The sequence below is a fragment of the Heterodontus francisci genome, chromosome 34 (assembly GCF_036365525.1).
Source record: "Heterodontus francisci isolate sHetFra1 chromosome 34, sHetFra1.hap1, whole genome shotgun sequence".
Classification (NCBI taxonomy): domain Eukaryota; kingdom Metazoa; phylum Chordata; class Chondrichthyes; order Heterodontiformes; family Heterodontidae; genus Heterodontus; species Heterodontus francisci.
Genome location: NC_090404.1, coordinates 35,939,271 through 36,066,596, shown reverse-complemented (window position 1 = coordinate 36,066,596; position 127,326 = coordinate 35,939,271). Strand labels below are relative to the sequence as shown.

The following is a 127,326-nucleotide window of genomic DNA, read 5'->3' as shown; positions in this document are numbered from 1 at the left end:
AGAAAATCATAGTCTGATCAAACAAAGTCAACATGGTTTTACGAAAGGGAAATCTTGCTTGACAAATTTATTACAGAATGCTGAGGATGTAACTAGAAGGGTAGATAAAGGGGAACCAGGAAATACCAGGAACCAGGAGTTACTCGGGGTGGTGTCCTAGGCCCAACCATCTTCAGATGCTTCATCAATGAATTTCCCTCCATCATAAGTTCAGAAGTGGGGATGTTCGCCGATAATTGAATAAAGTTCAGTACCATTCTCGATGTCTCACATTCTGAAGCAGTCCAGGTCCACATGCAACAAGACCTGGACGACATTCAGTCTTGGGCTGATAAGTGGCAAGTAACATCCACACCACCCAAGTGCCAGTCAATTATCATCTCCAACAACAGAGAATTTAAACATCTCCCCCAAACATTCAATGGCATTATCATCGCTGAATCCCCCACCATCAACATCCTGGGGATCAGCCTTGCCCAGAAACCTGGAACAGTGATAAACATACTGTGGCTGCAAGAGTTGGTCAGGGGCTGGAAATTCTGCAACTCATCTCCTAACTCCCCAAAACCTGTCCACCATCGAGTAGTCAGAAGTCAGGAGTGTGATTGAATATTCTCCACTTGCCTGCACAATTTCAGCCACAACAGTACTCCAGAAGTTCAACACCAGCCAAGACGAAACAACCTTCTTCATCACCACCCTATCTGCCATCTTAAATGTTCACTTCCTCCAGTACGATGCACAGTGGCAGCAGTGTGTATCATTTACAAGATGCAGTGCAGCAATTCACCAATGCTCCATTCACAACTCCTTGCAAACTCGCAACCAGTATCACCTAGAAGTACGAAAGCAGTAGATGCATGGGAACACCACCACCTGCATGCCTACCTCCAAGTCACACAACATCCTGACTTGGAACTATATTGCTGAGTCAAAATCCTGGAACTCCCTCCCTAACAGCACTGTGCATGTACCTCACCATATGGACCTCAGTGGTTCTAGAAGGCAGCTCACTACCACCTTCCCAAGTGCAATTAGGGATGGGATGTAAATGCCGGCCTTGGCAGGGACCCTCATATCCCAATAACGAATAAGAAAAAGAATGGTTAATTATCTGAGGAAAAAAATGTGCAGAGCTGTATGGAAAAGGCGGGTGTGTTGGACCAGCTGAGTTGCTCTTGCAGAGAGTCTGCACAAATATGAAGGGCAGAAACACCTCCTTCTGTGCTGTAACAATTTTATGATTCAATTCTATTCTGTTATATCAAGGAGACGTTTTGCTCCAACTACACAATCAGCTGGTTAGACCACACCTGGAATACTGTGTATAGTTTTGGTCTCAGCCCTTTATAAAGGATACACATTGGCCTTGGAAACAGGGCAGTGAAAATTCACCAGAATGTAGCCAAGGCTCTCATGGTTAAATTCTGAGGTGCGATTCATTCAAGCAGGCCTGCATTCCTTGGAATATCGGAGGTTAATGGGTGATTTGATTGAGTATTTTAGGATAAGGAAATGAATTAGTAGGGGAAATAGAGAGAAACTTCTTTTTTCTCTTGTTGCTTTAAATGTGGTGCGTTGTGCTCTCATCTTGAATCTTAGAATAACGGAATTATAGAAAGTTTAAGGTACAGAAAGAGGCCACTTGGCACATTGCGTCTGTGCAGCCAAAAAATGATCCACCCCTTCTATTCCCACCTTCCAGCATTTGGTTAGTAGCCCTGCAGATTATGACACTTGAGATGCATATCTAGACTCCTCTTAAATGAGTCGAGCGTTTCTACCTCAACTACCCTTTCAGGCAGTGAGTTCCAGACCCCCACCACCCTCTGGATGAAAGGATTGTTCCTCATCTCCCCTCTAATTTTTCGACCAATCACTTTAAATCTATGCCCCGAGTCACTGACCTCTCTGCGAAAGTAAATAGGACATTCACCTCCACTCTACCCAGGCCCCTCAACATTTTGTACATTTCAATCAGATCTCCCCTCAGCCATCTCTGTTCCAAGAACAACCTCAAAATAAAGTAACAGCCCCATTTTCCAAAGCATTTCTAAAGATTCACAAAGCTGGAGACAAGATTTTCCTTTTGGAACCTTTCGATTTTACACACTCCCAAGTGCAAATACTTTCCAAAACAGCCTCGCAGTCCTTCACCTTGCATCATGCCCAGGGATGAGGAAATTCAGTTATGTGGAGATTCTGGACACGTGGCGGCCAAATACAAAGCAGCTGTCAGCAGGAAGGCCACCAGACAAAGGACTGGAAGTAGAGTAAGTGCTGCAATCTGTGTGATGAGGACACCTGGACAAGACATACCCAAAACGCAGCCTCAGTTACACACAGGCAGAAATAATCAAGGTGGAACAGGAGGAAGGAACAGCAAACATGTCTGCTGCAAAGTTCCAAAATGTGAACCACATTGACTCAGAAATGACCGGGTTGGATTTGTCCTGCATTTTGTGCACAGGACATACCTGAGCAATTTCCACATTGCCATGTAGATGACAGTATTGTAGCTGTACTGGAAAAGCTTGGCTAGGGGAGCGGCAAGTTCTGAAGCACAGGTCTTCACTTCTATTTTCGGAATGTTTTCAGGGCCTTTGCAGTATCTAATGCCTTCAGCTGATTATTGATATCACGTGGAGTGAATCATATTAGCTGACGATTTGCATCTGTGATGCTGGTGACATCAAGAGGAGACCAAGATGAAACATCCACTCAGCACTTTCGGCTGAAGATGGATGCAAATGCTTCAGCCTTGTCCTTTGCACTGATGTGCTGTGCTCCCCCATCATTGAGGATGGGTATATCCGATGCAACCTGATCATGCGTTATCCTCTTTAAAACATCCTGAGCGTTCTTTATCCAATCTGATAGATCCTGACCCTTCCTTAAACACTTTGAATCTCCTTTAGCTCATGATCTTCTCTAATATGCTCTGTTATTTCTTTGATATACTCTGAGAGTCCCTTACTGTCACTGTACACACTTATAGCCTTTAGATCCTCTGGATAACATATTAACCCCTTATATTCCCTCTCAGCCTCTATAATCCCCATATCCCTGTGAATTCACGAAGAAACACGTAGAGTCTCTGAAACTATGAGAAAAGGGTTTTGAAAGCCACAGATCGATGTGTGTGGAAACGGCTGACATTACAGCATGTGCAGAAAAATAAAGAGCAAACTTGTGTGTGAGAAGAACACAGAAAAGTTGTGGCTGGAGCTGCGCCCTTGGGGCAAGGAAACAAAAAATAAAAGAAAACCGTTAACGTGAAAGTATAAAATTAAAAACAGACAATGCTAGAAACATTCAGCAGGTCAGGCAGCATCTGTGGAGAGATATTCCTTTCACCAGGATACAATGATCCACTTTGATACTTCACATAACTCAGATCTTACACTCTCCACATCTCCCTGTAAGGAAGAGTTTGGGCTGAAATGATCGTTTTGTAGATTTGAGCAAACAGAGTAAGGCAGCAATACATAACTCCCCCACTGCGGCCTGGGGAAGGATGGGACTCAGATTCAAGAATCTTGGATGTGTTGATAAAAGGAATAAAAGAACACATTCTTCTTCAACACAATAACCATGAGGATGGAATTAAAAACCATGTGTGCAGGTGTAATGGATTCATGGGCCGTCGACTGAACCTCTCGGCCACATCGTCCCAGGAACACGGCTCAGAAAGTTCTCATATTTCCTTCATTCTCATTACAAAGCCTCAGAGAGCGCACAGCAAGAAAACTCACTTTTAATTATCAGTCATCAGTGCTAGAATTTAATCTCTATTCACGTGGTTATGTGGATTTCTGTTCCAGTCTTATGAGAGACGGGGTTTCCAATCCCAATGCTGTCATAATTTGTGTTATATCATCAGAAAAGTTGCTCAGATGGAAAGTTTGAAATAAAAGCAGGAGATGTTGGAAATATTCAGCAAGTCTGTTAGTTTTCGTGGAAAGATCATATTCACTGAAAAGATCTTTGTTTAACAATCCGTGTTAGACTATCGCAGCTGATTGAGTGGGACTGTGACTGTATAATGGTGAATACTCTGTGTTGTGGTCACAGCAACACCGATCAAGACAGAGCTTGCTTTATGTCTTAAAGTGGCTGCTGTAACTGATAATGGAATGCAGCAAATAACCAATCTTTACTCCATGAAAATGTGTTTCTTCTTGATGGATGAAAACTATTGTCTCCTTTTACATCATCGCAATTACACATGCCTGTGCTTCAGGCTCCAACATTCAAACCCAACTCTTCTCTCAGATTATTCCTACCACTATTAATACTGACTTCCTTCCATTTCATTTTACTGCAGTTTAGCCGACCGTAACCTTCACTTTCATGTTCTTAAAGCCTTTCTGGGTTACCACCGCTGATTCTAGGTTGCACATGCTCCATTCGCATCAATGTTCATTTGGACCTTGAACTCAGTCCATACATTTAGGTCTGAGTGACCACTTGGCAGACACACACTACAAAAGCAGGGCTGGACTGAGGAAGGACAGTGGCGGAATGTTGATAATATTTATTTGGGGAATCTTCTGAGACAAGGGATGTGAATTGAGGAACTGGGTTTTGATTTCGTGGCAGTTTGTGTTTTTCTCATGAAATGTGTTCTTTGATGAAGTAACGGAGACATTTGATGAGGGCAGTGGTAATGTGGTTGCTGTTGTCGAGATGGATTTTCAAAAGTCATTTGGTGAAATACCACATAATCAAATTGTTAGAAAAATTCAAGTGATGGAATTAAAGGACCAGTGAGAGCCTGGTTACATAATTATCTGAGGGATATAAAACAGAGAATAGTGAGAAGAGAAGAGGACTGATTTCCAGGGTGATGGAGAAAAGCTGGATTGTGGGATTAAACTGACTGATCTTCCAAAGAGCTGGCACAGGCTTGGCAGGTCGAGAGGCTTCCTTCTGTTCTGGAAAATTCACTGATTCCATCATGTTAATTTTCACATCAAATGGGAGATGTCATGCAATTCAAGGTTCCCAGAATATGTGTAGTCTAAGGCAATTGGATGATGCATTGTACAGTGTTGTGATGGCCGAGTAGTTAAGGCGTTGGACTTAAAATCCAATGGGAGTTTTCCTGCGCAGGTTCGAACCGGCGAAGTGAGTCTTATTTTCCTCGAGTTGGCTGCTCTATTTGCTGATTGGAAATGTTCAAATGTATCAATATCAATCAGATATTGTGGAAGCTGAACAAACGGTGAGAAATAAACACAAAAATCAGCCTGTTGGAAGTGAAGAAAAGGGAGAAGCAATTGGCGAGCTTCTCTGGTGGTCGAATGGTTGGAGTTCAATGCACTTACTGCAACGACCTGGGTTCGATTCCTGGTCAGCAAATGGTCAGTAGTTGCTGCCCTGACAACTCACAAACATGACTTACATTTAAAATAAAAGAAACAAGTAAATGGTCAGCACCTCTGGCCTTACCTGTGGAGAGAGAGAAACACAATTAAAGGTTCACATCAGCGATTATGCACCAGATCTGAAGAAGTCAGAGATGTGACAGGTCAATGACAGAGCTCGGAAAGTTAAAGGGAACATGTAAAGGGCTGTGACAAATTACAACCCAGAGTGATGTATTCTTTTAGTTTAGTTTAGTTTAGAGATACGGCACCGAAACAGGCCCTTCAGCCCACCGAGGGAGGATGGGGCAAGGAATATATGGATGGCAGACATTGGGCCAGCTTTTTCTGCTTGCTGTTCAAACTGCACAAATATCATTCCTGATCAACCAATCACAACTGCTCTGTCAGAGGATCACACTGGACTGAATGACCTCCTTCTGTGCTGTACCTTTCTGTAATTGTACGTTTGTCATTTCTATCACCAGCTTTGGAAGCAGACCTGCTGAATGACATTTTAAATGGTGCCAACCCTTCACTGCAGCTCAGCTCATCAAAACATTCACTGTTATCATCGGCCTATTAGACATCTTCCTGAGTTACATCTGCTGAACAACCTTAGCTTCTCGCAGCTCCGCTTTCTTCACATTGAAAGCCAGTGAGAAATTATGCACAGTTTGAATTCTGAGCAACGGGTAAAAGATTGGAAGGAGAGTGTGACTGGGGATAATTGCTAATGGGAACAACTCTTGCACATTCCAGTATTCAGTATCTGGAAGAAGCAGGAAGATGAGATCACAGTGCTTATTTATCCTGTTATCTGCAAAATCCATCGCTTCTCAATGTCCTCCATCTTTCATTCCCACTCCCTACTTTCCAGGGAAAGCTGGGATTCCTGAATTCGGTGTGTTCACATGAAGCAGCGAATTCATCTGGTCGCTGGAGGAACAGAGAGATCTGGAGAAAAAGCAATGATAGAAGAAGGAGATCCCACATGAAACTGGCAGAATTTGATGTGTGTCAGTTGTTTCTATTGATGTATGATGGCAATATGTTGCTTTGCACATTTTACAGGAGTCGCATTGATGAGGTTGGTGCATCTTGGAGATTGAAACTTGTACATCTGCAGCTTTATGCTCTTGTTAACACATTCGGTGCTGTCATTGCCTGAACGAGTCTTTTGTCTTCGAGCTCAACGTTCGATTGTTTTAATGAGAAACCAATCTGTGGTGAAAGTGGCCTGAAGTGAAGAAATAGCAAAAGCAACGTGGAGCAGCTCACTTGCAGTGAAGTCTGGCAAATTCACTGGTGCTCCAGTAATGAGAATTCTGTGCTTTTTCCACTGCAGACCTGGTTACATTCCCGGCCAGGGGATGAAACTTTCTTGCTGCTGTATGAACTGTCACAAAAAGAATACATTACTTGCTGAATAAAAAGAATAAAAATCTCATTCGGGATAATATTTGTTCTTCTGTTCTCTTTGTTCTTTTTTTCTCTTTTGCCCCACCCCACTTAATTGTCTTGAAATCTATTACATTTTTAACCTTTGCCAGTTCTGATGAAAGGTCACTGACTTGAAACGTTAACTCTGCTGCTCTCTCCACAGATGCTGCCAGACCTGCTGAGTATTTCCAGCACTTTTGTTTTTATTTCAGATTTCCAGCATCTGAAGTATTTTGCTTTTATATGAGGGTTGATGAGACTGACGTGCTTCATTTAGTCTTCATGGATTTGAGCAAGACTTTTAACAAGGTCCAACATGGAAGAATGGTCATCAAATTAAAAGCTTATACGATATTAAGGCACCTGGCAAGTTGGATCCAAAATTGACTCAGTGGCAGGGATCGAAAGGTAATGGCAAAAGTGTATATTTGTGACTGTTAGCCTGTTCTCTGTGGGATTCTGACCTCTGGGGAGCCTAAATTTGGGAGTCTCACTTTTTTTCTTTGTCGGAGAATATTTGTTCTGAACTCTCTTTGCTCCTCATTGAATGCCTCCCACTGCTCTGACACTGATTTACCTTCAAGTAGCTGTTTCCAGTCCTCTTTTAACAAATCAAATCTCCAATTAGTAAAAGTGACCTTCTCACAATTTAAAATTTTAACTCTTGGTTTATCTGTATCCTTTTCTAACTATGCTAAATCTAACTGAATTATGATCATTGCCACTAAAATGCTCTCCCACTGATAACCCTTCCACCTACACAGATTTTTTCCTTAACACTACGTTTAGAACTGCCCCTTTTCTTGTTGGGTTTGCTCAGCATTGGCTAAAAATTCTCCTGAATGCACTGTAAGAATTTTGCTCCATCTATACTTTATGGACTTCAGAATCTTCAGAATTATACATAAATATTGAATCTTAATTTCCACATTGAGAAACATTGGATTGAATATGATGCAGCTATAAAGCAGTGTCATTGAGTAACACGAAAGGAAATCAGCATTAAATTAAGTTAAAACTACAATTATCTATCACTGTGTAGTGTGAGGGCACTTCATGATGGAATGGTCTCTGCTCAAGACAAATTATTAACGAGAACATCCCCTCTTGCATTATTTAACTCTGCTAATATTCCCTGTTGTATTTTCAGATAAAGCTGCACCATGAAACATTTTGATGTCTTGAAAATGTGCAACCTCCTCATGTAGCAACTGAACACTCATTCCCCAAGTGATCAGTAGGGATACTCACCACTGAACTAATAAGAAAAAAACCCCACAACCCACACTTGTACACTTGTGCATTCCATACCGAAGCATCAGGACAAGTATCGCACTGTTACCAGACCTGGGTTCATCCAGCAGACCCAGAGGAAGGATCTTTATTCCAGACAGTCACTGAGGAGAGAGAAACAAAGAGAGAAAAGGAGAAAGAGAATGACAGAGAGATCAATAGAGTCTGGAGTAGATGCTGAAAGGAACAGATTCACAATTCCGTATTTTACTTCATTGAGATTGACGGACAGAAAGCAAGAAAAGACACAAAGATGTACATTTAAACAGCGCCTTTCACCTCATCAGGATCTCACAAAGCACTTTACAGTCAATAAAGTACTTTTGAAGTGTGGTTTCTTCTGTAATCTCATGACAGAGAGAGACAGAGTGTTCGACAAAAATACTGATTCAGCAGATGCCAAAATATGATCTTAAGAATTACATCTCAATATGGAAACTTTATTTCCAGGTCTGTAAAAATCTTGTTGTTTGTTTGATTCCAGTTCAGTAAAAGTAAACCTGAAGCAGAGTGAATAAATTCGCCTCTAATCCCTGATGAAATAGGGACAAAGCTTCCCAAATTCTATCAGGTCACCTTCCAGCCTTCTCTATTCTCGAGGTTTTCCTGTTTGCTTTAACCTCTCCGTTCTGGTAAAAGTTGTGAGTGAACATTTATTTTCCTGTTTTCAATTCTGGGTACTACCTGTGTGGAGTTTGCAAGTTCTCCCTGTGTCTGTGTGGGTTTCCTCCGGGTGCTCCGGTTTTCTCCCGCATGCCAAAGGTGTGCAGGTTGATAGGTCAATTGGCCATTATAAATTGCCCCGAGTATAGGTATGGAAATATAGGGACAGGTAGAGATGTGGTAGGAATATGGAAGTCGTGTAGGATTAGTATAAATGGGTGGTTGATGGTCAGCACAGACTTGGTGGGCCGAAGGGCCTGTTTCAGTGCTGTATCTCTAAACTAAACAAAGTCTCCACTCAAGAAAATGCAGAAAGAGACAAACTCATCTTGTATTATTTTTACTCTGCTATTTTCCTCTGCAACATGTTAAAATAACGCCATACAACTAAAATAAATCAAGTTTGTGAAGGTAAAAATCCAGCCACCTCCTCGGGGAATTGAACCACATTGACACACATAGAGTGAAACACACAGATATGTACACCAAGAGTGAGGGAGGCCTGAAGAGAGACAGACAGCCGGAAAGAAAGAGTGTCTCCAATTTGGCAAATTTTTGTTCCATTTCTAAAGGTACATTTTGAAATGCAAATGAGTAAATCCTGGAGGGATTGAAAGGTGCAGGATTTTATTACCTGTAATTGATGATTGCTTCTGTCGGGACCTGGTTAAACTTTGACATCATCAGAAAGGTAGACAGCAGGACACGAGCACTCACACACAATTCACAACAGATTGTTAAGTTTGTCATCTTAACCACTCGGCTATAACTGCATGCAATAAAGTATTGTGCCTGGTAAATGGAGTTCGGTCATAAAAGCAGCAGCAAAGTTAAAAATAAACTCGCAGAATTTGGGATGAAACTTAGCACAAAAGCAAAAATATGGTTGTTGCTGGAAATCTAAAATAACAGCAGAAAGTGCTGGAAATACTCAGCAGGTTCGCCAGCATCTGTGGAGTGAGAAACAGAGTTAATGTTTCAGCTCAGTGATCTTTCAGCAGATCTCGATGTCGACTCTTCTTCTGCCAATCTTCCTCAATCTGTACTCTCTGGTTTCAATCCTTCAGCCAATAGAAACAGTTCCTCTTTAATTCTTGGATCTAAACCCTTCATTTAAGCATTCGATCAATTCTCCTCTCTCCTTCTGTGCTCGACGATGAACAACCCCAGCTTCTCCAGTCTATCCACATATCTGGAATCTCACATTCCTGAATTATAATTTGTGCTACTTCGGCCATGCATTTAGCAGAGCAGGCTGCACAGTTAAAACTGGAAAAATGCCTTAATGTATCAAACACATGTGGAAGTCAGAAGAAAGGCCTTTCACAGAGTTAAGTACAAATGAGAGGCCGCTCCCCCATCCAGTTCATCCTTCCTTATGATTTCCGATCACAGTCCCTAACTTTCCACGGAATGACACCAGAGTGTTGTCCCCACTCAGCTACCCCAGCCCATTCCAGGTTATCTGTGAAGATGTGCTCTCTGACATCAAAAAAACAAAAAAGGATTTGCATTTATATAGCATCTTGCATCACCTCAGTCCGTCGCAAGGAACTTTTTAGCCAATCACATGCTATTTAAAAAGTGTATTCACTGCTCCACAGTGTGCATGAGGTGCACAGTGGCACAGTGGTTAGCACCACAGCCTCACAGCTCCAGGGACCCGGTTTCAATTATGGGTATTGCCTGTGTGGAGTTTGCAAGTTCTCCCTGTATCTGCGTGCATTTCCTCTGCGTGCTCCGGTTTCTTCCCACAGCGCCAAAGACCTGCAGGTCATTATAAATTGCTCCTCATGTCGGGAATAAGGGATTACTGTAGGGTAAGTATAAATGGGTGGTTATTGGTTGGCACAGACTCGGTGGGCTGAAGGGTCTGTTTCAGTGCTGTATCTCGAAATTAATGATTTCTTGAAGATTGAAGATGTCAAAAGCCAAAGCATTTGATGTTTTCAACACGGCTGAAAGAGCCAGAATGTCATGAGCTTGGAATCATTTTTAGATGATTTAAAGATGACTTTGAAAAAAATCACCTCGTGCTAATTTAAAATAACAGTTTAACATTCTGGTTATGCTCCCCAGGTTGATTTCAGTGCAGTTTTTCCATAATAAAAGCAAAATACTGTGGATGCTGGAAATCTGGAACAAAAACAAGAAATGCTGGAATCACTCAGCGGGTCTGGTTGCATCTGTGGAAAGACAAGCAGAGTTAACGTTTCGGGTCAGTGACCCTTCTTCGGAACTGTGCAGAAAGTCTCCCTCAACGTTGAACATTACAGCTGATTTCTGTTCAAATTTGTGAGCGATTATTAAAGGATCATTCCATGATACCTCGGTTAATAACAGCAAGTCTAAGCTGTATGTCACACATGAAAACAGTTACATCAATTATTCACTCATTCCCAACGCCACAGTCAGTGAGACCGGGACAAGCAGCAATATTCTAAACCCACACTCTCCAATCACCCACTGTCAACAGAAAACAACAAATCAATCAGAGGGTTACTGTACATCCATGGGACACGGGACACGACAGCCCGGGCCAAACCTCCTCATACTCTGAGCACAATGAAAGAGTTACAAACAATAGTAACAACTTTCAAAATCGTTCCCATGTAAAATGTCTTCATGTTATTTAAAAGCTGACTGTTCTGAAAGTGAGCACCATGGGATTTGTGTTTTTCGTGTTTTTCTGTTAGGTTTGCAATTCACTTTGTGTTGGATATTGAAGAGAATCTCATATCAAAATGAGGACACAACGTAGGTAAACAATAAATCCCAGAACAATTCCTCAGTAAAATGGATTGCAATCTTTGGAAGGAGGTGCACCTAAAAAGTGGAAGATGGGAATGATGTTATTGATGATTGAGTGGAATGTATTGAATCCTTGGGCTTTTGCTGATCAATTTCCTTTTACACCATGGAACACAAAAAAAGCTGAGGCACCAGGAGGAAACCAACAGTTATCTCACTTTAATGAGAGATATGGCAACGCTGCCTTGGGTTGCCCAGTTACCTCAGTCAAGAGAGCATGAAATTCTTAATTCCATGGTTATGGGTTGGAGCTCCATGTTCACTGTGATTGTTTTAAACTTTGCTGCTGCTTTCACGGGCGAACCCCAGCTCTCCATTCCTCCACCACTGTCACCCGCGCTCAAACTGTGTCTTTCTCCAGCACGCTGTTGTGAATATCACAATTCCTGATTTACAAGTGAAAACTGTCGTCCGAATCACTGGACATGTGAGAGAGAAGTTTGTAGATGCAGCCTAATGTACAGCGAATGATAATACTTTAAAAGTGGGAAGTTCCAGTGCAGCATTTGGACAAAAAGAAACTGCTCAGAGTAACAGAATGAGAATGGTCACTTCCTGGGGAACAAATAGCATCGGATCCACGTCATAAAGGATTCCAATGACAATCATCGGATTCATTAGATTCAGGGAGAAAAACTCGGAAACTCATCCTGAACGTCATTTACATGCAGATGAGCTATGAGGAAAGATTGGATAAGGCTGAGTTTGTATTCCTTGGGACAGAGGAAGTTAAGGGGAGATGTAATGGAGGTGTATAAAATAATGAGGGACCTGTTTCTCAATAGACAGGCCAGAATGAGGTTATCATTGCTGAAGCCACATTTAGCGCTGTCAGTAGAAGAAAAACAATCAAGACAGAAAGAGAGTCATGATAGGGGTAGAGTGGGAGAAAGAGGTCTGAAGTTGAACCAGAAGGTGAGAGTGAAGATTCATCATCACAAGTGGTTGAAGTGGTGACCAGGAAGAGTTGTGGAAGATGTGGTCCTCGCACATATTTATTCAAGATGTTTGGTAGTGGAAAAGTTAAGTTTGTACATATAGTTCATTTTTTACCTTCAGAGGTTCACAAAAAATGAAGGAAGTTGGAAAGAATCAAATGAGTCGAATAAATCAGATAATTTGGTTCCGAGTTGAGCACCAATAGTTACTCAATCACAAATCATGCCAGAATCTTGTGCAAGAAAATGTTTGAGTTCCGATCCAAGGCAGAGTTGGAGAGACATGTCTGATGAAATGGAAATTTCAAATACAGCTCAAGGTCAAAATCAGCCTCTGTTGGAGAAACCTCTCCTCAGACTCAGTCCAAGATGGGTCAAGGTCTTTCCACAAGTTCTGGATGTTTGAGTCAGGATAGAAGGTGGCATAGAATTGGGGAGTGGCAAATGTGACACCCTTATTCAAGAAATGTGTAAGGTCAGTCCGAGCAATTAAATGCCAGTTGGTTTAACGTCAGTGGTGGGTAAGATTTCAGAAACAATAGTCAGGGAAAATATCAATTTACATGTAGAGATGTTCAAGTTAATTAAGGATAACCAGAAGGGATTTGTAAAAGACAGATCATGCATGACTAATTGAATTGAATTTTTTGTTGAAGTTAAGGAGAAGTTTGATGAAGGGAGTGTGTTGAATGTTGTTTATATGGATTTTAACAAAATATTTAATAAGGTACCACAGAAAAGGCTTGTTAACAAAATTGTGACTTGTGGAATAGGAGGGTCAGTGTCCATTTGAAGAAGTTATTGGCTTAAGGACTGAAAACAACGAGTCAATGAAAGTGGTTGTTTTTCAGACTGGAGAATGGTAGATAGTGATGTTCCCCAAGATAGCAGAATTTCAAAATTTGCTGACGACAACAAACTTGGAGCTGCAGCAACCAGTGAGCATAATATGAACAGCCAACAACAGGACATAGAAAGGGTAGTCGAACGAACAGAATGTTTGCAGATTGAATTTTATACTGACAAGTGTGAAGTGATGCATTTTGACAGAGGGATTAAGGAGAGGCAATGTAGATGTAATAGCATAGTTCTAACGAATGTGCTGGAACAGAGTGACCTGGGGGTGCAGGTGCATCGATCTTTGAAGGTGGCAAGATATATTGAGAGAATAGTTAGTTAAGCATAAGGAATCTTAGGCTTCATAAATAGAAGTAGTCAGTACAATTTTGGTGAACCTCTTTAAAGCTCTGGTTAGCAGCAACTCTGTCCTGTTCTTGTCAGCACATTTCAGGAACGATATGAGCGTCCTTGAGAGGGTGCAGAGGAGATTTAGCAGATGGGTTCCTGGGATGGAGCATTTTAGTTACAGGGTTAGGTTGGCAGAGCTGGGCTTGTTCTCCTTAGAACAAAAGAGATTGAGGGGAGATTTAATAGAAGTGTACCAGATTATGACAGGCTTGGATAAGTTAGACAAGGGAAACGGCACAAGGAGTAGTGACCAAACATTGCCAGTTCTGTGGGAAAAAAAGGATGTGGGTGAATTGAGGAAGCACTGTTTTTGTATCTCAAGTGATAATGACCTGGAACTCACTGCCCACAAGGATGGTGGAAGCAGAAATGATAAATGCCTTCAGGAGGAATTCTGAGAAAAGCAGGCTTGCAGGACTATGGGCATCGAGCCTGACTGCGTTGCTCTGTGCAGAGCTGGCATGGACCGAGTTGTCTCCTTCTCTGCTGGAAATGACTATGAAGTTTTGCAGGGCTCTCACCGCACGTGGCTCCTGTTGCTTTAATGTCACCTCATCGTTGTTTTCGATCCCTTCTTCTGGCCAGTTCGGACGAACTTTTCTGCACTGTCAAGCTGTTTCTCATTGCACCCCGTTTCTAAAATTCAGTGCTCCACGTGAGGCTTGAACTCACAACCTCGACATCGTTCATTAATTATACTGCTGTATGAGTACCACACGCTAACCGATTGCGCCACTGAAGCCACAACACACCGCCTATAGTATGGGGAGCTGCAGGCAAGTTAGCCGAACATCAGTCATCTGGTAAATGTTCCAATCTATGATAAAGGAAGTATTAACAAGCACTTAGAAAATCATTGTCTGATCAAACAAAGTCAACATGTTTTTACCGAATGGAAATCTTGAATGACAAATTTATTCCAGAATTCTGAGTATGTAACTGAAAGGGCAGACAAAGGGGAACCAGGAATGTAGTATAATTGGATTTCCAAAAGGCATTCGGTAAGATACCATGGAAGATTAATATACTAGATCAAGGCTCATGGAATTGAAGTAATATATTAGCATGCAGGGATGACTTAGAGGTTAACGGACAGAAAGCAACGAGTAGGGATAAATGGAGAATTTTCAAGATATCAGACTGCAACTCGTGGAGTGCCTCAAGGATCAGTGCTGGGGCCACAGCTGTGTCCAATACCGAGAGTGTGGTGGAAGCAGATTCGGTCCTGGGTTGAAGAGAAGATTGGTCCTTATCATCATTGATGCCAGCCTTTAGATAATTCCATTAAATCCACGTGCTATCAAGAGACGGGTGAAGGCAGTGAATTTCCAAAACACGATGGGCCCTGATACAATTCCAACTGTCATACTGAAGATCTGTGCTCTCGAACCAGCTGTGTCCTCAGAGAAGTTGTTTCAGTACAATTGCAAAACGCACATCTTCCTGACAATGCGAAATTTGCCCAGCTATGTCCTGTCTACAAAAATCGGGAAAAGTCCAATCCACCCATTAACTACCCCATCAGTCTACTCCCAATCATCAGCAAAGTTGTGGAAGGTATCGTTGACAGTGCTATCAATAAACAATTACTCAGTAACACATCGCTGACCGATGCTCAGTTTGGATTCCACCAGGGGCACGCAATTCCAGACTTCATTACAACCTTGGCCAAACATGGAAAATAGAGTTGTATTGGAGAGATGACAGTGTCTGCCTTTGACATCAAGGTAACATTGGACCCTGTATGGTATCAAGGAGCCCGAGCAAAACTGGAGGCAATGGGAAAGAGAGGGGAAACGCTCCACGAGATGAAGTCATACCTAACACAAAGGTATGTCCCAGGGGGAGTGTTTGCTAGAGTGGTTGGGGAGGGTTAAACTAAAATGGCAGGGGAATGGGAAACTTTGCAAGGAGTCAGAGGAAGGGTGATCAAGGACAAGAACCAAAGGGGAATAAGAAAAGTGATAGGCAGAGAAATCAAGGGCCTGAATCAAACAGGGCCACAGTGAAAAATAGTGGGAAGGAGACAAGTAATGTCAAAAAGAGAAGCCTTAGGCTTTGCAACTTAACGTGTGGAGTATTAATAATCTTCTTCTTTGGCCTCCTTGTCTCGAGAGACAATGGGTAAGCGCCTGGAGGTGGTCAGTGCTTTGTGGAGCAGCGCCTGGAGTGGCTATAAAGGCCAATTCGAGAGTGACAGACTCTTCCACATGTGCTGCAGATAAAGTAGGTTGTCAGGGCTGTTATGCAGTTGGCTCTCCCCTTGCATTTCTGTCTTTTTTCCTGCCAACTGCTAAGTCTCTTCGACTCACCACGCTTTAGCCCCGCATTTATGGCTGCCCGCCAGCTTTAACGATCACTGGCAACTGACTCCCACGACTTGTGATCAATGTCACAGGACTTCATGTCGCGTTTGCAGACATCTTTAAAGGGGAGACATGGACGGCTGGTACCAGTGATGAGCTCGCTGCACAATGTGTCCTTGGGGATCCTGCCATATTCCATGCAGCTCACATGGCCAAGCCATCTCAAGCACCGCTGGCTCAATAGGGTGCATAAGTTGGGGATGTTGGCGGCCTCGAGGACTTCTGTGTTGGAGATACGATCTTGCCACCTGATGCCAAGGATTCTCCAGAGGCAGCGAAGATGGAATGAATTGAAACATCGCTCTTGGCTGACATACATTGTCCAGGCCTCGTTGCTGTAGAACAAGGTACTGAGGACACTGGCTTGATACACTCGGACCTTTGTGTTCTGTGTCAGTGCGCCATTTTCCCACACTCTCTTGGCCAGTCTGGACATAGCAGTGGAAGCCTTTCCCGTGCATTTGTTGATTTCTGCATCGAAAGATAGGTTACTGGTGATAGTTGAGACTAGGTAGCTGAACTCTTGAACCACTTCCGGAGAATCGTCGCCGATATTGATGGATGAAGCATTTCTGATGAGCTGTCCCATGATGTTCATTTTCTTGAGGCTGATTGTTCGGCCAAATTTGTTTTAGGCAGCCGCAAACCTGTCGATGAGACTCTGCAGACACTCTTCAGTGTGAGATGTTAATGCAGCACTGTCAGCAAAGAGGAGTTCCCTGATGAGGAATTTCCGTACTTTGGTCTTCACTCTTAGACGGGAAAGGTTGAACAACCTGCCACCTGATCTTGTGTGGAGGAAAATTCCTTCTACTGAAGACTTGAATGCATGTGAGAGCAGCAGGGAGAAGAAGATCCCAAACAGCGTGGGTGCGAGAACACAGTCCTGTTTCACGCCGCTCGGAATAGGTAAGGAGTCTGATGAGGTGCTGCTATACTGGATTGTGCCTTTCATATTGTCATGGAATGAGGTGATGATACTTAGTAGCTCTGGTGGACATCTGATCTTTTTTAGTTGTCTGAAGAGACCACGTCTGCTGACGAGGTCAAAGGCTTTGGTGAGATCAATGAAAGCAACGTAGAGGGGCATCTGTTTTTCACGGCCTTTCTCCTGTAGCTGACGAAGGGAGAACAGCATGTCAATGATCAATCTCTCTGCTCGAAAGCCACATTGTGCCTCAGGGTAGACATGCACGGCCAGCTTCTGGAGTCTGTTTAAAGCGACTCGAGCGAAGACATCCCCACTATACTGAGCAGGGAGATTCCATGGTAGTTGTTGCAGTCACCACGGTCACCTTTGTTCTTATAGAGGGTGATGATATTGGCATCCTGCATGTCCTGTGGTACTGCTCCCTCGTCCCAACACAGGCAAAGCAGTTCGTATAGTGCTGAGAGTATAGCAGGCTTAGCACGCTTGATTATTTCAGGGGTAATGCTGTCCTTCCCAGGGGCATTTCCACTGGCTAGGGAATCAATGGCATCACTGAGTTCTGATTTTTTTTGCTGTATGTCCAGCTCATCCATGAGTGGCAGAGACTGGGCTGCATTGAGGGCGGTCTGAGTGACAACATTTTCCCTGGAGTACAGTTCTAGGTAGTGCTCCACCCAGAGGTTCAATTGCTTGCGTTGGTCAGTAGTTGTGTCCCCTGATTTAGATTTGAGGGGGGCGATCTTCTTGATGGGTGGCCCAAAAGCTCTCTTAATACCATCATGCATATCTCTGATTCTTCCGGTGTCGGAGGCCAGCTGAATATGGCTGCATAGGTGTTACCAGTCATCATTTGCACAGCACCTGGCTGTTCTTAGTGCAGCGTTTCTGGCTGCTTTAAGTGCTACAGATGTTAGCTCGCTGGGGACTTTCTTGGAGTTCAACAGTGCAATGCACTTAGCGGCTATGACAGAGTCCAGCTCTTCAAAGTGAGATTGAAACCAGTCTGCATTCTACTTCACACATTTACCATAGGTGATAATAGCTGACTCATAGATGGCATCTCTGATGTAGGCGCACTTGGTCTCTGCATCCCCTGTGGGAGTGTTTTGAAGGGCTTTTTCAAGTTGAATTTAGAAATTTATGTAACAACTGTGGATAAGAAATTCTCTTCGTGTTGATGAGTGAGTGGCTCTTCTGCTTGGAGTGATGCAGCTTCTTTGGTTTGAGTCTAACCTTGCTGCACACCAGGGAATGGTCCGTATGAGCAATAAAGTGGATGAATTAATTGTGCAATTGGATGTAAACGGGTATGATATAGTTGGGATTACGGAGACATGGCTGCAGGCTGACCAGAGATGGGAAACGAACATCCAGGAGTATTTGAAATAAAAACAAAAAATGCTGGAAATACTCAGCAGGTCTGGCAGCATCTGTGGAGAGAGAAGTTAACGTTTCAGGTCAGTGACCCTTCTTCAGGACTGGCAAATATTGGAAATGTAAAAGGTAATAAGCAAGTAAAGTATGGGTGCGGCAAGAGATAACAAGGAGAAGGTGGAAATAGGACAAAGTCACAGAATTGCTGACCAGTAGGTCATGGAGCAAAGATATGTAAATGGTGCGCTGAAAGACAAAGCATTCGTACAGAAAGGGTGTCAACGGACTGAAAATTGAACAGCTGCAAGTACAAACATGAAAAAAATAGTGGGTAAGCAAATTGATCAAACTAATGTACGGCAGATGAAGTATAATGTGAATAAATGTGATGTTATCCACTTTGGTGGCAAAAGCAGGAAGGCAGATTATTATCTGAATGCCTATAAACTGAGAGAGGAGAATATCCAACGAGACCTGCATGTTCTCGTACGCCAGTCGCTAAACGTAAGCATGCAGGTGTGACAGGTGTAAAAAAAAAAGGCAAACGTTATGTTGGCCTTCATTGCGATAGGATTCGAGTAGAGGAGCAGGAATGTCTTGCTGCAATTATACAGGGCCTTGGTGAGGCCACACCTGGAATACTGTGTAGTTTTGGTCGCCTTATCTGAGGTAGGATGTTCTTGCTCTCGAGGGAGTGCAACGAAGTTGTACCAGACTGAATTTTGGGATGGCCAGACTGACGTATGAGAGATTGAATTGGTTAGGATTATATTCGCTGGAGTTCAGAAAGCTGAAGGGGTGGCGGTGGGGGTGGGGTGGTGGGGTGGTGGGGTGGGGGCGGGTTGTGTGTGTGTGGGGGCGGGGAGGGGATCTCATAGAAACCTATAAATTTCTAACAAGCCTTGACATGGTAGATGCAGGAAGGATGTTCCCGATGGTGGGGGAGTCCAGAACCAGTGGTCATAGACTAAGGATACGGGGTAAACCATTGGTCAGTGACACTCAGTTTCGGTTCACTCATCTCCTGACCTCATTACAGCCTTGGTTCAAACATGGACAAAAGAACTGAACTCAAGAGGTGAGGTGAGAGTGACTGCCCTTGACATCAAGGCAGCAATTGACCGAGTATGGCATCAAGGAGCCCTAGCAAAACTGAGGTCAACGGAAATCAGGGGGAAGCCCTCCGCTGGCTGGAGTCATACCTGGTGCAAAGGAAGATGGTTGTGGTTGTTGGAGGTCAATCATCTGAGCTCCAGGACATCACTGCAGGAGTTCCTCAGGGTAGTGTCCTAGACCCAACCATCTTCAACTGCTTTATCAATGGCCTTCCGTCAATCGTAAGGTCAGAAGTGGGGATGTTGGCGGATGATTGCATAATGTTCAGCACCATTCGTGACTCCTCAGATACTGAAGCAGTCCGTGTAGAAACGCAGCAAGACCTGGATAATATCCAGGCTTGGGCTGATAAGTGGCAAGTAACATTCGCGCCACACAAGTGCCAGACAATGTCCATCTCCAACAAGAGAGAATCTAACCATCTCCCCTTGACATTCAACAGCATTACCATCGCAGAATCCCCCACTATCAACATCCTAGGGGTTACCATTGACCAGAAACTGAACTGGAGTAGCCATATAAATACCATGGCTACAAGAGCAGGTCAGAGGCTAGGAATCCTGAGGCGAGTAACTCAGTTTCTGACTCCCATAAGCCTGCCCACCATCTACAAGGCATAAGTCAGGAGTGTGATGGAATACTCTCCACTTGCCTGAATGGGTGCAGCTCCAACAACACTCAAGAAGCTCGACACCATCCAGGACAAAGCAGCCCACTTTATTGGCACCCCATCTACAAACAATCACTCCCTCCACCACCGACGCACAGTGGCAGCAGTGTGTACCACCTACAAGATGCTCTGCAGCAATGCAGCAAGGCTCCTTAGACAGCACCTTCCAAACCCGCGACGTCTACCAACTAGAAGGACAAGGGCAGCAAATACATGGGAACACCACCACCTGCAAGTTCCCCTCCAAGTCACACACCATCCTGACTTGGAACTATATCGCTGCTCCTTCACTGTCGCGAGGTCAAAATCCTTGAACTCCCTTCCTCACAGCACTGTGGGTATACCGACACCAAATGAACTGCAGCAGTTCAGGAAGGCAGCTCACCACCACCTTCTCAAGGGCAATTAGGGATGGGCAATAAATGCTGGCCTGGCCAGCGTCACCCACATCCCATGAATGAATTATAAAAAATTCAGGACTGAGATGAAGAGACGTTTCTTCACCCAGAAAGTGGTGAACCTGTGGAATTCGCTCCCACAGAAGGCAGTTGAGGTCAAAACATTGTATGTTTTCAAGCTCTTGGTCTCAAAGGGATCGATGGATATGGGGGAAAAGCGGAAACAGATTAGTGAGTTGGATGATCAGCCATGATCAGAATGAATGGCGGACCAGGCTCGAAGGGCCGAATGGCCTACTCCTGCTCCTATCTTCTATTCTTCTATTTCAAAAGGCAGATGGTTGTGTTGTTGGGCGTCAATCATCTCAGCTCCTGGACATAATTGCAGGAGTTCCTCAGATCTTGTCCTGGATCCAATCAACTTCAGATGCTTCATCAATGACCGTCCCTCCATCACAAGGTCAGACGTGGGGATGCTCGCTGATGATTGCACTATGGTTGGTACCATTCTCGACTCCTCAGACACTGAAGCAGTCCATATGCATATGCAGCAAGGCCTGGACTACAGTCAAGCTTGGACTGATAAACGGCAAGTTACAGTCACACCTCACAATTGCTGGACAATTTCATCCCCAACAAGAGAAATTCTAAACATCTCCCCTTGAAGTTCAACGGCATTATCATTGCTGAATCCTCCACCATCAACATCCTGGGGATTTGCCTTGCCCATCCCTAATTTCCCTTGAGTAGGTGGTGGTGAGCTGCCTTCTTGAACCGCTGCAGTCCATGTGGTGTCGGTGTATGGACAGTGCTGTTAGGGAGGGAGTTCCAGGATTTTGATCCAATATCAGTAAAGGAACGGTGATATATTTCCAAGTCAGGATGGTGTGGGGCTTGGAGGGGAACTAGCAGATAGTGATATCCCCACTCATCTGCTGTCCTTGCCCTTCCAGGTGGCAGAGGTCACGCGTTTGCAAAGCGCTGTCGAATTGCAAAGTGCTGTTGAAGGAGTTGTGGTGAGTTGCTGCAGTGTATCTTGTAGATGATACACACTGCTGCCATTGTGCTTTGGTGGCAAAGGGAGTGAATGTTTATGGTGGTGGATGGGCTGCCAATCAAGTGGGCTGCTTTGTCCCGGATGGAGTTGAGCTTCCTGAGGGCAGCTCCAATATCATTCAAGTAAGTGGAGAGTATTCCATCGCACTCCTGACTTGTGTCTTGTAGATGGCGGACAGGCTTTGGGGTGTCAGGTGTTGGGTTAATCGCTGCAGAATTCCCAGCCTCGGACCCGCTGTTGTAGACACAGTATGTATGTGGCTGGTTCAGTTCTGTTTCTGGTCAATGGCATCCCCCAAAATTGTTGATAGTCGGGGTTTCAGCGATCATAATTCCATTGAACTGGGGTTCCATTCCCAATGCGGTCATAATTTGTGTTATATTGGTGACCAATGGTGCACCACAGGGATCGGTGCTGGGACCCTTGCTGTTTCTTATATCAGCAGAAAAGCTGCTCAGGTGGAAAGTCCAAAATAAAAGCATCACATGTTAGAAAGATTCAGCAGATCAGGCAGCTTTTGTCGAGAAATCCTCTTCACTAAAAAAGATCTTTCTCAAACAATTGTGTTAGACTATCGCAGCTGCTTCAGTGGGACTGTGAATGGATAATGGTGAATACTCTGTGTTGTGGTCACAGCTACTCCAAATCCAGATAGAGCTTGCTTTGTGTCTTAAACCGGCTGCTGCACCAACTAATGGAATGCAGCAAATAACCAATCCTTACTTCTTGAAAATGAATTTCTTCTTGATGGAGAAAAAAAACTATTGTCTCCTTTTACAGCATTTCACTTACACATGCCTGTGCTTCACGTTCCAACATTCAAACCCGCCCCTTCTCTCAGATTATTCCTTCCACTATTAACACTGACTTGTTTCCATTTCAGTTCACTGTGGCTTAGCAGACTGTAACATTCACTTTCACGGTCTTAAAGCCGTTAACATTGCTCAGTTACCACCGCTGTTTCGATGCTGCACACGTTCCATTCACACCAATGTTCATTTGGACCTTGAACTGAGTCTATCCAATTAATGGAGAAAGAAACTGGAACACACTACCTGAAGGGGTGGTAGTGGCAGGAACACTCACAACATTTAATAAATATTTAGATGAGCACTTGAAACGCCATAGCATACAATGCTGCGGGCCAAGTGCTCGAAATGGGATTAGAATAGATGGGTGCTTGATAGCTGGCACAGATACGATGGGCCGAAGGGCCTATTCCTGTGCTGTGCAGCTGTATATCTCTAAAGTTGATGAGGGTAGCGGTAATGTGAGTGATGTTGTGGAGATGGACTTTAAAAAGCATTTGGTGAAATACCACATAATCAACTTGTTAGAAAAATTAAAGTGATGGAATTAAAGGACCAGTGACAGCACGGATACATAATTTTCTGAGGTACAGAAAACAGAGAATAGCGAGAAGAGAAGAGGACTGATTTCCAGGGTGATGGGGAAAAGCTGCATTGTGGGATTAAACTGACTGATCTTTCAAAGAGCTGGTGCAGGCTCGGTGGATCGAGAGGATTCCTTCTGTGTTGTAAACTACACTGATTCCATCATGGGAATTTTAACATACACTGGGAGATGCAACTCAACACAAGGCTCAAAGGCAATGATTCCCCAGAATATGTCTCATTTAAGCAATTGTCTAATGCATTGTACCAATGATTTAATTAGAAGAGCCAGCAACAGCTGAGCTGTGATGGCCGAGTGGTTAAGGCGTTGGACTCGAAATCCAATGGGGAATTTTCCTGCGCTGGTTCAAACCCTGCTCACAGCGGCTTTGTGTCATTCTTCTTGAGTTGACTGCTCACTTTGCTGGTTGGAAATGTTCAAATGTCTCAGTATCAATCAGAGATCGTGGATTTGTCATAAACTGAACAAAAGGCAAAAAATGTGTGAGAAATAAACAAACAAATCAGCCTGTTGAAGGTGAAGAAATGGGAAAAGCAGCTAATATTGAAAGGCGTGGGTGAGCTTCACTGGTGTTCGAGTGGTGTGGGCTCAATGCATTCACTCTCGCGTTCTGGGTTTGATTCCTGGTCAGAAAGTAATCAGTCTTTTTTACTGTTATGACAACTCTCACAAACGTGACTGAAATTAAAAAGAAACAGCAAATGGTTCGCAACTCGGCGGTCATAGAGTTATACAGCAGAAAAACAGGCCCTTCGGCCAATCGTGTCTGTGCCGGTCATAAAGAACCTAACTATTCTAATCCCATTTTTCAGCACTTGGCCTGCAGCCTTGTATTCTCTGCCGTTTCAAGTGCTCATCGAAATACTTGGTAAATGTTGTGAGGGTTCCTGCCTCCACCAACCCTTTTCAGGCAGTGTGGTCCAAATTCCAAACACCCTCTGAGTGAACTTCTTCCCTCAAATCCACTCTAAACTTCCTGCCCCCTACCTTAAATCTATGCCCCCTGGTTATTGACACCTCCGCTAAGGAAAAGGTTTCTTCCTGTCGAACCTATCAATGCCCCTCTAATTTTCTATACCTCAATCGTGTCCCCCCTCAGCCTTCTCTACTCTAAGGAAAATAACCCGAGCCATTTCAGTCTCTCTTCATAACTGAAATGCTCCAGGTCAGACAACATCATTGTGAATCGCCTCTGCATCCTCTCCAGGGCAATCACATCCCTCCTATAAGGTGCTGCCCAGAGTACTGTGCACAGTACTCCAGCTGTGGCCTAACTAGCATTTTATACAGCTCCATCATAACCTCCCTGCTCTTAAATTCTGTGCCTCGGCTAATAAAGGCAATTATCCCATATGCCTGCCTAACCACCTCATCTGCCAGTGCTGCTGCTTTCAGTGGTCTATAGACAAGTACACCAAGGTCCCCCAGACCTTCTGTACTTCCTAGGGTCCTACCATCCATTGTATATTCCCTTGCCTTGTTAGTCCTCCAAAATGCATCACCTCACACTTATCAGGATTAAATTCCATTTGCCACTGCTCCACCCATCTTACCAGCCCCTCTATATCGTCCTGTAATCTAAGGCTTTCCTCCTCACTATTTACGACACCACCAATTTTCGTGTCATCTGCGAATTTACTGATCATACCTCCTATATTCATGTCTAAATCATTAATGTACACGACAAACAGCAAGGGTCCCAGCAGTGATCCCTGCGCTACACCACTTGTCACAGGCTTCCACTCACACAAACAACCCACGACGACCACCCTCTGCCTCCTGCCACTAAGCCAATTTTTGATCCACTTTGCCAAAGTTCCCTGGATCCCATGGGCCCTTACCTTCTTAACCAATCTCCCATGCGGGACTTTATCAAAAGACTTACTAAAGTCTATTTGACTACATCAACTGGTTTACCCTCATCTACACATCTAGCCACCACCTCAAAGAATTCAATCAAGTTAGTTAGACACGATCCCTCCCTGACAAAGACATGTTAACTGTCCCTAATTAATCCCTGCCTCTCCAAGTGGAGATTAATCCTGTCCCTCAGAATTTCTTCCAATAGTTGCCCAACCACTGATGTTAGACTGTCATTACCTGGTTTATCCCTGGAACCCGTCTTGAAGAAAGTTACCATATTCGCTGTCCTCCAATCCTCTGGTACGTCTCCTGTGGCCAGATAGGATCTGAAAATTTGTGTCAAAGCCCCTCTGATCACCTCCCTTGCCTCACATCATAGCCTGGGATACATCGCACCTGGGCCTGGGGATTTATCAAATTTTAAGCACGCTAAAACAGGTAATGATTCCTCCCTTTCAATGTTAATGTGTTCAAGTACATCACAATCTCCCTCCCTGATATCTACACCCACATCGTCCTTCTCCATAGTGAACACAGATGAAAAGTAATCTTTTAAAACCTCACCTATAACCTCCAGCTCCACACACAGATTGCCACTTTGGCCCCTAATGGACCCCTGTTTCGCCTGTAGATTCTATACCCTGGAATATTGAGTTGCCAGTTCTGCCCCTCCATCAATCATGTCTCTGTGATATCAATAATATCATAATCCAATGTGATAATCTTCACCCTCAATTCATCTGCCTTACTGGTAAGATTCCTTTCATTAAAATAGATGCAATCCAGTCTTGCATTTTTCACTTGTGCCTTAACAATATTTGCTCTGCATTCCACAGTGACTCAGTTTTTCTTTTATATTTGGCTGTGCATCACCCCCTACTGTACCTCCACTTTGTTTCCCATTCCCCTGCCAAATTATGTTAGCACCCTGCAACCCCACTCACCCCGCCCCCGCACCCACCACCCCACCCCAGCCCCGCACACCCAACAGCACTACCAAACCTCTCAGCAAGATTGTGGTCCCGTTCCAGTTCAGGTGCAACCCACGCAACCTGCACGCCAGAAACAGACCCAGTGATCCCTCCTGCACCATCTCCTCAGCCACGCATTCATCTGCTCTATCCTCCTATTCCTATACTCACTCGCATGTGGCACCAGGAGTAATCCAGAGAATACACCGTTTGAGATCCTGCTTTCAATCTTCTACCTGGCTCCCTAAATTCCTGTTGCAGTGCCTCATCCCTCTTTCTGCCTATGCCGGTGTGTACCACGACCTCTGAATGTTCACCCTCCCCCTTCAGAATGTCCTGCAGCTGCTCCATGACATACTTGACCAGAGCACCAGGGAGGCAACATACCATCCTGGAGACCGTTTCCCACCACAGAAACGCCTATCTGTACACCTCACGATAGAATCCCCTATCACAATAGCTCTTCCACTCTTTTTCCTGCCCTGCTGTGCAGCTGAGCCACCTGCAGCATCTGTGGAGAGAGCGAAACACAATTAAAGGTCCAGGTCGGTGACTGTGCAGCAGAGCTGAAGAAGTCAGAGATGTAACTGGTCGCTAACAGTTATAGAGACAGAGCTTGGGATGGAAAGGGGAACATGTTAGAACACAGAGTGATGAACTGATGAAAGTGAGGAAGAGGCCAGGAAAGTATGGGTGGCAGGCAATGGGGCAGATATTTCTGCCTGCTGCTCAACCTGCACAAATATCATTCCTGATCAACAAATCACAACTGCTCTGTCAACGAATCATGCTGGACCGAATGGCCTCCTTCTGTACTGTACCTTTCTGCTATTGTATGTTCATTAACAGCACTGCTGCTGCCTTCACAGTCATTCTACCAACTTACAACCCATTCGAGCCAAATACACATTGAAAACCAGTGAGAAATTATGCAGCGTTTGAAATATAAGCAAGTGGTAAAAGATTGGAAGGAGAGTGTGACTGGGGATAATTGCTAATGGGAACAACTCTTACACATTCCAGTATTCAGTATCTGGAAGAAGCAGGAAGATGAGATCACAGTGCTTATTTATCCCATTATCTGCAACACCCATTGTTTCCCAATGTCCTCCATCTTTCATTCCCATTCCTGGCTTTCCAGGGAAATCTGGGTTTCATGAATTCGATGTGTTCACATCAGGCATCTAACTCACCTGGGAGCTGGAGGAACAGAGAGAGCTGGAGAAAAAGCAATGATAGAAGAAGGAGATCCCACATGAAACTGGCAGAATTTGATGTGTGTCAGTTGTTTCTATTGATGTATGACGGCAGTGTGCTGCTTTGTACATTGATGAGGTTGGTTCATCTTGGAAATTGAAAATTGTACATCTGCAGCTTTGTGGACATGTCAACACATTCGGTGCTGTCATTGCCTGAACAAGGCTTTTGTGTTTCAGGTAAACATTTGATTGTTTTAATGAGAAACTAAACTGTGATGAAAGTGGCCTGAAGTGAAGAAATAGCAAATATAGCATGGAGCAGCTAACTTGTAGTGAATTCTGGTAGATTCCCTGGTGGTCTTGTGGTTGGAATTCAATGCTTTCTACATCGCAGACATGGTTATATTCCCAGTCAAGGAATGAAACACGGTCAGGAAATGAATTTTTCTTGCTGCTGTATGAACTGACACAAAAAATGCATTCCTTGCTGAATAAAAACGTAATAAAGCTCATTAGGAATAATATTTGTTCTTCTGTTCTCTTTGTTCTTTTGTTCTCTTTTGCACCACCTCACTTTATTTGCTTAAAATGTATTACATTGCTAACCTTTGCCCCTTCTGGTGAAATGTCGCTGACCTTTCACATTCACTCTGCCACGCTCTCCATGCATGCGGCCAGACTTGCTGAATATTTCCAGCACGTTTTGTTTTTATTTCAGATTTCCAGCATCTGCAGTATTTTGCTTTTATATTAGAGTTGTTACGACAGGCGTACTTCTTTTAGTCTTCATGAATTTTAACAAGTTCCAACATGGAAGACTGGCAGATATGAAGCAATGTCACTGAGCAGCACGAACAGAAATCGGTATTACATTCGATTAAAATCACAATTATCTATCACTGTGCAGTGTGAGGGCACTTCATGATGAAACGATCACTGCTTCAGAAAATTCTTGAAGAGAGCATGGTGCAGAAGGCCATTCAAGAGGTGCGAGCAAAAAGGCAAGTGGTAGTTATCGGGGATTCTATAATGAGGGGGATAGATAGTATCCTTTGCAATCCTGATCAGGAGTCCCGCATGGTGTGTTGCCTGCCCGGTGCCAGGTTGCTGGACATCTCTGACCGGCTTGAAAGGATATTGGAGCGGGAGGGGGAGGATCCAGTTGTTGTGGTCCACGTTGGGACTAACAACATAGGCAAGGCTAGGATGGAGGACCTGTTTGGGGATTATAAAGCACTGGGAACGAAATTAAGGAACAAGTCCTCATAATCTCCAGATTACTGCCCGAGCCACGTGCAAATGCCTGTAAAAATGGTACGGCAATTATCATGGGGGATTTTAATCTACATGTAGATTGGTCGAACCAGCTCAGTCAGGGTAGCCTTGAGGAGGAGTTCATTAAGTGTATCCGTGATAGTTTTCTTGAACAGTATGTCAGGGAACCGAAGAGGGAGCAAGCTATCCTAGATCTAGTCCTGTGTAATGAGACAGGAATAATTAATGACCTCATAGTTAGGGATCCTCTTGGAAGGAGTGATCACAGTGTGGTTGAATTTAGAATACAGATGGAGAGTGTGAAGATAAAATCCAATACCAGGGTCCTGCGCTTGAACAAGGGGGACTACAATAGAATGAGGGAGGACTTGGCTAAAGTAGACTGGAAACAAAGATTTTATGGTAGGACAGTTGACGAGCAGTGGAGGACTTTCAAAGCAATTTTTCAAAGTGCTCAGCAAAAGCATATTCCAGTGAAAAGGAAGGACTGGAAGAAAAGGGGTAATCTGCCATGGGTGTCTAAGGAAATAAGGGAGGCTATCAAATTGAAAGAGAAGGCATACAAAGTGGCCAAAAACAGCATGAAACTAGAAGATTGGGAAAACTTTAAAGGTCAACAGAAAGCCACAAAAATAGCTATAAAGAAAAGTAAGATAGAACATGAGAAAAAACTAGCACAGAATATAAAGACAGATAGCAAAAGTTTCTACAAATATATAAAACGAAAAAGAGTGGCTAAAGTAAACGTTGTTCCTTTAGAGGATGAGAAGGGGAATTTAGTTATGGGATATGATGAAATGGCCGAGGCATTGAACAGGTATTTTGCATCAGTCTTCACAGTGGAGGACATTAATAACATGCCAGCAATTGACAAAGAGACGAACGAAGGTGAGGACCTGGAAACAATCATTATTACGGAAGAGGTAGCGTTGCGCAAGCTAATGGAGCTGAGGAATGATAAGTCTCCTGGCCCTGATGGAATGCATCCCAGGGTACTAAAAGAGATGGCGGGAGAAAGAGCAGATGCACTGGCGGTAATTTTCCAAAATTCACTGGACTCTGGGGTAGTCCCAGCAGATTGGAAAACAGCAGATGTGATGCCACTGTTTAAAAAGGGAGGTAGACAAAAGATGGGGAATTATAGACCGGTTAGCTTAACCTCTGTAGTGGGGAAGATGCTTGAGTCTATTATCAAGGAAGAAATAGCAGGGCATTTCGATAGAAATTGTCCCATTGGGCAGACGCAGCATGCGTTCATGAAGGGCAGGTCATGCTTGACAAATCTTTTGGAATTCGATGATGACATTAGGAGCAAGGTGGACAATGGGGACCCAGTGGATGTGGTGTACCTAGATTTCCAAAAGGCCTTCGACAAGGTGCCGCACAAGAGGCTGCTGCATAAGATAAGGATGCATGGCGTTAGGGGTAAAGTATTAGCATGGATAGAGGATTGGTTGACGAACAGGAAGCAGAGAGTGGGGATAAAAGAGTGCTATTTTGGTTGGCAATCAGTGGTGTGCCTCAGGGATCAGTGTTGGGACCGCAATTATTTACAATTTATATAGATGATTTGGAGTTGGGGACCACGTGTAGGTTGTCAAAGTTTGCAGACGACACTAAGATGAGTGGCAGAGCAAAGTGTGCAGATGACTGTGAAACTTTGCAGAGGAACATAGATACATTGAGTGAGTGGGCAAAGGTCCGGCAGATGGAATACAATGTTAATAAATGTGAAGTCATTCATTTCGGTAGGAGTAACAGTAAAAAGGATTATTACTTGAATGGTAAAAAGTTGCAGCATGCTGCTATGCAGAGGGACCTGGGTGTCCTTGTGCATGAATCGCAGAAGGTTGGTCTGTAGGTACAGCAAGTAATTAGGAAGGCAAATGGAATTTTGTCCTTCATTGCTAAAGGGATTGAGTTTAAAAGCAGAGAGGTTATGTTGCAGCTGTATAAGGTACTGGTGAGGCCGCACCTGGAGTACTGTGTGGAGTTTTGGTCTCCTTACTTGAGAAAGGATATACTAGCACTGGAGAGGGTGCAGAGGAGGTTCACTAGGTTGATTCTGGAGTTGAGGGGGTTGCCTTATGAGGAGAGACTGAGTAGATTGGGATTATATTCATTGGAATTCAGAAGAATGAGGGGGGAATCTTATAGAAACATATAAAATTATGAAGGGAATAGATAAGATACAAGAAGAAGTTCCAGAGATGTAGAGGAAAGGATAGTGAAGATGATTCTCGACAGGAGCGAGAGTAACAGGGTAGTTGTTATGGGGGACCTTAAATTTCCAAATATTGACTGGAAATACTATAGTTCGAGTACTTTAGATGGGTCAGTTATTGTCCAGTGTGTGCAGGAGGGTTTTCTGACACAGTATGTAGACAGGCCAACCAGGGGCGATGCCACATTGGATTTGGTACTGGGTAATGAACCCGGCCAGGTGTGAGATTTAGATGTAGGTGAGCACTTTGGTGATAGTGATCACAATTCGGTTAGGTTTACCTTAGCGATGGGCAGGGTCAGGTATATACCGCAGGGCAAGAATTATAGCTGGGGGAAAGGAAATTATGATGCGATTAGGCAAGATTTAGGATGCATAGGATGGGGAAGGAAACTGCAGGGATGGGAACAATCGAAATGTGGAGCTTATTCAAGGAGCAGCTACTGCGTGTCCTTGATAAGTATGTACCTGTCAGGCAGGGAGGAAGTTGTCGAGCGAGGGAACCATGGTTTCCTCAAGAAGTTGAAGCGCTTGTCAAGAGGAAGAAGAAGGCTTATGTTAGGATGAGACATGAAGGCTCAGTTAGGGCGCTTGAGAGTTACAAGCTAGCCAGGAAGGATCTAAAGGGAGAGCTAAGAAGAGCAAGCAGAGGACACGAGAAGTCATTGGCGGATAGGATCAGGGAAAACCCTAAGGCTTTCTATAGGTATATCAGGAATAAAAGAATGACTAGAGTTAGATTAGGGCCAATCAAGGATAGTAGTGGGAAGTTGTGTGTGGAATCAGAGGAGATAGGGTAAGTGTTAAATGAATATTTTTCGTCAGTATTTACAGTAGAGAAAGAAAATGTTGTCGAGGAGAATACTGAGATTCAGACTACTAGGCTAGATGGGATTGAGGTTCACAAGGAGGAGGTGTTAGCAATTTTGGAAAGTGTGAAAATAGATAAGTCCCCTGGGCCAGATGGGATTTATCCTAGGATTCTCTGGGAAGCTAGGGAGGAGATTGTAGAGCCTTTGTCCTTGATCTTTATGTCATAATTGTCGACGAGAATAGTGCCGGAAGACTGGAGGATAGCAAATGTTGTCCCCTTGTTCAAGAAGGGGAGCAGAGACAGCCCTGGTAATTATAGACCTGTGAGCCTTACTTCGGTTGTGGGTAAAATTTTGGAAAAGGTTATAAGAGACAGGATTTATAATCATCTTGAAAAGAATAAGTTCATTAGCGATAGTCAGCACTGTTTTGTGAAGGGCAGGTCGTGCCTCACAAACCTTATTGAGTTTTTCGAGAAGGTGACCAAACAGGTGGATGAGGGTAAAGCAGTGGATGTGGTGTATATGGATTTCAGTAAGGCGTTTGATAAGGTTCCCCACGGTAGGCTATTGCAGAAAATACGGAAGTATGGGGTTGAAGGTGATTTAGAGCTTTGGATCAGAAATTGGCTAGCTGAAAGAAGACAGAGGGTGGTGCTTGATGGCAAATGTTCATCCTGGAGTTTAGTTACTAGTGGTGTACCGCAAGGATCTGTTTTGGGGCCACTGCTGTTTGTCATTTTTATAAATGACCTGGAAGAGGGTGTAGAAGGGTGGGTTAGTAAATTTGCGGATGACACTAAGGTCGGTGGAGTTGTGGATAGTGCCGAAGGATGTTGTAGGGTATAGAGGGACATAGATAGGCTGCAGAGCTGGGCTGAGAGATGGCAAATGGAGTTTAATGCGGGAAAGTGTGAGGTGATTCACTTTGAAAGGAGTAACAGGAATGCAGAGTACTGGGCTAATGGGAAGATTCTTGGTAGTGTAGATGAACAGAGAGATCTTGGTGTCCAGGTACATAAATCCCTGAAGGTTGCTACCCAGGTTAATAGGGCTGTTAAGAAGGCATATGGTGTGTTAGCTTTTATTAGTGGGGGGATCGAGTTTCGGAGCCACGAGGTCATGCTGCAGCTTGACAAAACTCTGGTGAGACCTCACCTGGAGTATTGCGTGCAGTTCTGGTCACCGCATTATAGGAAGGATGTGGAAGCTTTGGAAAGGGTGCAGAGGAGATTTACTAGGATGTTGCCTGGTATGGAGGGAAGGTCTGACGAGGAAAGGCTGAGGGACTTGAGGTTGTTTTCGTTGGAGAGAAGGAGTAGGAGAGGTGACTTAATAGAGACATATAAGATAATAAGTGGGTTAGTTAGGGTGGATAGTGAGAGTCTTTTTCCTCAGATGGTGATGCCAAACACGAGGGGACATAGCTTTAAGTTGAAGGGTGATAGATATAGGACAGATGTTAGAGGTAGTTTCTTTACTCAGAGAGTAGTAGGGGCGTGGAACGCCCTCCCTCCAACACGCCAACTTTAAGGGCATTTAAGTGGTCATTGGAATGACATATGGATGAAAATGAAATAGTGTAGGTCAGATGGTTTCACAGGTCGGCGCAACATCAAGGGCCGAAGGGCCTGCACTGCGCTGTAATGTTCTAAAAAAAAAGAGAGGATGTTTCCACTGGTAGGTGAAGTTAGGACAAGAGGGCATAGCCTCAAGATTAGAGGGAGCAGATTTAGGACTGAATTAAGAAGGAACTTCTTCACCCAGAGGGTTGTTAATCTGTGGAATTCCTTGCCCAGTGAAGTAGTAGACACTTCTTCAGTAAACGTTTTTAAAGCTAAGGTAGATATATTTTTGAACAATAAAGGAATTAAGGGATACGGTGAGAGCGCGGGTAAGTGGATCTGAGTCCATGAAAAGATCAGCCATGATCTTATTGAATGGTTGGAGCAGGCTCAAGGGGCCGGACGGCCTCCTCCTGCTCCTACTTCTTATGACCTTATGAGCATTCCCTCTTGCATGTTTAACTCTGCTAACATTCACCATTATATTTTGAGATGAAGCTGCACCATGAAACATTCCGATGTCTTGAAAATGTGCAACCTCCCCATGTAGAAATTGACCCCACACTCCCCATGTGATAGGTAAGGATACTCACCACTGAACTAAAAAGGAAGGAACACAACTCACAGTCACGTATCCGCGACAGAAGCATCAGACCAAGAATTGCACTGTTAGCAGACCTGGGTTCATCCACCAGCCCCAGAGGGAGGATTTTTATTCCAGACAGACACCGAGGAGAGGGAAACAAAGAGAAAAAGATAGAAAAGGAGAAAGAGAACGGCAGAGTGTGGAGTAGATGCTCAAAGGAACAGATTCACTCCACAATTCCATATTTTACTTCACTGAGACTGACAGACAGAAAGTAAGAAAAGAAGAAAGACTTACATTTAAACAGCGCCTTGCACATCCCCAGGATCTCACCAAGCGCTTCACAGTCAAGGAACTACTTTTAAAGTGTGGTCACTGCAGTCATCTAATGACAGAGTGAGAGTTGGACCAAAATGCTGATCCATCAGATGTCAAAATATGATCTTAAGAATTGCATCTCAATATAGAATCTTTCTTTCCAGGTCTATAAAAATCTTGCTGTTTGTTTGATTCCTGTTCAGCAAATGTAATCCTGAAGCTGAGTGACTAAATTTCGCCTCTAATACCTGATGAAATAGAGACAAAGCTTCGCAAATTCCATCAGTTCACCTTCCAGCCTTCTCTATTTTCGAGGTTTTCCTGTTGGTTTTCACCTCTCCGTTCTGGTAAAAGTTGTCAGTGAACGTTTATTTTCCTGTTCCCTGTGAGAGCTGGCAGCAGTGGAAACAATTCCTAATGTCTGAGGGATTTCACTTTGTTTTTTTAAATTTATTAATTCATTCTCTCGATGTATTCATTACCTAACCACTCGACTATAACTACTCGGTCTATATCTGTTTAAATGCTGCTCAGTTAAAATTTAAATCATCCTCTGCTTTTTAATACACCGGCAGTTAGTCGCTGAACAGTCTCCACTCAAGAAAATGCAGAAAGAGACAATCTGGTCTTGCATTATTTTTACCCTGCTACTTTCCACTGCAACATTTTAAAATGATGCGACACAACTAAAATAAATCAAGTTTGTGAAGGTAAAAATCCAGTCACCTCCTCGGGGAATTGAACCACATTGACACACATAGAGCGAAACACACAGATATGTACACCAAGAGTGAGGGAGGCCGAAAGAGAGACAGGCAGCCGGAAAGAAAGAGTATCTCCAATTTGGCAGATTTTTGTTCCATTTCTAAAGGTAAATTTTGAAATGCAAATGAGAAAATCCTGGAGGGATTGAAAGGTGCAGGATTTTATTACCTGTAACTGATGATTGGTTGCAGGGACCTGGTTAAACTTTGAAATAATCAGAAAGGCAGGCAGCAGGACACGAGCACTCACAGAATTCACAACAGATTGTTAAGTTTATCATCTTAACCACTCGGCTACAACTGCATGCAATAAAGTATTATACCTGGTAAATGGAGTTCGGTCATAAAAGCAACAGCAAAGTTAAAAATAAACTCGCCCAATTTGGGATTAAACTGAGCACAAAAGCAAAAATACTGTTGTTGCTGGAAATCTGAAATAAAAGCAGAAACTGCTGGAAATACTCAGCAGATTCGCCAGCATCTGTGGAGTGAGAAACAGAGTTAATGTTTCAGGTCAGTGGTCTTTCAGCAGATCTCGATGTCACCTCTTCTTCTGCCAATCTTCCTCAATCTGTACTCTCTGGTTTTTCAATCCTTCAGCCATTAGAAACAGTTCCTCTTTAATTCTTCTATCTAAACCCTTCATATAAACAATTTTATCAATTCTCCTCTCTCCTTCTCTGCTCGAAGATGAACAACCCCAGCTTCTCCAGTCTATCCACGGATCTGGAATCTCACATCCCTGAATTATATTTTCCTGATGATTGATGACGTCAAAAGCCAAAACATTTGATGTTTTCAACACGGCTGCTGAAATAGCCAGAATGTCATGAGCTTGGAATCATTTTTAGATGATTTAAAGAAGACTTCGAAAAAAATCACCTCGTGCTAATTTAAAATAACAGTTTAACATTCTGGTTATGCTCCCCAGGTTGATTGCAGTGCAGTATTTCTATTACGTTAGAGTTATCAACTGTCTTGTATTTGGGAACGGTCCCCAGTTCAAAACCACATTGAAACCTTATCAAAACACATTCCATGCAATACTAGGAAAAGTTGAGTGATACACATTCGTCAATACATGTTATCAAATTGCATTATGTCACAGACCTGTTACGTTTGCTTTTCCTCTGTACAGTTCTGTACACTCAAGCTGTCCACAGCGTCTTTCACTCACTTTCGTTTCCACCACTGACAGTGCAGAAAGTCATCCTCAAAGTGGAACATTACTGTTGATTTCTGTTAAAATTTGTGGGAGATTATGAAAGGATTATTCCGTGTTGCCTCGGTTAATAACAGCAAGTCTAAGCTGCATGTCACACATGGAAACAAATACATCAATTATTCACTCTTTCCCAGCTCCACAGTGAGTGAGACCGGGACCAGCAGCAATATTCCACCCCAACACTCTCCAATCACCCCCTGCCAACACAAAACAACAAACCAATCAGAGGGTTTACTGTACATCCGTGGGACACAGGACACTACAGTCTGGGCCAAACCTTCCCATACTCTGAGCACAGACTCAGGAGTGAATGAGTCACAAACAAAAGTAACAACTTTCGAAATCGTTCCCATGTAAAATGTGTTCATGTTATTTAAAAGCTGACTGTTCTGCATCTGAAAAAGAGCACCATGCAATTTGTGCTTTTCGTGTTTGTCTGTTCAGTTTGCAGTTCAATTTCTGGTGGATACTGAAGAGAATCTCATATCAAAATGATGACACAAAGTAGGTAAATAATAAACCCCAAAACAATTCCTCAATAAAATGGATCGCAATCTTTGGAAGGAGGTGCGGCTAAGAAGTGGAAGATGGGAATGATGTTATTGATGATTGAGTGGAATGTGTTGCATCCTTGAGCTTTTGTTGATCAATTTCCTTCTACATCTCGGAACACAGAAAAATGACAACACAACCGTGGGTTGCCTAGTTACCTTAGTCAGTGGAGCATGAGACTCTTAATCTCCTGCTCAGGGGTTAGAGCCCCATGTTCAGTGTGATTGTTTTAAATTTTACAGCTGCTTTCACGGGAAAACCCCAGCTCTCCATTCCTCCACCACTGTCACCCGCGCTCAAACTGTGTCTTTCTCCAGCACGCTGTTGTGAATATCATAATTCCTGGTTTACAAGTGAAAAATGTCCTCTGAATCACTGGTCATGTTAGAGACAAGTTTGTAGATGAAGCCTAATGTGCAGTGAATGATAATACTTTAAAAGTGGGAAGTTCCAGTGCAGCATTTGTACAAAAAGAAACTGCTCAGAGTAACAGAATGAGAATGGTCACTTCCTGGGGGACAAATAACATCGGATCCACGTCTAAAAGGATTCCAATGACCATGATCGGATTCATCAGATTCAGGGAGAAAATCTGGGAAACTCATCCTGAACCTCATTTACATCCAGATGAGCTATGTGGAAAGATGGTGTAAGGCTGGATTTGTTTTCCTTGAAACAGAGGAAGCTAAGGGGAGATTTAATGGAGGTGCAGAAAGTTATGAGGGACCTGGATAGAGTGGGTAGTGAGGACCTGTTTCCATGATCAGAGAGATCAATAACCAGGGGGCATTGATTTAGAAAAATAAAGCCTTGCATTTATATAGAGCCTTTCACGACCACTGGAATCCAAAAGCCTTTCTGTCACTGCTTTTCCTCCAGTTCCCTCTGCTCCTCCAGAGAAGAAAGTGGAGCTACCAGAAACTAATGTTGTTCAGCAGATGTAGTGCAAGAAGATACCGAACAGGCCGATGACAACAGTAAATCTTTTGATGAGCTGAGCTGCAGTAAAGGGTTGGCACCATTTAAAATGTCATTCAGCAGGTCTGGTTCCAAATCTGCTGATAGAAATGACAAGAAAACTTCTCTCTGAATTTCCTTCGAGTCATAATGTCAGAAGGCAAAGTAACAAGACAGGAAAGTGTATTTGGCTGTAATGGTTGCAAGATGGCAGAATGACTGTGAAAGGCAATAGCAGTAGTGTTGAGAAACATATAATTATAAAAATGTACTGCACAGAAAGAGGCCATTCGGCCCAGCGTGCTTATTTGACCGAGCAGTTCCGATTGGTTGATAAGGAACAACATTTCTGCCAGTTTGAACAGCAGGCAGAAATTATCACTCACATTTTGTCTTGCACCAGCATCTCTTCAGTCAGTATATCACTCTGTCTTGCAACGTTTCACAGCCCTTTGCTTGTTTTCTATCACTCCCCTAGCTCTGTCGCAGTTCTTTTTCCAACTCTCAGACTTCTCCAGCTCTAATGAATGATCATCGACTTGGAAGATTGACTTGTTTCTCACTCCTTAGATGTAACAAGAGCTGTTGAGTGATTTCTCAGTCCCTTATACGAGTAATATCCCAATCTATATTAGGATACATTAAATCCCCCATTATTGCTATTCTATAATTCTTGCACCTCTCTGTATATTTGTTCCTCGATAGCTTTCCGATTAGCTGGTGGTCTCTGGAATTCACCCAGCAATCGAAATGTGACTCGATTGTTTTTTTTTTAGCTCTAACCAAATACATTCTTTCCTTAATATAAAAACAAAATACTGCAGATGCTGGAAATCTGAAATAAAAACAAGAAATGCTGGAATCACTCAGCAGGTCTGGCAGCATCTGTGAAAACAGAAGCAGAGTTAACGTTTCGGGTCAGTGACCCTTCTTCGGAACCCATTCTTTCCTTGTCCCCTCTTTGACATCCTCAGTCCCCAGCACTGTAACGTTCTCCTTAATTAATAGTGCTCCCCTTCCTCCTTTCTTTCCTATCATATCTTTTCTGCACTCCTTGTATCAAAGTACATTTGGGACCCAGTTCTGTCCATTTTGAGTCAGGTTTCCGTGATCGCCACATCATATTTCCACTTGGGCCTCTGAAACTTGGAACTCACCAACCTTATTTACCACACTCCACGCATTTACATGCTTACACAGTAAACCTAATTTCGATCTTATGGCAGTTGGTGCTTTTCTCACGAAGTGTGTTCTTTGTTGAAGTAATGGAGAAAGTTGATGAGGGCAGCGGTAGTGTGGTTGATATTGTGCATATGGACTTCAAAAAGACATCTGATGAAATACCACATAATCGACTTCCTGGCAAAACTAACCTGGATGGAATTAAAGGCCCAGTGACAGCGTGGATACATTATTTTCTTGCACATAGCTATATTTTCCATGTTTGGATCAAGGTGGTTTTGAGGTCTGAAACTGAGTGCCCCTGGTGGAACCCAAACTGATTATCGGTCAGCAAGTTGTTACTGAGCAAGTGCACTTCATAGCACTGTCAACGCCACCTTCCATCACTTTGCTGATGATTGAGAGTAGACAAATGGGGCAGTAATTGGCCGGATTGGATTTCTCCCGATTTTTGTGGACAGGGCATACTTGGGCAATTTTCCAAATTTTCTGTTTTGTAGCTGCACTGGAACAGCTTGTCTCAGGACACGGCTAGTTACAGAGCACATGTCTTCAGTATGACAGCTGGGATTTTGTCAGGGCCCATAGACGTTTCTGTATCCAGTGCCTTCGCCCGTCTCTTGATATCACGTGGATTTAATTGAATTGTCTAAAGACTGGCATCGATGATGGTGAGGAACAATTCTCTCTTCAACCCAGGACTGAATATGCTTCCACCACACTCTCGGTATTGGAAATAGCTGAGGCCCCAGCACTGATCCTTGAGGCACTCCACTCATCACGGCCTGCTAACTTGAAAATGCTCCATTTATCCCTACTCTTTGCTTTCTGTCCTTTAACCTCAAAGTCCTCTATGTCCTCTCTGCATGCTAATAATTACATGAGCTTTTATCTGGTGTATTAAACTTCTGTGGCATCCTACTGAATGCCTTTTGGAAATCCAATAATACTATATTTCCTGGTTCCCCTTTATCTACCCTTTCATTACATGCTCAGAATTCTTTAATAAATTTGTCAAAAGAGTTTTCCCTTTCGTAAAATCATGTTGACTTTGTTTGATCAGACTATGATTTTCTCAGTGCTTGTTAAGACTTACTTAATGATAGATGAGAACATTTTCCTGATGACTGATGTTCGGCTGACTGACCTGCAGTCCCCCAGAGAATGAGCAAACAACCGTGGGTCCAGTGGTGCAATTGGTTAGCGCGTGGTACTTATACAGTAGTGCAGTTAGCGGGCTATGCTGAGATGTGAGTTTTAACCTCACCTGGAGCACAGATTTTTCAGACTGGCAGCAATGTGAAGCAGCTCAGCAGTGAAGAGGGCTGTGATCGGTGACTCTGAACTTACCAAAAGAGGAGAATAAAAATAACTGGATGCCTCCTGCTCAACTGTTTTGATTTTGTTTGACAAAGAAAGAACTCTGGTATTATACTGCTCCTTGCTCCACCACCCCCCCCACCCTCTTCACACCCCGTTCTCCAGCCGCTCGCTCCCCGCTTCCTCCCCCACCACCACCCCCCTCCATGGCCGCTCACACCCCGGCCTCCTTCTATCCCCTAACTCCAGGTCGTGCCACTTCTCTCTTCTCGGTCACTCACTCGCACATTCGACTGATCCTCACCGCACTGCCTAAACAAGTAAGGCAGACTGTGAGGGCTGACGGGCAGATGTCGGAGCGAGAGGAGAAAAGCAGCATGACCGACAGATGACGGCTTGAGAGGTGTGTGGTGGTGGGGTGAGGGGGGAGGGGGAGCGTGTGGGGTGTTGGGTGGAAGTGAGGAACGAGCGGCCGGAGAGTGCTTTGGGGAGGCGTGAGTGGGGAACAATTGGCCAGGGAAGAGGGGGCGAAAGCGTTGAAGTCTGGAGAGAGTGGCAGAGGAGAGAGCGGGGCCAGTGGAGCGGGACAGAGCAGTTAATTGGGGCAAGCGAGCACCTGGTGATGTTTTCCTGTGCATGCTCCAATTAGCCCCGGCAAGTGTGAAGCTGCGCATGTGCAGCATTACACAAAGCGCAGGAGACCATTTGTGCATGGTCTGCAGTGGAAAAAGCACCGAATTCTCACTACGAGACCACCAGGGAATCTGCCAGACTTCACTGCAAGTTAGCTGCTCCACGCTGCTTTTGCTATTTCTTCATTTCAGGCCACTTTCACCACAGACTGTTTTCTCATTAAAACAATCGAATGTTTAGCTGGAACACAAAAGATTTGTTCAGGCAATGACAGCACCGAATGTGTGAACAAGAGCATAAAGCTACAGATGTACAAGTTTCAATTTCCAAGCTGCAGCAACCTCATCAATGCGACTCCTGTGAAATGTGCAAAGCAACACATTGCCATCATACATCAATAGAAACAACTGACACACATCAAATTCTGCCAGTTTCATGTGGGATCTCCTTCTTCTTCTATCATTGCTTTTTCTCCAGCTCTCTCTGTTCCCCCAGCTCCCAGGTGAATTAGCTGCTTCATGTGAACACACCAGATTCATGAAGTCCAGCTTTCCCTGGAAAGAAGGGAGTGGGAATGAAAGATGGAGGACATTGAGAAACACTCTCCTTCCAATCTTTTACCCCTTGCTTATATTTCAAACTCTGCATAATTTCTCACTGGTTTTCAATGTGTATTTGGCTCCAATGGGTTGTAAGATGGTAGAATGACTGTGAAGGCAGCAGCAGTGCTTGTTAAGGAACATTCAATTGCAGAAAGGTACAGTACAGAAGGAGGCCATTCGGTCCAGCATGATTCGTTGACAGAGCAGTTGTGATTTGTTGATCAGGAATGATATTTGTGCAGGTTGAGCAGCAGGCAGAAATATCTGCCCCATTGCCTGCCACCCATATTTTCCTGGCCTCTTCCTCACTTTCATCAGTACATCACTCTGTTTTCTAACATGTTCCCCTTTCCTTCCCAAGACCTGTCTCTTTAACTGTTATCGACCAGTTACATCTCTGACTTCTTCAGCTCTGCTGCACAATCACGACTTGGACTTTTAATTTTGTTTTGCTCTCTCAACAGATACCGCAGGTGACTCAGCTGCACAGCAGGGCAGGAAAAGTAGTGGAAGAGCTATAGTGAGAGGGGATTCTATCGTGAGGTGTACAGATAGGCGTTTCTGTGGCGGGAAACGGTCTCCAGGATGGTATGTTGCCTCCCTGGTGCTCTGGTCAAGTATCGCTGCACGAGATTCTGAAGGGGGAGGGTGAACATTCAGAGGTCGTGGTACACAACGACATAGGCAGAAAGAGGGATGAGGTCCTGCAACAAGAATTTAGGGAGCTAGGTAGAAGATTGAAATGCAGGACCTCAAATGTTGTATTCTCTGTATTACTCCTGGTGCCACGCGCTAGTGAGTATAGGAATAGGAGGATAGAGCAAATGAATGCGTGGCTGAGGAGATGGTGCAGGAGGGATCACTGGGTCTGTTTCTGGCATACAAGTTGCATGAGTTACACCTGAAATGTAACGGGACCAAACTCTTGCTGAGAGGTTTGCTAGTGCTGTTGGGGGCGCGGGACGGGGAGTGGGGAGCGGAGTGTGGGCGTGGGGTTGGTTGCTGGATGCTAACGTAATTTGGCAGGGGGATGGGATACCGAGTGGAGGTACAGTAGGGGGTGATTCACAGCCAAATATAAAAGACAAACTGAGTCAGTGTGGAAGGCAGAGCAAATATTGTTAAGGCACAAGTGAAAAATGCAAGGCTGGATTGCATCTATTTTAATGAAAGGAATCTTACCAGTAAGGCAGATGAATTGAGGGCGCAGATTTCACATTGGATTATGATATTATTAATATCACAGAGACATGATTGAGGGAGGGGCAGGACTGGCAGCTCAATATTCCAGGGTATAGAATCAACAGGCGAAACAGGGGCCCATTAGGGGCCAAAGTGGCAATCTGTATGTGGAGCCGGAGCGTATAGGTGAGGTTTTAAATGATTACTTTTCATCTGTGTTCACTATGGAGAACGATGATGTTGGTGTAGAGCTCAGGGAGGGAGATTGTGATATACTTGAACATATTAACATTGAAAGGGAGGAATTATTAGCTGTTTTAGCTGGCTTAAAATTTGATAAATCCCCAGGCCAAGATGAGATGTATCCCAGGCTATGATGTGAGGCAAGGGAGGTGATAGCAGGAGCTCTGACACAAGTTTCCAGATCCTCTCAGGCCACAGGAGACATACCAGAGGATTGGAGGACAGCAAATGTGGTACCTTTATTCAAGAAGGGTAGCAGGGATAAACCAGGTAATGGCAGACTGCTGAGTCTAACATCAGTGGTTGGGCAACTATTGGAAGAAATTCTGAGGGACAGGATTAATCTCCACTTGGAGAGGCAGGGATTAATCAGAGATAGTCAACATGTCTTTGTAAGGGGGAGGGGTGGGGGGGGGGGGTGATCGTGTCTAATTAACCTGATTGAATTCTTTGAGGTGGTGACTAGATGTGTAGATGTGGGTAAACCAGTTGATGTAGTCAAATGGACTTTAGTAAGTCTTTTGATAAGGTCCCGCATGGGAGATTGGTTAAGAAGGTAAAGGCCCATGGGATGCAGGGAAATTTGGCAAAGTGGATCCACAATTGGCTTAGTGGCAGGAGGCAGAGGGTGGTCGTCGAGGGTTGTTTTTGTGAGTGGAAGCCTGTGACCAGTGGTGTACAGCAGGGATCACTGCTGGGACCCTTGCTGTTTGGAGTGTACATTAATGATTTAGACATGAACATAGGAGGTGTGATCACTAAGTTCGCAGATGACACGAAAGTTGGTGGCGTCATAAATAGTGAGGAGGAATGCCTTAGATTGCAGGACGATATGGATGGGCTGGTAAGATGGGCAGAGCAGTGGCAAATGGAATTTAATCCTGATAAGTGTGAGGTGATGCATTTTGGGAGGACTAACAAGGCAAGGGAATATACAATGGATGGTAGGACCCTAAGAAATACAGAACGTCAGAGGGACCTTGGTGTACTTGTCTACAGATCACTAAAAGCAGCAGCACTGGTAGATGAGGTGGTTAGGCAGGCATATGGGATAATTGCTTTTATCAGCCGAGGCATAGAATAGAAGAGCAGGGAGGTTATGATGGAGCTGTATCAAACGCTGGTTAGGCCACAGCTGGAGTACTGTGCACAGTACTCTGGGCAGCACACTATAGAAAGGATGTGATTGCCCTGGAGAGGGTGCAGAGGAGATTCACGACGATGTTGCCTGACCTGGAGCATTTCAGCTGTGAAGAGAGACTGAAATGGCTCGGGTTATTTTCCTTCGAGCAGAGAAGACTGAAGGGGGACATGATTGATGTATATAAAAGTATGAGGGGCATTGATAGATTAGATAGGAAGAAACTTTTACCTTAGCGGAGGGGTCAATAACCAGGGGGCATAGATTTAAGGTAGGGGGCAGGAGGTTTAGAATGGATTTGAGGGAAAAAGTTCACTCAGAGGGCGGTTGGAATTTGGACAACACCACCTGAAGGATTGGAAGAGGCAGGAACCCTCACAACATTTACCAAGTATTTCGATGAGCACTTGAAATGGCAGAGAATACAAGGATACGGACCAAGTGCTGAAAAATGGGATTAGAATAATTCGGTGCTTCATTCCCAGCACAGACACAATTGGCCAAAGGGCGTGTTTTTCTGCTGGATAACTCTTTGACCGGCAGAGTTGCGAACCATTTGCTGTTTTTTTTAATGCCAGTCACATTTGTGAGAGTTGTCATAACAGTAAAAGAAACTGATTACTTTCTGACCAGGAATCAAACCCAGAACGCGAGAGTGAATGCATTGAGCCCACGCCACTCGAACATCAGTGAAGCTCGCCCACGCCTTTTAATATTAGCTGCTTTTCCCATTTCTTCCCCTTCAACAGGCTGATTTGTTTGTTTATTTCTCACCCATTTTTTGCCTTTTGTTCAGTTTACGACAAATCCACGATCTCTGATTGATACTGAGACATTTGAACATTTCCAACGAGCAAAGCGAGCAGCCAACTCAAGAAAGGTGTGAATGTTTGTAGATGGGATGCCAATCAAGTGGGCTGCTTTGTCCTGGATGGTGTCGAGCTTCTTGAGTGTTGTTGGAGTTGCACCCATCCAGGCAAGTGGAGAGTATTCCATCCCACTCCTGACTTGTGCCTTGTCGATGGTGGACAGGCTTTGGGGAGTCAGGAGGTGCGTTACTCGCCTCAGGATTCCGAGCCTCTGACCTGCTCTTGCAGCCACGATATTTATATGGCTACTCCAGTTCAGTTTCTGGTCAATGGTAACCCCTAGGATGTTGAGAGTTGGGGATTCTGCGATGGGTATGCTGTTGAATGTCAAGGGAAGATGGTTAGATTATCTCTTGTTGGAGATGGCCATTGCCTGGCACTTGTATGGCGGGAATGTTACTTGCCACTTATCAGCCCAAGCCTGGATATTGTCCAGGTCTTGCTGCATTTCTACACGGACTGCTTCAGTATCTGAGGAGTCACGAATGGTGCTGAATATCCGTGAACATCCACACTTCTGACCTTATGATTGAAGGAAGGCCATTGATGAAGCAGCTGAAGATGGTTGGGCCTAGGACACTATCCTGAGGAACTCCTGCAGTGATGTCCTGGAGCTCAGATGATTGACCTCCAACAACCACAAGCATCTTCCTTTGCGCTAGATATGACTCCAGCCAGCAGAGGATGTTCCCCCTGATACCCATTGACCTTGTTTTGCTATGGCTCCTTGATGCCATACTCGGCCAAATGCTGCCTTGATGTCAAGGGCAGTCACTCTCACCTCACCTCTTGAGTTCAGCTCTTTTGTCCATGTTTGAACCGAGGCTGTAATGAGGTCAGGAGCTGATTGGCCCTGGCAGAACCCAAATTGAGCATCACTGAGCAATGGTTGACCCCGTATCCTTAGACTATGACCCCTGGTTCTGGACTCCCCCACCATCGGGAACATCCTTCCTGCATCTACCCTGTCAAGGCCTATTAGAAATTTATAGGTTTCTATGAGATCCAGCCCCCACACCCCACCCCACCACATCCCCACCCCTTCACTCTTCTGAACTCCAGTGAATATAATCCTAACCAATTCAATCTCTCACATGCCAGTCTCGCCATCCCAAAATTCAGTCTGGTACACCTTTGTTGCGCTACCTCTATAACAAGAACATCCTACCTCAGATAAGGAGACCAAAACTACACAGTATCCCAGGTGTGGCCTCACCAAGGCGCTGGATAATTGCAGCAAGACATTCATGCTCCTGTACTCGAATCCTATCGCAATGAAGGCCAACATAACATTTGCCTTTATTTAAACACCTGTCGCACCTGCATGCTTACATTTAGTGACTGGTGTACGAGAACACCCAGGTCTCGTTGCATATTCTCCTCTCTCTGTTTATCGGCATTCAGATAATAACCTGCCTTCCTGTTTTTGCTACCAAAGTGGATAACCTCACATTTATTCACATTATACTTCATCTGCCATACATTAGTTTGTTCAGTTTGCTTACCCACTGTTTTTTTCATGTTGGCACTTGCGGTTGTTCAATTTTCAGTCCGTTAACACCCTTTCTGTACGAATGCTTTGTCTTTCAACACACCATTAACATATCTTTGCTCCATGACCTTCTGGTCAGCTATTCCGTGACCTTGTCTGATCTACACCTTCTCCTTGTTATCTCTTGCCCCACCCACTCTTTACTTGCTTTTAACCTTATACATTTCTAATATTTGCCAGTTCTGAAGAAGGGTCACTGACCTGAAACGTTAACTCTGCTTCTCTCTCCACAGATGCTGAGTATTTCCAGCATTTTTTGTTTTTATTTCAAATAACCCTGGATGCTCGTTTCCCATCTCTGGTCAGCCTGCAGCGGTGTCTCCGTAATCCCAACTATATCACACCCATTTACATCCATTTGTGCAATTAATTCATCCACTTTATTGCTATTACCGACCACTCCCTGGTGTGCAGCAAGGTTAGACTCAAACCAAAGGAGCTGCAACACTCCAAGCAGAAGAGCCACTCGCACATCAACACGAGCAGAATTTCTTATCCACAGCTGTTGCATAAATTTCTGAATTCACTTGAAAAAGCCCTTCAAAACACTCCCACAGGGGATGCAGACACCAAGTGGGTCCACATCAGAGACACAATCTATGAGTCAGCTTAGACCACCTATGGAAAACGTGTGAAGCAGAATGCAGACTGGTTTCAATCTCAGTTTGAAGAGCTGTAGCCTGTCACAGCCGCGAAGTGCAATGCACTATTGAACTATAAGAAAGCCCCCATCGAGCTGACATCCGTCGCACATAATGCAGCCAGAAACGCTGCACAAAGAACAGCTAGGCACTGAGCAAATGACTACTGGCAACACCTATGCAGCCATATTCAGCTTTCCTCTGACACCGGAATCATCAGAGATATGTATGATGGCACTAAGAGAGCTTCTGGGCCAACCATCAAGAAGATCGCCCACCTCAAATCTAAATTGGGGACACAATCACTGACCAACGCAAGCAAATGGACCTGTGGGTGGTGCACTACCTAGAACTGCACTCCAGGGAAAATGTTGTCACTCAGACCGCCCTCAATGCAGCCCAGTCTCTGCCAGTCATGGATGAGCTGGACGTACATCCAACAAAATCGGAACTGATGCCATTGATTCTCTAGCCAGTGGAAAAGCCCCTGGGAAGGATGGCATTGCCCCTGAAATAATCAAGAGTGCTAAGCCTGCTATACCCTCAGCACTCGACGAAATGCTTTGCCTGTGTTGGGACGAGGGAGCAGTACCACAGGATATGCGCAATGCCAATTTCATCACCCTCTATAAGAACAAAGGTGACCGCAGTGACTGCAACAGCTACCATCGAATATCCCTGCTCAGGATAGTGGGAAAAGTCTTCGCTCGAGTCCCTTCAAACAGGCTCCAGAAGCTGGCCGAGCGTGTCTACCCTGAGGCACAGTGTGGCTTTCGAGCAGAGAGATCCACCACTGACATGCTGTTCTCCCGTCGTCAGCTGCAGGAGAAAGGCGGTGAACAGATGCCCCTCTACGTTGCTTTCATTGATCTCACCAAAGCCTTTGACCTCGTCAGCAGACATGGTCTCTTCAGACTACGAGAAAAGATCGGATGTCCACCAAAGCTACTAAGTATCATCACCTCATTCCATGACAATATGAAAGGCACAATTCAGCATCGCGGTGCCTCATCAGACCCCTTTCCTATCCTGAGTGGCGTGAAACAGGACTGTTTTCTCGCACCCACACTGTTTGGGATCTTCTTCTCCCTGCTGTGTTGAAGCCTTCAGAAGAAGGAATTTTCCTCCACACAAGATCAGGGGGCATGTTGTTCAACCTTTCCCGTCTAAGAGCGAAGACCAAAGTACGGAAAGTACTCATCAGAGAACTCCTCTTTGCTGACGATGCTGCATTAACATCTCACACTGGAGAGTGTCTGCAGAGTATCATCAACAGGTTTTCGGCTGCCTGCAACGAATTTGGCCGAACCATCAGCCTCAAGAAAACGAACATCTTGGGACAGGACGTCAGAAATGCTCCATCCATCTATATTGGCGACCACGCTCTGGAAGAGGTTCAAGAGTTCAGCTGCCTGGGCTCAACTCTCACCAGTAACCTGTCTCTCGATGCAGAAATCAACAAGCGCATGGGAAAGGCTTCCACTGCTATGTCCAGACTGGCCAATAGAGTGTGGGAAAATGGCGCACTGACTCGGAATACAAAGTTCCGAGTGTATCAAGCCTGTATCCTCAGTACCTTGCTCGATGGCAACGAGGCCTGGACAACGTATGTCAGCCAAGAGCGATGTTTCAATTCATTCCATCTTCGCTGCCTCCGTAGAATCCGTGGCATCAAGAGGCTGGATCGGATCACTAACACAGAAGTCCTCGAGGCGGCCAACAACCCCAACTTATACACCCTACTGAGCCAGTGGCACTTGAGATGGCTTGGCCATGTGAGCTGCATGGAAGATGGCAGGATCCACAAGGACACATTGTCCAGTGAGCTCGTCACTGGTATCAGACCCACCAATAGTCCATGTCTCCGCTTTAAACACGTCTGCAAACGCGACATGAAGCCCTGTGAAATGGATCACAAGTCGTGGGAGTCAGTTGTCAGTGATCCCCAGAGCTGGTGGGCAGCCATAAAGGCGGGGCTAACGTGTGGCGAGTCAAAGAGACTTAGCAGTTGGCAGGAAAAATGTCAGAAGTGCAAGGGGAGAGCCAACTGAGTAACAGCCCCGACAACCAATTTTATCTGCAGCACATGTGGAAGAGTCTGTCACTCTCGAATTGGCCTCATTCGCCACTCCAGGCGCTGTTCCACAAACCACTGACCACCTCCAGGCGCTTACCCATTGTCTCCCAAGACAAGGAGGCCAAAGAAGAAGATTGTTAATACTCCACACGTGAAGTCACAAAGACTTAAGGCTTGTCTTTTTTACGTTGCTTGTCTCCTTCCCACTATTTTTCACTGTGGCCCTGTTTGATTCAGGCCCTTGATTTCTCTTCCTTTCACTTTTCTTATTCCCCTTAATGTCTTTTGTTCTTGTCCTTGATTCCCCCTTCCTCTGACATCTTGCAAAGTTTCCCATCCCCATGCCATTTTAGTTCAATCCCCCCAACCACTCGAGCAAACACTCCCACTGGGACATACCTTTGTGTTAGGTAAGACATCATCTCGAGGACCGAATCCGCTTCCACCACACTCTTGGTATTGGACAAAGCTTTGGCCCCAGCACTGATCCTTGAGGCACTCCACGAGTTGCAGTCTGATATCTTGAAAATGCTCCATTTATCCCTACTCGTTGCTTTCTGTCTTTTAACCTCTAAGTCCTCCTTGCATGTTAATATATTACTTCAATTTCATGAGCCTTTATCTAGTGTATTAATCTTCGATGATATCTTACCGAATGCCTTTTGGAAATCCAATTAGACTACATTCCTGCCCTTTCAGTTCCATCCTCAGAATTCTGGAATAAATCTGTCAATCAAGATTTCCATTCGGTAAAAACATGTTGACTTCGTTTGATCAGACAATGATTTTCCCAGTGCTTGTGAACACTTCTTTCATGATGGATTCGGACATTTTCCAGACAACTGATGTTCGGCTAACTTGCCTGTAATTCGCCACACTAAATAAGAAGCAATGTGCATCCTGTGGTGCAATTGGTTAGCGCGTGGGACTTAGACAACAAGACAATTCATGAGCTATGTTGAGGTTGTGAGTTCGAACCTCACCTGAAGCAAAGGCTTTTGGAAACGGGGTGCAATGAGAAACAGCTGGACAGTGCAGAAAGCAGTCATTCGTTCGTCTGAACTGGACAGAAGAAGGGGAACAATATCACTGTGAGGTGACATCAAAGGAACAGGAGCCACGTGTGGTGAGAACACTGCAAAACTTCATAGTTCCTTCCAGCAGAGAAGGAGACAACTCGGTCCATGCCATCTCTGCACAGAGCAACGCAGTCAGGCTCGATGCCCGTAGCCCTGCAAGTCTGCTTTTCTCAGAATTCCTCCTGAAGGCATTGATAATTTCTGCTTCCACCACTCTTGTGGGCAGCGAGTTTCAGGTCATTATCACTTGAGATATAAAAACAGTGCTTCCTCATACTCCCCCACATCCTTTTTTTCCACAGAACTGGCAAATTGTGGTCACTACTCCTTGTGCAGTCTGTTAATGGGAACAATTTTTCCTTGTCTAACTTATCCAAGCCTGTCATAATCTGGTACACTGCTATTAAATCTTCCCTCAATCTCTTTTGTTCGAAGGAGAACAACCCCAGCTCTGCCAACCTAAAATAAAAGCGAAATACTGCGGATGCTAACCTAACCTTGTAACTAAAATGCTCCATCCCTGGAACCCTTCTGCTAAATCTCCTCTGAACTCTCTCAAGGACCCTCATATCAAAGAACATAGAACATAGAACAGTACAGCACAGTACAGGCCCTTCGGCCCACGATGTTGTGCCGACTCTTTAACCTACTCTAAGATCAAACTACCTACATACCCTTCATTCTACTATCATCCATGTACCTATCCAAGAGTTGCTTAAATGTCCCTAATGTATCTGCTTCTACTACCACCGCTGGCAGTGCATTCCACGCACCCACCACTCTCCGTGTAAAGAACCTACCTCTGACATCTCCTCTAAACCTTCCTCCTGTCACCTTAAAATTATGCCCCCTGGTGATAGCCCTTTCTGCCCTGGGAAAAAGTCTCTGGCTATCCACTCTATCTGTGCCTCTCATCATCTTATACACCGCTATCAAGTCACCTCTCATCCTTCTTCGCTCCAATGAGAAAAGCCCGAGCTCCCTCAACCTTTCTGCATAAGACATGCCCTCCAGTCCAGACAGCATCCTGGTAAATCTCCTTTGCAAACTCTCCAAAGCTTCCACATCCTTCTTATAATGAGGCGACCAGAATTGAACATAATATTCCAAGTGTGGTCTAACCAGGGCTTTATAGAGTTGCAGCATAACCTCGCTGCTCTTAAACTCAATCTCCCTGTTAATGAAAGCCAACACACCATATGCCTTCTTAACAAACCTATCAACTTAAGTGGCACCTTTGAGGGATCTATGGACATGGACCCCAAGATCCCTCTGTTCCTCCACACTGCCAAGAATCCTGTCTTTAAGCCTGTATTCTGCATTCAAATTCGACCTTCCAAAATGAATCACTTCACACTTTTCCATGTTGAACTCCATCTGCCACTTCTCAGCCCAGCTCTGCATCCTGGCAATGTCCCGTTGCAACCTACAACAGCCCTCCACACTATCCACAACTCCAGCAACCTTTGTGTCATCGGCAAAATTACTAACCCAACCTTCCACTTCCTCATCCAAGTCATTTATAAAAATCACAAAGAGCAGAAGTTTCAGAACAGATCCCTGCGGAACACCACTGGTCACCGAGCTCCAGGCTGAATACTTTCCACCTACTACCACACTCTGTCTTCTATGGGCCAGCCAATTCTGTATCCAGACAGCCAAATTTCCCTGTATCCCATGCCTCCTTACTTTCTGAATGAGCCTACCATGGGGAACCTTATCAAACGCCGTGCTAAAATCCATATACACCACATCCACTGCTCTTCCTTCATCAATGTGTTTTGTCACATCCTCAAAGAATTCAATAAGGCTTGTGAGGCATGACCTGCCCCTCACAAAGTCATGCTTATTATCTCTAATCAAACTATGCTTTTACAAATAATCATAAATCCTGTCTCTCAGAATCCTCTCCAATAATTTGCCCACCACCAACGTAAGACTGACTGGTCTGTAATTCCCAGGGTTATCCCTATTCCCTTTCTTGAACAAGGGAATAACATTTGCCACCCTCCAATCATCTTGTACCACTCCAGTGGACAGTGAGGACGCAAAGATCGTCAAAGTTCTCCCTGTGTCTGCGTGGGTTTCCTCCGGGTGCTCCGGTTTCCTCCCACATGCCAAAGACTTGCAGGTTGATAGGTTAATAGGCCATTATAAGTTGCCCCTAGTATAGGTAGGTGATAGGGAAATATAGAGACAGGTGGGGATGTGGTAGGAATATGGGATTAGTGTAGGATTAGTATCAATGGGTGGTTGATGGTCGGCACAGACTCGATGGGCCGAAGGGCCTGTTTCAGTGCTGTATCTCTGAAGTAAACTGAATCATCGCCAAAGCCGCGGCAAATTCTTCCCTCGCTTCCCGTAATAACCTTGGGTATATCCCTTATGGCCCCGGGGACTTATCTATCATCATGTCTTTCAAAATTTCCAGCACATCCTCCTGCTTAACATCAACCTGTTCGAGCATATCAGCCTGTTCCACGCTGTCCTCACAAACGACAAGGTCCCTCTCACTCGTGAATACTGAAGCAAAGGATTCATTAAGGACCTCCCCTACCTTTATCGTTCCTGAAATGTGGTGACAAGAACAGGAAAGATTTGTGGCTAACCAGAGCTTTATAAAGGTTCACCATAATTGTACTGAGTACTTCTTTTTATTAAGCCTAAGTTTCCTTATGCTTTACTAACTATTATCTCAGTATATCTTGCCACCTTCAAAGATCTATGCACCAGCACTCCCAGGTCACTCTGTTCCAGCACACTCTTTAGAACTATGCTATTACGTCTACATTGCCTCTTCTTAATTCTTCTGTCAAAATGCATCACTTCACACTTGTGAGGATAAAATTCTATCTGCCACCATTCTGTCCTTTCTACGATCCTATCTATGGCCTGTTGTAGCAGTTGGCAGGAATAAAGTCAGAAGTGCAAGGGGGGAGCCAACTGCGTAACAGCCCCGACAACCAATTTTATCTGCAGCACGTGTGGAAGAGTCTGTCACTCTCGAATTGGCCTTTTTCGCCACTCCAGGCGCTGTTCCACAAACCACTAACCACCTCCAGGCGCTTACCCATTGTCTCCTGAGACAAGGAGGCCAAAGAAGAAGATTGTTAATACTCCACACGTTAAGTCACAAAGCCTTAAGGCTTGTCTTTTTTACGTTGCTTGTCTCCTTCCCACTATTTTTCACTGTGGCCCTGTTTGATTCAGGCCCTTGATTTCTCTGCCTATCACTTTTCTTATTCCCCTTAATGTCTTTTGTTCTTGTCCTTGATTCCCCCTTCCTCTGTCTCCTTGCAAAGTTTCCAATCCCCCTGCCATTTTAGTTCAATCCCCCCCAACCACTCGAGCAAACACTCCCCCTGGGACATACCTTTGTGTTAGGTAAGACGTCATCTCGTGGAGCATTTTCCCCCTCTTTCCCATTGCCTCCAGTTTAGTTCGGGCTCCTTGATCCCATGCTAGGTCTAATGTTATTTTTATGTCAATTTCAGTCACTGTCACCTCTTGGAAACAGCTCTATTTTCCATGTTTGGTCAAGGTTGTAATGAAGTCTGGAATTGCGTGCCCCTGGGGGAACCCAAACTGAGCATCGGTCAACGATGTGTTACTGAGTAAGTGTTTATTGATAGCACTGTCAACGATACCTTCCACAACTTTGCTGATGATTGTGAGTAGACTGATGGGGTCGTTAATGGGCGGATTGGACTTTTCCCGATTTTTGTAGACAGGACATAGCTGGGCAAATTGCGCATTGTCAGGAAGATGTGCGTTTTGCAATTATACGGAAACAGCGTCTCTCAGGCCACAGCTGGTTCTAGAGCACAGGTCTTCAGTATGACAGTTGGAATTGTGTCAGGGCCCATCGTGTTTTCCATATTCAGTGCTTTCACCCGTGTCTTGACAGCACGTGGATTTAATGGAATTCTCTCGAGGCTGGCATCAATGATGATAAGGACCAATCTTCTCTTCAACCCAGGACCAAATCCGCTTCCACCACACTCTCCGTATTGGACAAAGCTTTGGCCCCAGCACTGATCCTTGAGGCACTCCACGAGTTGCAGTCTGATATCTTGAAAATGCTCCATTTATCCCTACTCGTTGCTTTCTGTCTGTTAACCTCTAAGTCCTCCTTGCATGTTAAAATATTACTTCAATTCCATGAGCCTTTATCTAGTGTATTAATCTTACCGAATGCCTTTTGGAAATCCAATTATACTACATTCCTGCCCTTTCAGTTACATCCTCAGAATTCTGGAATAAATCTGTCAATCAAGATTTCCATTCGGTAAAAACATGTTGACTTTGTTTGATCAGACAATGATTTTCCAAGTGCTTGTTAATACTTCCTTTGTGATCGATTCGGGCATTTTCCAGACGACTGATGTTCAGCTAACTTGCCTACAATTCGCCGTACTATAAAGAGAGTAATGTGGCTCCAGTGGCGCAATCGGTAAGCGTGTGGTACTTATACAGCAGTACAATTAATGAGCGATGCCGAGGTTGTGAGTTCAAGCCTCACCTGGAGCATAGGCTTTTAGAAACGGGGTGCAATGAGAAACAGCTGTCCAGTGCACAGAGCAATCATTCATTAATCTGAACTGGCCAGAAGAAGGGGAACAATAGAACTGTGATGTGACATCAAAGGAACAGGAGCCACGTGTGGTGAGAACACTGCAAAACTTCATAGTTATTTCCAGCAGAGAAGGAGACAACTCGGTCCATGCCATCTCTGCACAGAGCAACGCAGTCAGGCTCGATGCCCGTAGCCCTGCAAGTCTGCTTTTCTCAGAATTCCTCCTGAAGGCATTGATAATTTCTGCTTCCACCACTCTTGTGGGCAGCGAGTTCCAGGTCATTATCACTTGAGATATAAAAACAGTGCTTCCTCATACTCCCCCACATCCTTTTTTTCCACAGAACTGGCAAATTGTGGTCACTACTCCTTGTGCAGTCTGTTAATGGGAACAATTTTTCCTTGTCTAACTTATCCAAGCCTGTCATAATCTGGTACACTGCTATTAAATCTCCCCTCAATCTCTTTTGTTCTAAGGAGAACAACCCCAGCTCTGCCAACCTAAAATAAAAGCAAAATACTGCGGATGCAAACCTAACCTTGTAACTAAAATGCTCCATCCCTGGAACCCTTCTGCTAAATCTCCTCTGAACTCTCTCAAGGACCCTCATATCAAAGAACATAGAACATAGAACAGTACAGCACAGTACAGGCCCTTCGGCCCACGATGTTGTGCCGACTCTTTAACCTACCCTAAGATCAAACTACCTCCATACCCTTCATTCTACCATCATCCATGTACCTATCCAAGAGTTGCTTAAATGTCCCTAATGTATCTGCTTCTACTACCACCGCTGGCAGTGCATTCCACGCACCCACCACTCTCCGTGTAAAGAACCTACCTCTGACATCTCCTCTAAACCTTCCTCCTGTCACCTTAAAATTATGCCCCCTGGTGATAGCCCTTTCTGCCCTGGGAAAAAGTCTCTGGCTATCCACTCTATCTATGCCTCTCATCATCTTATACACCTCTATCAAGTCACCTCTCATCCTTCTTCGCTCCAATGAGAAAAGCCCGAGCTCCCTCAACCTTTCTGCATAAGACATGCACTCCAGTCCAGGCAGCATCCTGGTAAATCTCCTCTGCAAACTCTCTAAAGCTTCCACATCCTTCTTATAATGAGGCGACCAGAACTGAACACAATATTCCAAGTGTGGTCTAACCAGGGCTTTATAGAGTTGCAGCATAACCTCGCTGCTCTTAAACTCAATCCCCCTGTTAATGAAAGCCAACACACCATACGCCTTCTTAACAAACCTATCAACTTGGGTGGCACCTTTGAGGGATCTATGGACATGGACCCCAAGATCCCTCTGTTCCTCCACACTGCCAAGAATCCTGTCTTTAAGCCTGTATTCTGCATTCAAATTCGACCTTCCAAAATGAATCACTTCACACTTTTCCAGGTTGAACTCCATCTGCCACTTCTCAGCCCAGCTCTGCATCCTGTCAATGTCCCGTTGCAACCTACAACAGCCCTCCACACTATCCACAACTCCAGCAACCTTTGTGTCATCGGCAAAATTACTAACCCAACCTTCCACCTCCTCATCCAAGTCATTTATAAAAATCACAAAGAGCAGAAGTCTCAGAACAGATCCCTGCGGAACACCACTGGTCACTGAGCTCCAGGCTGAATACTTTCCACCTACTACCACACTCTGTCTTCTATGGGCCAGCCAATTCTGTATCCAGACAGCCAAATTTCCCTGTATCCCATGCCTCCTTACTTTCTGAATGAGCCTACCATGGGGAACCCTATCAAACGCCGTGCTAAAATCCATATACACCACATCCACTGCTCTTCCTTCATCAATGTGTTTTGTCACATCCTCAAAGAATTCAATAAGGCTTGTGAGGCATGACCTGCCCCTCACAAAATCATGCTTATTATCTCTAATCAAACTATGCTTTTACAAATAATCATAAATCCTGTCTCTCAGAATCCTCTCCAATAATTTGCCCACCACCAACGTAAGACTGACTGGTCTGTAATTCCCAGGGTTATCCCTATTCCCTTTCTTGAACAAGGGAATAACATTTGCCACCCTCCAATCATCTTGTACCACTCCAGTGGACTGTGAGGACGCAAAGATCGTCAAAGTTCTCCCTGTGTCTGCGTGGGTTTCCTCCGGGTGCTCCGGTTTCCTCCCACATGCCAAAGACTTGCAGGTTGATAGGTTAATAGGCCATTATAAATTGCCCCTAGTATAGGTAGGTGATAGGGAAATATAGGGACAGGTGGGGATGTGGTAGGAATATGGGATTAGTGTAGGATTAGTATAAATGAGTGGTTGATGGTCGGCACAGACTCGATGGGCCGAAGGGCCTGTTTCAGTGCTGTATCTCTGAAGTAAACTGAATCATCGCCAAAGCCGTGGCAAATTCTTACCTCGCTTCCCGTAATAACCTTGGGTATATCCCTTATGGCCCCGGGGACTTATCTATCATCATGTCTTTCAAAATTTGCAGCACATCCTCCTGCTTAACATCAACCTGTTCGAGCATATCAGCCTGTTCCACGCTGTCCTCACAAACGACAAGGTCCCTCTCACTAGTGAATACTGAAGCAAAGGATTCATTAAGGACCTCCCCTACCTTTATCGTTCCTGAAATGTGGTGACAAGAACAGGACAGAGTTGTGGCTAACCAGAGCTTTATAAAGGTTCACCATAATTGTACTGAGTACTTCTTTTTATTAAGCCTGAGATTCCTTATGCTTTACTAACTATTCTCTCAGTATATCTTGCCACCTTCAAAGATCTATGCTCCAGCACTCCCAGGTCACTCTGTTCCAGCACACTCTTTAGAACTATGCTATTATGTCTACATTGCCTCTTCTTAATTCTTCTGTCAAAATGCATCACTTCACACTTGTGAGGATAAAATTCTATCTGCCACCATTCTGTCCATTCTACGATCCTATCTATGGCCTGTTGTAGCAGTTGGCAGGAAAAAAGTCAGAAGTGCAAGGGGAGAGCCAACTGCGTAACAGCCCCGACAACCAATTTTATCTGCAGCACATGTGGAAGAGTCTGTCAGTCTCGAATTGGCCTTTTTCGCCACTCCAGGCGCTGTTCCACAAACCACTAACCACCTCCAGGCGCTTACCCATTGTCTCCCGAGACAAGGAGGCCAAAGAAGAAGATTGTTAATACTCCACACGTTAAGTCACAAAGCCTTAAGGCTTGTCTTTTTTACGTTGCTTGTCTCCTTCCCACTATTTTTCACTGTGGCCCTGTTTGATTCAGGCCCTTGATTTCTCTGCCTATCACTTTTCTTATTCCCCTTAATGTCGTTTGTTCTTGTCCTTGATTCCCCCTTCCTCTGACTCCTTGCAAAGTTTCCAATCCCCCTGCCATTTTAGTTCAATCCCCCCCAACCACTCGAGCAAACACTCCCCCTGGGACATACCTTTGTGTTAGGTAAGACGTCATCTCGTGGAGCATTTTCCCCCTCTTTCCCATTGCCTGCAGTTTAGTTCGGGCTCCTTGATCCCATGCTAGGTCTAATGTTATTTTTATGTCAATTTCAGTCACTGTCACCTCTTGGAAACAGCTCTATTTTCCATGTTTGGTCAAGGTTGTAATTAAGTCTGGAATTGCGTGCCCCTGGTGGAACCCAAACTGAGCATCGGTCAACGATGTGTTACTGAGTAAATGTTTATTGATAGCACTGTCAACGATACCTTCCACAACTTTGCTGATGATTGTGAGTAGACTGATGGGGTCGTTAATGGGCGGATTGGACTTTTCCCGATTTTTGTAGACAGGACATAGCTGGGCAAATTGCGCATTGTCAGGAAGATGTGCGTTTTGCAATTATACGGAAACAGCGTCTCTCAGGCCACAGCTGGTTCTAGAGCACAGGTCTTCAGTATGACAGTTGGAATTGTGTCAGGACCCATCATGTTTTCTATATTCAGTGCTTTCACCCGTCTCTTGACAGCACGTGGATTTAATGGAATTCTCTCGAGGCTGGCATCAATGATGATAAAGACCAATCTTCTCTTCAACCCAGGACCGAATCCGATTCCACCACATTCTCGGTATTGGACAAAGCTTTGGCCCCAGCAATGATCCTTGAGGCACTCCACGAGTTGCAGTCTGATATCTTGAAAATGCTCCATTTCTCCCTACTCGTTGCTTTCTGTCTGTTTACCTCTAAGTCCTCCTTGCATGTTAATATATTACTTCAATTCCATGAGCCTTTATCTAGTGTATTAATCTTACCGAATGCCTTTTGGAAATCCAATTATACTCCATTCCTGCCCTTTCAGTTACATCCTCAGAATTCTGGAATAAATCTGTCAATCAAGATTTCCATTCGGTAAAAACATGTTGACTTTGTTTGATCAGACAATGATTTTCCAAGTGCTTGTTAATACTTCCTTTGTGATAGATTCGGACATTTTCCAGACGACTGATGTTCAGCTAACTTGCCTACAATTCGCCATACTATAAAGAGAGTAATGTGGCTCCAGTGGCGCAATCGGTAAGCGCATGGTACTTATACAGCAGTACAATTAATGAACTATGCTGCGGTTGTGAGTTCAAGCCTCACCTGGAGCATGGACTTTTAGAAACGGGGTGCAATGAGAAACAGCTGTCCAGTGCAGAGAGCACTCATTCATTAGTCTGAACTGGCCAGAAGAAGGGGAACAATAGAACTGTGATGTGACATCAAAGGAACAGGAGCCACGTGTGGTGAGAACACTGCAAAACTTCATAGTTATTTCCAGCAGAGAAGGAGACAACTCGGTCCATGCCATCTCTACACAGAGCAACGCAGTCAGGCTCGATGCCCGTAGCCCTGCAAGTCTGCTTTTCTCAGAATTCCTCCTGAAGGCATTGATAATTTCTGCTTCCACCACTCTTGTGGGCAGCGAGTTCCAGGTCATTATCACTTGAGATATAAAAACAGTGCTTCCTCATACTCCCCCACATCCTTTTTTTCCACAGAACTGGCAAATTGTGGTCACTACTCCTTGTGCAGTCTGTTAATGGGAACAATTTTTCCTTGTCTAACTTATCCAAGCCTGTCATAATCTGGTACACTGCTATTAAATCTCCCCTCAATCTCTTTTGTTCTAAGGAGAACAACCCCAGCTCTGCCAACCTAAAATAAAAGCAAAATACTGCGGATGCAAACCTAACCTTGTAACTAAAATGCTCCATCCCTGGAACCCTTCTGCTAAATCTCCTCTGAACTCTCTCAAGGACCCTCATATCAAAGAACATAGAACATAGAACAGTACAGCACAGTACAGGCCCTTCGGCCCACGATGTTGTGCCGACTCTTTAACCTACCCTAAGATCAAACTACCTCCATACCCTTCATTCTACCATCATCCAAGTACCTATCCAAGAGTTGCTTAAATGTCCCTAATGTATCTGCTTCTACTACCACCGCTGGCAGTGCATTCCACGCACCCACCACTCTCCGTGTAAAGAACCTACCTCTGACATCTCCTCTAAACCTTCCTCCTGTCACCTTAAAATTATGCCCCCTGGTGATAGCCCTTTCTGCCCTGGGAAAAAGTCTCTGGCTATCCACTCTATCTATGCCTCTCATCATCTTATAAACCTCTATCAAGTCACCTCTCATCCTTCTTCGCTCCAATGAGAAAAGCCCGAGCTCCCTAAACCTTTCTGCATAAGACATGCCCTCCAGTCCAGGCAGCATCCTGGTAAATCTCCTCTGCAAACTCTCTGAAGCTTCCACATCCTTCTTATAATGAGGCGACCAGAACTGAACACAATATTCCAAGTGTGGTCTAACCAGGGCTTTATAGAGTTGCAGCATAACCTCGCTGCTCTTAAACTCAATCCCCCTGTTAATGAAAGCCAACACACCATATGCCTTCTTAACAAACCTATCAACTTGGGTGGCACCTTTGAGGGATCTATGGACATGGACCCCAAGATCCCTCTGTTCCTCCACACTGCCAAGAATCCTGTCTTTAAGCCTGTATTCTGCATTCAAATTCGACCTTCCAAAATGAATCACTTCACAATTTTCCATGTTGAACTCCATCTGCCACTTCTCAGCCCAGCTCTGCATCCTGGCAATGTCCCGTTGCAACCTACAACAGCCCTTCACACTATCCACAACTCCAGCTACCTTTGTGTCATCGGCAAAATTACTAACCCAACCTTCCACTTCCTCATCCAAGTCATTTATAAAAATCACAAAGAGCAGAAGTCTCAGAACAGATCCCTGCGGAACACCACTGGTCACCGAGCTCCAGGCTGAATACTTTCCACATACTACCACACTCTGTCTTCTATGGGCCAGCCAATTCTGTATCCAGACAGCCAAATTTCCCTGTATCCCATGCCTCCTTACTTTCTGAATGAGTCTACCATGGGGAACCTTATCAAACGCCGTGCTAAAATCCATATACACCACATCCACTGCTCTTCCTTCATCAATGTGTTTTGTCACATCCTCAAAGAATTCAATAAGGCTTGTGAGGCATGACCTGCCCCTCACAAAGTCATGCTTGTTATCTCTAATCAAACTATGCTTTTACAAATAATCATAAATCCTGTCTCTCAGAATCCTCTCCAATAATTTGCCCACCACCAACGTAAGACTGACTGGTCTGTAATTCCCAGGGTTATCCCTATTCCCTTTCTTGAACAAGGGAATAACATTTGCCACCCTCCAATCATCTTGTACCACTCCAGTGGACAGTGAGGACGTAAAGATCGTCAAAGTTCTCCCTGTGTCTGCGTGGGTTTCCTCCGGGTGCTCCGGTTTCCTCCCACATGCCAAAGACTTGCAGGTTGATAGGTTAATTGGCCATTATAAGTTGCCCCTAGTATAGGTAGGTGATAGGGAAATATAGGGACAGGTGGGGATGTGGTAGGAATATGGGATTAGTGTAGGATTAGTATCAATGGGTGGTTGATGGTCGGCACAGACTCGATGGGCCGAAGGGCCTGTTTCAGTGCTGTATCTCTGAAGTAAACTGAATCATCGCCAAAGCCGCGGCAAATTCTTCCCTCGCTTCCCGTAATAACCTTGGGTATATCCCTTATGGCCCCGGGGACTTATCTATCATCATGTCTTTCAAAATTTCCAGCACATCCTCCTGCTTAACATCAACCTGTTCGAGCATATCAGCCTGTTCCACGCTGTCCTCACAAACGACAAGGTCCCTCTCACTAGTGAATACTGAAGCAAAGGATTCATTAAGGACCTCCCCTACCTTTATCGTTCCTGAAATGTGGTGACAAGAACAGGAAAGATTTGTGGCTAACCAGAGCTTTATAAAGGTTCACCATATTTGTGCTGAGTACTTCTTTTTATTAAGCCTACGATTCCTTATGCTTTACTAACTATTCTCTCAGTATATCTTGCCAACTTCAAAGATCTATGCACCAGCACTCCCAGGTCACTCTGTTCCAGCACACTCTTTAGAACTATGCTATTACGTCTACATTGCCTCTTCTTAATTCTTCTGTCAAAATGCATCACTTCACACTTGTGAGGATAAAATTCTATCTGCCACCATTCTGTCCATTCTGCGACCCTATCTATGGCCTGTTGTAGCAGTTGGCAGGAAAAAAGTCAGAAGTGCAAGGGGAGAGCCAACTGCGTAACAGCCCCGACAACCAATTTTATCTGCAGCACGTGTGGAAGAGTCTGTCACTCTCGAATTGGCCTTTTTCGCCACTCCAGGCGCTGTTCCACAAACCACTAACCACCTCCAGGCGCTTACCCATTGTCTCCCGAGACAAGGAGGCCAAAGAAGAAGATTGTTAATACTCCACACGTTCAGTCACAAAGCCTTAAGGCTTGTCTTTTTTACGTTGCTTGTCTCCTTCCCACTATTTTTCACTGTGGCCCTGTTTGATTCAGGCCCTTGATTTCTCTGCCTATCACTTTTCTTATTCCCCTTAATGTCGTTTGTTCTTGTCCTTGATTCCCCCTTCCTCTGACTCCTTGCAAAGTTTCCAATCCCCCTGCCATTTTAGTTCAATCCCCCCCAACCACTCGAGCAAACACTCCCCCTGGGACATACCTTTGTGTTAGGTAAGACGTCATCTCGTGGAGCATTTTCCCCCTCTTTCCCATTGCCTGCAGTTTAGTTCGGGCTCCTTGATCCCATGCTAGGTCTAATGTTATTTTTATGTCAATTTCAGTCACTGTCACCTCTTGGAAACAGCTCTATTTTCCATGTTTGGTCAAGGTTGTAATTAAGTCTGGAATTGCGTGCCCCTGGTGGAACCCAAACTGAGCATCGGTCAACGATGTGTTACTGAGTAAGTGTTTATTGATAGCACTGTCAACGATACCTTCCACAACTTTGCTGATGATTGTGAGTAGACTGATGGGGTCGTTAATGGGCGGATTGGACTTTTCCCGATTTTTGTAGACAGGACATAGCTGGGCAAATTGCGCATTGTCAGGAAGATGTGCGTTTTGCAATTATACGGAAACAGCGTCTCTCAGGCCACAGCTGGTTCTAGAGCACAGATCTTCAGTATGACAGTTGGAATTATGTCAGGACCCATCATGTTTTCTATATTCAGTGCTTTCACCCGTCTCTTGACAGCACGTGGATTTAATGGAATTCTCTCGAGGCTGGCATCAATGATGATAAGGACCAATCTTCTCTTCAACCCAGGACCGAATCCGATTCCACCACATTTTCGGTATTGGACAAAGCTTTGGCCCCAGCAATGATCCTTGAGGCACTCCACGAGTTGCAGTCTGATATCTTGAAAATGCTCCATTTCTCCCTACTCGTTGCTTTCTGTCTGTTTACCTGTAAGTCCTCCTTGCATGTTAATATATTACTTCAATTCCATGAGCCTTTATCTAGTGTATTAATCTTACCGAATGCCTTTTGGAAATCCAATTATACTACATTCCTGCCCTTTCAGTTACATCCTCAGAATTCTGGAATAAATCTGTCAATCAAGATTTCCATTCGGTAAAAACATGTTGACTTTGTTTGATCAGACAATGATTTTCCAAGTGCTTGTTAATACTTCCTTTGTGATAGATTCGGACATTTTCCAGATGACTGATGTTCAGCTAACTTGCCTACAATTCGCCATACTATAAAGAGAGTAATGTGGCTCCAGTGGCGCAATCGGTAAGCGCGTGGTACTTATACAGCAGTACAATTAATGAGCTATGCCGAGGTTGTGAGTTCAAGCCTCACCTGGAGCATAGACTTTTAGAAACGGGGTGCAATGAGAAACAGCTGTCCAGTGCAGAGAGCAGTCATTCATTAGTCTGAACTGGCCAGAAGAAGGGGAACAATAGAACTGTGATGTGACATCAAAGGAACAGGAGCCACGTGTGGTGAGAACACTGCAAAACTTCATAGTTATTTCCAGCAGAGAAGGAGACAATTCGGTCCATGCCATCTCTGCACAGAGCAACGCAGTCAGGCTCGATGCCCGTAGCCCTGCAAGTCTGCTTTTCTCAGAATTCCTCCTGAAGGCATTGATAATTTCTGCTTCCACCACTCTTGTGGGCAGCGAGTTCCAGGTCATTATCACTTGAGATATAAAAACAGTGCTTCCTCATACTCCCCCACATCCTTTTTTTCCACAGAACTGGCAAATTGTGGTCACTACTCCTTGTGCAGTCTGTTAATGGGAACAATTTTTCCTTGTCTAACTTATCCAAGCCTGTCATAATCTGGTACACTGCTATTAAATCTCCCCTCAATCTCTTTTGTTCTAAGGAGAACAAGTCCAGCTCTGCCAACCTAAAATAAAAGCAAAATACTGCGGATGCAAACCTAACCTTGTAACTAAAATGCTCCATCCCTGGAACCCTTCTGCTAAATCTCCTCTGAACTCTCTCAAGGACCCTCATATCAAAGAACATAGAACATAGAACAGTACAGCACAGTACAGGCCCTTCGGCCCACGATGTTGTGCCGACTCTTTAACCTACCCTAAGATCAAACTACCTCCATACCCTTCATTCTACCATCATCCATGTACCTATCCAAGAGTTGCTTAAATGTCCCTAATGTATCTGCTTCTACTACCACCGCTGGCAGTGCATTCCACGCACCCACCACTCTCCGTGTAAAGAACCTACCTCTGACATCTCCTCTAAACCTTCCTCCTGTCACCTTAAAATTATGCCCCCTGGTGATAGCCCTTTCTGCCCTGGGAAAAAGTCTCTGGCTATCCACTCTATCTATGCCTCTCATCATCTTATACACCTCTATCAAGTCACCTCTCATCCTTCTTCGCTCCAATGAGAAAAGCCCGAGCTCCCTAAACCTTTCTGCATAAGACATGCCCTCCAGTCCAGGCAGCATCCTGGTAAATCTCCTCTGCAAACTCTCTGAAGCTTCCACATCCTTCTTATAATGAGGCGACCAGAACTGAACACAATATTCCAAGTGTGGTCTAACCAGGGCTTTATAGAGTTGCAGCATAACCTCGCTGCTCTTAAACTCAATCCCCCTGTTAATGAAAGCCAACACACCATATGCCTTCTTAACAAACCTATCAACTTGGGTGGCACCTTTGAGGGATCTATGGACATGGACCCCAAGATCCCTCTGTTCCTCCACACTGCCAAGAATCCTGTCTTTAAGCCTGTATTCTGCATTCAAATTCGACCTTCCAAAATGAATCACTTCACAATTTTCCATGTTGAACTCCATCTGCCACTTCTCAGCCCAGCTCTGCATCCTGGCAATGTCCCGTTGCAACCTACAACAGCCCTTCACACTATCCACAACTCCAGCTACCTTTGTGTCATCGGCAAAATTACTAACCCAACCTTCCACTTCCTCATCCAAGTCATTTATAAAAATCACAAAGAGCAGAAGTCTCAGAACAGATCCCTGCGGAACACCACTGGTCACCGAGCTCCAGGCTGAATACTTTCCACCTACTACCACACTCTGTCTTCTATGGGCCAGCCAATTCTGTATCCAGACAGCCAAATTTCCCTGTATCCCATGCCTCCTTACTTTCTGAATGAGTCTACCATGGGGAACCTTATCAAACGCCGTGCTAAAATCCATATACACCACATCCACTGCTCTTCCTTCATCAATGTGTTTTGTCACATCCTCAAAGAATTCAATAAGGCTTGTGAGGCATGACCTGCCCCTCACAAAGTCATGCTTGTTATCTCTAATCAAACTATGCTTTTACAAATAATCATAAATCCTGTCTCTCAGAATCCTCTCCAATAATTTGCCCACCACCAACGTAAGACTGACTGGTCTGTAATTCCCAGGGTTATCCCTATTCCCTTTCTTGAACAAGGGAATAACATTTGCCACCCTCCAATCATCTTGTACCACTCCAGTGGACAGTGAGGACGTAAAGATCGTCAAAGTTCTCCCTGTGTCTGCGTGGGTTTCCTCCGGGTGCTCCGGTTTCCTCCCACATGCCAAAGACTTGCAGGTTGATAGGTTAATTGGCCATTATAAGTTGCCCCTAGTATAGGTAGGTGATAGGGAAATATAGGGACAGGTGGGGATGTGGTAGGAATATGGGATTAGTGTAGGATTAGTATCAATGGGTGGTTGATGGTCGGCACAGACTCGATGGGCCGAAGGGCCTGTTTCAGTGCTGTATCTCTGAAGTAAACTGAATCATCGCCAAAGCCGCGGCAAATTCTTCCCTCGCTTCCCGTAATAACCTTGGGTATATCCCTTATGGCCCCGGGGACTTATCTATCATCATGTCTTTCAAAATTTCCAGCCCATCCTCCTGCTTAACATCAACCTGTTCGAGCATATCAGCCTGTTCCACGCTGTCCTCACAAACGACAAGGTCCCTCTCACTAGTGAATACTGAAGCAAAGGATTCATTAAGGACCTCCCCTACCTTTATCGTTCCTGAAATGTGGTGACAAGAACAGGAAAGATTTGTGGCTAACCAGAGCTTTATAAAGGTTCACCATAATTGTGCTGAGTACTTCTTTTTATTAAGCCTACGATTCCTTATGCTTTACTAACTATTCTCTCAGTATATCTTGCCAACTTCAAAGATCTATGCACCAGCACTCCCAGGTCACTCTGTTCCAGCACACTCTTTAGAACTATGCTATTACGTCTACATTGCCTCTTCTTAATTCTTCTGTCAAAATGCATCACTTCACACTTGTGAGGATAAAATTCTATCTGCCACCATTCTGTCCATTCTGCGATCCTATCTATGGCCTGTTGTAGCAGTTGGCAGGAAAAAAGTCAGAAGTGCAAGGGGAGAGCCAACTGCGTAACAGCCCCGACAACCAATTTTATCTGCAGCACGTGTGGAAGAGTCTGTCACTCTCGAATTGGCCTTTTTCGCCACTCCAGGCGCTGTTCCACAAACCACTAACCACCTCCAGGCGCTTACCCATTGTCTCCCGAGACAAGGAGGCCAAAGAAGAAGATTGTTAATACTCCACACGTTAAGTCACAAAGCCTTAAGGCTTGTCTTTTTTACGTTGCTTGTCTCCTTCCCACTATTTTTCACTGTGGCCCTGTTTGATTCAGGCCCTTGATTTCTCTGCCTATCACTTTTCTTATTCCCCTTAATGTCGTTTGTTCTTGTCCTTGATTCCCCCTTCCTCTGACTCCTTGCAAAGTTTCCAATCCCCCTGCCATTTTAGTTCAATCCCCCCCAACCACTCGAGCAAACACTCCCCCTGGGACATACCTTTGTGTTAGGTAAGACGTCATCTCGTGGAGCATTTTCCCCCTCTTTCCCATTGCCTCCAGTTTAGTTCGGGCTCCTTGATCCCATGCTAGGTCTAATGTTATTTTTATGTCAATTTCAGTCACTGTCACCTCTTGGAAACAGCTCTATTTTCCATGTTTGGTCAAGGTTGTAATTAAGTCTGGAATTGCGTGCCCCTGGTGGAACCCAAACTGAGCATCGGTCAACGATGTGTTACTGAGTAAGTGTTTATTGATAGCACTGTCAACGATACCTTCCACAACTTTGCTGATGATTGTGAGTAGACTGATGGGGTCGTTAATGGGCGGATTGGACTTTTCCCGATTTTTGTAGACAGGACATAGCTGGGCAAATTGCGCATTGTCAGGAAGATGTGCGTTTTGCAATTATACGGAAACAGCGTCTCTCAGGCCACAGCTGGTTCTAGAGCACAGGTCTTCAGTATGACAGTTGGAATTGTGTCAGGACCCATCATGTTTTCTATATTCAGTGCTTTCACCCGTCTCTTGACAGCACGTGGATTTAATGGAATTCTCTCGAGGCTGGCATCAATGATGATAAAGACCAATCTTCTCTTCAACCCAGGACCGAATCCGATTCCACCACATTTTCGGTATTGGACAAAGCTTTGGCCCCAGCAATGATCCTTGAGGCACTCCACGAGTTGCAGTCTGATATCTTGAAAATGCTCCATTTCTCCCTACTCGTTGCTTTCTGTCTGTTTACCTGTAAGTCCTCCTTGCATGTTAATATATTACTTCAATTCCATGAGCCTTTATCTAGTGTATTAATCTTACCGAATGCCTTTTGGAAATCCAATTATACTACATTCCTGCCCTTTCAGTTACATCCTCAGAATTCTGGAATAAATCTGTCAATCAAGATTTCCATTCGGTAAAAACATGTTGACTTTGTTTGATCAGGCAATTATTTTCCAAGTGCTTGTTAATACTTCCTTTGTGATAGATTCGGACATTTTCCAGATGACTGATGTTCAGCTAACTTGCCTACAATTCGCCATACTATAAAGAGAGTAATGTGGCTCCAGTGGCGCAATCGGTAAGCGCGTGGTACTTATACAGCAGTACAATTAATGAACTATGCCGAGGTTGTGAGTTCAAGCCTCACCTGGAGCATAGACTTTTAGAAACGGGGTGCAATGAGAAACAGCTGTCCAGTGCACAGAGCAGTCATTCATTAGTCTGAACTGGCCAGAAGAAGGGGAACAATAGAACTGTGATGTGACATCAAAGGAACAGGAGCCACGTGTGGTGAGAACACTGCAAAACTTCATAGTTATTTCCAGCAGAGAAGGAGACAACTCGGTCCATGCCATCTCTGCACAGAGCAACGCAGTCAGGCTCGATGCCCGTAGCCCTGCAAGTCTGCTTTTCTCAGAATTCCTCCTGAAGGCATTGATAATTTCTGCTTCCACCACTCTTGTGGGCAGCGGGTTCCAGGTCATTATCACTTGAGATATAAAAACAGTGCTTCCTCATACTCCCCCACATCCTTTTTTTCCACAGAACTGGCAAATTGTGGTCACTACTCCTTGTGCAGTCTGTTAATGGGAACAATTTTTCCTTGTCTAACTTATCCAAGCCTGTCATAATCTGGTACACTGCTATTAAATCTCCCCTCAATCTCTTTTGTTCTAAGGAGAACAACCCCAGCTCTGCCAACCTAAAATAAAAGCAAAATACTGCGGATGCAAACCTAACCTTGTAACTAAAATGCTCCATCCCTGGAACCCTTCTGCTAAATCTCCTCTGAACTCTCTCAAGGACCCTCATATCAAAGAACATAGAACATAGAACAGTACAGCACAGTACAGGCCCTTCGGCCCACGATGTTGTGCCGACTCTTTAACCTACCCTAAGATCAAACTACCTCCATACCCTTCATTCTACCATCATCCATGTACCTATCCAAGAGTTGCTTAAATGTCCCTAATGTATCTGCTTCTACTACCACCGCTGGCAGTGCATTCCACGCACCCACCACTCTCCGTGTAAAGAACCTACCTCTGACATCTCCTCTAAACCTTCCTCCTGTCACCTTAAAATTATGCCCCCTGGTGATAGCCCTTTCTGCCCTGGGAAAAAGTCTCTGGCTATCCACTCTATCTATGCCTCTCATCATCTTATACACCTCTATCAAGTCACCTCTCATCCTTCTTCGCTCCAATGAGAAAAGCCCGAGCTCCCTAAACCTTTCTGCATAAGACATGCCCTCCAGTCCAGGCAGCATCCTGGTAAATCTCCTCTGCAAACTCTCTGAAGCTTCCACATCCTTCTTATAATGAGGCGACCAGAACTGAACACAATATTCCAAGTGTGGTCTAACCAGGGCTTTATAGAGTTGCAGCATAACCTCGCTGCTCTTAAACTCAATCCCCCTGTTCATGAAAGCCAACACACCATATGCCTTCTTAACAAACCTATCAACTTGGGTGGCACCTTTGAGGGATCTATGGACATGGACCCCAAGATCCCTCTGTTCCTCCACACTGCCAAGAATCCTGTCTTTAAGCCTGTATTCTGCATTCAAATTCGACCTTCCAAAATGAATCACTTCACAATTTTCCATGTTGAACTCCATCTGCCACTTCTCAGCCCAGCTCTGCATCCTGGCAATGTCCCGTTGCAACCTACAACAGCCCTTCACACTATCCACAACTCCAGCTACCTTTGTGTCATCGGCAAAATTACTAACCCAACCTTCCACTTCCTCATCCAAGTCATTTATAAAAATCACAAAGAGCAGAAGTCTCAGAACAGATCCCTGCGGAACACCACTGGTCACCGAGCTCCAGGCTGAATACTTTCCACCTACTACCACACTCTGTCTTCTATGGGCCAGCCAATTCTGTATCCAGACAGCCAAATTTCCCTGTATCCCATGCCTCCTTACTTTCTGAATGAGTCTACCATGGGGAACCTTATCAAACGCCGTGCTAAAATCCATATACACCACATCCACTGCTCTTCCTTCATCAATGTGTTTTGTCACATCCTCAAAGAATTCAATAAGGCTTGTGAGGCATGACCTGCCCCTCACAAAGTCATGCTTGTTATCTCTAATCAAACTATGCTTTTACAAATAATCATAAATCCTGTCTCTCAGAATCCTCTCCAATAATTTGCCCACCACCAACGTAAGACTGACTGGTCTGTAATTCCCAGGGTTATCCCTATTCCCTTTCTTGAACAAGGGAATAACATTTGCCACCCTCCAATCATCTTGTACCACTCCAGTGGACAGTGAGGACGCAAAGATCGTCAAAGTTCTCCCTGTGTCTGCGTGGGTTTCCTCCGGGTGCTCCGGTTTCCTCCCACATGCCAAAGACTTGCAGGTTTATAGGTTAATTGGCCATTATAAGTTGCCCCTAGTATAGGTAGGTGATAGGGAAATATAGGGACAGGTGGGGATGTGGTAGGAATATGGGATTAGTGTAAGCTTAGTATAAATGGGTGGTTGATGGTCGGCACAGACTCGATGGGCCGAAGGGCCCGTTTCAGTGCTGTATCTCTGAAGTAAACTGAATCATCGCCAAAGCCGCGGCAAATTCTTCCCTCGCTTCCCGTAATAACCTTGGGTATATCCCTTATGGCCCCGGGGACTTATCTATCATCATGTCTTTCAAAATTTCCAGCACATCCTCCTGCTTAACATCAACCTGTTCGAGCATATCAGCCTGTTCCACGCTGTCCTCACAAACGACAAGGTCCCTCTCACTAGTGAATACTGAAGCAAAGGATTCATTAAGGACCTCCCCTACCTTTATCGTTCCTGAAATGTGGTGACAAGAACAGGACAGAGTTGTGGCTAACCAGAGCTTTATAAAGGTTCACCATAATTGTGCTGAGTACTTCTTTTTATTAAGCCTAAGATTCCTTATGCTTTACTAACTATTCTCTCAGTATATCTTGCCACCTTCAAAGATCTATGCACCAGCACTCCCAGGTCACTCTGTTCCAGCACACTCTTTAGAACTATGCTATTATGTCTACATTGCCTCTTCTTAATTCTTCTGTCAAAATGCATCACTTCACACTTGTGAGGATAAAATTCTATCTGCCACCATTCTGTCCATTCTACGATCCTATCTATGGCCTGTTGTAGCAGTTGGCAGGAAAAAAGTCAGAAGTGCAAGGGGAGAGCCAACTGCGTAACAGCCCCGACAACCAATTTTATCTGCAGCACGTGTGGAAGAGTCTGTCACTCTCGAATTGGCCTTTTTCGCCACTCCAGGCGCTGTTCCACAAACCACTAACCACCTCCAGGCGCTTACCCATTGTCTCCCGAGACAAGGAGGCCAAAGAAGAAGATTGTTAATACTCCACACGTTAAGTCACAAAGCCTTAAGGCTTGTCTTTTTTACGTTGCTTGTCTCCTTCCCACTATTTTTCACTGTGGCCCTGTTTGATTCAGGCCCTTGATTTCTCTGCCTATCACTTTTCTTATTCCCCTTAATGTCGTTTGTTCTTGTCCTTGATTCCCCCTTCCTCTGACTCCTTGCAAAGTTTCCAATCCCCCTGCCATTTTAGTTCAATCCCCCCCAACCACTCGAGCAAACACTCCCCCTGGGACATACCTTTGTGTTAGGTAAGACGTCATCTCGTGGAGCATTTTCCCCCTCTTTCCCATTGCCTGCAGTTCAGTTCGGGCTCCTTGATCCCATGCTAGGTCTAATGTTATTTTTATGTCAATTTCAGTCACTGTCACCTCTTGGAAACAGCTCTATTTTCCATGTTTGGTCAAGGTTGTAATTAAGTCTGGAATTGCGTGCCCCTGGTGGAACCCAAACTGAGCATCGGTCAACGATGTGTTCCTGAGTAAGTGTTTATTGATAGCACTGTCAACGATACCTTCCACAACTTTGCTGATGATTGTGAGTAGACTGATGGGGTCGTTAATGGGCGGATTGGACTTTTCCCGATTTTTGTAGACAGGACATAGCTGGGCAAATTGCGCATTGTCAGGAAGATGTGCGTTTTGCAATTATACGGAAACAGCGTCTCTCAGGCCACAGCTGGTTCTAGAGCACAGGTCTTCAGTATGACAGTTGGAATTGTGTCAGGACCCATCATGTTTTCTATATTCAGTGCTTTCACCCGTCTCTTGACAGCACGTGGATTTAATGGAATTCTCTCGAGGCTGGCATCAATGATGATAAAGACCAATCTTCTCTTCAACCCAGGACCGAATCCGATTCCACCACATTCTCGGTATTGGACAAAGCTTTGGCCCCAGCAATGATCCTTGAGGCACTCCACGAGTTGCAGTCTGATATCTTGAAAATGCTCCATTTCTCCCTACTCGTTGCTTTCTGTCTGTTTACCTCTAAGTCCTCCTTGCATGTTAATATATTACTTCAATTCCATGAGCCTTTATCTAGTGTATTAATCTTACCGAATGCCTTTTGGAAATCCAATTATACTACATTCCTGCCCTTTCAGTTACATCCTCAGAATTCTGGAATAAATCTGTCAATCAAGATTTCCATTCGGTAAAAACATGTTGACTTTGTTTGATCAGACAATGATTTCCAAGTGCTTGTTAATACTTCCTTTGTGATAGATTCGGACATTTTCCAGACGACTGATGTTCAGCTAACTTGCCTACAATTCGCCATACTATAAAGAAAGCAATGTGGCTCCAGTGGTGCAATCGGTAAGCGTGTGGTACTTATACAGCAGTACAATTAATGAGCTATGCCGAGGTTGTGAGTTCAAGCCTCACCTGGAGCATAGACTTTTAGAAACGGGGTGCAATGAGAAACAGCTGTCCAGTGCAGAGAGCAGTCATTCATTAGTCTGAACTGGCCAGAAGAAGGGGAACAATAGAACTGTGATGTGACATCAAAGGAACAGGAGCCACGTGTGGTGAGAACACTGCAAAACTTCATAGTTATTTCCAGCAGAGAAGGAGACAACTCGGTCCATGCCATCTCTGCACAGAGCAACGCAGTCAGGCTCGATGCCCGTAGCCCTGCAAGTCTGCTTTTCTCAGAATTCCTCCTGAAGGCATTGATAATTTCTGCTTCCACCACTCTTGTGGGCAGCGAGTTCCAGGTCATTATCACTTGAGATATAAAAACAGTGCTTCCTCATACTCCCCCACATCCTTTTTTTCCACAGAACTGGCAAATTGTGGTCACTACTCCTTGTGCAGTCTGTTAATGGGAACAATTTTTCCTTGTCTAACTTATCCAAGCCTGTCATAATCTGGTACACTGCTATTAAATCTCCCCTCAATCTCTTTTGTTCTAAGGAGAACAACCCCAGCTCTGCCAACCTAAAATAAAAGCAAAATACTGCGGATGCAAACCTAACCTTGTAACTAAAATGCTCCATCCCTGGAACCCTTCTGCTAAATCTCCTCTGAACTCTCTCAAGGACCCTCATATCAAAGAACATAGAACATAGAACAGTGCAGCACAGTACAGGCCCTTCGGCCCACGATGTTGTGCCGACTCTTTAACCTACCCTAAGATCAAACTACCTCCATACCCTTCATTCTACCATCATCCATGTACCTATCCAAGAGTTGCTTAAATGTCCCTAATGTATCTGCTTCTACTACCACCGCTGGCAGTGCATTCCACGCACCCACCACTCTCCGTGTAAAGAACCTACCTCTGACATCTCCTCTAAACCTTCCTCCTGTCACCTTAAAATTATGCCCCCTGGTGATAGCCCTTTCTGCCCTGGGAAAAAGTCTCTGGCTATCCACTCTATCTATGCCTCTCATCATCTTATACACCTCTATCAAGTCACCTCTCATCCTTCTTCGCTCCAATGAGAAAAGCCCGAGCTCCCTCAACCTTTCTGCATAAGACATGCCCTCCAGTCCAGGCAGCATCCTGGTAAATCTCCTCTGCAAACTCTCTGAAGCTTCCACATCCTTCTTATAATGAGGCGACCAGAATTGAACACAATATTCCAAGTGTGGTCTAACCAGGGCTTTATAGAGTTGCAGCATAACCTCGCTGCTCTTAAACTCAATCCCCCTGTTAATGAAAGCCAACACACCATATGCCTTCTTAACAAACCTATCAACTTGGGTGGCACCTTTGAGGGATCTATGGACATGGACCCCAAGATCCCTCTGTTCCTCCACACTGCCAAGAATCCTGTCTTTAAGCCTGTATTCTGCATTCAAATTCGACCTTCCAAAATGAATCACTTCACACTTTTCCATGTTGAACTCCATCTGCCACTTCTCAGCCCAGCTCTGCATCCTGGCAATGTCCCGTTGCAACCTACAACAGCCCTCCACACTATCCACAACTCCAGCTACCTTTGTGTCATCGGCAAAATTACTAACCCAACCTTCCACTTCCTCATCCAAGTCATTTATAAAAATCACAAAGAGCAGAAGTCTCAGAACAGATCCCTGCGGAACACCACTGGTCACCGAGCTCCAGGCTGAATACTTTCCACCTACTACCACACTCTGTCTTCTATGGGCCAGCCAATTCTGTATCCAGACAGCCAAATTTCCCTGTATCCCATGCCTCCTTACTTTCTGAATGAGCCTACCATGGGGAACCTTATCAAACGCCGTGCTAAAATCCATATACACCACATCCACTGCTCTTCCTTCATCAATGTGTTTTGTCACATCCTCAAAGAATTCAATAAGGCTTGTGATGCATGACCTGCCCCTCACAAAGTCATGCTTATTATCTCTAATCAAACTATGCTTTTACAAATAATCATAAATCCTGTCTCTCAGAATCCTCTCCAATAATTTGCCCACCACCAACGTAAGACTGACTGGTCTGTAATTCCCAGGGTTATCCCTATTCCCTTTCTTGAACAAGGGAATAACATTTGCCACCCTCCAATCATCTTGTACCACTCCAGTGGACAGTGAGGACGCAAAGATCGTCAAAGTTCTCCCTGTGTCTGCGTGGGTTTCCTCCGGGTGCTCCGGTTTCCTCCCACATGCCAAAGACTTGCAGGTTTATAGGTTAATTGGCCATTATAAGTTGCCCCTAGTATAGGTAGGTGATAGGGAAATATAGGGACAGGTGGGGATGTGGTAGGAATATGGGATTAGTGTAAGCTTAGTATAAATGGGTGGTTGATGGTCGGCACAGACTCGATGGGCCGAAGGGCCCGTTTCAGTGCTGTATCTCTGAACTAAACTGAATCATCGCCAAAGCCGCGGCAAATTCTTCCCTCGCTTCCCGTAATAACCTTGGGTATATCCCTTATGGCCCCGGGGACCTATCTATCATCATGTCTTTCAAAGTTTCCAGCACATCCTCCTGCTTAACATCAACCTGTTCGAGCATATCAGCCTGTTCCACGCTGTCCTCACAAACGACAAGGTCCCTCTCACTAGTGAATACTGAAGCAAAGGATTCATTAAGGACCTCCCCTACCTTTATCGTTCCTGAAATGTGGTGACAAGAACAGGACAGAGTTGTGGCTAACCAGAGCTTTATAAAGGTTCACCATAATTGTGCTGAGTACTTCTTTTTATTAAGCCTAAGATTCCTTATGCTTTACTAACTATTCTCTCAGTATATCTTGCCACCTTCAAAGATCTATGCACCAGCACTCCCAGGTCACTCTGTTCCAGCACACTCTTTAGAACTATGCTATTATGTCTACATTGCCTCTTCTTAATTCTTCTGTCAAAATGCATCACTTCACACTTGTGAGGATAAAATTCTATCTGCCACCATTCTGTCCATTCTACGATCCTATCTATGGCCTGTTGTAGCAGTTGGCAGGAAAAAAGTCAGAAGTGCAAGGGGAGAGCCAACTGCGTAACAGCCCCGACAACCAATTTTATCTGCAGCACGTGTGGAAGAGTCTGTCACTCTCGAATTGGCCTTTTTCGCCACTCCAGGCGCTGTTCCACAAACCACTAACCACCTCCAGGCGCTTACCCATTGTCTCCCGAGACAAGGAGGCCAAAGAAGAAGATTGTTAATACTCCACACGTTAAGTCACAAAGCCTTAAGGCTTGTCTTTTTTACGTTGCTTATCTCCTTCCCATTATTTTTCACTGTGGCCCTGTTTGATTCAGGCCCTTGATTTCTCTGCCTATCACTTTTCTTATTCCCCTTAATGTCGTTTGTTCTTGTCCTTGATTCCCCCTTCCTCTGACTCCTTGCAAAGTTTCCAATCCCCCTGCCATTTTAGTTCAATCCCCCCCAACCACTCGAGCAAACACTCCCCCTGGGACATACCTTTGTGTTAGGTAAGACGTCATCTCGTGGAGCATTTTCCCCCTCTTTCCCATTGCCTGCAGTTTAGTTCGGGCTCCTTGATCCCATGCTAGGTCTAATGTTATTTTTATGTCAATTTCAGTCACTGTCACCTCTTGGAAACAGCTCTATTTTCCATGTTTGGTCAAGGTTGTAATGAAGTCTGGAATTGCGTGCCCCTGGTGGAACCCAAACTGAGCATCGGTCAACGATGTGTTACTGAGTAAGTGTTTATTGATAGCACTGTCAACGATACCTTCCACAACTTTGCTGATGATTGTGAGTAGACTGATGGGGTCGTTAATGGGCGGATTGGACTTTTCCCGATTTTTGTAGACAGGACATAGCTGGGCAAATTGCGCATTGTCAGGAAGATGTGCGTTTTGCAATTATACGGAAACAGCGTCTCTCAGGCCACAGCTGGTTCTAGAGCACAGGTCTTCAGTATGACAGTTGGAATTGTGTCAGGACCCATCATGTTTTCTATATTCAGTGCTTTCACCCGTCTCTTGACAGCACGTGGATTTAATGGAATTCTCTCGAGGCTGGCATCAATGATGATAAAGACCAATCTTCTCTTCAACCCAGGACCGAATCCGATTCCACCACATTCTCGGTATTGGACAAAGCTTTGGCCCCAGCAATGATCCTTGAGGCACTCCACGAGTTGCAGTCTGAGATCTTGAAAATGCTCCATTTCTCCCTACTCGTTGCTTTCTGTCTGTTTACCTCTAAGTCCTCCTTGCATGTTAATATATTACTTCAATTCCATGAGCCTTTATCTAGTGTATTACTCTTACCGAATGCCTTTTGGAAATCCAATTATACTACATTCCTGCCCTTTCAGTTACATCCTCAGAATTCTGGAATAAATCTGTCAATCAAGATTTCCATTCGGTAAAAACATGTTGACTTTGTTTGATCAGACAATGATTTTTCAAGTGCTTGTTAATACTTCCTTTGTGATAGATTCGGACATTTTCCAGACGACTGATGTTCAGCTAACTTGCCTACAATTCGCCATACTATAAAGAGAACAATGTGGCTCCAGTGGCGCAATCGGTAAGCGCGTGGTACTTATACAGCAGTACAATTAATGAGATATGCCGAGGTTGTGAGTTCAAGCCTCACCTGGAGCATGGACTTTTAGAAACGGGGTGCAATGAGAAACAGCTGTCCAGTGCAGAGAGCAGTCATTCATTCGTCTGAACTGGCCAGAAGAAGGGGAACAATAGAACTGTGATGTGACATCAAAGGAACAGGAGCCACGTGTGGTGAGAACACTGCAAAACTTCATAGTTATTTCCAGCAGAGAAGGAGACAACTCGGTCCATGCCATCTCTGCACAGAGCAACGCAGTCAGGCTCGATGCCCGTAGCCCTGCAGGTCTGCTTTTCTCAGAATTCCTCCTGAAGGCATTGATCATTTCTGCTTCCACCACTCTTGTGGGCAGCGAGTTCCAGGTCATTATCACTTGAGATATAAAAACAGTGCTTCCTCATACTCCCCCACATCCTTTTTTTCCACAGAACTGGCAAATTGTGGTCACTACTCCTTGTGCAGTCTGTTAATGGGAACAATTTTTCCTTGTCTAACTTATCCAAGCCTGTCATAATCTGGTACACTGCTATTAAATCTCCCCTCAATCTCTTTTGTTCTAAGGAGAACAACCCCAGCTCTGCCAACCTAAAATAAAAGCAAAATACTGCGGATGCAAACCTAACCTTGTAACTAAAATGCTCCATCCCTGGAACCCTTCTGCTAAATCTCCTCTGAACTCTCTCAAGGACCCTCATATCAAAGAACATAGAACATAGAACAGTACAGCACAGTACAGGCCCTTCGGCCTACGATGTTGTGCCGACCCTTTAACCTACTCTAAGATCAAACTACCTACATACCCTTCATTCTACTATCATCCATGTACCTATCCAAGAGTTGCTTAAATGTCCCCAATGTATCTGCTTCTACTACCACCGCTGGCAGTGCATTCCACGCACCCACCACTCTCCGTGTAAAGAACCTTCCTCTGACATCTCCTCTAAACCTTCCTACTGTCACCTTAAAATTATGCCCCCTGGTGATAGCCCTTTCTGCCCTGGGAAAAAGTCTCTGGCTATCCACTCTATCTATGCCTCTCATCATCTTATACACCTCTATCAAGTCACTTCTCATCCTTCTTTGCTCCAATGAGAAAAGCCCGAGCTCCCTCAACCTTTCTGCATAAGACATGCCCTCCAGTCCAGGCAGCATCCTGGTAAATCTCCTCTGCAAACTCTCTAAAGCTTCCACATCCTTCTGATAATGATCGACCAGAACTGAACACAATATTCCAAGTGTGGTCTAACCAGGGCTTTATAGAGTTGCAGCATAACCTCGCTGCTCTTAAACTCAATCCCCCTGTTCATGAAAGCCAACACACCATATGCCTTCTTAACAAACCTATCAACTTGGGTGGCACCTTTGAGGGATCTATGGACATGGACCCCAAGATACCTCTGTTCCTCCACACTGCCAAGAATCCTGTCTTTAAGCCTGTATTCTGCATTCAAATTCGACCTTCCAAAATGCATCACTTCACACTTTTCCATGTTGAACTCCATCTGCCACTTCTCAGCCCAGCTCTGCATCCTGGCAATGTCCCGTTGCAACCTACAACAGCCCTCCACACTATCCACAACTCCAGCAACCTTTGTGTCATCGGCAAAATTACTAACCCAACCTTCCACTTCCTCATCCAAGTCATTTATAAAAATCACAAAGAGCAGAAGTCTCAGAACAGATCCCTGCGGAACACCACTGGTCACCGAGCTCCAGGCTGAATACTTTCCACCTACTACCACACTCTGTCTTCTATGGGCCAGCCAATTCTGTATCCAGACAGCCAAATGTCCCTGTATCCCATGCCTCCTTACTTTCTGAATGAGCCTACCATGGGGAACCTTATCAAACGCCGTGCTAAAATCCATATACACCACATCCACTGCTCTTACTTCATCAATGTGTTTTGTCACATCCTCAAAGAATTCAATAAGGCTTGTGAGGCATGACCTGCCCCTCACAAAGTCATGCTTATTATCTCTAATCAAACTATGCTTTTACAAATAATCATAAATCCTGTCTCTCAGAATCCTCTCCAATAATTTGCCCTCCACCAACGTAAGACTGACTGGTCTGTAATTCCCAGGGTTATCCCTATTCCCTTTCTTGAACAATGGAATAACATTTGCCACCCTCCAATCATCTGGTACCACTCCAGTGGACAGTGAGGACGCAAAGATCGTCAAAGTTCTCCCTGTTTCTGCGTGGGTTTCCTCCGGGTGCTCCGGTTTCCTCCCACATGCCAAAGACTTGCAGGTTGATAGGTTAATTGGCCATTATAAGTTGCCCCTAGTATAGGTAGTTGATCGGGAAATATAGGGACAGGTGGGGATGTGGTAGGAATATGGGATTAGTGTAGGATTAGTATAAATGGGTGGTTGATGGTCGGCACACACTCGATGGGCCGAAAGGCCTGTTTCAGTGCTGTATCTCTGAACTAAACTGAATCATCGCCAAAGCCGCGGCAAATTCTTCCCTCGCTTCCCGTAATAACCTTGGGTATATCCCTTATGGCCCCGGGGACTTATCTATCATCATGTCATTCAGAATTTCCAGCACATCCTCCTTCGTAACATCAACCTGTTCGAGCATATCAGCCTGTTCCACGCTGTCCTCACAAACGACAAAGTCCCTCTCACCAGTGAATACTGAAGCAAAGGATTCATTAAGGACCTCCCCTACCTATATCGTTCCTGAAATGTGGTGATAAGAACAGGACAGAGTTGTGGCTAACCAGAGCTTTATAAAGGTTCACCATAATTGTACCGAGTACTTCTTTTTATTAAGCCTAAGATTCCTTATGCTTTACTAACTATTCTCTCAGTATATCTTGCCAAAGATCTATGCACCAGCACTCCCAGGTCACTCTGTTCCAGCACACTCTTTAGAACTATGCTATTACGTCTACATTGCCTCTCCTTAATTCTTCTGTCAATATGCATCACTTCACACTTGTGAGGATAAAATTCTATCTGCCACCATTCTGTCCATTCTACTATCCTATCTATGGCCTGTTGTAGGCTGTTCATATGATGCTCAAATGTTTGCTGCAGCTCCAAGGTTTGTGTCATCATCAAATTTTGAAATTCTGCTATCTATTCCTGGATTCACATCATTTACATGAAGAACAAAAATCAGCAATGAGTCTTGGGGAACATCACTGTCTATCATCATCCAGTCTGAAAAACTTCCATTTTCTTTGACTTGTTGTTTTCAGTACATAAGCCAATATTTTATCCAACCGGACACTGACCGTCCTATTCCATGAGTCACAATTTTATTAACAAGCCTTTAATGTGGTACCTTATCAAATATTTTATTAATATCCATATAAACAACATTCAGCACACTCCCTTCATCAAAATTCTCCTTTACTTCATAAAAAATTCAATTAAATTAGTCATGCATGATCTGTCTTTTACAAATCCATGCTGGTTATTTTAATTACCTGGAACCTCTCTACGTGTAAATTGATATTTTCCCTGACTATTGTTTCGAAAAACCAACTGGCCTGTAATTGCGAGGACTGACCTTACACATTTCGTGAATAAGGGTGTCACATTTGCCACTCCCCTATTCTCTGGCACCTTCTTTCCTGATTCAAACATCCAGAACTTGTGGAAAGACCTTGACCGATCTTGGACTGAGTCTGAGGAGAGGTTTCTTCAACAGAGGCTGATTTTGACCTTGAGCTACATTTGAAATTTCCACTTCATCAGACATGTCTCTCTATCTCTGCCTTGAATCTGAACTCAAACATTTTCTTGCACAAGTTTCTGGCATGATTTTTGTTTGAGTAACAATTGGTGCTCAACTCGTAACAAAACTATCTGATTTATCAGACACATTTGATTCTTTCCAACTTCTTTCTTTTTTTTGTGAACCTCTGAAGGTAAAAAATGATCTTTATGTCCAACTTAACTTTTCCACTACAAAACATCTTGACTAAATATGTGCGAGGACCACATCTTCCACCACTCTTCCTGGTCACCACTTCAACCAATTGTGATGATGAATCTTCACTCTCACCTTCTGGTTCAACTTCAGAATTCTTTCTCCCACTCTACCCCTATCATGACTCTCTTTCTGTCTTGATTGTTTTTCTTCTACTGACAGTGCTAAATGTGGCTTCAGCAATGAAAACCTCATTCTGGCCTGTCTATTGAGAAACAGGTCCCTCATAATTTTATACACTTGCATTACATCTCCCCTTAACTTCCTCTGTTCCAAGGAATACAAACCCAGCCTTATCCGATCATTCCTCTGCTCATCTGCATGTAAATTGCGTTCAGGATGAGTTTCCGAGTTTTTTTCCCTGAATCTAATGAATCCGATCATTGTCATTGGAATCCTTTTAGACGTGGATCCGATGCTATTTGTCCCCCAGGAAGTGACCATTCTCATTCTGTGACAGAGACGTTTTTTGTTTTGTACAAAAGCTGCACTGGAACTTCCTACTTTCAAAGTATTATCATTTACTGTACATTAGGCTGCATCTACAAACTTGTCTCTCACATGTCCGGTGATTCAGAGGACACTTGTAATTCAGGAATTGTGATATTCACAACAGCGTGCTGGAGAAAGATACAGTTTGAGTGCGGGTGACAGTGGTGGAGGAATGGAGAGCTGGGATTCGCCCGTGAAAGCAGCCACAAAGTTTAAAACAATCACAGTGAACATGGAGCTCTAACCCATGACCATGAAATTAAGAATCTCATGCTCTATTGACTGAGGTAACTGGGCAACCCACGGTAGCGTTGCCATATCTCTCATAAAGTGAGATAACTGTTGGTTTCCTCCTGGTGCCTCAGCTTTTTTGTGTTCCAAGATGTAAAAGGAAATTGACCAACAAAAGCCCAAGGATGCAATACATTCCACTCAATCATCAATAACATCATTCCCATCTTCCACTTTTTAGCTGCACCTCCTTCCAAAGATTGCGATCCATTTTACTGAGGAATTGTTCTGGGATTTATTGTTTACCTACGTTGTGTCCTCATTTTGATATGAGATTCTCTTCAATATCCACCACAGATTGAAGTGCAAACCTAACAGACAAACACGAAAAACACAAATCCCATGGTGCTCACTTTCAGATACAGAACAGTCAGCTTTTAAATAACATGAACACATTTTACATGGGAACGATTTCGAATGTTGTTACTATTGTTTGTGACTCATTCATTGTGCTCAGAGTATGAGGATGTTTGGCCCGGGCTGTAGTGTCCCGTGTCCCACGGATGTACAGTAACCCTCTGATTGATTTGTTGTTTTCTGTTGACAGTGGGTGATTGGAGAGTGTGGGTTTAGAATATTGCTGCTTGTCCCGGTCTCACTGACTGTGGCATTGGGAATGAGTGAATAATTGATGTAACTGTTTCCATGTGCGACATGAAGCTTTGACCTGCTGTTATTAACCGAGGAAGCACGGAATGATCATTTAATAATGGCTCACAAATTTGAATAGAAATCAGCTGTAATGTTCCACGTTGAGGGTGACTTTCTGCTCTGACAGAGGTAGAAAGGAAATTGAGTGAAAGACGCTGTGAACAGCTTGAGTGTACAGAACTGTACAGAGAAAAAGCAAATGTAACAATCTGTGATATTTTGCAATTTGATAACATGAATTGACGAATGTCTATCACTCAAGGTTTCCTGGTATTTCATGGAATACGTTTTGATAAGGTTTCAACGTGGTTTTGAACTGGGGACTGTTCCCAAATACAAGAAAGATGATAACTCTAACTTTATGGAAACACTGCACTGCAATCAACCTGGGGAGCAAAACCAGAAACTTAAACTGTTATTTTAAATTAGCACGAGGTGATTTTTTTCGAAGTCATCTTTAAATGATCTATAAATGATTCGAAGCTCATGACATTCTGGCTATTTCAGCAGCCGTGTTGAAAACATCAAATGTTTTTGCTTTTGACGTCTTCAATCTTCTGGAAAATAAAATTCAGGAATGTGAGATTCCAGATATGTGGATAGACTGGAGAAGCTGGGGTTGTTCATCTTCGAGCAGAGAAGAAGAGAGGAGAATTGATCGAATGCTTAAATGAAGGGTTTAGATCCAAGAATTAAAGAGGAACTGTTTCTATTGGCTGAAGGATTGAAGATCCAGAGAGTACAGATTGAATAATTTTGGCAGAAGAAGAGGTGACATCGAGATCTGCTGAAAGATCACTGACCTGAAACATTAACTCTGTTTCTCACTCCACAGGTGCTGGCGAACCTGCTGAGTATTTCCATCACTTTCTGCTTTTATTTCAGATTTTCAGCAACCACAGTCTTGTTACTTTTCTACTAAACTTCAACCCAAGTTGGGCGAGTTTATTTTTAACTTTGCTGTTGCTTTTATGACCGAACTCCATTTGCCAGGTATAATGCTTTATTGCATGTAGTTGTAGCCGAGTGGTTAAGATGATAAACTTAACAATCTGTTGTGAAATCTGTGTGAGTGCTCGGGTCCTGCTGCCTACCTTTCTGATTATTTCAAAGTTTAACCAGGTCCCTGCAGAACCAATCATCAATTACAGGTAATAAAATCCTGCACCTTTCAATCCCTCCAGAATTTTCTCATTTGCATTTCAAAATTTACGTTTAGAAATGGAACAAAAATCTGCCAAATTGGAGACACCCTTTCTTTCCAGCTGTCTGTCTCTCTTTAGGCCTCCCTCACTCTCGGTGCACAAATCTGTGTGTTTCTATCTATGTTTGTCAATGTGGTTCAATTCCCCGAGGAGGTGACTGGATTTTTACCTTCATAAACTTGATTTATTTTAGTTGTATAGAGTTATTTTAACATGTTACAGCGGAAAATAGCAGGGTAAAAATAATACAAGACGAGATTGTCTCTTTCTGCATTTTCTTGAGAGGAGACTGTTCAGTGATTCAGTGCCCGTGTGTTACAAAGCAGAGGATGATTGAAATGAGCAACATTTAAACAGATAGAGAACGAGAAATCATAGTCGAGTGGTTAAGGTAATAAACACATCGAGATAATGAATTAATAAACAAAAAAAGAAGAATTTCAAACAGGAGATTTGGAATTGTTTCCACTGCTGCCAGGTCTCACAGTGAACAGGAAAATAAATGTTCACTCACAACTTTTACCGGAACGGAGAGATTAAAACAAACAGGAAAACCTCGAGAATAGCGAAGGCTGGAAGGTGACCTGATAGAATTTGGGAAGCTTTGTCCCTATTTCATCAGGGATTAGAGGCGAATTTATTCACTCTGCTTCAGGTTTACATTTACTGAACCGGAATCAAACAAACAATAAGATTTTTACAGACCTGGAAATAAAGTTTCCACATTGAGATGTAATTCTTAAGATCATATTTTGGCATCTGCTGAATCAATATTTTTGTCGAACTCTCTGTCTCTCTCTGTCATGAGATTACAGAAGAAACCACACTTCAAAAGTACTTTATTGACTGTAAAGTGCTTTGTGAGATCCTGATGACGTGAAAGGCGCTGTTTAAATGTACATCTTTGTGTCTTTTCTCGCTTTCTGTCTGTCAATCTCAATGAAGTAAAATATGGAATTGTGGAGTGAATCTGTTCCTTTCAGCATCTCCTCCAGACTCTATTGATCTCTCTGTCGTTCTCTTTCTCCTTTTCTCTCTTTGTTCCTCTCTCCTCAGTGACTGTCTGGAATAAAAATCCTTCCTCTGGGGCTGCTGGATGAACCCAGGTCTGGTAACAGTCCGATACTTGTCCTGATGCTTCGGTATGGAATGCACAAGCGTACAAGTGTGGGTTGTAGTTTTTTTTCCTTATTAGTTCAGTGGTTCAGTTGCTATATGGGGAGGTTGCACATTTTCAAGACATCAAAATGTTTCATGGTGCAGCTTTATCTGAAAATACAACAGGGAATATTAGCAGAGTTAAATAATGCAAGAGGGGATGTTCTCTTTTAGAATTGCCTTGAGCAGAGATCATTGCATCATGAAGTGCCCTCACACTACACAGTGATAGATAAATGTAGTTTTAACTTAATTTAATACCGATTTCCTTTCGTGTTACTCAAAGACACTGCTTTATAGCTGCATCAAATTCAATCCAATGTTTATCTAGTTGGAAATTAAGATTCAATATTTATGCATAATTCTGAAGATTCTGAAGTCCATAAAGTATAGATGGAGCAAAATTCTTACAGTGCATTCAGGAGAATTTTTAGCCAATGCTGAGCAAACCCAGCAAGAGAAGGGGCAGTTCTGGACGTAGTGCGAAGGAAAATACCTGTGTAGGTGGAAGGGGTATCAGTGGGAGAGCATTTTAGCGGCAGTGATCATAATTCAGCTGAATTTAGCGGAGTTAGAAAAGGATACAGATCGACCAAGAGTTAAAATTTTAAATGTGAGAAGGTCACTTTTACTCATCGGTGATTTGATTTGTTAAAAGAGGACTGGAAACAGCTATTTGCAGGAAAATCAGTGTCAGAGCAGTGGGAAGCATTCAAGGAGGAGCTAAGAGAGTTCCGAACAAATATTCTCCTACTAAAAAAAACATGGGACCCCCAAATTTAGGCTCCTTCAGAGGTCAGAATCCCACCTGACCGGGAATGTAATCTGGTCTGCAGTGGAAAAAGCACAGAATTCTCATCACTGGAGCACCTGGGAATCTGCCAGACTTCACTGCAAGCTAGCTGCTCCATGCTGCTTTTGCTATTTCTTCACTTCAGCCCACTTCCACCACAGATTGGTTTCTCATTAAAACAATCCAATGTTTAGCAAGAACACAAAAGACTTGTTCCAGCAATGACAGCACAGAATGTGTTAACAAGAGCATAAAGCTGAAGATGTACAAGTTTCAATTTCCAAGATGCACCAACCTAATCAATGCAGCTCCTGTGAATTGTGCAAAGCAACACACTGCCGTCATACATCAATAGAAACAACTGACACACATCAAATTCTGCCAGTTTCATGTGGGATCTCCTTCTTCTTCGATCACTGCTTTTCCTCCTGATCCTTCTGCTTCTCCAGCTCCCAGGTGAATTAGTTGCTTCATGTGAACATACCAGATTCAGGAAACCCAGCTTTACCTGGAAAGTCAGGGAGTGGGAATGAAAGATGGAGGACATTGAGAAGCGATGGATTTTACAGATAACAGGATAAACACGCACTGTGATCTCATCTTCCTGCTTCTTCCAGATACTGAATACTGGAATGTGCAAGAGTTGTTCCCATTAGCAATTATCCCCAGTCACACTCTCCTTCCAATCTTTTACCCATTGCTTAGATTTCAAACTGTGCATAATTTCTCACTGGCGTTCAATGTGAAGAAGGCGGAGCTGCGGGATGCTAATGTTGTTCAGCAGATATAACTCAGGAAGATGCCTAACAGGCCGATGATAACAGTGAATGTTTAGATGAGCTGAGCTGCAGTGAAGGGTTGGCACCATTTAAAATGTCATTCAGCAGGTCTGCTTCCAAAGCTGGTCATAGAAATGACAAGAAAACTTCTCACTGAATTTCCTTCGTGTCATCATGAAAAAAGTCAAGGACACAAGTTAAGAAAGAGTATTTTGCTGCAATGTGTTGTAAGATGGTTGAAGGCAGCAGCAGTGGTGTTTGGAAACATACAATTACAGAAAGGTACAGCACAGAAGGAGGTCATTCAGTCCAGTGTGATTCCCTGACAGAGCAGTTGTGATTGGTTGATTAGGAATGATATTTGTGCAGTTTGAACAGCAAGCAAAAAAAGCTGCCCCATTGCCTGCCACCCATATTTTCTTTGCCCCACCCTCTCTTTTATCAGTACATCACTCTGTGTTGTAATTTATCACAGCCCTTCACATGTTCCCTTGAACTTTCTGAGCTCTGTCATCGACCTGTCACATCTCTGAATTCTTCAGTTCTGGTGCATAATCACTGATCTGAACCTTTAATTGTGTTTCCCACTCTCTCCACAAGTAAGGCCAGAGGTGCTGACCATTTATGCTTTTCAAAAACAATTTAAATGGAAATCATGTTTGCGAGTTGTCAGGGCAGCAAGAACTGACAATTTTTTGACCAGGAATCGGACACAGGTCGTTGCATTAAGTGTATTGAACTCCAACCATTCGACCACCAGTGAAGCTCGCCAATTGCTTTTCCCCTTTCTTCACTTCCAGTCGGCTGATTTTTGTAAAAGCAAAATACTGCTGATGCTGGAAATCTGAAATAAAAACAAGAAATGCTGGAACCACTCAGCAGGTCTGGCAGCATCAGTGGAAAGAGAAGCATAGTTAACGTTTCGGGTCAGTGACCCTTATTCGGAACTAGCAAATATTAGAAATGTCAAAGGTTATAATCAAGTGAGGCGGGGGTGGGGCAAGCGATAACAAAGGAGAAGGTGTAGATTGGACAAGGCCACAAAGCTGACCAAAAGATCATGGAGTAAAGGCAAACAATATGTTAATGGTGTGTTGAAAGACAAAGCATTAGTACAAATAGGATGTTAACGGACTGAAGGTTGAACAGCAGCAAGTACAAACATGAAAAAAAAACTGTGGGTAAGCAAACTGAACAAACTAAGCTGAAATGAAATAAACATTAAAAAAAAGTTGTAAAAAAGAAAAAAGAACTAAAAATAAATGTAAAATGGGGGGCCACTCATGCTCTGAAATGATTGAACTCAATGTTCAGTCCAGCAGGCTGTGGGGCGCCGAATCAGTAAATGAGATGTTGTTCACTGGAACATTTCAGCAATCCCAGGACAGAGATGTGAACATGAGAGCAGGGGGGGTGGGAAGTGTTGAAATGGCAAGCAACTGGAAGCTCATGGTCCTGATTGCGGACTGAGGGGAGGTGTTCAGCAAACCAGTCACCCAGTCTGCGTTTGGTCTCCCCAATGTAGACGAGACCACATTGCGAGCAGCGAATACTGTATACTACATTGAAAGATGGACAAGTAAATCACTGCTTCACCTCAAAGGAGTGTTTGGGGCCTGGGATAGTGAGGACAGAGGAGGTAAATGGACAGGCATTACACCTCCTGCGATTGCAAGGGATGGTCCCATGGGACGGGGACGAGGTGGTAGGGGTAATGGAGGAGTGGATCAGGGTGTCGCAGAGGGAACGATCCCTTCGGAATGCTGACAGGGGAAGGGAGGGGAAGATGTATTTGGTAGTGGCATCACGCTTGAAGTGGCGGAAATGGCGGAAGATGATCCTTTGGATATGGAGGCTTATGGGGTGGAAAGTGAGGACAAGGGGAACCCTGTCACTGTTCTGGGAGGGAGGGGAGGGGGTGAGGGGAGAGGTGCGGGAAATGGGCCAGACACGGTTGAGGGCCCTGACAACAACAGTGGGGGGTGGGGGGGTGGAATCCTCGGTTGAGGAAAAAGGAGGTCATATCAGAAGCACCGTCATGGAAGGTAGCATCATCAGAGCAGATGTGACGGAGATGGAGAAACTGGGAGAATGGAATGGAGTCCTTACAGGAGGTAGGGTGTGAGGAAGTGTAGTAGAGGTAGCTGTGGGTGTCGGTGGGCTTATAATGGATATTAGTAGACAATCTATCCCCAGAGATAGAGACAGAGAAGTCGAGGAAGGGAAGAAAAGTTTCAGAGATGGACCATGTAAAGGTGAGAGAAGGGTGGAAATTGGAAGCAAAGGTAATAAAGTTTTCCAGTTCGGGGCGGGAGCAGGAAACAGCACCGATACAGTCATCAATGTACCAGAAAAAGAGTTGGGGGAGGAGGCCTGAGTAGAACTGGAACAAAGAATGCTCGACATCTCCCACAAAAAGACAGGCATAACTGGGACCCATGGAGGTACCATAGCAACACCTTTTCCTTGAAGGAAGTGAGTGGAGTTGAAGGAGAAGTTGTTCAATGTGAGAACAGGCTGATTTTTGTGTTTATTTCTTCCCTTTTGTTCAGCTTCCACAATATCTGTTTGATGTCAACACAGTTGAACATTTCCAATAAGCAAATAGAGCAGCCAACTCGAGGAAAACGACACTAACTTCGCTGTGAGCAGGGTTCGAACTTGCGTGGGAAAACCCCCATCAGAACTCAAATCCAATGCCTTAACCACACGGCCATCACAACACGATAGGCATGCGCCTTTGTATTTATTTATCTGTACAATGCTTTATACAACTGACTTTGACGACACATTATATGGGAATCATTGTCTTTGAGCCTTGAATTGCATAACATCTCCCAGTTGATGTGAAAATTAACATGATCGAATCAGTGAATTTTACAGCACAGAAAGAAGCCTCTCGACCCGCCGAGCCTGTGCCGGCTCTTTGGAAGTTCAGTCAGTTTAATCCCACACTCCAGCTTTTCCCCATCACCCTGGAAATCAGTCCTCTTCTCTTCTCGCTATTCTCTGTTTTATATCCCTCAGATAATTATGTCACCAGGCTGTCACTGGTCCTTTAATTCCATCACTTGAATTTTTCTAACAAGTTGATTATGTGGTATTTCACCAAATGACGTTTGAAAATCCATCTCCACAACAGCAACCACATTACCACTGCCCTCATCAAATGTCTCCGTTACTTCATCAAAGAACACAGTTCATGAGAAAAACACACACTGCCACGAAATCAAAACCCAGTTCCTCAATTCACATCCCTTGTCTCAGAAAATTCCCCAAAGAAATATTATCAGCATTCCGACTCTGTCCTTCCAAAGGCTAGTCCTGCTTTTGTCGTGTGTGTCTTCCGAGTGGTCACTCAGACCTAAATGTTTGGACTGAGTTCAAGGCTCAAATGAACATTGGTGCGAATGGAGCATGTGCAACCTAGAATTAGTGGTGGTCACCCAGAAAGGCTTTAAGAAAAAAAGGCTTGAAAAAAAAAACTTGAAAGTGAATGTTACAGTCGGCTAAGCTGCAGTAAAATGAAATGGAAGGAAGTCAGTATTAATAGTGGAAGGAATAATCTGAGAGAAGAGGTGGGTTTGAATTTTGGAGCCTGAAGCACAGGCATGTATACGTGCGATTATGTAAAAGGAGGCAATAGTTTCCCTCCATCAAGAAGAAATACATTTTCATGGAGTAAAGATTGGTTATTTGCTGCATTCCATTATCAGGTCCAGCAGCCGGTTTAAGACATAAAACAAGCTCTGTCTTGATCGGTGTTGCTGTGACCACAACACAGAGTATTCACCATTATACAGTCACAGTACCACTCAATCAGCTGTGATAGTCTAACACGGATTGTTAAACAAAGATCTTTTTAGTGAAGATGATCTTTCCACGAAAGCTAACAGACCTGCTGAATATTTCCAACATCTTCTGCTTTTATTTTCAACTTTCCATCTGAGCAGCTTTTCTGACGATATAACACAAATTATGACAGCATTGGGATTGGAAACCCAGTCGCTCATAAGACTGGAACATAAATCCACACAACCACACTAATAGAGATTAAATTCTGGCACTGATGACTGGTAATTAAAAGTGAGTTTTCTTGCTGTGCGCTCTCTGAGTCCAGGGCTTTGTAATGAGAATGAAGGAAATATGAGAAATTTCTGAGCCGTGTTCCTGTGACGATGTGACCGAGAGGTTCAGTCGACGGCCCATGAATCCATTACACCTGCACACATGGTTTTGAATTCCATCCTCATGGTTATTGTGGTGAAGAAGAATGTGTTCTTTTATTCCTTTTATCAACACATCCAAGATTCCTGAATCTGAGTTCCATCCTTCCCCAGGCCGCAGTGCCGCCTTACTCTGTTTGCTCAAATCTACGAAACCATCATTTCAGCCCAAACACTTCCTGCAGGGAGATGTGGAGAGTGTAAGATCTGAGCTATGTGAAGTATCAAAGTGGATAATTGTATCCTGGTGAAAGGAATATCTCTCCACAGATGATGCCTGACCTGCTGAATGTTTCCAGCATTGTCTGTTTTTAATTTTCTGCTTTCACGTTAAAGGTTTCCTTTTTTTTTTGTTTTCTTGCCCCAAGTGTGCAGCTCCAGGCACAACATTTCTGTCTTCTTCTCACACAAAAGTTTGCTCTTTATTTTCCTGCATGCACTGTAAAATCAGCCGTTTCCACACACATTGATCTGTGCCATGGCTTTCAAAACCTTTTTTTTTCATAGTTTCAGAGAGTCTAAGCGTTTCTTAGTGAATTCACAAGGACATGGGGATTATAGAGGCTGAGAGGGAATATAAGGGGTTAATATGTTATCCAGAGGATCTAAAGACTATAAGTGTGTACAGTGACAGTAAGGGACTCTCAGAGTATATCAATGAAATAATAGAGCATATTAGAGAAGATATTAGAGAAGGAGACTCAAAGTGTTTAAGGAAGGGTCAGGATCGATCAGATAGGATGAAGAACGTTCAGGATGCATTAAAGAGGAGAACGCATGATCAGATTACATCAGATATACCCATCCTCAATGATGGGGGAGCCCAGCACATCAGTGCAAAGGACAAGGCTGAAGAATTTGCATCCATCTTCAGCCAAAACTGCTGAGTGGATGTTCCATCTTGGCCTCCTTTTGATGTCGCCAGCATCACAGATGCCAATCGTCAGCTAATATGATTCACTCCACGTGATATCAAGAATCTGTGGAAGGCATTAGATACTGCAAAGGCCCTGAAAACATTCCGAAAATAGAATTGAAGACCTGTGCTTCAGAACTTGCCGCTCCCCTAGCCAAGCTTTTCCAGTACAGCTACAATACTGGCATCTACATGGCAATGTGGAAATTGCTCAGGTATGTAATGTACACAAAATGCAGGACAAATCCAACTCGGTCATTTACCACCCGATCAGTCGACTCCCGATCATCAGGAATGTGATGGCAGGTGTTGGCGACGGTGCGATGAAGCAGCACTTGCTCAGCAATAACCTGCCCAGTGACGCTCTGTTTGGGTTCTACCAGGGCCACTCAGCTCCTGAACTCGTTACAGCCTTGGTCCAAACATGGACAAAACAGCTAAACTGCAGTGGTGAGGTGAGATTGACTGCCCTTGACATCAAGGCAGCATTTGACCGAGTTTAACATCAAGGAGCCCAAGCAAAATGGAGCGAATGGGAATCAGGGGGAAAACTCTCCACTGATTGGAGTCATACTGTGCTCAAACAAAGATGGTTGTGGTTGTTGGAGGTCAATCATCTCAGCTCCAGATCACTATTGTAGCAGTTCCTCAGCGTAGTGTCCAAGGCTCAACCATCTTCAGCTGCTTCATCACTGACTTCCATCCATCATAAGGACAGATGTAAGGATGTTTGTTGATAATTGCACAATTTTCAGCACCATTCGTGACTCTTCAGATACTGAAGCAGTCAAGGTTCATATGCAAAAAGACCTGGATAATATCCACGCTTGGACTGATAAGTGGTGAGTAACATTCACGTCACACAAGTGCCAGGAAATGACCATCTCCAACAAGAGACAATCTAACCACCTCCACTTGATATTCAGTGACATCACGATCGCTGAAACCTCGACTATCAACATTCTGGGAGTTACCATTGACCAGAAACTAACCTGGACCAGCCACATAAATACCGTGGCTACAAGAGGGTGTCAGAGGCTGTGAATTCTGTAACGAGTAACCGACCACCTGACACCCCAAAGCCTGTCTGCCAGCAACATGACACAAGTCAGGAGTGTGACGGAATACTCTCCACTCACCTGAATTTTGTTGGAGCTGCACTCACTCAGGAAGCTCGAAACAATCCAGGACAAAGCAGCCCGCTTGAGTGGCACCCCATCCGCCACCACAAACATTCACTCCCTTCACCAGCGATGCACAGTGGCAGCAGAGTGTGTCATCTACAACATGCACTGCAACAACTCACCACAATTCCTTCGACAGAACTTTCCAAATGCGTGACCTATCCCACCTGGTAGGACAAGGACAGCAGATGAGTGGGAACATCTGCAAGTTCCCCTCCAAGCTATACATTATCCTGACTTGGAATATATCACCATTCCTTTACTGTTATTGGATCAAAATCCTGTATCTCCCTCCCTAACAGCACCGTGGGTGCACCTGCACCACATGGACTGCAGCGGTTCAAGAAGGCAGCTCAACACCACCTTCTCAAGGGCAATTAAAGATGGACAATAAATGCTGGTCTTGCCAGCGATGCCCACAACCCACGAAATGAATTTTAAGACGTTGGGAAATTATCAGAAATCAGCCAAATTAGTGGCACTGGTTTGTCCTGGCTGTCTCTCTTTAGGCTTCAGACACTCTCAGTGTATATGACTGTTCACTCTGTATGAGTCAATGTGGTTCACATTTTGGAAATTTGCAGCAGACATGTTTGCTGTTCCTTCCTCCTGTTCCTCCTTGATTACTTCTGCCTGTGTGTAACTCAGGCTCCGTTTGTGGGTAGGTCTTGTCCAGGTGTCCTCATCACACAGGTTGCAGCACTTACTCTACTTCCAGTCCTTTGTCTGGTGGCCTTCCTGCTTGCAGCTGCTTTGTATTTGGCCGCCACGTGTCCAGAATCTCCACATCACTGAATTTCCTCATCCCTGGACATGATGCAAGGTGAAGGACAGCGAGGCTGTTTTGGAAAGTATTTGCACTTGGGAGTGTGTAAAATCGAAAGGTACCAAAAGGAAAATCTAGTCTCCAGCTTTGTGAATCTTTAGAAATGCTTTGGAAAATGGGGCTGTTACTTTATTTTGAGGTTGTTCTTGGAACAGAGATGGCTGAGGGGAGATCTGATTGAAATGTACAAAATGTTGAGGGGCCTGAGTAGAGTGGAGGTGAATGGCCTATTTACTTTCACAGAGAGGACAGTGACTCGGGGCATAGATTTAAAGTGATTGGTAGAAAAACTAGAGGGGAGATGAGGAACAATCTTTTCATCCAGAGGGTGGTGGGGGTTTGGAACTCACTGTCTGAAAGGGTAGTTGAGGTAGAAACCCTCGACTCATTTAAGAGGATTCTTGATATGCATCTCAAGTGTCATAATCTTCAGGGCTACTAACCAAATGCTGGAAGGTGGGTTAGAAGGGGTGGATCAATTTTTGACCACACAGACGCAATTGGCCAAGTGGCTTCTTTCCGTACCTTAAACTTTCCATAATTCCATTATTCTACGATTCAAGATGAGAACACAACGCACCACATTTAAAGCAACAAGGGAAAAAAGAAGTTTCTCTCTATGTCCCCGACTAATTTGAAGAAAGATTGAGGGAGCTAGGGCATTCTCATTGGAACGAAGAAGGATGATAGGTGACTTGATAGAGGGGTACAATATGATGAGAGGCATAGATAGAGTGGATAGTCAGAGACTTTTTCCCAAGGTGGAAAGGGCTATCACCAGGGGGCATAATTTTAGGGTGATTGGAGGAAGGTTTTGGGGAGATGTCAGAGGTAGGTTCTTTGCACAGAGAGTGGTGGATGCGTGGAATGCGCTGCCAGCGGTGGTAGTGGAAGCAGATACATTTGGGGCATTTCAGCGACTCTTGGATAGGTACATGGATGATAGTAGAATAAATGGTAGGTAGTTAATTAGATCTTGTGTAGGTTTAAGGTTCGGCACAACATCGTGGGCCGAAGGGCCTGTACTGTGCTTTACTGTTCTATGTTCTATGTTCTATGTTCTATATTCTAATTCATTTCCAAATCCTAAAATACTCAATCAAATCACCCATTACACTCCGATATTCCAAGGAATGCAGGCCTGCTTGAATGAATCACACCTCATAATTTAACCATGAGAGCCTTGGCTGCATTCTGGCGAATTTTCACTGCCCTGTTTCCAAGGCCAATGTGTATGTTTTATAAAGGGCTGAGACCAAAACTATGCACAGTACTCCAGGTGTGGTCTAACCAAAATATTGTGTAGTTGGAGCAAAACGTCTCCTCTATATAACAGTATAGAATTTAATCATAACATTGTTACAGCACAGAAGGAGGTGTTTCTGCCCTTTATATTAATGCAGGCTCTCTGCAAGAGCAACTCAGCTGGTTCAACACACCCACCTTTTGCATACAGCTCTGCACATTTATTTTTTCCTCAGATAATTATCCATTTTTTTTCTTATTCGTTCTTGAGATATGAAGGTTCCTGGCAATGCCGGAATATACTTCCCATCCCTAATTGCACTTGGGAAGGTGGTGGTGAGCTGCCTTCTTGAACCACTGAAGTCCATATGGTGAGGTACATGCAAAGTGCTGTTAGGGAGGGAGTTCCAGGATTTAGACTCAGCAATATAGTTCCAAGTCAGGATGTTGAGTGACTTGGAGGGAGGCATGCAGGTGGTGCTGTTCCCATGCACCTACTGCTTTCGTCTTCCAGGTGATACTGGTTGCGAGTTTGCAATGAGTTGTGAATTGGTCATGGGTTGAAGAGAGAATTGTTCCTCACCATCATAGATGCCAGTCTTTAGACAATTCAATTAAATCCACGTGATAGCAAGAGATGGGCGAAGGCACTGGATACAGAAACGTCTGTGGGCCCTGACAAAATCCCAGCAGTCATACGGAAGACATGTGCTCTGTAACAAGCCATGTCCTTAGACAAGCTGTTCCAGTGCAGCTCCAATACAGAAAATTTGGAAAATCGCCCAAGTATGCCCTGTCCACAAAAATCGGGAGAAATCCAATCCGGCCAATTGTCTACTCTCAATCATCAGCAAAGTGATGGAAGGTGTCGTTGACAGTGCTATGAAGTGCATTTGCTCAGTAACAACTTGCTGACCGATACTCAGTTTGGGTTCCACCAGGGGCACTCAATTTCAGGCCTCAAAACCACCTTGGTCCAAACATGGAAAATATAGGTGTATGCAAGAAAATTTTGTATCCACGCTGTCACTGGTCCTTTAATTCCATCCAGGTTAGTTTTTCCTGGAAGTCGATTATGTGGTATTTCACCAGGTGTCTTTTTGAAGTCCATATACACAATAACAACCAGACTACCGCTGCCCTCATCAACTTTCTCCATTACTTCAACAAAGAACACACTTCGTGAGAAAAGCACCAACTGCCATAAGATCTAAATTAGGTTTACTGTGTCAGCATGTAAATGCATGGAGTGTGGTAAATAAGGTTGGTGAGTTCCAAGTTTCAGAGGCCCAAGTGGAAATATGATGTCGTGATCACGGAAACCTGACTCAAAATGGACAGAACTGGGTCCCAAATGTACTTGGCTACAAGGAGTGCAGAAAAGATAGCTACGGAAAGAAAGGAGGAAGGGTAGAAGTATTAATTAAGGAGAACGTTACAGTGCTGGAGACTGAGGATGTCCTGGAGGGGACAATGAAAGAATGGGTTCCGAAGAAGGGTCACTGACCCGAAACGTTAACTCTGCTTCTCTTTTCACAGATGCTGTCAGACCTGCTGAGTGATTCCAGCATTTCTTGTTTTTATTTCAGATTTCCAGCATCTGCATTATTTTGCTTTTATATTAAGGAAAGAATGTATTTGGTTGGAGCTAAAAAAAACAATCGAGTCACATTTCGATTGCTGGGTGAATTCCAGAGACCACCAGCTAGTCGGAAAGCTATCGAGGAACAAATATACAGAGAGGTGCAAGAATTATAGAATAGCAATAATGGGGGATTTAATGTATCCTAATATAGATTGGGAGATGACTCGTGCAATGGGCAGAGAAATCACTCAACAGCTCTTGTTACATCTAAGGAGTGAGAAACAAGTTAATCTTCCAAGTTGATGATCATTCATCAGAGCTGGAGATGTCAGAGATGTAACAGGCTGGAAAAAGAACAGCGACAGAGCTAGGGGAGTAATAGAAAACAAGCAAAGGGCTGTGAAAAGTTGCAATACGGAGTGATATACTGACTGAAGAGATGCTGGTGCAAGGCAAAATGTGGGTGATAATGGGATAGGTTTTTCTGCCTTCTGTTCAAACTTGCAGAAATATTGCTCCTTATCAACCAATCGGAATTACTCGGGCAAATAAGCACGCCGGGCCGAATGGCCTCTTTCTGTGCAGTACATTTTTATAATTGTATTTTTCTCAACACTACTGCGACTGCCTTTCACAGTCATTCTGCCATCTTGCAACCATTACAGCCAAATACACTTTCCTGTCTTGTATCTTTGCCTTCTGACATTATGACACTGAGGAAATTCAGAGAGAAGTTTTCTTGTCATTTCTATCAGCAGATTTGGAACCAGACCTGCTGAATGACATTTTTAATGGTGCCAACCCTTCACTGCAGCTCAGCTCATCAAAAGATTTGCTGTTGTCATCGGCCTGTTAGGTATATTTTTGCACTACATCTGCTGAACAACTTTCGTTTCTGGCAGCTCCACTTTCTTCTCTGGAGGAGCAGAGGGAGCTGGAGAAAAAGCAGTGACAGAAATGCTTTGGGATTCCAGTGGTCGTGAAAGGCTCTATATAAATGCAAGGCTTTATTTCTTTCTAAATCCATGCCCCCTGGTTATTGATCTCTCTGATCATGGAAACAGGTCCTCACTACCCACTCTATCCAGGTCCCTCATAATTTTCTGCACCTCCATTAAATCTCCCCTTAGCTTCCTCTGTTTCAAGGAAAACAAATCCAACCTTATACCATCTTTCCTCATAGCTCATCTGCATGTAAATGAGGTTCAGGATGAGTTTCCCAGTTTTTCTCCCTGAATCTGATGAATCTGATCATTGTCATTGGAATCCTTTTCGACGTGGATCCGATGCTATTTGTCCCCCAGAAAGTGACCATTGTCATTCTGTTACTCTGAACAGTTTCTTTTCGTACAAAGGCTGCACTGGAACTTCCCACTTTTAAAGTATTATCATTCACTGTACATTAGGCTTCATCTACAAACTTGTCTCTAACATGACCAGTGATTCAGAGGACATTTTTCACTTGTGAACCAGGAAGTGTGATATTCACAACAGCGTGCTGCAGAAAGACACTGTTTGAGCACGGGTGACAGTGGTGGAGGAATGGAGAGCTGGGGTTTGCTCGTGAAAGCAGCAACAAAGTTTAAAACAATCACACTGAACACGGGGGTCTAACCCATGAGCAGGAGATTAAGAGTCTCATGCTCCACTGACTAAGGTAACTAGGCAACCCACGGTGGCATTGTCATTTTTCTGTGTTCCGAGATGTAAAAGGAAATTGATCAATAAAAGCTCAAGGATGCAACACATTCCACTCAATCATCAATAACATCATTCCCATCTTCCACTTCTTAGCTGCACCTCCTTCCAAAGATTGCGATCCATTTTATTGAGGAATTGTTTTGGGGTTTATTATTTACCTACTTTGTGTCATCATTTTGATATGAGATTCTCTTCAGTATCCACCAGAAATTGAATTGCAAACCTAACAGACAAACACGAAAAGCACAAATTCCATGGTGCTCATTTTCAGATGCAGAACAGTCAGCTTTTAAATAACATGAACACATTTTACAGGGAAGCGATTTCGAAAGTTGTTACTTTTGTTTGTGACTCAGTCACTCCTGAGTCTGTGCTCAGAGTATGGGGAGGTTTGGCCCAGACTGTAGTGTCCTGTGTCCCATGGATGTACAGTAATCCTCTGATTGATTTGTTGTTTTGTGTTGGCAGTGGGTGATTGGAGAGTGTGGAGGTGGAATATTGCTGCTTGTCCCGGTCTCACTCACTGTGGAGCTGGGAAAGAGTGAATAATTGATGTATTTGTTTCCATGTGTGACATGCAGCTTAGACTTGCTGTTATTAACCGAGGCAACACAGAATAATCCTTTCATAATCTCCCACAAATTTGAACAGAAATCAACAGTAATGTTCCACTTTGAGGATGACTTTCTGCACTGTCAGTGGTGGAAACGAAAGTGAGTGAAAGACGCTGTGGACAGCTTGAGTGTACAGAACTGTACAGAGGAAAAGCAAATGTAACAGGTCTGTGACTTAATGCAATTTGATAACATGTATTGACGAATGTGTATCACTCAACTTTTCCTAGTATTGCATGGAATGTGTTTTGATAAGGTTTCAATGTGGTTTTGAACTGGGGACCGTTTCCAAATACAAGACGGATGATAACTCTAACGTTATAGAAATACTGCACTGCAATCAACATGGGGAGCATAACCAGAATGTTAAACTGTTATTTTAAATTAGCACGAGGTGATTTTTTTCAAATTCATCTTTAAATGATCTATAAATGATTCCAAGCTCATGACATTCTGGCTATTTCAGCAGCCGTGTTGAAAACATCAAATGTTTTGGCTTTTGACGTCATCAATCTTCAGGAAAATATAATTCAGGAATGTGAAATTCCAGATCCGTGGATAGACTGGAGAAGCTGGGGTTGTTCATTTTCGAGCAGAGGAGAGAGGAGAATTGATGAAAATGTTTAAATGAAGGGTTTAGATAGAAGAATTAAAGAGGAACTGTTTCTCTTGGCTGAAGGATTGAAAAACCAGAGAGTACAGATTGAAGAAGATTGGCAGAAGAAAAGGTGACATCGAGATCTGCTGAAAGATCACTGACCTGAAACATTAACTCTGTTTCTCACTCCACAGATGCTGGCGAACCTGCTGAGTATTTCCAGCAGTTTCTGTTCTTATTTTAGATTTCCAGCAACAACTGTATTTTTGGTTTTGTGCTCAGTTTCATCCCAAGTTGGGCAAGTTTATTTTTAACTTTGCTGTTGCTTTTATGACCGAACTCCATTTACCAGGTATAATACTTTATTGCATGCAGTTGTCGCCGAGTGGTTAAGATGATAAACTTAACAATCTGTTGTGAATTCTGTGTGAGTGCTCGGGTCCTGCTGCCAACCTTTCTGATTATTTCAAAGTTTAACCAGGTCCCTGCAGAGCCAATCATCAGTTACAGGTAATAAAATCCTGCACCTTTCAATCCCTCCAGGATTTTCTCATTTGCATTTCAAAATGTACCTTTAGAAATGGAACAAAAATCTGCCAAATTGGAGACACTCTTTCTTTCCGGCTGTCTGTCTCTCTTTCGGCCTCCCTCACTCTTGTTGTACATATCTGTGTGTTTTGCTCTATGTGTGTCAATGTGGTTCAATTCCCTGAGGAGGTGACTGGAATTTTACCTTCACAAACTTGATTTATTTTAGTTGTGTAGCATCATTTTAAAATGTTGCAGTGGAAAGTAGCAGGGTAAAAATAATAAAAGACGAGATTGTCTCTTTCTGCATTTTCTTGAGTGGAGACTGTTCAGCGACTAACTGCCGGTGTATTAAAAAGCAGAGGATGATTTAAATTTTAACTGAGCAACATTTAAACAGATATAGACCGAGTAGTTATAGTCGAGTGGTTAGGTAATGAATACATCGAGAGAATGAATTAATCAATTTAAAAAAAACAAAGTGAAATCCCTCGGACATTAGGAATTGTTTCCACCGCTGCCAGCTCTCACAGGGAACAGGAAAATAAACGTTCATTGACAACTTATACCAGAACGGAGGGCTGAAAACCAACAGGAAAACCTCGAAAATAGAGAAGGCAGGAAGGTGACCTGATAGAATTTGCGATGCTTTGTCCCTGTTTCATCAGGTATTAGAGGCGAAATTTAGTCACTCAGCTTCAGGTTCACATTTGCTGATCCGGAATCAAACAAACAGCAAAATTTTTATAGACCTGGAAAGAAAGATTCTATATTGAGATGCAATTCTTAAGATCATATTTTGACATCTGATGGATCAGCATTTTTGTCCAACACTCTCTCTCTCTCTCTCTGCCATTAAATGACTGCAGTAACCACACTTTAAAAGTACTTCCTTGACTGGAAAGTGCTTTGTGAGATCCTGGGGACGTGAAAGGTGCTGTTTTCTTTTCTTTTCTTACTTTCTGTCTGTCAGTCTCAGTGAAGTAAAATATGGAATTGTGGAGTGAATCTGTTCCTTTCAGCATCTACTCCACACTCTGCCATTCTCTTTCTCCTTTTCTCTCTTTTTCTCTTTGTTTCCCTCTCATCGGTGTCTGTCTGGAATAAAAATCCTCCCTCGGGGCTGGTGGATGAACCCAGGTCTGCTAACAGTGCGATTCTTGGACTGATGCTTCTGTCGCGGATACACAACTATGAGTTGTGTTCCTTCCTTTTTAGTTCAGTGGTGAGTATCCTTACCTATCACATGGGGAGTGTGGAGTCAATTTCTACATGGGGAGGTTGCACATTTTCAAGACATCGGAATGTTTCATGGTGCAGCTTCATCTCAAAATATAATGGCGAATGTTAGCAGAGATAAAAATGCAAGAGGGAATGTTCTGTTTAAGAATTTTCTGAAGCAGTGACCGTTTCATCATGAAGTGCCCTCACAGTACACAGTGATAGATAATTGTGATTTTAATCTAATACTGATTTCTGTTCGTGCTGCTCAGTGACACTGCTTCATATCTGCCAGTCTGCCATGTTGGAACTTGTTAAAATTGATGAAGAATAAAAGAAGTACGCCTGTCGCAACAACCCTAATATAAAAGCAAAATATTGCAGATGCTGGAAATCTGAAATAAAAACAAAATGTGCTGGAAATATTCAGCAAGTCTGACCGCATCTGTGGAGAGTGCGGCAGAGTTAACGTTTAAGGTCAGCGACATTTCACTAGAACTGGCAAAGGTTAGCAATGTAATAGATTTTAAGCAAATAAAGTGAGGTGGTGCAAAAGAGAACAAAAGAACAAAGAGAACAGAAGAACAAATATTATTCCTAATGAGCTTTATTACGTTTTTATTCAGCAAGGAATGTATTTTTGTGTCATTTCATACAGCAGCAAGAAAATTTCATTCCCTGACCGTGTTTCATTCCTTGACTAGGAATATAACCATGTCTGCGATGTAGAAAGCATTGAATTCCACAAGACCACCAGGGAATCTGCCAGAATTCACTACAAGTGAGCTGCTCCACGCTACATTTGCTATTTCTTCACTTCAGGCCATTTTCACCACAGATTAGTTTTTCATTAAAACAATCAAATGTTTACCTGAAACACAAAAGCCTTGTTCAGGCAATGACAGCACCGAATGTGTTGACATGAGCACAAAGCTGCAGATGTACAATTTTCAATTTCCAAGATGAACCGACCTCATCAATGTACAAAGCAGCACACTGCCATCATACATCAATAGAAACAACTGACACACATCAAATTCTGCCAGTTTCATGTGGGATCTCCTTCGGCTTCTATCATTGCTTTTTGTCCAGCTCTCTCTGTTCCCCCAGCTCCCAGGTGAGTTAGCTGCCTGATGTGAACACATCGAATTCATGAAACCCAGATTTCCCTGGAAAGCCAGGAATGGGAATGAAAGATGGAGGACATTGGGAAACAATGGGTGTTGCAGATAATGGGATAAATAAGCACTGTGATCTCATCTTCCTGCTTCTTCCAGATACTGAATACTGGAATGTGTAAGAGTTGTTCCCATTAGCAATTATCCCCAGTCACACTCTCCTTCCAATCTTTTACCACTTGCTTATATTTCAAACTCTGCATAATTTCTCACTGGTTTTCAATGTGTATTTGGCTCTAATTGGTTGTAAGTTGGTAGAATGACTGTGAAGGCAGCAGCAGTGCTGTTAATGAACATACAATAGCAGAAGCGTACAGTACAGAAGGAGGCTATTCGGTCCAGCATGATTCGTTGACAGAGCAGTTGTGATTGGTTGATCAGGAATGATATTTGTGCAGATTGAGCAGCAGGCAGAAATATCTGCCCCATTGCCTGCCACCCATATTTTCCTGGCCTTTTCCTCACTTTCATCAGTTCATCACTCTGTGTTCTAACATGTTCCCCTTTCCATCCCAAGCTCTGTCTCTATAACTGTTAGTGACCAGTTACATCTCTGACTTCTTCAGCTCTGCTGCACAATCACCGACCTGGACCTTTAATTGTGTTTCGCTCTCTCCACAGATACCGCAGGTGGCTCAGCTGCACAGCAGGGCAGGAAAAAGAGTGGAAGAGCTATAGTGATAGGGGATTCTATCGTGACGTGTACAGATAGGCGTTTCTGTGGTGGGAAACGGTCTCCAGGATGGTATGTTGCCTCCCTGGTTCTCTGGTCAAGTATGTCATGGAGCAGCTGCAGGACATTCTGAAGGGGGAGGGTGAACATTCAGAGTTCGTGGTACACACCGACATTGGCAGAAAGAGGGATGAGGCACTGCAACAAGAATTTAGGGAGCTAGGTAGAAGATTGAAAAACAGGATCTCAAACGGTGTATTCTCCGGATTACTCCTGGTGCCACGTGTGAGTGAGTATAGGAATAGGAGGAAAGAGCAGATGAATGCGTGGCTGAGGAGATGGTGCAGGAGGGATCACTGGGTATGTTACTGGTGTGCAAGTTGCGTGGGTTGCACCTGAACTGGAACGGGACCAAAATCTTGCTGAGAGGTTTGCTAGTGCTGTTGGGGGTCCGGGGCTGGGGTGGGGGGGGGGCGGGGGGTGCTGGGGCGGTGTGGGTGGGGTTGCTGGGTGCGAACATATTTTGGCAGGGGGATGGGATACAAAGTGGAGGTACAGTCGGGGATGATGCACAGCCAAATATAAAAGAGAAATTGAGTCAGTGTGGAAGGCAGAGCAAATATTGTTAAGGCACAAGTGAAAAATGCAAGGCTGGATTGCATCTATTTTAATGAAAGGAATCTTACCAGTAAGGCAGATGAATTGAGGGCGAAGATTATCACATTGGATTAATATATTATTGATATCACAGAGACATGATTGATGGAGGGGCAGGACTGGCAGCTCAATATTCCAGGGTATAGAATCTACAGGCGAAACAGGGGTCCATTAGGGGCCAAAGTGGCAATCTGTGTGTGGAGCCAGAGGTGATAGGTGAGGTTTTAAAAATTACTTTTCATCTGTGTTCACTATGGAGAAGGACGATGTGGGTGTAGACATCAGGGAGGGTGATTGTGATATACTTGAACACATTAACATTGATAGGGAGGAATCATTACCTGTTTTAGCGGGCTTAAAATTTGCTAAATCCCCAGGCCCAGGTGCGATGTATCCCAGGCTATGATGTGAGGCAAGGGAGGTGATCAGATGGGCTTTGACACAAATTTTCAGATCCTATCTGGCCACAGGAGACATACCAGAGGATTGGAGGACAGCGAATATGGTACCTTTCTTCAAGATAGATTCCAGGGATAAACCAGGTAATGACAGACCGGTGAATCTAACATCAGTGGTTGTGCAACTATTGGAAGAAATTCTGAGGGACAGGATTAATCTCCACTTGGAGAGGCAGGGATTAATTAGGGATAGTTAACATGTCTTTGTCAGGGAGGGATCGTGTCTAACTAACTTGATTGAATTCTTTGAGGTGGTGACTAGATGTGTAGATGAGGGTAAACCAGTTGATGTAGTCAAATGGACTTTAGTAAGTCTTTTGATAAAGTCCCGCATGGGAGATTGGTTAAGAAGGTAAGGGCCCATGGGATCCAGGGAACTTTGGCAAAGTGGATCAAAAATTGGCTTAGTGGCAGGAGGCAGAGGGTGGTCGTCGAGGGTTGTTTTTGTGATTGGAAGCCTGTGACAAGTGGTGTAGCGCAGGGATCACTGCTGGGACCCTTGCTGTTTGTAGTGTACATGAATGATTTAGACGTGAATATAGGAGGTATGATCAGTAAATTCGCAGATGACACGAAAATTGGTGGTGTCGTAAATAGTGAGGAGGAAAGCCTTAGATTACAGGACGATATAGAGGGGCTGGTAAGATGGGTGGAGCAGTGGCAAATGGAATTTAATCCTGATAAGTGTGAGGTGATGCATTTTGGAGGCCTAACAAGGCAAGGGAATATACAATGGATGGTAGGACCCTAGGAAGTACAGAATGTCTGGGGGACCTTGGTGTACTTGTCTATAGACCACTGAAAGCAGCAGCACTGGCAGATGAGGTGGTTAGGCAGGCATATGGGATAATTGCCTTTATTAGCCGAGGCACAGAATATAAGAGCAGGGAGGTTATGATGGAACTGTACAAAATGCTAGTTAGGCCACAGCTGGAGTACTGTGCACAGTACTCTGGGCAGCACACTATAGGAAGGATGTGATTGCCCTGGAGAGGGTGCAGAGGAGATTCACGATGATGTTTTCTGACCTGGAGCATTTCAGTTATGAAGAGAGACTGAAATGGCTCGAGTTATTTTCCTTAGAGTAGAGAAGGCTGAGGGGGGACACGATTGAGGTATACAAAATTATGAGGGGCATTGATAGGTTCGACAGGAAGAAACTTTTTCATAAGCGGACGTGTCAATAACCAGGGGGCATAGATTGAAGGTAGGGGGCAGGAGGTTTAGAGTGGATTTGAGGGAAAAAGTTCACTCAGAGGGTGTTTGGAATTTGGACCACACTGCCTGAAAAGGGTTGGTAGAGGCTGGAACCCTCACAACATTTACCAAGTATTTCGATGAGCACTTGAAACGGCAGAGAATACAAGGCTACGGACCAAGTGCTGAAAAATGGGATGAGAATAGTTAGGTTCTTCATGACCGGCACAGACACAATTGGCCGAAGGGCGTGTTTTTCTGCTATATAACTCTATGACCGGCAGAGTTGCGAACCATTTGCTGTTTCTTTTTAATGTCAGTCACGTTTGTGAGAGTTGTCATCACAGTAAAAAAACTGATTACTTTCTGACCAGGAATCGAACCCAGAACGCGAGAGTGAATGCATTGAGCCCACGCCACTCGAACACCAGTGAAGCTCACCCACGCTTTTCAATATTAACTGCTTTTCCCATTTCTGCTGATGTGTTTGTTTATTTCTCACACATTTTTTGCCTTTTGTTCAGTTTATGACAAATCCACGATCTCTGATTGATATTGAGACATTTGAACATTTCCAACCAGCAAAGTGAGTAGTCAACTCAAGAAAAATGACGCAAAGCCGCTGCGAGCAGGGTTTGAACCTGCGCAGGGAAATCCCCCATTGGATTTCAAGTCCAACGCCTTAACCACTCGGCCATCACAGCTCAGATGCTGCTTGCTCTTCTAATTAAATCATTGGTACAATGCATTAGACAATTGCTGAAATTAGACATATTGTGGGGAATCATTGTCTTTGAGCCTTGAGTTGAGTTGCATCTCCCAGTGTATGTTAAAATTAACATGATGGAATCAGTGTAGTTTACAACACAGAAGGAATCCTCTCAACCCACTGAGCCTGCACCGGCTCTTTGAAAAATCAGTCAGTTTAATCCCACAATCCAGCTTTTCCCCATCACCCTGGAAATCAGTCCTCTTCTCTTCTCGCTATTCTCTGTTTTATGTACCTCAGAAAATTATGTATCCGCGCTGTCACTGGTCCTTTAATTCCATCACTTTAATTTTTCTAACAAGTTGATTATGTGGTATTTCACCAAATGCTTTTTAAAGTCCATCTCCACAACATCAATCACATTACCGCTACCCTCATCAACTTTAGAGTTATACAGCTATACAGCACAGGAATAGGCCCTTCAGACCATCGTATCTGTGCCAGCTATCAAGCACCCATCTATTCTAATCCCATTTCGATGACTTGGCCCGCAGCCTTGTATGCTATGGCGTTTCAAGTGCTCATCTAAATACTTATTAAATGTTGTGAGTGTTCCTGCCGCTACCACCCCTTCAGGGAGTGTGTTCCAGTTTCTTTCTCCATTAATTCATCACAGAACACATTTCATGAGAAAAACATCATCTGCCATGAAAACAAAACCCAGTTCATCAATTCACATCCCTTGGCAAAGAAGATTCCCCAAAGAAATATTGTCAACAACCCACCGCTGACCTTCCAAAGGCCAGCCCTGCTTTTGTAGCATGTGTCTGCCGAGCGGTCGGACCTAAGTGTATAGACTCAGTTCAAGGTCCAAATGAACATTGGTGTGAATGGAACGTTTGTAACCTCGAAACAGCGGTGGTAACCGAGCGATGTTAACGGCTTTAAGACCGTGAAAGTGAATGTTACAGTCAGCTAAGCCGCAGTGAAATGAAATGGAAGCAAGTGAGTGTTAATAGTGGAAGGAATAATCTGAGAGAAGGGGCGGGTTTGAATGTTGGAACGTGAAGCACAGGCATGTGTAAGTGAAATACTGTAAAAGGAGACAGTAGTTTTTTTTCTCCATCAAGAAGAAATTCATTTTCAAGAAGTAAGGATTGGTTATTTGTTGCATTCCATTAGTTGGTGCAGCAGCCGGTTTAAGACATAAAGCAAGCTCTGTCTGGATTTGGAGTTGCTGTGACCACAACACAGAGTATTCACCATTATCCAGTCACAGTCCCACTGAATCAGCTGTGATAGTCTAACACAATTGTTTGAGAAAGATCTTTTTCAGTGAAGAGGATTTCTCGACATAAGCTGCCTGATCTGCTGAATATTTCTAACATGTGATGCTTTTATTTTGGACTTTCCACCTGAGCAGCTTTTCTGCTGATATAAGAAACAGCAAGTGTCCCAGCACCGATCCCTGTGGTACACCATTGGTCACCGATATAACACAAATTATAACCGCTTTGGGAATGGAACCCCAGTTCAATGGAATTATGATCGCTGAAACCCCGACTATCAACAACTTTGGGGGATGCCATTGACCAGAAACAGAACTGAATTAGCCACATACATACTGTGTCTACAACAGCGGGTCCGAGGCTGGGAATTCTGCAGCGATTAACCCAACACCTGACACCCCAAAGCCTGTCCGCCATCTACAAGACACAAGTCAGGAGTGCGATGGAATACTCTCCACTTACTTGAATGATATTGGAGCTGCATTCAGGAAGCTCAACTCCATCCGGGACATATCAGCCCACTTGATTGGCAGCCCATCCACCACCACAAACATTCACTCCCTTTGCCACCAAAGCACAATAGCAGCAGTGTGCATCATCTACAAGATACACTGCAGCAACTCACCACAACTCCTTCAACAGCACTTTGCAATTCGACAGCACTTTGCAAACGCGTGACCTCTGCCACCTGGAAGGGCAAGGACAGCAGATGAGTGGGAACATCACTATCTGCAAGTTCCACTCCAGGCCACACACCATCCTGACTTGGAAATATATCACCGTTCCTTTACTGATATTGGATCAAAATCCTGGAACTCCCTCCCTAACAGCACTGTCCGTGCACCGACACCACATGGACTGCAGTGGTTCAAGAAGGCAGCTCACCACCACCTTCTCAAGGGAAATTAGGGATGGGCAATAAATGCTAGTCTTGCCAGCGATGCCCATATCCCATGAAATAAATTTTAAGAAGTCAGAAATGAAACAGAACTCAGCCAAATTAGTGGCACTGTTTTGTCCTGGCTGTCTCTCTTTAGGCTTTCGTCACTTTTGGTGTATATGACTGTTCACTCTGTGTGAGTCAATGTGGTTCACATTTTGGAACTTTGCAGCAGACATGTTTGCTGTTCCTTCCTGATTATTTCTGCCTGTGTGTAACTGAGGCTGCGTTTTGGGTAGGTCCTGTCCAGGTGTCCTCATCACACATGTTGCAGCACTTACTCTACTTCCAGTCCTTTGTCTGGTGGCCTTCCAGCTTACAGCTGCTTTGTATTTGGCCGCCACGTGTCCAGAATCTCCACATAACTGAATTTCCTCATCCCTGGGCATGATGAAAGGCGAAGGACAGCGAGGCGGTTTTGGAAAGTATTTGCACTTGGGAGTGCGAAAAATTGAATGGTACGAAAAGGAAAATCCAGTCTCCAGCTTTGAAAATCTTATGGGAAATGGAGTTGTTAATTTATTTTCGGGTTGTTCTTGGAACAGAGATGGCTGACGGGAGATCTGATTGAAATGTACAAGATGTTGAGGGGCCTGGATAGAGTGGAGGTGACTGGCCTATTTACTTTGGAAGAGAGATCAGAGACGAGGGGCATAGATTTAAAGTGATTGGTAGAAAAGTTAGAAGGGAGATGGGAGATGAGGAGAAGTCTTTTCACCCAGAGGGTGGTGAGGGTCTGGAACTCACTATCTAAATGGGTAGTTGGGGCAGAAACACTCGACTCATTCAAAAGGAGTCTGGATATTCACCATCTGCAGATGTTTCAGTAGCTGTGCTCTGAAACCCTCTCAGTGCCTTTCAACAGGTCGATTCATGACAGAATGTGCACACTGGGAGAAAAGGAATGCTCCCTCACCATTTAAAATTGAGTACAATTTTTCTAGTTAGCTTCCTGTCCACAATGATCAAGTGAAAAAGACGTTTCTCTCTATTTACCCTCCTCATTCATTTCCTGACCCTAAAATACTCAATCAAATCACCCATTAACCACCCAAAGTCTATGGAATGCAAGCCTATTTTAATTAATCACATCTCATAATTTAACCATTAGAGCCTTGGCTGCATTCTGGTGAAATTTCACTGCCCTGTTTCCAAGGCCAATGTGTATCCTTTATAATGTGCTGTGACCAAAACTATACACAGTATTCCAGGTATGGTCTAACCAGCATATTGTGCAGTTGAAGCCAAATTTCTCTTTTTACAACAGAATAGAACAGAATAACAAAATCGTTACAGTACAGAAGGAGATCCTATGGCCTTTCTTGTGCATCCTGGCTCTCTGCAAGAGCAACTCAGCTGGTCCAACACATCTGCATTTTCAACATAGCTCTGCAAATGTTTCTCTTCAGATAATTACCCATTATTTTTCTTCTTCCTTATTGGGATATGAGAGTCCCTGGCAATGCCAGCATTTACTACCCATCAGTAATTGTGCTTGGGAAGGTGATGGTGAGCTGCCTTCTTGAACTGCTGAAGTCTATATGGGGAGGCACTCAGACAGTGATGTTAGGGAGGGAATTCCGGCATTTTGACCCAGCAATATAGTTCTAGGTCAAGATGCTGTGTGACTTGGAGGGTGGCATGCAGGTGGCGGTGTTCCCATGCATCTGCTGCTCTTGTCCTTCGAGGTGATACTGGTTGCAGGTTTGCAAGCAGTTGTGAAAGGAGCATTGGTGAGTTGCTGTGGTACATCATGTATATGGTACGTACTGCTGCCACTGTGCACCATAGTGGAGCAAGTGAATGTTTAATGTGGTGGATAGGGTGATGATGAAGCAGGTTGGTTCGTCTTAGATGCTGTTGAACCTTCAGAGTGTGTTTGGGGCTGAAATCATGCAGGCAAGTGGAGAGCTTTCCATCACACCCTGACTTCTGCCTTCTAGATGGTGGACAGGTTTTGGGGAGTTAGAAGATGAGTTGCAGAATTTCCAGCCCCGGACCCACTCTTGCAGCCACAGTATGTTTATCGCTGTTCCTGGTTTCTGGGCAAGGCTAATCCCCAAGATGTTGATGGTGGAGGATTCAGCGATGATAATGCCTTCAAGGGGAGATGTTTAGAATTTCTCTTGTCGGGGATGAAAATTGTCCAGCAATTGTGAGGTGTGACTGTAACTTGCCGTTTATCAGTCCAAGCTTGACTGTAGTCCAGGCCTTGCTGCATATGCATATGGACTGCTTCAGTGTCTGAGGAGTCTAGAATGGTACCAACCATAGTGCAATCATCAGCGAGCATCCCCACGTCTGACCTCGTGATGGAGGGACGGTCATTGATGAAGAATCTGAAGTTGATTGGGTCCAGGACAAGACTCTGAGGAACTCCTGCAATTATGTCCAGGAGCTGAGATGATTGGCGCCCAACAACACAACCATCTGCCTTTTAAAATGGAAGAATAGAAGATAGGAGCAGGAGTAGGCCATTCGGCCCTTCGAGCCTGGTCCGCCATTCATTATGATCATGGCTGATCATACAACTCACTAATCTGTTTCTGCTTTTCCCCCACATCCATCGATCCCTTTGAGCCCAAGAGCTTGAAAACATACAATGTTTTGACCTCAACTGCTTTCTGGGGGAGCGAATTCCACAGGTTCACCACTTTCTGGGTGAAGAAACGTCTCCTCATCTCAGTCCTGAATTTTTTAAAATTCATTCATGGGATGTGGGCGACGCTGGCCAGGCCAGCATTTATTGCCCATCCCTAATTGCCCTTGAGAAGGTGATGGTGAGCTCCCTTCCTGAACCGCTGCAGTCCATTTGGTGTAGGTATACCCACAGTGCTGTTCGGAAGGGAGTTCCAGGATTTTGACCAAGCGACAGTGAAGGAGCGGCGATATAGTTCCAAGTCAGGATGGTGTGTGACTTGGAGGGGAACTTGCAGGTGGTGGTGTTCCCATGTATTTGCTGCCCTTGTCCTTCTAGTTGGTAGATGTCGCGGGTTTGGAAGGTGCTGTCTAAGGAGCCTTGGTGCATTGCTGCAGTGCATCTTGTAGGTGGTACATACTGCTGCCACTGTGCGTCGGTGGTGGAGGGAGTGAATGTTTGTAGATGGGGTGACAATCAAGCGGGCTGCTTTGTCCTGGATGGTGTTGAGCTTCTTGAGTGTTGTTGGAGCTGCACCCATCCAGGCAAGTGGAGAGTATTCCATCACACTCCTGACTTATGCCTTGTAGATGGTGGGCAGGCTTTGGGGAGTCAGAAACTGAGTTACTCGCCTCAGGATTCCTAGCCTCTGACCTGCTCTTGTAGCCATGGTATTTATATGGCTACTCCAGTTCAGTTTCTGGTCAATGGTAACCCCTAGGATGTTGATAGTGGGGGATTCAGCGATGGTAATGCTGTTGAATGTCAAGGGGAGATGGTTAGATTCTCTCTTGTTGGAGATGGACATTGTCTGGCACTTGTGTGGCGCGAATGTTACTTGCCACTTATCAGCCCAAGCCTGGATATTGTCCAGGTCTTGCTGCATTTCTACACGGACTGCTTCAGTATCTGAGGAGTCACGAATGGCGCTGAACATTGTGCAATCATCAGCGAACATCCCCACTTCTGACCTTATGATTGAAGGAAAGCCATTGATAAAGCAGTTGAAGATGGTTGGGCCTAGGACACTACCCTGAGGAACTCCTGCAGTGATGTCCTGGAGCTCAGATGATTGACCTCCAACAACCACAACCATCTTCCTTTGCACCAGGTATGACTCCAGACAGCGAAGGGCTTTCCCCCTGATTTCCCTTGACCTCAGTTTTGCCAGGGCTCCTTGATGCCATACTCAGTCAAAGGCTGCCTTGATGTCAAGGGCAGTCACTCTCACCTCACCTCTTGAGTTCAGCTCTTTTGTCCATGTTTGAACCAAGGCTATAATGAGGCCAGGAGCTGAGTGGCCCTGGCGGAACCCAAACTGAGTGTCACTGAGCAATGGTTTACCCCGTATCCTTAGACTACGACCACTGGTTCTGGACTCCCCCACCATCGGGAACATCCTTCCTGCATCTACCCTGTCAATGCCTGTTAGAAATTTATAGGTTTCTATGAGATCCCCCTCCCCACCCCCACACACACACAACCCGCCCCCACCCCACACCCACCACCCACCCCCGCCCCCACCCCTTCACTTTTCTGAACTCCAGCGAATATAATCCTAACCAATTCAATCTCTCATACGTCAGTCTCGCCATCCCAAAATTCAGTCTGGTACACCTTCGTTGCACTCCCTCGAGAGCAAGAACATCCTCCCTCAGATAAGGCGACCAAAACTGCTCAGTATTCCAGGTGTGGCCTCACCAAGGCCCTGTAGAATTGCAGCAAGACATTCATGCTCCTGCACTCGAATCCTATCACAATGAAGGCCATTTTAACATTTGCATTTATTTAAACACCTGTTGCACCTGCATGCTTACGTTTAGCGACTGGCGAACGAGAACACCCAGGTCTCGTTGGATATTCTCCTCTCTCAGTTTTTTTGGCATTTAGATAATAATCTGCCTTCCTGTTTTTGCCACCAAAGTGGATAACATCACATTTATTCACATTATACTTCATCTGCCGTACATTAGTTTGATCAATTTGCTTACCCACTATTTTTTTCATGTTTGTACTTGCGGCTGTTCAATTTTCAGTCCGTTAACACCCTTTCTGTACGAATGCTTTGTCTTTCAACGCATAATTTATGTATCATTGCTCCATGACCTTCTGGCCAACAATTCTGTGACCTTGTCCTATTTCCACCTTCTCCTTGTTATCTCTTGCCGCACCCATACTTTACTTGCTTATTACCTTTTACATTTCTAATATTTGCCAGTTCTGAAGAAGGGTCACTGACCTGAAACGTTAACTTCTCTCTCCACAGATGCTGCCAGACCTGCTGAGTATTTCCAGCATTTCTTGTTTTTATTTCAAATACCCTGGATGTTCGTTTCCCATCTCTGGTCAGCCTGCAGCCATGTCTCCGTAATCCCAACGATATCATACCCGTTTACATCCAATTGCGCAATTAATTCATCCACTTTATTGCTCATACCGACCATTCCCTGGTGTGCAGCAAGGTTAGACTCAAAAAAAAGAAGCTGCATCACTCCAAGCAGAATTTCTTATCCACAGCTGTTACATAAATTTCTAAATTCAACTTGAAAAAGCCCTTCAAAACACTCCCACAGGGGATGCAGAGACCAAGTGGGCCCACATCAGAGACGCCATCTATGTGTCAGCTATGATCACCTATGGTAAATGTGTGAAGTAGAATGCAGACTGGTTTCAATCTCACTTTGAAGAGCTGGACCCTGTCATAGCCGCTAAGCGCATTGCACTGTTGAACTACAAGAAAGCCCCCAGCGAGCTAACAATTGTAGCACTTAAAGCAGCCAGAAATGCTGCACTAAGAACAGCCAGGCGCTGCGCAAATGACTACTGGCAACACCTATGCAGCCATATTCAGCTGGCCTCCGACACCGCAAGAATCAGAGATATGTATGATGGCATTAAGAGAGCTTCTGGGCCAACCATCTAGAAGATCGCCCCCCTCAAATCTAAATCAGGGGACACAACCACTGACCAACGCAAACAAATGGACCTCTGGGTGGAGCACTACCTAGAACTGTACTCCAGGGAAAATATTGTCACTCAGACCGCCCTCAATGCAGCCCAGTCTCTGCCAGTCATGGATGAGCTGGACATACAGCAAACAAAATCGGAACTCAGTGATGCCATTGATTCTCTGGCCAGCGGAAATGCCCCTGGGAAGGACAGCATTACCCCTGAAATAATCAAGAGTGCTAAGCCTGCTATACTCTCAGCACTCTGCAAACTGCTTTGCCTGTGCTGGGACGAGGGAGCAGTACAACAGGACATGCACGATGCCAATATCATCACCCTCTATAAGAACAAAGGTGACCGCGGTGACTGCAACAACTACCGTGGAGTCACCCTGCTCAGTATAGTGGGGAAGTCTTCGCTCCAGTTGCTTTAAACAGACTCCAGAAGCTGGCCGTGCGTGTCTACCCTGAGGCACAATGTGGCTTTCGAGCAGAGAGATTGATCATTGACATGCTGTTCTCCCTTCGTCAGCTACTGGAGAAAGGCCGTGAAAAACAGATGCCCCTCTACGTTGCTTTCATTGATCTCACCAAAGCCTTTGACCTCGTCAGCAGACGTGGTCTCTTCAGATTACTAGAAAAGATCGGATGTCCACCAAAGCTACAAAGTATCATCACATCATTCCATGACAATATGAAAGGCACAATCCAGTACAGCGGTGCCTCATCAGACCCCTTTCCTATCTTGAGTGGCGTGAAACAGGACTGTGTTCTCGCACCAACACTGTTTGGGATCTTCTTCTCCCTGCTGCTCTCACATGCGTTCAAGTCTTCAGAAGAAGGAATTTTCCTCCACACAAGATCAGGTGGCAGGTTGTTCAACCTTTTCCGTCTAAGAGCGAAGACCAAAGTACGGAAAGTACTCATCAGGGAACTCCTCTTTGCTGACGATGCTGCATTAACATCTCACACTGGAGAGTGTCTGCAGAGTCTCATCGACAGGTTTGCGGCTGCCTACAACGAATTTGGCCGAACAATCAGCCTCAAGAAAATGAATATCATGGGACAGGACGTCAGAAGTGCTCCATCCATCAATATCGGTGATCACGCTCCGGAAGTGGTTCAAGAGTTCACCAACCTAGGCTCAACTATCACCAGTAACCTGTCTCTCGATGCACAAATCAACAAGCGCATGGGAAAGGCTTCCACTGCTATGTCCAGACTGGCCAAGAGAGTGTGGGAAATGGCGCACTGACACAGAACACAAAGGTCCGAGTGTATCAAGCCTGTGACCTCAGTACTTTGCTCTACAGCAGTGAGGCCTGGACAACGTATTTCAGCCAAGAGCGATGTTTCAATTCATTCCATGTTCGCTGCCTCCAGAGAATCCTTGGCATCAGGTGGCAGGACCGTATCTCCAACACAGAAGTCCTCGAGGCCGCCAACATCCCCAACTTATGCATCCTACAGACCCAGCGGTGCTTGAGATGGCTTGGCCATGTGAGCTGCATGGAAGATGGCAAGATCCCCAAGGACACATTGTGCAGTGAGCTCGTCACTGGTACCAGACCCACCAGCCGTCCATGTCTCTGCTTTAAAGACGTCTGCAAGCGCAACATGAAGTCCTGTGACATTGATCACACGTCGTTGGAGTCAGTTGCCAGTGATTGTCAGAGCTGGTGGGTAGCCATAAAGGCGGGGCTAAAGCGTGGTGAGTCGAAGAGACTGAGCAGTTGGCAGGAAAAAAAGACAGAAATGCAAGGGGAGAGCCAACTGTGTAACAGCCCTGACAACCAATTTTATCTGCAGCACATGTGGAAGTGTCTGTCACTCTCGAATTGGCCTTTATAGCCACTCCAAGCACTGCTGCACAAAGCACTGACCACCTCCAGGCGCTTACCCATTGTATCTGGAGACAAGGAGGACAAAGAAGAAGATTGTTAATAATCCACACGTTAAGTCACAAAGAATTAAGGCTTGTCTATTTAACATTCCTTGTCTCCTTCCCACTATTTTTCACTGTGGCCCTGTTTGATTCTGGTCCTTGATTTCTCTGCCTATCACTTTTCTTATTCCCCTTTGGTTCTTTTCCTTGATCACCCTTCCTCTGGCTCCTTGCAAAGTTTCCCATCCCCCTGCCATTTTAGTTTAACCCTCCCCAACCACTCTGGCAAACACTGCCCCGAGGACATACCTTTGTGTTAGGTATGACTTCATCTCGTGGAGCGTTTCCCCTCTCTTTCCCATTGCCTCCAGTTTTGCTCGGGCTCCTTGATCCCATACTAGGTCTAATGTTACCTTGATGTCAAAGGCAGACACAGTCACCTCTCTAATACAGCTCTATTTTCCATGTTTGGCCAAGGTTGTAATGAAGTCTCAAATTGAGTGCCCCTGGTGGAATCTGAACTGAGCATCGGTCAGCGCTGTGTTACTGAGTAAGTGTTTATTGATAGGACTGTCGACGATACCTTCCACATTTTGCTGATGATTGAGAGTAGACTGATGGGGTAGTTAATGGGCGGATTGGACTTTTCCCGATTTTTGTAGACAGGACATAGCTGGGCTAATTTCGCATTGTCAGGAAGATGTGCTTTTTGCAATTGTACTGAAACAACTTCTCTCAGACCACAGCTGGTTCGAGAGCACAGATCTTCAGTATGACAGTTGGAATTGTGTCAGGGCCCATCGTGTTTTCTATATTCAGTGCTTTCACCCGTCTCTTGATAGCACGTGGATTTAATGGAATTATCTAAAGGCTGGCATCAATGATGATAAGGACCAATCTTCTCTTCAACCCAGGACCGAATCTGCTTCCACCACACTCTCGGTATTGGACATAGCTGTGGCCCCAGCACTGATCCTTGAGGCACTCCACGAGTTACGGTCTGATATCTTGAAAATGCTCCATTTATCCCTACTCGTTGCTTTCTGTCTGTTTACCTCTAAGTCCTCCTCGCATGCTAATATATCACTTCAATTCCATGAGCGATTATCCAGTGTATTAATCTTCGATGGTATCTTACTGAATGCCTTTTGAAAATCCAATTATACTACATTCCTGCCCTTTCAGTTACATCCTCAGAATTCTGGAATAAATCTTTCAATCAAGATTTCCATTCGGTAAAAACATGTTAACTTTGTTTGATCAGACAATGATTTTCCAGGTGCTTGTTAATACTTCCTTTGTCACAGAATAGAACATTTTCCAGACGACTGATGTTAGGCTAACTTGCCTGTAATTCCCCATACTATATGAGGAGTGCTCTAGCGCCAGTGGCGCAATCGGTTTGCGCGTGGCACTTATACAGCAGTGCAATGAATGAAATGTGCCGAGATTGTGAGTTCGAGCCTCACCTGAAGCACCTAATTTTAGAAACGGGGTGCAATGAGAAACAGCTTCACACTGCAGAGAAGTTCGTCTGAACTGGCCAGAAGAAGGGATAGAAAACAACGATGAGGTGACATTAAAGGAACAGGAGCCACGTGCCGTGAGTGCACTGCAAAACTTCATAGTCATTTGCAGCAGCGAAGGAGACAACTCGGTGCATGCCATCTCTGCACAGAGCAAAGCAGTCAGACTCGATGCCCGTAGCCCTGCAAGCTTACTTTTCTCAGAATTCCTCCTGAAGGCATTGATCATTTCTGACTCCACCACTCTTGTGGGCAGCGAGTTCCAGGTCATTATCACTTGAGATATAAAAACAGTGCTTCCTCATACTCCACGCATCTTTTTTTTTCCACAGAAGTGGCAATTTGTGGTCACCACTCCTTGTGCCATTTGTTAATGGGAACAATTTTTCCTTGTCTAACTTATCCCAGCCAGTCATAATCTGGTACACTTCTATTAAATCTCCCCTCAATCTCTTTTGTTCTAAGGAGAACAAGCCAGCTCTGCCAACCTAACCTTGTAACTAAAATGCTCCATCCCTGGAACCCTTCTGTTAAATCTCCTCAGCACCCACTCAAGGACCCTCATATCGTTCCTGAAATGTGGTGACGAGAACAGGACAGAGTTGTGGCTAACCAGAGCTTTATAGAGGTTCACCAAAATTGTACTGACTACTTCTATTTATGAAGCCTAAGATTCCTTATGCTTTACTAACTATTCTCTCAATATATCTTGCCACCTTCAAAGATCTATGCACCTGCACCCCCAGGTCCCTCTGTTCCAGCACATTCTTTAGAATTATGCTATTACATCTACATTGCCTCTCCTTAATCCCTCTGTCAAAATGCATCACTTCACACTTGTCAGTATTAAATTCTATCTGCCACCATTCTCTCCATTCTACTACCCTATCTATGCCCTGTTGTTGGCTGTTCATATTGTGCTCACTGGTTGCTGCAGCTCCAAGTTTGTTGTCATCAGCAAATTTTGAAATTCTGTTATCTTGGGGAACATCACTATCTACCATTCTCCAGTCTGAAAAACAACCATTTTCATTGACTCGTTGTTTTCAGTCCTTCAGCCAATAACTTATTCAAATGGACACTGACCCTCCTATTCCAAAAGTCACAATTTTGTTAACAAGAGCCTTTTCTGTGGTACCTTATCAAATATTTTGTTAAAATCCATATAAACAACATTCAACACACTCCCTTCATCAAACTTTTCCTTTACTTCAACAAAAAATTCAATTAAATTAGTCATGCATGATCTGTCTTTTACAAATCCCTTCTGGTTATCCTTAATTAACTTGAACATCTCTACATGTAAATTGATATTTTCCCTGACTATTGTTTCTGAAATCTTACCCACCACTGATGTTAAACCAACTTGCATGTAATTGCTAGGACTGACCTTACACATTTCTTGAATAAGGGTGTCACATTTGCCACTCCCCAATTCTATGCCACCTTCTATCCTGACTGAAACATCCAGAACTTGTGGAAAGACCTTGACCCATCTTGGACTGAGTCTGAGGAGAGGTTTCTCCAACAGAGGCTGATTTTGACCTTGAGCTACATTTGAAATTTCCATTTCATCAGACATGTCTTTCTAACTGTGCCTTGGATCTGAACTCAAACATTTTCTTGCACAAGATTCTGGCATGATTTGTGTTTGAGTAAATATTTGTGCTCAACTCGTAACCAAACTATCTGATTTATTAGACTCATTTGATTCTTTCCAACTTTTTTCTTTTTTTGTGAACCTCTGAAGGTAAAAAATGAACTATATGTACAAACGTAACTTTTACACTACCAAACATCTTGACTAAATATGTGCGAGGACCACATCTTCCACCACTCTTCCTGGTCACCACTTCAACCACTTGTGATGATGAATCTTCACTCTCACCTTCTGGTTCAACTTCAGACTTCTTTCTCCCACGCTACCCCTATCATGACTCTCTTTCTGTCTTGATTGTTTTTCTTCTACTGACAGTGCTAAATGTGGCTTCAGCAATGAAAACCTCATTCTGGCCTGTCTATTGAGAAACAGGTCCCTCATAATTTTATACACCTCCATTACATCTCCCCTTAGCTTCCTCTGTCCCAAGGAATACAAACTCAGCCTTATCCAATCTTTCCTCATAGCTCATCTGCATGTAAATGACGTTCAGGATGAGTTTCCGAGTTTTTCTCTCTGAATCTAATGAATCCGATGATTGTCATTGGAATCTTTTTAGACGTGGATCCGATGCTATTTGTCCCCCAGGAAGTGACCATTCTTATTCTGTGACTCAGAACTTTTTGGTTTTGGTACAAAAGCTGCACTGGAACTTCCAACTTTTAAAGTATTATCAATTTACTGTACATTAGGCTGCATCTACAAACTTGTCTCTCACATGCCCAGTGATTCGGAGGACAGTTTTCACTTGTAAATCAGGAATTGTGATTTTCACAACAGCGTGCTGGAGAAAGACACAGTCTGAGCGCGGGTGACAGTGGTGGAAGAATGGAGAGCTGGGGTTCGCCCTTGAAAGCAGCAGCAAAGTTTAAACCAATCACAGTGAACATGGATCTCTAACCCATGACCATGAAATTAAGAATCTCATGCTCTATTGACTGAGGTAACTGGGCAACCCACAGTAGCGTTGCCATATCTCTCATAAAGTGAGATAACTGTTGGTTTCCTTCTGGTGCCTCAGCTTTTTTTGTGTTCCAAGATGTAAAAGGAAATTGATCAGCAAAAGCCCAAGGATGCAACACATTCCACTCAATCATCAATAACATCATTCCCATCTTCCACTTTGTAACTGCACCTCCTTCCAAAGATTGCAATCCATTTTACTGAGGAATTGTTCAGGGATTTATTGTTTACCTCCGTTGTGTCCTCATTTTGATATGAGATTCTCTTCAATATCCACCACAAATTGAATTGCAAACCTAACAGACAAACACGAAAAACACAAATCCCATGGTGCTCACTTTCAGAACAGTCAGCTTTAAATAACATGAACACATTTTACATGGGAACGATTTCGAAAGTTGTTACTATTGTTTGTGATTCATTCATTGTGCTCAGAGTATGAGGATGTTTGGCCCGGGATGTCGTGTCCCGTGTCCCACGGATGTACAGTAACCATCTGATTGATTTGTTGTTTTCTGTTGACAGTGGGTGATTGGAGAGTGTGGGTTTAGAAGAGTGTGGGCTTGTCCCGGTCTCACTGACTGTGGCGTTGGGAATGAGTGAATAATTGATGTAACTGTTTCCATGTGCGACATACAGCTTAGACTTGCTGTTATTAACCGAGGTAGCACGGAATGATCCTTTAATATTGGCTCACAAATTTGAACAGAAATCAGCTGTAATGTTCAACGTTGAGGGTGACTTTCTGCACTGACAGGGGGAGAAAGGAAATTGAGTGAAAGACGCTGTGAACAGCTTGAGTGTACAGAACTGTACAGAGGAAAAGCAAATGTAACAATCTGTGACATATTCCAATTTGATAACATGTATTGACGAATGTCTATCACTCAAGGTTTCCTAGTATTTCACAGAATGCGCTTTCATAACGTTTCAACGTGGTTTTGAACTGGGGACTGTTCCCAAATACAAGAAAGGTGATAACTCTAACGTGATAGAAACACTGCACTACCAGCAACCTGGGGAGCAAAACCAGAATGTTAAACTGTTATTTTAAATTAGCATGAGGTGATTTTTTTCAAAGTCATCTTTAAATGATCTAAAAATGACTCCAAGCTCATGACATTCTGGCTATTTCAGCAGCCGTGTTGAAAACATCAAATGTTTTGGCTTTTGACGTGGATCCTGTCGGATGGTTCCCCGAGCAGACCGTCAAAGTCATTTGGCGGAATGCCTCATCACCAGAACTTTCAAACAAGCACCAAGACGTAGCTTGGCTGGTGGTGAGAAGGGCCCTCCCAGTCAGATCCTTCATGCACACCCGAAGTCTCGCCCCCTCCGCACAGTGCCCTCGCATTGGCTGTGGTGGGGAAGAGACGCTCACCCACCTCCTCCTGGAATGTGCCTTTGCAAAGCAGGTGTGGAAAGAGATGCAGTGGTTTTTGTCAAGGTTCATCCCAAGCAGCTCTGTAACACAGGAGTCTGTGCTCTACGGGCTGTTCCCAGGGACGCACACCGAGACAAACATCAACTGCTGCTGGAGGACTATCAATTCGGTGAAAGACGCCCTTTGGTCTGCCCGAAACTTGCTGGTCTTCCAGCGCAAAGAGTTGTCCACCACCGAATGTTGCAGACTGGCACATTCCAAGGTCCAGGACTACATGCTGAGGGACGCACTAAAGCTTGGGGCAGCCGCAGCAAAGGCTCTATGGGGAAAGACCACAGTGTAAGGTTCCCCCACCAAGCTTGACTGAGGGGCTGGATCCATGGGAAACCCCTCGAACTGTATCGTTAATATTCTGAATTGCTGTAAATGTAAAACTGTAATTGACATGACAATTGTGAAACGGAAGGGTTGGGAAGAAACTCATGACAGTATTGAAGGAAACTGATCTCCCTTGCAATGTTTGTATTTTTTGGTGCTGTTTGGAAACTGTTTGGCAATGTAATTTTTACAGATTTTTATGAATAAAGTATATTTTGGAAATAAAAAAAAAAAATCTCAATGAAGTAAAATACGGAATTGTGAATCTGTTCCTTTCAGCATCTACTCCAAACTCTGTTGATCTCTCTGTCATTCTCTTTCTCCTTTTCTCTCTTTGTTCCTCTCTCCTCAGTGACTGTCTGGAATAAAGATCCTTCCTCTGGGGCTGCTGGATGAACCCAGGTCTGGTAACAGTGCGATACTTGTCCTGATGCTTCGGTATGGAATGCACAAGCGTACAAGTGTGGGTTGTGGGGTTTTTTCTTATTAGTTCAGTGGTGAGTATCCCTACCGATCACATGGGGAATGAGGGTTCAGTTGCTACATGGGGAGGTTGCACATTTTCAAGACATCAAAATGTTTCATGGTGCAGCTTTATCTGAAAATACAACAGGGAATATTAGCAGAGTTAAATAATGCAAGAGGGGATGTTCTCTTTCAGAATTTGTCTTGAGCAGAGACCATTGCATCATGAAGTGCCCTCACACTACACAGTGATAGATAATTGTAGTTTTAACTTAATTTAATGCTGATTTCCTTTCGTGCTGCTCAATGACACTGCTTTATAGCTGCATCATATTCAATCCAATGTTTCTCAATGTGGAAATTAAGATTCAATATTTATGTATAATTCTGAAGATTCTGAAGTCCATAAGGTATAGATGGAGCAAAATTCTAACAGTGCATTCAGGAGAATTATTAACCAATGCTGAGCAAACCTAACAAGAAAAGGGGCAGTTCTAGACGTACTGTTAAGGGAAAAAAACCTGTGTAGGTGGAAGGGGTATCAGTGGGAGAGCATTTTAGTGGCAGTGATCATAATTCAGTTAGATTTAGCGTAGTTAGAAAAGGATACAGATAGACCAAGAGTTAAAATTTTAAATTGTGAGAAGGTCACTTTTACTAATCGGAGATTTGATTTGTTAAAAGAGGACTGGAAACAGCTACTTGAAGGTAAATCAGTGTCAGAGCAGTGGGAGGCATTCAATGAGGAGCAAAGAGAGTTCAGAACAAATATTCTCCGACAAAGAAAAAAAGTGAGACTCCCAAATTTAGGCTCCCCCAGAGGTCAGAATCCCACAGAGAACAGGCTAACAGTCACAAATATACACTTTTGCCATTACCTTTTGATTCCTGCCACTGAGTCAATTTTGGATCCAACTTGCCAGGTGCCTTAATATCGTATAAGCATTTAATTTGATGACCATTCTTCCATGTTGGACCTTGTTAAAAGCCTTGCTCAAATCCATGAAGACTAAATGAAGCACGTCAGCCTCATCAACCCTCATATAAAAGCAAAATACTTCAGATGCTGGAAATCTGAAATAAAAACAAAAGTGCTGGAAATACTCAGCAGGTCTGGCAGCATCTGTGGAGAGAGCAGCAGAGTTAACGTTTCAAGTCAGTGACCTTTCATCAGAACTGGCAAAGGTTAAAAATGTTGCAGATTTCAAGAAAATTAAGTGGGAGTGGGGCAAAAGAGAAGAAAAGAACAAAGAGAACAGAAGAACAAATATTATCCCTAATGAGCTTTTTAATGTTTTTATTCAGCAAGTAATGCATTCTTTTTGTGACAGTTCATACAGCAGCAAGAAAGTTTCATCCCCTGACCGGGAATGTAACCAGGTCTGCAGTGGAAAAAGCACCGAATTCTCATCACTGGAGCACCAGGGAATCTGCCAGACTTCACTGCAAGTTAGCTGCTCCACGCTGATTTTGCTCTTTCTTCACTTCAGGCCACTTTCACCACAGATTGGTTTCTCATTAAAACAATCAAATGTTTCGCTAGAACACAAAAGACTCGTTCAGGCAATGACAGCACCGAATGTGTTAACAAGAGCATAAAGCTGCAGATGTACAAGTTTCAATTTCCAAGATGCACCAACCTCATCAATGCAGCTCCTGTAAAATGTGCAAAGCAACACATTGCCATCATACATCAATAGAAACAACTGACACACATCAAATTCTGCCAGTTTCATGTGGGATCTCCTTCTTCTATCATTGCTTTTTCTCCAGCTCTCTCTGTTCCTCCAGCTCCCAGATGAATTCGCTGCTTCATGTGAACACACCGAATTCAGGAATCCCAGCTTTCCCTGGAAAGTAGGGAGTGGGAATGAAAGATGGAGGACATTGAGAAGCGATGGATTTTGCAGATAACTTGATAAACACACCTTGATCTCATCTTCCTGCTTCGTCCAGATACTGAATACTGGAATGTGCAAGAGTTGTTCCCATTAGCAATTATCCCCAGTCACACTCTCCTTCCAAGCTTTTACCCGTTGCTTAGATTTCAAACTCTGCATAATTTCTCACTGGCTTTCAATGTGAAGAAAGCGGAGCTGTGAGAAGCTAATGATGTTCAGCAGATGTAACTCAGGAAGATGTCTAACAGGCCGATAATAACAGTGAATGTTTTGATGAGCTGAGCTGCAGTGAAGGGTTGGCACCATTTAAAATGTCATTCAGCAGGTCTGCTTCCAAAGCTGGTGATAGAAATGACAAACATACAATTACAGAAAGGTACAGCACAGAAGGAGGTCATTCAGTCCAGTGTGATTCTCTGACAGAGCAGTTGTGATTGGTTGATCAGGAATGATATTTGTGCAGTTTGAACAGCAAGCAGAAAAAACTGCCCCAATGTCTGCCATCCATATTTTTCTTGCCCCATCCTCCCTCGTTGGGCCGAAGGTCCTGTTTCAGTGCCGTATCTCTAAACTAAACTAAACTAAAAGAATACATCACTCTGTGTTGTAATTTGTCACAGCCCTTCACATGTTCCCTTTAACTTTCCGAGCTCTGTCATTGACTTGTCACATCTCTGACTTCTTCAGCTCTGGTGCATAATCACTGATGTGAACATTTAATTGTGTTTCTCTCTCTCCACAGGTAAGGCCAGAGGTGCTGGCCATTTACTTGTTTCTTTTATTTTAAATGGAAGTCATGTTTGTGAGTTGTCAGGGCAGCAACTACTGAGCATTTGCTGACCAGGAATCGAACCCAGGTCGTTGCAGTAAGTGCATTGAACTCCAACCATTCGACCACCAGAGAAGCTCGCCAATTGCTTCTCCCTTTTCTTCACTTCCAACAGGCTGATTTTTGTGTTTATTTCTCACCGTTTGTTCAGCTTCCACAATATCTGATTGATATTGATACATTTGAACATTTCCAATCAGCAAATAGAGCAGTCAACTCGAGGAAAATAAGACTCACTTCACTGTGAGTAGGGTTTGAACCTGCGCAGGAAAACTCCCATTGGATTTGAAGCCCAACGCCTTAACTACTCGGCCATCACAGCATGGTACAAAGCTTTGTACAATTGCCTTAAACTGCACATATTCTGGGAATCATTGTCTTTGAGCCTTGAGTTGTGTTGCATCTCCCGTTTGATGTGAAAATTAACATGATGGAATCAGTGAATTTTACAGCACAGAAGGAAGCCTCTCGACACGCCGAGCCTGTGCCGGCTCTTTGGAAGATCAGTCAGGTTAATCCCACAATCCAGCTTTTCCCCATCACCCTGGAAATCAGTCCTCTTCTCTTCTCGCTATTCTCTGTTTTATATCCCTCAGATAATGATGTATCCGCGCTGTCACTGGTTCTTTAATTCCATCACTTTAATTTTTCTAACAAGTTGATTATGTGGTATTTCACCAAATGACTTTTGAAAATCCATCTCCACAACAGAAACCACATTACCACTGCCCTCATCAAATGTCTCCGTTACTTCATCAAAGAACACATTTCATGAGAAAAACACAAACTGCCACGAAATCAAAACCCAGTTCCTCAATTCACATCCCTTGTCAAAGAAGATTCCACAAAGAAATATTATCAACGTTCCGATTCTGTCCTTCCAAAGGCCAGCCCTGCTTTTGTAGTGTGTGTCTGCCGAGCAGTCACTCAGACCGAAATGTATGGACTGAGTTCAAGGCCCAAATGAACATTGGTGTGAATGGAACATGTGCAACTTAGAAACAGCGGTGGCAGCCCAGAAAGGCTTTAAGAACATGAAAGTGAATGTTACAGTCGGCTAAACTGCAGTAAGATGAAATGGAAGGAAGTCAGTATTAATAGTGGAAGGAATAATCTGAGAGAAGAGGTGGGTTTGAATGTTGGAGCCTGAAGCACAGGCATGTGTAAGTGCGATGATGTAAAAGGAGACAATAGTTTCCCTCCATCAAGAAGAAATACAATTTCAAGGAATAAAGATTGGTTATTTGCTGCATTCCATTAGCAGGTACAGCAGCCAGTTTAAGACATAAAACAAGCTCTGTCTTGATCGGTGTTGCTGTGACCACAACACAGAGTATTCGCCATTACACAGTCACAGTCCCACTTAGTCAGCTGTGATAGTCTAACATGGATTGTTAGACAAAGATCTTTTTAGTGAAGATGATCTTTCCTCGAAAACTAATAGACCTGCTGAATATTTCCAACATCTCCTGCTTTTATTTCGAACTTTCCATCTGAGCAGCTTTTCTGACGATATATCACAAATTCTGACAGCATTGGGATTGGAAACCCAGTCTCTCATAAGACTGGAACATAAATCCACATAACCACGTGAATAGAGATTAAATTCTGATGACTGATGACTGGTAATTAAAAGTGAGTTTTCTTGCTGTGCGCTCTCTGAGTCCAGGGCTTTGTAATGAGAATGAAGGAATTATGAGAACTTTCTGAGACGTGTTCCTGTGACGATGTGACCGAGAGGTTCAGTCGACGGCCCATGAATCCATTACACCTGCACACATAGTTTTGAATTCCATCCTCATGGTTATTGTGGTGAAGAAGAATGTGTTCTTTTATTCCTTTTTTCAACACATCCAAGATTCCTGAATCTGAGTTCCATCCTTCCCCAGGCCGCAGTGGGGGAGTTATGTATTGCTGCCTTACTCTGTTTGCTCAAATCTACAAAACAATCATTTCAGCCCAAACTTTTCCTTACAGGGAGAAGTGGAGAGTATAAGATCTGAGCTATGTGAAGTATCAAAGTGGATCATTGTATCCTGGTGAAAGGAATATCTCTCCACAAATACTCCCTGACCTGCTGAATGTTTCTAGCATTGTCTGTTTTTAATTTTATGCTTTCACGATAACGGTTTTCTTTTTTTGGTTTACTTGCCCCAAGGGCGCAGCTCCAGGCAC

At 44.1% G+C, this 127,326-nt stretch overlaps 9 non-coding genes across 9 annotated transcripts; 7 read left to right on the top strand and 2 right to left on the bottom strand.

Annotated features, from left to right (window-relative positions):
- Nucleotides 1-14,412: 14,412 nt before the first annotated feature.
- trnam-cau (transfer RNA methionine (anticodon CAU)) lies at nt 14,413-14,507 on the bottom strand. Its single transcript has 2 exons — nt 14,470-14,507; nt 14,413-14,448 (listed from the first exon to the last, which is right to left on the bottom strand). It is a non-coding gene; the product is annotated as a tRNA-Met (tRNA).
- Nucleotides 14,508-23,373: 8,866 nt separating this feature from the next.
- On the top strand, nt 23,374-23,457 carry trnas-cga (transfer RNA serine (anticodon CGA)). The gene has a single exon. It is a non-coding gene; the product is annotated as a tRNA-Ser (tRNA).
- A 30,903-nt stretch (nt 23,458-54,360) lies between these two features.
- trnai-uau (transfer RNA isoleucine (anticodon UAU)) lies at nt 54,361-54,455 on the top strand. The gene is made up of 2 exons: nt 54,361-54,398; nt 54,420-54,455. It is a non-coding gene; the product is annotated as a tRNA-Ile (tRNA).
- A 4,523-nt stretch (nt 54,456-58,978) lies between these two features.
- Nucleotides 58,979-59,073, top strand: trnai-uau (transfer RNA isoleucine (anticodon UAU)). Its single transcript has 2 exons — nt 58,979-59,016; nt 59,038-59,073. It is a non-coding gene; the product is annotated as a tRNA-Ile (tRNA).
- Nucleotides 59,074-63,596: 4,523 nt separating this feature from the next.
- trnai-uau (transfer RNA isoleucine (anticodon UAU)) lies at nt 63,597-63,691 on the top strand. The gene is made up of 2 exons: nt 63,597-63,634; nt 63,656-63,691. It is a non-coding gene; the product is annotated as a tRNA-Ile (tRNA).
- Nucleotides 63,692-68,214: 4,523 nt separating this feature from the next.
- Nucleotides 68,215-68,309, top strand: trnai-uau (transfer RNA isoleucine (anticodon UAU)). Its single transcript has 2 exons — nt 68,215-68,252; nt 68,274-68,309. It is a non-coding gene; the product is annotated as a tRNA-Ile (tRNA).
- A 4,522-nt stretch (nt 68,310-72,831) lies between these two features.
- On the top strand, nt 72,832-72,926 carry trnai-uau (transfer RNA isoleucine (anticodon UAU)). The gene is made up of 2 exons: nt 72,832-72,869; nt 72,891-72,926. It is a non-coding gene; the product is annotated as a tRNA-Ile (tRNA).
- Nucleotides 72,927-77,449: 4,523 nt separating this feature from the next.
- Nucleotides 77,450-77,544, top strand: trnai-uau (transfer RNA isoleucine (anticodon UAU)). Its single transcript has 2 exons — nt 77,450-77,487; nt 77,509-77,544. It is a non-coding gene; the product is annotated as a tRNA-Ile (tRNA).
- A 28,712-nt stretch (nt 77,545-106,256) lies between these two features.
- Nucleotides 106,257-106,340, bottom strand: trnas-uga (transfer RNA serine (anticodon UGA)). Its single transcript has one exon. It is a non-coding gene; the product is annotated as a tRNA-Ser (tRNA).
- Between the last annotated feature and the right edge of the window lie 20,986 nt (nt 106,341-127,326).